Source organism: Balearica regulorum, chromosome 20 (genome assembly GCF_011004875.1).
Source record: "Balearica regulorum gibbericeps isolate bBalReg1 chromosome 20, bBalReg1.pri, whole genome shotgun sequence".
Taxonomy (NCBI): Eukaryota; Metazoa; Chordata; class Aves; order Gruiformes; family Gruidae; genus Balearica; species Balearica regulorum.
The window spans coordinates 10,978,970-11,104,476 of NC_046203.1; the positions used below are offsets into that span (position 1 = coordinate 10,978,970).

The window sequence follows — 125,507 nt, forward strand, 5'->3', positions numbered from 1 at the left end:
GCCTTACTCTGTTGGGTATTCCTGAGTGCATGGTGCATTAGGAAGCAGGAGGTGGCAACAGGAGGGTGACCCATGCCAGTGGCTTGGACCCATGGGACCAGCCATCCTGGCATCCTGTGACACCCATGGCTCAGCGCTACTGGAAGAAAACAAGCCCTTCACCAGGCGAAGGGAGCCAACAGCGTGGGGGAGGCATGTGGGATGCTTTCAAAGTCAAGGAGTCCAGGCTGTCTACCAGCCCTTCGATTCACAGCTCGGTGGTGCAGGGGAAGAGCAGGACCAGCCCCAGCCCGGGCGGGGGGGGGGGTCTCCTTCCTTCAGCTTCAATCCCATCCCTCCAGCTCAACCGGCGTTTTCCCTGGAAAAGGCAATTGGGTAAAGAAATCCACATCAGGCTAAGGAGGATGAAGTCTACGGTGAAAGCACGTTACCACGCACCTGGCATCTCAGCCATACCCATTGAATAAAAGCTCTCCAGAAGAGCCTTGGGTCCCATGCCAGGAACATCCGAGCCTCCAAGACACAGAGCAGGACCAAGGACAAGCCACTGTGCTCTTTGTGCTTTGGTCCCCAAATTCCAGCCTTGGATGTGCTGCAGGAGGAGCAGGTCATCACCCTGGCCCTTCAGCATGAGTGCCACAGTATGGGCTTGGCCAGGCATGTGTGGGAGCAGGTACAGTGATGAGCAACTCCTCAGAGAGGTTCTTCTGGCTCTGAGGCAGCATGAGAGTGCTCCTGTGCTGAGAGAACCTCAGCGATCCTGGCACAGCCATGATAGGAGACTGTAAGATTTAAGTCTCGTTAGCTGTTCTTTTCCCTTAGACCAGCTTTGCACACAGCATGGAGCCGTTGGTCTCCTGGTGCTCAACGCTGTGGATCGCCCATGTGCCAGCTCCTCTGCCTTGAAAGCACCTGGCAGGGACGGTGACTTTGCAGAGGATCTCAGGGCAGCTTGGGCACTGGGGACAGCATGGATAGATGTCTGAGCTGGGATTCTGGGGCAGGCTGGAGTTGGGGACAATCTGGAGAACCATTTGAGCTGGGATCCCACTCCTGGGGCAAGTTAGGACTGGAGACAACCTGGCCAGACATCCTTATCTTCTGGCAGGAAAGTCTTCTCCATGGCCTGGAGGTTCCTGTGCTTTCTGATGAAGACCTCCAGAGATACAAGCTGCCTTGTCAGCTGGGAGCGTGGGAAGGGCTAGCATGCGTGTAGCACTGCCCAGATTGTCCTTTCCAGCACTGACCAAGGGATGAGGTGTTCTTCATGCAGCAGAAAGAGGAGCTTTGTGGGAGGCAAAGACCTCATGGCAGGTGCACAGGGTGCCTGCACACCCCACGCCTTTTGCAAAATAGTCAGGACAGCTTTGCTTTGGGACAGAGCTGATGTGCAGAAGTGGGGTGAGATGGAAGGGCAGGCGAGAGAGAGTGAGAGGCATAAGGAACCATTTTCTACTGAGCTTTAGGGTGCTGAGCTGCTCAGGGTGAGCCCAGAACCACCCCTCATGCAGCTTGTGTGGGATACGAAGGCATGGGCTAGTGCCTCGGCAAAACTCAGGCAGCTTGCTTGGGGCAGGGTTGGGAACGGTGGTTTGGAGCAGGTGAACCTTAGATGCATCAAAAGAAGCTCCGCAGATGCTCAGCTCCACTGGAAGTCACCCTCCTCTCTTGCATGGGGTGATGGTTGGTGCAGACGCACCCACGGGCCTCCAGCAGGACTGAACCCCCATGGGTGGACTGCAAGTGTAGATACCCAAAACCAAGACTAAATTCCCACCAGAACAACTCAGGCATCCCCACAGTACCTACAGCCCCTCGCACAGCCCTTGGAAGCCCGAAATCCTCCCTTGTGAAGGCAGCACTGCCGTCGGTGGTGCTGCTGCCTGTCCCGATGCCATGACAAAAGCCATCCACAATCCATCACCCATGGGTGCCTGCTTCAGCAGCACCCCTGCAGCCCAGCACTATAGACACTGATGGCATTTTCAGGTCCCAAGCCCAGGCAATGTGGGTGATGCTTACCTCTCCGGTCACACACTTGGGCTTTGAGCTCCTCTCCCACAAATGAGAGACCGTGGTAGAAGAAACCAGAAATAACCTCTGTTCGTCTCCCAGCTGGAAGAGGAGGGGAATCCTGGTCCCTGAGTTGTTTCTGTTTCTTACCCAGGATAAAAATATATTAACTCTTCTGGCAGTAAAATCTCACTAAGCTATGGAAACCAGCTCACATGTTGCTTTTCGTGGACACTTGCATCTAGAAGGTGGCTTAGCTTCATTCAGAGCCCTTCCTCTAATCCATGCAAGCAGCCCTTCCTCCTCTGCCCAGCTGCTCTCACGGGCTGCTCTACAGGAGAAGAAGGCTCCTCCACTGGATAATTTCAAGAGGAGAAACCACAGACAGGCTTTCCAGCCCAGCATCATCTCAGCCAAGGACACACTTCGCCAGTCTCCAGCCTAGTCCCTGCTGTGCAGCTCTGGGGGACGGAGGAGCCGTGTGGCACAGAGCTTTGGGCACTGCTGCACTGTGTGCGTTCTGGATTTGGCCTCCCATGAGTGTACCCCGAGGAGCTGCACACACATTGCATCGAGGGGGTCGGCGAAGCCCTTGCTCCCAATCCAAGTCACTGGGACGCACAGGTATGGCAGTGCAGCTCCATTGGTCAAGAACAGAAATTTGGGAAGAAAACCCCATTTCAGTCAGATAAAGGAAAAGTACTTTTAATGATTTTATTCAGGACAGTTTGGATTTATTCCTGACAATAGCTCTGGAAGCAGGAGTTTGTGACGGAAGTCTTTGGAGACCAACAATTAGACAGAGGCAAATCAAACACCCAGTGCAAAGATCCACAGGATTGCATATATGATAATTCACAGCAAATTGTAAAAGGGGATTTAGGCCCAAAACCTGAAAAAGCAATGTCATAAATACCTGCTCACTTTGCATGCTCAAAACAAGGACTGAGGAGCTTCCAGGCAGCTCAATGGAAAAGAACCTCTTCTTGGCCTCAGAGGACTGGGACAAGCCCAGGATTCCTACTGCTCTTGGCCCAGACAGCCCAAACTGCCTTTTCCAGTGTGTGTTGCTTAATATATGTCAGTGGCTATTTCGGGATTTCTAGATAATGAGCATGGTGAAGTGCACCCAGAAACAAAAAGCAGAAGAGCTCTCAGGACGAGTTGCCACCACCAGACCTGAAACAATGCGGTGGTTATTTCTGCACCGACTGGCACAGCCGGGCAGTCTTCAAGGCGAGTCCAAACAAACTTGCAGGGCAGAAATCTCACTGGAGGTGCCAAAGGTGAGCTCAGGTATGAGCTCAGAGGAGCAACAGCTCAGGAACGGGTCCAAAAAGCAGTCTCTGGAGCACACGGTCACGTAGGAGCTGGAGAAAGCAGAGTTCTGACTGCCCACGCATTTGGGGGAAGAGGAGCAACAACTTCTCTCAGTTCTCCCAGGCATCCAGCACTGCCTCTGCTCTGCACACCACCAGCCAGGAGCAAGAGAAGCGATGAGCTGAAGACGGTGAGCCTGGAGAAGGAGTGATACACGGCTACGTGTACCGCAGGGACAGTAACCCGGTTATTATTTCCTCCTCCTATTTACATCCCACAGCCTCTGTTCTCATCTCACAACTCCTTAATGACAAGTATCCCAAATGAGAGCATGAGGAACAAAGCAGCTCACAATTAATGGGAGGTTGCTCGGGCTTTGTTGCCTGTGCCTTATTCACAGAACATTAGGAACAAGTGAAGCATCTGGAGGAGAACAGAGACCACGTTGCAGAGGAGCCCGGGCTGCCGTCCCTCTACCTCAACCAGGACAGAGTCAGTGCAGGGCTGGGAAAGGGCACCTTGGCCACAGCCTGCTGTAATGTACTCCTCCATAAGCCCAGAATTTTGCAAATCCTGAGAGTAGTACTCGGTCTCTGCAGTAAATCACTACAGCAGGTTGACTTTGGCCACAACCTGCTTGCAGCCCATCCTGGAGTACTGCTTGTCCCCTGTAGTGTAGTAACTCAGCTGACTCGCTAAATTTTCAATATGCTTCTGGTCAGGATACAGCCCTTCCCTCCTCATCTCCTCTAGGAAGCAGTTTATGACGTGGGTCTTCTCCAGAAGAACAAATGGGATGATGTCTGCAGATTTCCAGAGAGGGTGGGCATCAATCAGTACAGGCTGGACGATGCTCAGAAGTTCTTCAACTCCCCTTTGCTGATGCAGAAGCTCAGCAGATGCATTCTGGATAACAAACTTTGTTATTTCAGCGCCTCCTATGTTGCTTATTAAAATGTAGATGGCATTGAGGAACTCGTTAGTTTGATTGGGTTCAAAGAATCGGCTGAGAGTATCCAGCAAGACTGGAGACATGAGTTCAACCTCATCCAGAATAAACAATGGTATCTTCTCCTCTACTTCGGCTCTTGTAACCATGTCAGAAATCTTCTTAGACAAATCTATTTCACAAGTAAGAGGAGCCGCCCCGCTGGGGCAGTGATGCATAACAAAGTACTGAAGCACAAAGTCATTGTCCATGACCGAACGAAAATGTTTGGCCAGCAACCAGCCAACATGACTCTTCCCAACTCCTGTTGGGCCATTTAAAGAGATTACAAGAGGCTTGTTGTGTATGTGGGTAGCCAGATAGTCCTTCAGTAATTCCATAATACTTTCCACAGCAACCTTCTGCCCAAATACTTCCCGGTGCATTGTTTTCTCTAAACCATCTAGGTCATATTTTTGGAGGTTATCATCCAGGTTCTCTATTGCATTGAGAATCTGGAAGAAGATAATGGCAATGAGCAAGAGGAGGCAGCGTTTTGCCTTGCTCTTCTCCTCTGTTGGAAGGTATCGTTTTGTTTTATCTGGATACAGGACTATCCTAGATTTCCTTCGATTCTTTTTCCGCCTGCATTTTTTCATCGCATGCTGCTCCACAGACGTGTCAAAGGTGAAGTACTGGGAAGTTTCAGAGCTGGTCTGATTAAAGAAGGACATGGAAGGGCCATACAGGCTAGTTCGGTTCAGGGAAAGCTGCCTTTGAAGCAGCCTCGTATGGACAAGCTCTGAAGACCTTTCTCGAGGAATCTCTAAATGCAGACGGCTTTTCTTTTGCACCCGGTATTGTCGTCGCAGGCGAATGATTGCCCGCAAAGGAGAAGAAATAGAAGACATTTTCTTTGAAGCAGCAGGGATTTCAGTATCCGGTACTTCTTCCCCATCACTGTCATAGCATGACGCCTCTCCTTTTGCATCACTCTCAGCACAGGGCATTTCCCCTTCCCCATCGCTGTCAGTGCCGGGCATCTCTCCTTCCACACTGCTCTCAGCACAAAGTGCTGCTTCTTTTGCGTGGGTCTCAGCACAGGGCACCTCTCCTTCTGCATCGCTCTCGGTACAGGGCATGTCTCCTTCAGTATCGCTCTCCGCACAGGCCATCTCTCCTCCCAGATCCTCGGTGGCAGAGGACACTTCTCCATCCACCTCAGCGCAGGGCAGCTCTTCGTCCATCTCGTCTGGTTCTTACAGCCCATTCACATCATCTTTTTAAAAGGAAAAAGGAAAATGTAAAATCAATCTTTGTCAGATCAGGAAGCGACCGATAACAACCAAATTAGACAGATATCCCGCTTTCTAACAGGCAGACCAATTACCTGCAGCAATCAGCAATGAATGGCAAGGTGGCAGAGACAGACCTTCAGACCTAAGCTAACTTTCTGGAAGACACTCTGGACGCACAAAACTACAGATGAAATTCAGCGTAAATAAATGAAAATTGATGCATGTCACAAAGCCAACCCTGCCTTCACATGGGGAAGGAAAGCTCGGAGCCGGCTGGAGCCAAAGCCGGGGGCTCTGCTACGTGCTGGAGGCAGGACATCGGGCAGACAGACCCACGGTCTGAACCAGAGCTGCCCAGTCCTGTTTCCTTGCAGCTGCTAAATATAACCAAGGCACAAACCCGCACGTCTGCACCAGCACACGCACACACACGCTCATACACACCCCTATAGGAAACAGTCACTTGTGTGCTCACGGAGAGCTTTCGGGGCATGGGAGTGTGCACGGGGGCACCTTGCTGCGTCGTGGTGGCGCAGCATCTCTGGTGGGGGTGATTTTTTCCCGGCTGTGCCGACAGGTAGGCCAGGCAGCACCGGTCGCTGCCGGCACAGAGAGGAGGTGAGGGCAGTGTCCGGCCAGTGCTCAGCCCTCGGCACGCCGCTCCCCAGGCTGCCCCGGACCGGGAGAGCTCAGATGGGCGGCAGAGAATCGATGGGGTTGTGACTGAGCCCACCCGCAGCACACGGCTCTGGGGCGAGGAGCAGGGCTGCCCCACGGCACCCCGACCCTCCTACCCCCACGCTCCTTCCCTGCCCCCTGTGCCCACACACTCACATCCCTGGACCCGTGGCGGCTGCTGTGGCCTTCCCACGCGGGACCCCGGAGCCACACAGGAGAGCGTGGGGACACGAGCATCCCTACGAAAAACCATCTGCATAGGAAATGCATGGACGAACCTGAGTAGGCAAACAAGGAGGAAGAGGAAAGAACACGCTCTGGCAGTGGGATGCGATGACAAGAGGCACGGACCTGGCGAGGAAACCCCCCGGAGAAAGCGGATGCGACCGCGTGGCAGGACCCCACACACGACCACCTCCACGTGCTGCAGCGCCGGGGATGGCTCCGTCCCTGCGTGGCACGAAGCTGGTGGAGGCAGAAGCTGTGTCACAGTGGGAGGGTATTTCCCCACCGCCTCCGGACAACAGCAGCGCTGACGCAAGGGACAGTTTGCCGCGGTGACATTGCCAACCCCGAGACCAGGAAGCCGGCACGGGCAGGGCAAGGAAAGCCGCTTTCAGCTGCCCAGAAAAATCGACCCGAGGTCTTGCCAAAAGCACCGTGTCTCTGAGGAGGAGGAGGAGGGCCCCGAAGGATTTGTTATTAACTTGTTTCAGCTCAGCAGGAAGTAACCAACCTGCAAAATGTCACGCTCTGGCGAAGGTTTTACTTCCCCCACGGCCGGGCTGACGCAGGCGGCTGCCTGCCGGTGTGCAGCAAGCAAAGGGGCGGCTGAGGAAGCTGCATGGGGAGTCGCAGGTGCTGGGAAACGCTCCCGGCCGCCTCCTCGCTTTGCCCCGCGCCTTTCCCGGCTCCTCCGAAATGCCGGGACACGCCAGGCGAAGCCTTCGCCCCCGCCCCAGGGATGAACTGGGTTCTGGACCGTGTACCGGCAGCCAGCTCATCACAGGAACCGAGCCCGGGCGAGTGGCTCCCCCAGCACTAATCACTGGACAAGCTACCGCCGTGCAGCAATTAGCCCCGAGTGCTAATTGCTGGCCATGTGCAGGATTTGGCCTTGCCCAGAGCAAAACCAGCCGGACGAGATTCCTGCAAGGGGGCGCGGAGGTGGCACCAGGCAGGAAGGCTGGGGACCACTGCCACCCGGGGTGCCACCGCCAGGGATGCCACCGGGGACCCTGGGCTGTCCCCGTGCCACCCTGGGGTCACCCCCTTGCTTCTCTCCCTATGGACACTTCAGTTTGCTCGCACAGCGCCTGAAGGTCCCCAACAGGTCCCCAAAGCTGCTGGGGAGCAGCTCCCGCAGCACAGACCGGCACAGGCCACGGTCCCCAGGGAGCGGGGACGCTGCAGAGCTCTGGGGCCAGGACAGCCCTCCAGGCCGTCACACACACCGACACAGACACGCGGCAGAGCTTTCTCAGCCCCAAATCCAAGCCGGCGTGGAGGGAGTTGATTAAATGCTGGGGGCAGCTGTGGGAGTGTGTGGGAAAAGGTTTAGGGAGCAGATGGGCGCTGGCAGGGAGACGGGAGACGCCCCCAGCGCTCCCCCGCAGATGCTGCCCACCCGCAGCGGGGTGCTGCCCTTGCCCAGCCCCGGCTGAAGCCCACCGTCCCACCACCAGTGCATCCAAGCGCTCATCAGCCAGGAGATGCCCCAGACCCTCTTTCCCAAAAGCCGAGAGCCCAAACGCCACGTGCATCCCACGGCACGGGATGCCCAACCCGCCTGATGAGCCGAGCGAGGCAGGGCGGAGGGACCAAATCCCGTCCTCAGCAAGAAATCTGTCCAGTCACGCATATAATAACCCTATTAACGCCATGACTCAGTTCCTAATACCTGCTGGTATTTACATAGGGCTCGAATTTTTTAAGAGCAGCCCCTGCTTGCCCGACGTCGGATCGGGGCTGCGGCAGGTAACTGTGCCAGCCCGGCGGTGCTGCCAGGCCGCAGAGATGCGCTTTCAGCAACTTAATTAGATATTTGGTAAAAACGATAGGAGAAAGAACCAGGCAATTAGGTCTGCAGTATCACAAGTGCTCGTGTAAACACCGTTAGTCACTTCTCTGTGCCAAGTCTGGCTGCACCACGGGAAGACTCACGCTTAGCTCCTGGAAATGCTCCTGAGAAACCTCCAGCTTTTCTCCTTGGGCTCTGCCCCCCCTGACATTTGCACCCGTGTGTCACCCTGCTCCTGCCAAAACAAGGTTCCCACAACGCAGGAGCCTGCGTGGGCAGAGGGAGGCAGCGGGGCCGGGGGCAGCCTCGGGGCAGACGGCGTGCCAGGTACAAAGCACCCGGTTTGCAGGAGACGTCGGCCCGACACCAGCCAGAGAAACGCGTCCCGGGATAAGTGCCGACCGCTGAATCCCGAGGACAGCGTCGGAGAGGAGGGAGCTGCGCCCCAAACTCGGGCTCTTTGGGTTAGCAAAGCTGCTGGGAAAAGGGACCGGCTGGAATGTCCCAAAGGCGGATCCCCCCCCCCCGCCCCAGCTGGAAGCCAGCCCCTTCCGTCCCAAAGCATGAGTGTTTCCAGAGGGAAAAGCGGAGCAAATCGGCCTCTTGCAGCGGGGCCCGTGGATCCAAGGGCGTCAGTGGTCGGCAGCGGAAATCCTGGGTCGCGGCAGAGGCCCCGGCACCCCGAGTTGCAGCTCCCCGGGGGCACCGCTTGGGAACAAGCTGAGAAACACGGTTTGCTTCGCAGCTTGAGCCCGGGGTGCGCAGGTGTTCGCCCTCCCCAAACGCACAGCGCAGCGGTGACAGCCAGGGCAATGCAAAACCCACCCGTGCCACCCCGAAACCCTGCCGGCCCCGCTCCCAGCCCCAAAGACCAAGACCAACAGGAAGGGCAGGAAGCGGAGGGGAAGACCCCGGAGCATCCGAAACCCGCAGGAACAGGAGGGTCCCTGTGAAATTGGGATGGGTTTTGCCAGAAAGGGGCCATTGGGGATGAGCAGGAAGGCGGTGGCGGGGATGGAGCTGGAAGTGGCTGAGGGGTGCCCCGGTGACCCCCCGCGGGGTGGGGAGCGGGACGGGGGAGCCGGACCGAGTGCAGTTACCTGCAGCGTCTCCCTCGGGACCGGCCGCTGGTGCTTCCCTTCGGCCACCGAGCCCAGCCTCCGGCCTTGGACGGGCCAGCTGCTCCTCTGCCCCCCTCTCTCTCATCTGTATAAAAGCCCGACCGCGGAGAGGAAATAGCGAGGAGGAGTGGCCCGTGGCGACACTTCCTTCTCCCCGCGCCGCAGGACGGCCGTCGCTGGCCGGTTTTCTCTCCCCCCTCTTGCTCAAAGCCCTCCTTGGTCGCTGCCGTCACGGCGGCATCGTGCGAAGAAGCACGAATCCCAGGCAGCCGCGGTGGGACGGGGCAGCGGGATGAGCTCATCGCCCGTGCGGCCTCGAAAGCCCCGAGTTTGGGCAAAACATCCCCACCCTCCAGGGCGTAATTAGCCTGGAGCCTCTCACCAGTAAATGTCAACGCGGTGATGATGCACAGGGAGGTTATCGGGGCTGACCCCGCACCGGTGCGGCTCGGGGACAAGGTTTCCCTGGCAAGGAAAACAGAGAGTGAAAATTGAATGAATGTGGGAAAAAATAGTGAGCCTGGAAAAAAATAGCAAGTCCAGAGCAGTTGATGTGTCTGTCCCCAGGTCCTGCTCTGCAGCCCTGACTCCGCTGAGGCTTTTGGCCCCTTCGCAGCCCTCGGCCCCGCGGCAGAAGGACGTGGGGATGTGGGGACGGCTGGGCCAGGCTGCACGGCCACTGCGGGACTGACCTCTGGAAGAGATGGCGTGGGCACCCCGAGCCCTCGCTGCAGCAAAACTCCCTGGGGAAAAACCACTTCTCCCATGAGCTGCAGTAAGAGAGAAGAAGGAAGCAGCGGGGTTTTTTCCGTACCCAGCAGTGCAAAGGCTCATCACGGCAGCTCCCCCTCACCACCGCCTGCAGCTCAACTTTCCTTTAGCCCTACTGAACCCGCCCCGACACCCCCCTGCCTCTCACTTCTGCTGTACAACCCGGCCAAGGCTTTTCCCCAAAAACCAAGCCCATCGGGCAAAGTCAGGGCAGCCCCAAAGCGACCTCTTGCCGGTCAAGCTCCTATTTTTGGATAAACCCCCTGCTGGAACCTGCTCCCTACACGAGCTGCTGCCCAGAACCCAAAATATGGGAAAGAAGGGAAAAAACCCCCAAACCCAACCAATTTGAGGTGTTTTGGAGCATCTCAGCGCAGATCCCACCTTGGCTGTGACGCACATGAAGGGCCCTGCATCTCGCTGGGGAGGGGATGCTCTGAGCAGGGGCAAATTCTCCCCGAGTGCGTGCTGGGCAGCCAGACGCGCCTCTGCTGCGGCTGGGGGGGGATTTGCCTAACAAATCCTTGCAAATGTGGGGATTTCTGTGTCACAAAAGTGCAGGAGCTCAGCCGGAGGATGGCCACCAGCACGGAGCGGCTGGCAGCTGCTCTCGGGGTTGGGAAGCTCCGGAGGAGCTCAGGCAGGGGTTTCAGGAACAGCCATGAAGAGAGATGTTTTTCTGGCTAATTCAGGTTTTTTGCAAAGGAAGAGCTTCCCCCAAGCAGCAGGGTTGAAACCCATTTAAAAAACCCAACAACAATACAATGCCCCCCACAACCCCTACAAGAAGTGATTAGAGGAGTGAGAAGCTCCTGGCCACCACCCGAGTGCCGTCAGCAAACCTCAACAGCCCAGAACAAAATGTATTGCTGTACCTGGGGAGGAGTGTGAGCCACCCCCAGCGCCCCGGGATGGCTCCGAAACACAGCAGGAAACCCAGGGAGGGTGGAAGCAGGGCTGGAAGCCCTCGTGAGACGCTCGCCCTGCTCGTGCAATGGCGTTTCTAAACCCCTCCCAAGCCGTGAGGACAGAGAGAGATACCAGGGGCCACGGCCGGAGCGGAGGGTCAGGAGCTCACGGTTACAGGGGGGACATGGGACCGATCTGCAGGGGACCCCCCGCAGTGCTGGGGGAGCTCGATGGCGTGTGGGGACAGGGACCCGAGCGGGGCAGCGTGGCCACCACCAGCCCCTGTCTGACCCAGGGGGGCCAAGCACAGCTGTGGGGTGCCTGTGCGGGTGGCAGGGCGATGCGCACAGGGTGATGCAGGGCTGGTACTTGCAGCTGGGGACACGGTCCTGGTGTCACCGCCGACCAGCCTCCAAAGTCATTGGCTTAGTCTGGGGCGGCTGCCAAAAAAGCTGGGGGAGCCCCTGGGGGGAGCAGGAGGACGGGGCAGGGGCATCGCTGGCACCAAGAGGTGTCCCACGTGGGGACGTCCCTCCGGCGTGGCCCATCAGGCAGGTGGGGACATGGGGACAGGACCACGGGAAACAGCCCCTGCTCGCGTTCCTGGCCGAAATACCTCCTTGTACTGCTGCCACCCCTGCCACGGCCCCGGTGGGGGGCCGAGTCCCCCCCACGGGGTTTGGGGACCTCCAGCACCCCAAAGCGGGGGGAGCAGGCTGCTGTGTCACTGGGTGCCATGGCGGGGGGGGGGACACACATCGTGGGGGGACATGCAGGCGCCGGGGCAACGCAACAGGGTGGGGGCTGCGTGGGGGGCAGGAGGGGTGTGCACTGGGGCCAGCCCTCTCTCCCCCCAACCCCAGTCCCCCCCGCTCACCTTGGGGCCGCAAGCCCTGTCCCCTGTGTCCCTGCCAGTGCCAGGCTCCCCCGGTCGGGCCTCGCGCGGGGAGGAAACGGCGTCTGGGCCGGGATCGGTGAGGGGCGGCTGCGGGTGCCACGGCCCTTCCTGCGGAGCCACGAATGCAAATCCTGCGCAAACACGGCCTCTCCCACAGCTCTGCCCCACCGTGGGACACCCTGGGGGAAAAGGGGCAAGAAAGCCCCGGGGACGGGGAGATGGCGACCTCTGAGCTGAGATTTCGGTACCAGTCGCTGACCGGTACCCACTGGTTTGGGTACCAGAAGGTGACAGGCAGCCCCCGATTTTGGTACCCAGCAGAAGCATCGCTGGAGGTCAGGACGGCCACACGGCCCCTTGCTGCTGGGCACTGACTTATCCAACAGTTTTAGATTTTTCCTCTATTTTTGTCACATTGCCTTTGTAGCTGAAACACCCCCGGGGCTGATTAGCAGCAGTCGCATCCCGGACATGTGCCAACGCTCCCAGCCCCTCCACTGCCCCGGGAAGCCAGAATAAGGCAAGTGAACCCCTGGGGACAAAAGGTCCCTCTGGGGGGGCGGTGGGAGTCGAAAGCCCAGAATGGGTCCAGGGTGAACCCCAGCAGTGCCGGGACGGGGGGGTCCCATACCCACAGCACCGGTCTCGCCTGGAAAAACTCCGCAAAAAAGGCAGAAATCTGTCAAAAAAGAAGATAAAGGCGGCTGAAAAGGTCACAGGTTTGGAGCTGGCAGGAAAATGTATGTAGAGGTCAGAAATACACCCCATGGATGCAAAGACTGGAGCAGGCAGGGAGCAGGCAGGGAGCAGGCAGGGAGCAGGCAGGGAGCAGGCAGGGAGCAGGCAGGGAGCAGGCAGGGAGCAAGCAGGGAGCAGGCAGGGAGCCCTGAAATAGAAAGTGAGAGCCTGCAAGCAGAGAAGGGGAACGGTGCCCGGGGGGGGGGGATACAGAAACCCCCGGGGAACCCCACGGGCCCTGACCTCAGAGCCGGCCCCTCCTGCGTCCCCGGAAAGGGAAGAATCCAGGGACATAATAAAATACCCCAACCCACGGCGGGCAGCAGCGTCCCTGGCGTGGGGCAGCACCCCCCCCCCGCACAGGGTCATTCCAGACCCAAAGGTCCTTTTCCGAGCACCGAGCTGCCCTTTTTGCAGCGCTACCGACCACCCCCGACTCCACAGCCGTGCGAGCGCTGGCTTGGGCTGTTGGGTGGGGTTTTCTCCTTTTATATCACCCACCTCGTGTTGATCTGCCCAAAATTTCTGCTGCTGCTCCAGCCCCTCGCTTCCACGGGGTCCCTCCGTGCCGTCAGCCCTCCTGCATCCTAAACCCGGCACATCAGCAAGAAGCACGAAGAGCAGCGAGCTCGGTGTAAAACCAGCAGCAGATCCGCGACTTCCCGGGCAGGATACAGCCCTGGGGCCATCGAGTCGGACCCTGCGCTCTTCCCAACCTCACTCTTAGCAAAAATTTCCAACCTTTGTAAGCAGCCCTGCTTTAACATGTCCAAAATAACCCAAACAGTTTATCCGTGGGCCGGGGAACGTCCCTTGTAGTGATGCCGCATCCTGCTTGGGTTATCGTGGTCCTTCTAAACAGTTTATAAATAGACCAAGGTAAACGAGGGCGATCGCTCTTTTTGTGGGAAAGCAAGGGTTTTTAACCAATTTCTTCTTTTAAAGTCATTCAAGGAGCACCAGTCCAGATGACCACTCCTAAAACCCAATTTAAATCCGCTGCTTCTTTCTCCTCCAGCTGAGCTCCATCCCTATCTCACTAAAATGGTAAAAAAAGGAAAAAAAGAAAAAAAACCCAAAGAAAAATGGGTTTGGCAGCTTCACCCCGTCATGTGCCGGCCTCGGTGGCGGCACGGGGCTCAGCACCAGGGCGGCAAGCGGGGTGGGTGCCGGGGCGAGTGATGGGAGACGCAGGGACCAGCGGGACGCGTAAACGCGTGTCCACAGAAAGGGTCTGCAGTGTGCAACGCGGGTGGCCGTAAAACACCCCAGAAGAACTGAAGCCATTTCCAAGCATCTGAGGAGTAAAGAAACGGGATTTTGCGTGCATTTTCATGCTATATATTTTTGTTTCTCTTTCCTCCAAAAGTGGAAGGGATTTGCAAAGGCGAGGGACCTGGGACGGGGCTTCACCTTGGCCGGGAGACGCAGCGCCGGCCTGAAGCAACGCGGCTGCACCGCAAACGGTGGCAGGGAAGAGCTCAAAGCCCTTTTTTATTTTTTTCCCCAGCTTCCTCCGTTCAGGCTGAAAAATTGCATTTCCAGCTTGTTTCAATTAATTTTAAGACTTTTACATTCCATAAAAGCTGAAGCACTCATTAAACCAGAGTTTTTCCTATTGTCACTCTTTGAAATAACCACACTACAACTCAGCCGGTGGCTCTGGCTCAGCCGCGCCGGGACCTCCCGTGGGGAGAGAAGCAGCTCCAGGTCCCCTCGGTGGCGGCGGCGGCAGCGGCACTTGCCTCCTGGCTCAGGACAGACGCACTCATCACACCCCAGGAGCTCATCCCATGGCAGGAGCGTCAGGGCAGGAAAGATGCTCGTCCCATGCCCCGACCTCCGTGGCCCCGGGCACGGCGGGGAGGGCTGGATGCGCCCCTGGTCGCGTCGCAGGGCGGCTGGGAGCGCTGCCGGGGATGGGGCAGGGCTGGGGCCCGCTCGCCACCCCACCGCGCCCTGCCTGGGGCATCAGGAAGCGCCGCAGGAGGAATATATCCACCCGCACCCACACAGAAATAAATAAATAAACTTTTTTTGCATCTATAAGCAAAGCCAAACCCGCCGGGGCCCCAGAGTCACTGGCAGTCACGTTCCTTGCCCCAGCAGCCAGCAGCCCCGCTGCAGAGCTGGCGGCTTCTTTGATCTGGAAAGATCAGAAAGATGCTTGCCCACCCTGTCGCAGCCACAGCGTGCCCAGACGTTCAACGGTCAGCCACGAAGCGCAGAGTGGGACGTGCCGTGGCACATCCCGGGCAGCTCTGGCTCCCACAGCGGGCAGACACCGACCCTGCCGCCCCACAGCTGCCTACCTTTCCAGATGCTTCCATGTGCTCAGTTTTCTTTCCTGAAAAATCAAACCAAACTAAAATATAAAATTAAAAAAAAAAATCACTCAAAAATAAATAAAATAAAATAAAATAAAATAAAATAAAATAATGCTGTGAAACGCAGCCCTGGGGCTCTGCACCCTCAGCACGCACAGCAGAGGTACCCTCTAGGGATGTCCACACAACCTGCCCACATCTTGCTCCTTCTTGCCCTCCCAGAGCACGTGGGTTTTGGATGGAGCCCAGGCACTTGTGGGCTGCTTTGATTTATTCGGTGGCACGTGAGCATCTAGGCAAGCGCCGAGCGAGGGCACGAGGAGCTGAGCAGCCTTTGAGGGAATGCAGAGAAGTCCCCAGGGGTGTTTGCTCCAAGGGAGTTCTCTGTATCCGAAACTGAGGAGGGAAAACGCACCAGGACCTGCCGGAGGAGCACCGAGCCGAGACCTCAGCCTGGGGTTAAACCAGCTGCATTTCGCCAAGATGTTGCATCTCGGGGCTCCCAGGGGTGTCCCCAGCCACAGCCCACGCTGGGCACAGCAATGATGAAGCCAGTGCCATGTCCTGGCCACCCCGATCAGCCTCCGATGACAACAGATCCAGCCGGGTTGTGCGTTCAGGCGTGGATTTCCCTCCCTGCCTGCTGTGATTTGGGATTAGCTGCTCACCTTTCCTGGCTTTACCTGGAATAACATCCTACAGTCACAGACCGGGGTTTATTTAGGTATTAACAGAGCCCTACAGCACAAGGGACATTTTAAGCTTCACAACAGAACACGCCAACCAGCTCCTAGTGCCACAAGACCACCAGCCTGGAGAAAAGTGCCACGGGGAAACAAGACCACGCGTGCTCACCCACGGAGGAAAAGCCGTGGACGTGCACAAAGGGGAGGCAAGTGCCAGACCCCCCATTGCCTGCGGCCGCACGAAGGATGCCCACGGTGTAGGGCTTCTGGGCCTTTAGGCACTGAAAAACAAGGTTAAATGTTAAATACAGGTTGTTTCCTATGTTCCACAAGTCTCTCGTGCACCCAGATGCACAGTGACGCAGCCGGGGTCGCAGGCTGCTCCGGTGTTGTAAGCGCAGCCCTTTGGTATCTCACTTCCCGCTGCCGCAGTGCCCACAGGCTGGGACAGAAGATTCAGCAGAGGAAAGAGTCCTTGGGCTGTGGAAACTCATTCTTTGCTTCGCAGAAAGCAAATTTTTAGTAAAAGCCAGATTTCCCCAGCACATTCCTCCCAACAAAACCCACCCAGAAAGCAGGACTGAGGAACCCCGAATGCTGCTAACTGGAGACAGAACACAATCTTGATACCCAGGTCGGGAGCACGAGGTTTAACCAAACGGAGCTCGGGGATTATCCCGTCCAACTGCCTCGTTGATCTCAGCGGTGCCAATAACTCTGAAGCACACCAAGACCCGCACCCTCAAGGGCAGCCGCCGCGGCGTTGGGAAGGAGACGTGTATTCGTGCCATAGCAAAGCGATCCTGCCGCTGCCTGGACTTATCCTCCAGGACCAAACGGCTTGCCCTGAAGAACCGCTACGTCTCATCCATCTAAAGCATTCTTCATCCCACAATAAAATTATTCCCCACAATTTAAGAGTCCCAAACCAGGGTAAGCAGACCCTGGAGTCTTCCTCCCACGTAAGCCAAAGGAGACAGCACAAAGTCTTGCTTTTGTGTCGGGTCTCGCTCATCACAGCCAGCTGCAAGTCGCTGCTTTAGCCACACACGGAGACCCAGACGGCAACTGGAGCCAACAGCCCCCTCCCAAACCCTCCCGGGGCCACAGATGGAGACCCAGTGAAAGGGAGATGGTGCCCGGCAGACTGGGGAGTTTCCTGCCTGCCCTTTCAGCGTGGGAAGGCTGGTGCCAAGAGCGCTCGGCCGAGAGGAAAGAAAAGAGTTGGTGCCATCTGAAAAAGGAGACTGCTGGTTTTTATTAACCGGTGAAGTGGGCCCAGAGACTCACGTGTAGGAGGAAAAGCAATGTGGGGAGCAGGCCCAGTCCCAGAAGTTGTGGGGTGCACGGCCCAGGCTGCTGCTGAGCTGTCTCCATGTGGGAACGGACAGCCTTTTGGGGAAGGGGGCACAGCAACCCCCCGGAGCAGAGAAACTGCCCAGCGGGACGCAGAGAGCTGGGCAGCACTTGGGAGCCGAGCTCAGGCACGGAGCAGTAAGACACAGGGGAAAGCAGGGACGCTCGCAGTCTAGTTGCAGTTCTTGGGCAGGCGATAGACTCCTCCGGAGTAGATGAGTTGCTGGTCCCGGACCTTTTTCTGGAGGAAACCCTGCAGCTCCTGTATATCAATTTCTGTAACCACAGGGCCGGTCATCACGAACATCTTCAGCATGCTGTGAATCCTCTCCAAGGACAGGCTCTCCAGGTTGGTCAGCATAGCCTGGATGTACGTCCAGAACAGCTGCAGAGGGCGACACGCAAGCAACAGTAAAGCACACTGACATCTATACCATGAAGAAAAGGGGTGCTTTAGTGTCCCGTATCCCAAAACCAGAGCAGGGCTGTGGCTGGCAGCAAGTTCTGCTCTCCGCCACAGGCATGTGGTCTTTAAACAGGAAATATCCAAGAACAGCATCAGGTGTTGGGATGCACAGCTAGAAAGCGGGATTTGACGTACAGTACATGCACGACCCGCAGTGGATAAACACCAGTATGACAACTGTGTGTTGCACAGTGGCGCAGCACACACAGCGTGACACATGGGTAGGAAAAGCACGGGAAGCGTCCAGGAACCACCACACAGAGAAGGCAAAGGTCCAGCTGTTAGTGCTGGGTAAGCCTTTTTGGCAGTCTAAGTGCCAAAAAGCACTGCTTGAGTGAATCCAAATAAGTTACGACTATTTTCAAATATGAAATCATGTCTCAGAGTTTTTCTTTTTTTTTTTTTTTTAACTGAAAAAAAATACATTTAGAGATGTCCAAGCGGTTGCCTGGTTCAGCAGCCAGGCACTTTTCTGGAGGGAAGGCTGCGATCCAGCACCTGCGCCAGTGAGCATTAATCACGAGACATCCACTTCAAAAACCCCTCCTGCTGGACTCAGCCACTTGCGGTGGGAAATGCAAATCCAAATTGCAAATTGAATCCATCATCTCAATCAGACTGCCCAAAGCCAAAAGCACGGGATGTTTGCATCGTCCTGCCGGCTTCGCAAGCAGCCGAGACACGCGGACGGGTACCTGCAGCTCTTCCTCTTTCTGGTCAGCCTGCGAGGCCATGGCAGAGTCCCCCTCCTCGTCACTGTCTATCAGAACGACCTTCTCCACCTGGTCCTTCTGCTCCTCCTCAATGACAGTGAAGGTGCCTTGGGGCTCTTCGCGCAGGACACCCTGCTGCAGCCACAGCGTCATCTTACGCTTCAGCGATGTCACAGGCACCTTGAGCACTTCACTGAGCTCTGTCAGGGTCCACGTACCTGCAGAGACCACGGACATCAGAGAAAAGCACAGGACTCCTGCCCACCTCCACTGCCAGGAGCAAGCAGCCGTGTGGAGGAACTGCATGAAAGCAGGCTGGGTGCTGTGTCCGAGGAGAGCTGGAGACCGGGCTGAGCCCTGTGGTAGATCCAAGCCCATGAACCAGGTCTTGGTCCTGCTGCCAGAGCTCTCGGAGCCTACAGCCACCCAAGCAACGTGGCCTTCCCACCAGAGACATGGGTGGTAACGCCGAGTCCGCCATGGCACTCACTCTTGGTCTGGAAGTGCAGGATGATGGCGGCATGCACGGGAGAGACGGACAGGGAGAGGGTGCGATCTGCCAGCTCCACGTCCAAGCTCACCAGCCCCAGGTGGTACTTCCAGTTCAGGGTCCTCATGGCCTGGAAAAGGGGGAAGGAGCCGCTCACAGCAGATCTTCTAACAGGAACCACTAAGTGCTGCGTTATTGCAAACACCCCTCTACCACCAGGAACCTCTGCCAGATACAAAAGCTGCCCCCCTCCTCCCGAGTCATGCAGCACTGCCACCACGAACCATCCCCTGCCCCCTCATGGGAAACATCCTCCTCGTCACAAGTTGTTGTCCAAGACCAATGCCCTGAAAACCAGTCACTCAGCTCTCTGGTAGGGTAAGCACAGGTTGAGAAAACACTGGAAGACCAACTAGGCCACTCAGGACAAACTCCTACCAGAAAATAAATAATCTGGAGCAGGATTTCCTTGGAAGAAAAGCAATCTCTTCTGATACTGATGTGAAAAGAGGACTGCTTGCTTTGAAGACTGAGGATGCTTGAGGAGGCTGCTTCCTCCTTGCATCTCCTCCTGCATCCTCTCCTAACTAATTTTTTGCATGCACAGAAATCAGCTGGCATCTACATCTAGCACAGCTACAGCAGGACAAGAGACAGGATCTACAGCTATGAGCTCCCCAGCCTCATGGCATGCATCACCTGGGGTACATTAATAAGTTCAGGAAAGGATATAGAAAACCAAGCCTGAAGGGGACTCAGAGCACAAGTGGACAGGCAAAGAGGAACATCTGCATGAGACACCAAATTGTGTTCAGGTTGGCTGCAAAGAACCATCTGTGTGCACACACACACTACACTGGCGTGGCAGCTAGATCTGAATCATCCGTGCTCCACATGTGGGCTCTGCACTCCACCAGAAAAGAAGCTGCAAGGTAAGAAAGCCAAGACCACGGCTCTGGAAGTGACCTAGATCTCTCCTTGACTTCCAGACAGATGCTCCTGCTTCCAACCCATTCTGTACACACAGAGCAAGATGTACCTCAGCCTCCTCTATCTGACTAACTGCTGTGATCAAGCGCCTGGAGAACAGAGTAATACTGCACAGTTGCTTATATTTGCTCTGTATGCCTCACTTCCACCTTCCCGTGCTGTTTAGAAAGGCATGGATTCGGTCTTTGAGCCACAGACAAACTGACCAAAAATGCTTGTACCTAAAAGGTCCAACGTGGAGTTCAGGGACCCTCTAGAAATGAAGGAAACAACCCAGGAGAGACCATAGACAGAAGAGGAAGCAACGTTCACCTAACTCCAGACTAACAGTGAATCTTAAAATGACACCATATTAAAAGAGTTTCTTTTCAAGAGGACAAACAGGGGAGGAGAGTGCCAGAGTACTGAAGAAGAGAGGCCCAACAGGGACAGGGTGTCACTCTTACCACTATAGAACAAGCTTAGACCAGACTTAAGATGCCTAAGAACTTCCACCTCTGTATGCATTTAACTAATAAACACTGGCGTATTTTAGAAAACTCTCTTCCCTAACTGCAATCACTACGACAACCCAGGCACCCCCTAGAGAGATAAACCCTGCTCTTGGCAGTAGCTAAGCTAGAGCAGCTTCTAACCCCGATTCAAAGCTGAAGGACTTTGGGATTCCACCTTAACAGCGTGGGTGTACCAGCAGCTGAAGTTTAAGGGAAGTTAAAGGGGACTTTGTGAAAACCGAGCTAGATAACAAAGCCTGAACAGCATACATCTTTTTTAAGGAGAGTTAAGGTTGCCTCACCTTTAATTTCTCATACTTCTTGGAATAGGCTTCCATGGCTTCCTTGACCTGCTCTGGAAGCTCTAGCTTCTCCTCTTTCAGCGGTGGCCAGAACTCACTCGACAGGATAACGGCAACGAGGCTGAACGGTGGCCTCTCCTCCTCTGGGAGCTTCTCTTCCTCATCACGAATGTTGGCATTAATGCGTCGCGAGTCAGCCATATCCTGGAAAAGGCAGAGGAAGCTAAGGCAGCTTCTTCTCTTCCAAGTCAGTGCTGACACTTAGCAAAGGAGAAGCTTTAACAAGGTGACTAGCATTGTCTCCAAATGATGATGGGGACACTGGAAAGGACATGATCATGTATGTCTACTAGAAAGTCTGGTACATACTCAGAAACATTTGTGGGAAGGTTGGGGAGGGGCTCAACACTAGCCCACACTGGAGTCCCTCCAGACCCGTGTCCTTCCCACAGTGCTCCAAGCAAATGAAACTCCAGAGTCCCAACCCTACAGGAGCAGGAAGAGCCCAGCTCTCCAGTGCCAGAATATTGTACTGCAGGAAGGGCAGGAGAGATGACAGCACCACAGCAACCATCCCCCAGAGTCGATAACCCAACCCACAGGGCTTAAAAAACAGACATGATTTTGAATGCACTTCTGCCTGTCACAAATCAGCCCCCTCACTGGGATTCTGGGAACTCCACTTTCCTAAAAGACCCTTTTCGGGTCACTCCTCAAGTCCCTCCCCCTTCTCCAATGAGCTCAAATACCCAGGACTTGAATTTAAAAGAAAAAAGTTACTTTTAACATGACTTCGCAATAGTGCATCTGAGCTTCACCAAACCGCAGCTTCAGCAGCTCCACGTTGCGGATTTCCCTGATGAGAGAAACAACGGATCAGACACGGGTCCCTCAGACAGACGAGCCTGGCTTCGTCTCCACCCCTTGCGGCACAGCCAGAAAAGGTAGTCCCTGGCACAAGGGTGTTCCTCCTAGGAAGCCTTGCAAGGCACGTTATCTGAACAGGATGTCTCCTAGCGTCTAAATGAGGAACAGTCACTTCCTCTGTAGGCCAGCAGCTTTTTGAAGACCTTCCTATCCCTTTCATTTGGACAAGCACGGCACCGAGCCATCCCCCTCAACAACGCAATGCATTTGGCGAGCTACTTGCCCGAGACTGCCCACCCAGACGTAGCTCGCACTAGCTGCATTTCACAGAAGGGAAAACCACCGCAACTGTTGATTCAAGAGACGCAGTTGGGTTGCAGCTGAGGTTTCCTGATGCTTCAGCCCTTTTTCTTATTTTGACACTTTCTGCTGACACTAAGCTCCCTGTGCAGGTTGTGAGAGCCACAAGAACATGCGGGATGGAGCTAAGAGGGTGTCGGGGCCTCCAGTTTCCTACACGCTGCCCTATTAGTGGAAGCCAAGGGCAGGACGGAGCAGGAAGCAGCCCAAGAAGAGGTGAGCGCATGAAATTCTAGATGCAAACCCAAAGCTGCAGAGGAAAATGGCCAAAGACATTCCTGGCTCCAGAAACAGCCGTTCATTGGATCAAGTCTGAAGCACACCTTTATCATGGAAAGCCCTGGGGTTGGGCATTTGAACTTCACCTCTCAGCGCTGTAGTTGAACTGATGTAGCAGCCGGTCAGCCAGAAGCGTGCGGTATTCGTTGATAAATAGGTCCTTGCTGCCATAGATGCTCACCAGCAGGCTGATGATGTCTGAGGAACGACGCTTGGAACTTGATTTTCCTAGTGGAATCCAGCAGACGACAGTGCAAGATTAACAGAGACCTGCCCCAGCCCAGCTCAGCTCCAGAGGACTAGCAGACGAGCTGCTCGAGACTACAGCCCGCCGGGGAAAACAAGGGGCTGCCGGGACTTCTGGTCTTGGCATCTAACCTGGATCTGCATCAACCGGGTCAGGAACCCAGTCCCCTGGTTCTGAGATGTCATCGTCACTCTCCTGGCCATTCTCCAGGGTCACCGGGTCAGCTTTCGAGAGCTCATTTGCAAGATCACCGGAGCCCTCAGCATCCCCTGTGAGACCAGCCACAATCTGCCGCACTGTGTCTTCCCGAGTCCTGCCAACAGGCAAGAGAAACAGAGCGAGGGAAGGGAAGGGGAGGGACAGGGGACGCGTAGGACTGTCCTGCTGCAAGCCTCTTACCTCAGATACTTCCTGATGGGCTCACAGGCAACCTCCAGGATAACCATAGAGGGGTCAAGCTCCCGCAAAGCCTTGATGGCTGAGATATACAGAGTGATGATGTCAGATGTGTTGACTCCTACAAGAGAGGCAGAGGGAGTCAGAGTCCCAGATCACGGACTAATGGCTTGGATGCAAGGAGCTTGGATGCTCCAAGCCCTCTGTTCAACCTATGGAGTTGGCTTGCTGCCCTACTGCCCCAGCCAAAGGGAGAGATCAGATCCGCATGTCTGAGAAACCAGTTCCAACCACAAACGCAGGCTCAGAGACTACGAGAAACTGACTGAGCCCAGATTTTGCGTTTGGAGCTCAGACCGCACACAGCAGAGAAGCCTTTACCCACCTGGACCAAAGCTGAACTTCCAGCTCAGCTCCTCACCACACTGCGAAAATGAGGCAAGAAGGGGCTGGGACATAATCAGCTCCTGCTGCCCACGCGCGCTCCAACGCAGAGAGCACACAATGTGCGCAGCCTGGTGGCCTCTCCCTCATCAAACATGAGATGAGATGATGGCTCCCAGTAGATCCCCACTCATGCCCTGGCTCCTCACAGTGTTATGACATACGCGGGGTTGTAAAACTCACCAGGATGCAGAAGTCGCATTTCCAGAGCACTTTTCAGGGAGCTGAGCAGCTGCTGCCTCTGATTAGTCCTTTCTAGGCAGAACTTGAGGTCCTCCACAGCAGGCTTCGACTCTGGGAAATCTACAAACCAAGCAGTGATTAGAACCAGTGCCATGCTCCGTGGGAAGGCAAGAGGAGACAGCATGGCACATCAGGAGAAGACAGACCTATCATTCATGCAGTCCAAGTCCAAGAGTGAATGAACACTGAACTGGTCCTACCTACCTCGAATAATGCTGAAGAGCTCTTCAATGCGCATGCTGGCATAGATGCGGTAGAAGAACCTTTGGACGTGGCACCGCCAGCGCTTCAGGGTGCTGCTAGCTTCTGGAGAGGAGCGTGCCAAGGGACCATCTTGCAGAAAAACCCTGCTGAGCCAGCCAATCACTTTCTCAATCCACTGCATGAGGAGAGGGAGAACACAGAGATGGTGAACACCACAACTGGATGAACAACCACGTCCTGTCACCAGGCAGCTACCACAGTGAGCAGAAATGAGCAGCTAGCCAAGCACAGCATCACCTCCAGCTGCTCTCCAAATGCACCCTGGCCTGGGTTACAGCCAGGGAAAGCCCAGCCGAAAGAATATGAACTAAAGATACAGGATACGGACTATGCAGATGGGTATGAGAAGACAAGGGTGTGACCGAGGACTGTGCATAGGCACCAGGCCCCAAAAACCTGCAGACTATTCTACCCTGGCAGAATGCCATTCCACTCTATACTTGCAGAATTATTCTCTTTATGAGAATTTAAGCAAATTGCCCATCACATCAGCCTTGCCCCAAAATTTCTGATTCCTGAAATCAATGAGGAGCAAGGAAGCCATCCCAAGGACTCACAGACACGCTCTTGCCAACCAAACTCAGGCATGTGAAACCAAGACCTCAAATACCAGCCTAGTCACTGAATAATAAAATAAAAATCTGAACAGAAAGCATCAGAAGGCTAATTTTTTTCTATTTGAGGTTTAGTTTTCTACATAGCAATGTGGAATTGTAAAATTTCAAATGTACTCAACTACAACACCCAGATATTGAAAATAAATGCTTGTTTAGAATTTTATTTTTCCTTTAAACTGGCAAATGTGTAGCACTTCCTGGGACAGTATTTAAGTACTGAGTAAATACTAACCTTTTTTGACAACTGGATTTGGACAGCCTAAACCAAAAATGCTAAGTCCAGATCTGCTTTGATTATGTTAATTTTTAATGATCTGCTCAATTGAGGAAACACTGAAGGAATGCACAAGTTCTGCTAATAACAAGGCAGGACAAACCCGAGAACTACAGAACACCTAGGCATCGATCTGGGCAAAACTGTGGACAGGCTGATATGGAATTCTCCTAAAGAACAAAAGGAAAGGACAATAACTTTGGAGTTATAGTTGTGGAGTCTCCTCTGGAGAGATTCAAAACCTGCCTGGATGCCATCCTGTGCAACCTGCTCTGGGTGATCCTGCTCTAGCAGGGGGTTGGACTAGATGATCTCCAGAGGTCCCTTCCAACCCCGACCATTCTGTGATAACCAACGCAAAGCAACTCAACTTTAAGGAATACAATTATTACCAAACCAACCCATTTTTCCCCATGGGTTTATCTTTGAGTGTTCTTGCTATAGCCTGATAAGCGACTGACACTCCAAACTGTTGCTGCTGTGTCTGAAAAGGGGGTTTGCTGTCAGTGCTTGTTCTTTTAGCAAGCTGTTTCCCAGTCTTCTATTCTACCTTTAGCTTGCCAGGCTTGTGCTTTTTTTGCTTTTTTTTTTTTTTAATATCTTCCCAATTTGGATACCGCTTCTACTTTGTTTTTTTTAAATCGTCTCTTCCTAATTCTGACATGCTCCAATATTCTGCGGCCAAACACGCTGGCCTTTCTGAAGAGGTGGGAGCAGGGGGACCTTCTGCAATGTCTGACCAGCGGAATGCCGTTGCATTTTCTCTGGTGCCCTTAAAATATCCTTAAACAATCTCCAGGTCACCCCTACTAGGTCCAATAAAGAAAGTGTTGCACAGCAACTAAAGGGAAGTAAATATAAAATGACCGCTGATGTTTGCAGACCACAAAAACAGCCGGCATAGCAAACAGCAAGGAAACTAGGACAACCATAGAAAGCAGTCTGGTTTGCATGGCAACCTGACTTCACCCATTGTTCTTCACCGCAGGCAATGGCAAGGTCATGCATCAAGGGACAAAGAGTGCAGAGCCGGGACTGTATCCCGGAAGAGCCATAACCTGGAGAAGAATTTTATTTTAAGGTCATACCGGGTAAACAGCCCAACACAAACTCGGCTTAAGGTGTGAGGAGGGATTTTAATTCTGTATGTGGCCCACTGGCGAGATCAATACCAGAGTATCACCACCCATTTTCGCTTCCTATTTTAAAGTGATGCTGAAAAACTGGAAAGAAGAAAGAAAACAGCCACACAAGTTCAAATGATGAGCCCACCTACAGAGAGGGAGGGTTCTCGGCAGGCTAGGTGGCACCACACGTTCTCATAGTTTGTAAAACAGCCACAGAAATTCCCTCATTACTATGGACATCACCAGGTGAAATACAACGGTCCATGGCACAGGTCAGAGCAAACCTTCCCCTCTAGTATAAACCAAAATGGGGAGTTTTACCCACCTCTTCTGCTAGGGACGGTGGGAGTCACAGCCCAGGATCTGGTGTTTTCAGGTGGAATCCGCTTTTAGCCTGAGCAGCTAAAGCGGTAAGGGGAGCAGCTCACATCCCCAGTGAAGGGCCCTCACTGCCCGCACGCCTGCCTTACCTCCTGGAACTCATTCAGGAAAGAGTGCTCGTATTCCCCCCTGCATCTTTGCTCCATCCTCTCCTCTATCATCTTGTGCAAGATGGTCGTGACAGCGTCGGCGCTCACTCTCTCCAGCAAATTCAGCCGGCGGCTACAGACACAGACAGTGACGCGACTCAGTGTGTATGGAAGCCAAGGTACAAGCAATAAAGAAAATCTAACAACCTGAAGGCACCTTCCTCCCTGAACGCTCCACGAATGCAGGCCTAGCTCTTAGTTTAAACGCTCTGATAGCTGCATAGATCCACTACGTATGTAACACACAACACTTCTGCTATCCCATCTTCCTTAGAAACAGTATTTTCTAGCCTTCAAAAGCTTTTCCAGTTAGAAGAGTTTGGTCCTTTGTGGACAGAAGGCCTTAGAGCAAGAGGAAGATATTCCCATATCCAGGGAGAAGAACTTTCTGTCTAAAGACCTGCTCTATTTCAACCACCAGCTGGCAACCAGCTGCAGAAACCCTCTGTCAAGTTCTCTGCCCATTATCACGGCAGAGCCTGACCCCATGCGGAACTCCTCCTGTTTTCAGATATCAAAAGAACCTGCTGCTGCTCCCCATGGGACCATCTCTTGTTCCGCGTGACAGCCACCCCCCACAACCTACGTACAGAATGTCATTGAGCTGCTGAAACTGCTCCATGGCTTTGGGGCACCAGCACTGCTCTCTCTTGCTGCTGCAGCCTGCACACAGCGGACTCTCTCCTCCGCCCTCCTCCGTATCACTCTCCTGCTCGGTCTCACTCATGCTGCTCTCGCACTCATTTGCTCCATCTTCTCCTCTCTTCCACTGCCGCATGTATATCCTGAAAGTGCGGCTGTAGAACTGCTGGATCATTTCCTGGAAGGATTTGGTAGTGGAGAAGAAAAGGATAGCTTTGAACATGGTGTAGACCTTCTCTTGCAGCATCTGAGCGCCTGTCCCCAGGAGCAAGCCTGCCTTGGTCCACCTCTCCAGAAGTTCCAGGCTGTTCAGGTAGGGATCCAGGCGGCACTTGAGAAGACAAAACGCGTCCAGAAGGAGCGAGGAGCACTGGGGCTCCTCGGCTGTGTTTTCATACTGGCCGATGCAGTTCCAGAACTCAGGAGCTATATTTGCCTGAAGGTCCGTCTGCAGCACCTCGATGAACCACTCTTCCACAATCGAGTGCAAGTCGTAACACCGCAGCACATCCAGGGCTGCCCGCAGGTCGGCATCCTTCAGCGGCCCTGCAGCTTCAGACCTCGGAGCTGCCTGAAACACAGAGGGAATACCGAGTCAAGCAGGTGTAAAGACTTCCCTAGGAGGAACTGTGGCAGAAGACACCCCTCATCTCAAAGAGCGGGGACCAAATACACACAGACTCTGCTGTCAAACAGCACCAGGCAGATACCGTTCCTCCGTGGAACCTGCCGGAAGCCAAGCGCCCAGCTCCCAGGCCTAACACCCAAACACGTCCATTGCTGTCCCTGTTGGCGGCTGCTGCAGGACACACGCGCTGGCGGGAGCACCTCAAGCCACCTCTGGGTCCCCAAAAAACCAGGCTCTGGGGCAAAACTTTCCCTGGGAAACGTTAGCTCCCTCGGGGAGTGAGCAGGAACCGAAGCGGCAGCACGGACAGGGAAGCAGCACATCTTTTTGGCACACGCGCTTTCCTGGCTGGTGTGATGGGGAAGAGAGGGGCGGCCGGACCCTGGCAGCCCGCCGAGCAAATACGAGCCACCGCACCCCCCTTCGCCTCTTTCCAAGCCGGCAGCTCCCGCCGTTTCTCCCCCCAGCCCCAGCAGCTCCCACCTCCCCCGCGGCAGCACCGAAAACCGGCCCCAGGAGCGGAGGGGACCGGCCAGGCCGCGGGACGAGCCTGGGGCCACCTCAGCCACCCCGGGGGCGGCGGAGCGGGAGCCCGGCGGGGCCGGGGCCTGCCCTGGGCCCACGGGGGCTGCCGGACCCGACAGGGCGGCGGCGTGAGGGGAGCGGCGCGTCCTACCCCGGGCCCTGCCCGCCCTCCCGCGGGCCCGGCGTCCCCGCAGTCCCCCGCCTCCCGGCCCGGCCAGCCCCGCTCACCAGCCCCAGGGCGGCGGGCGGCACCAGGGCGGTGCTGAGCGTATGCCAGGCGGCCGAAAGCCCCGCGCCCGCCGGCGACTCCATGCGGGCCGCGCCGCAGGAAGAGGCGGAGCGCGGCGGGACGTTGGGCAGGGCCGGGCCGGGGCGATGAGCGGGTCGGGGGCCGCGCTGCGGAGCTACAACGCGGAGCTGCAGGAGGGTGAGCGGGGCCGGGGCCGGCGGCGGGGCCGAGGCCGGGGCCGGGGCTGACGAGTCCGTGCCGCGCAGGGCTGGCGGAGCTCCGCGCCCGGCGGGAGGAGCTGAGCGGGCGCATCCGGGAGGAGGAGGCGGAGCGGAGCCGGCTGCAGGGCCGCATCTGGGCGCTGACCGAGCGCCTGGCCGGCACCAGCGAGAGCCTGGCGCGGCACCTGGTCGCCCGCGGCGAGCTCGACAGGACCATCGCCGAGACCGAGGCGGCCTACGGCAAGGTACCCCCCGCCCGGGGCTCCCCGCCCGGCCCCGGGGCGACGCGTATTGCCGCTGCCCGGGGCCGGGCGGGACAGAGCTGCCGGCACACTCGGTGCCCCTCCGGAGGGCTGGGGTTGCTCTGGTGCTGTGCTGCCTGAGCTGGGGAAGCGAAGCCGGACGGTGCCGGAGGGCACAGGCGCCACCCCGGCTTCGGGGGCCCAGCGAGGCCCTTGCCTGGCTCCCAGGGGCAGCGGGTCCCGCAAAGCCCGTCTGAAGGGGAGGAAAAATGGAGGAAAAGTGAAGGGTAAGTTAAAGCATATTGTCAAAATACATCAAAATGGTCCTTGGAATGGAGCCCTAAAAAAAAAACAACCAGCCAAAAAAAAAACCCCACAAACCCAAAAAAACCCTTCTCTCATCGTTTTGGGGGGGGAGGAAAAAACGGAGGAAACCAGAGGCAAGACATTGACCCAGAAGACCACAAATTCATGCAGGTAACAACAACTGCGATGACAGAGCTGTTGGCCTACTAGACACTGGTTTTGCCCACCTTCTAATGTAATTTCTTCTCTCTTTAATGGAATACCATCATTGAAAGAGTAGAAATGTTGGACCAGTAAAGGGGTGGGAAGGAGACAAGCCGCAGGGGCTGTTATTCCGGTTCCTGGGATGGCTCTATCCTTTCACCTTTCCTGTATTTGTAACCTGCCAGCAGGGACTGCTTGATCCTGGCATAGAGCTGAATTCACTTTAGAATTACATACTGATCAGCTTTTTTAAAAAATAAAAGGATATTTCCAGCCCCCTTTCAGAGAAGCCATTATCTTCCTTCTATTAGTAAGAAGGAGCTGTTTGGTTCAAAAGCATCCCTTCCTCTGTTAACTGCTGCCTAAATTCTCCTTTTCTTGTGTGTTTTTTGAATGTGATCAACTACTGTGTCAGATCCTCTTCATTTCCCAAAGTCAGTACTTTCCCATGACGATTATTTTTCAGGTGAGGCTGGAGCTGTTTTCTCAGCCTACCTCAAGAGCTGATGGTTTGGGGTAAAGGGGGGGAACTCGCATAAAAATTTAACAGCTTAAAAATTGTGTTACAAAACTACACAAAAACACACCCTTTTAAAAGAAACCTTACCTGAGATACAAGTCACAACCCCCCCCAGCCTACAAATGAATTCACGTTTATTGAAATTAAGACAGTCACAGAAGGTAAAAAGCAGAGGTGGTTAGGAAAGGGAACGCAGACGTCCTGCAAACAGAAAACAGTAACAAAATTCCTTCCTGTGGATGTACATCTCTTGTCCGTAATCGAACTTCTTGCCTTCCCCCAGTCGCAGGACTCCATCTCCATCCATGGACCAGGTGGTGAGATCCCACCAACACATTCTGCTGGTGTCTCGTCCTGCGGGACACTTACCTTCATCTCTGAACACTTAGTGATTTCCACAAGTTCGCAGGAATGTAAACGATCTTTGGGACTGCAACCCTACTATCACATTTTGTTACAGTTGTCCACAGTGTTGAAACTTTAAAATGGATAGGCAGCAACATCTCCTAAACCTGTTGTAAGCATAGTAAGTGGGAGTGTAAGATTAGATACAATATAAGCTAAAAATAGAAGAAAATTAATCAAAGGAAAGATTTAGTCCGACTTAAGGTCATTGTAGAGTTGAGTTAGTCTTTAAGCAAGAAACATAAAGTGTGCAGTTTTAACAATGGAAGACAGGTGAAACTGGGTCAGCTGAACACAATTTAATCCCAGCCTAAAAAGCCTAGGTATCAACATCTCCCTTAACAACAAACTAAGCTTCACCCCACCCAGCCTGCTTCAGGAAGTTCTCTGCCTCATGCTCCAACACGGATAAATCCCTTAAGGTGTTTCGTATTCAGAATACGGGCACGAACCAGAGAAATTCCTCCACAGATATTCCCGCAATGAGATAGGACGATACATCACTGAGAATGAGATATTGTAAGGGCCTGAGAATCCCTCTTGCTGCAAGGTAGATCAGCTGAATTCAAAGGGAACTCAGAAACAGTTTATGTAAAAGTAAGCTATTTTTGTTTCTTTCTTTCCCAGATTCTGGAGAGTTCTCAGACATTGCTAGATGTCCTGAAGGGAGAAATTGGGAATGCTGGTAAAGCCAGTGAGCCGCAAAGCACTTCAAAAGAAAAACAAGCACGTGGACAAAAGCATTCCTGAACTTGTTCTGCAGCCCAGAAAGGCCTGTTGGTCTGGGACAGTTGCTGTTCTGGTACAAGGATGCTACGTTTAATAAAAGCCTTTGTTTTGCTGAAGTAAATTTTCCTTTCAGATGCACTTTGGTATTACTTAGAGATGTAAAATTAATCCTCATATGTTAGAGATCAGGGTAGGCATCCTATGAAAAAAAAATACCCTTTATTTTGAGCACAGTGATACAGAAGCATTTCCCAGCAGGTGACTGATCAGCTAACACTTCTCCCCTCAAAGCACCATTTGCCTTGCTCTGCCACGAACAAGCTACGAGTTCATCTGGTGCCAGCAGGGATTAGAGTACAAAGCCAGGAAGCGCAAAGGCGGCAGTCAGCAAGGTGTAAATCACAGCTGCAAGGCACAGCGGGCAAACTGAAAGAAGCAGAGAAGCCAGCAGCACACCGGGGCACCATGTGCTCCTGTCGAGAAGCACACTCTGCACCCTCACACCTCCACTGAGCCTGTCCTAACCAGAGAAGTTGTAGGCAGAGCCAATTCATGGAGGACAGCACGCAGAGTACCAGAGCGGCGTTTCAGTTGGCTGAAGGCAGTGGAACAAGGTGCAGGGTATTGTTGGCTTTAGCATTCCTCATTGATCTGTAGCAGAACAGAGTCAGGACTAATTCAGACACCTTGTCCCTAACTTTAATTGCAAGCAGCAAATTGCAAGCAGCTTTACCACCTGCATGTATTTTAAGTTGCAAATCTAGAGATAGAGCTGCCTTAAACTGGCCTGAGCTTTTCCACAGTGAAGATGCTCACTGGGATCTTTTCTGCTAGGAAAGCTGTGCGTAACCTTTTCTTCATAGTCCCTGATCTCCTTCGGCTGTGTGCAGAGCTACTGGCTGCGGGCACTACTCAGTGTTTAACTCCACATATCTGATAACTTACTCATCCCTTAAATCTAGCAGTCACTGGCAGTCCTGCATTTCTCCTCATTCTACCCCAGTCTCAGCATCTCGTCCTGAAGGATTGCATTAATGGGAGAAGCCGTAGCACGTGGGATTGACTGCTCTTTCCAGTGTGCTTGTGTCGTGTCACAGGCAGATGTGCTGCCAGCCACGCTGCTCCTGGGGGGTCACACGGGGAGCAGATCTCCAGTTAGTGCAAAGAGGTGGAAAGTCTTCCTTTGTGGCCCCTCCAACCAACATTTAACTAGCTGATGAGTATCTTTTTTTTTTTTCTTTCTTTCTTCATTATCTTTCTGGAAATATTTAGGCACCGGGAGCAGAAGAGAACACCTAGAAGTAGGTATGTCCTAACATTTACTCCTGATTGTATGTTTCAGCAGAACAACCTTCCTCCTGCTGCTAAAATATACACCAAATGCAAGGTATGCAGAGCATTTTCAGTTCATAGACCAGTGTCAGCTTGACTAAACGTTCATCGTCTATATATAGTAGACAAACCAACAGAAGTATCAAAGATACCACCCTGTTCCTTTGGATAGAGCCACATGCTGGAGTACCACTCACATAAAGCCCAAAGAGGCTGTTATCTATTCCAACCACATCTCTTTTAATCCCAGAAGTACAAATCACATTAGCAGCAGTGTTCCATCCTTTCCAGAGTGCAATTTTGACCCTGAGTTTACAGTAGTAGAAAACTTACATGGAAGAGTCTAGCAGATTCTTTTGCATATTGGCTGCATTAAACAATTACAATAGAACTATAAAAATCCTAGAAAAAAAAGAAAACATATTCCTTGTTCAAGTTCTGCAGAAGAAAGGAGTGAAACAGCCCTCCTGTACTTTGCATTAGAGGAGCGAAGCGAGCATGGCAAGAAGGAAGCCTCCCTGCCAACCAAGACAGATAAATCTTGGGCCTGGCCCTGTTAGATGCTGGAAGAAAGCAACACAGAGGAACTGGCAAACTAAGGTAGAATCAGCGGTTATTGGAGACTGGACGCCAGCGTTGGGTATGGACAGACCAAAGCTATGGCCAATGTTTGGGAATCTTCAAGAGGCTCAAGCCAGTCTGGACACTTCTTTACAGATCAGTGCAAAAATGACCCCTAAAGCTAAAGGCATTTATTCCCCTTCCCATCCCTCACACAGTGCGTTCAGCTTCCTTCACAAAAACGTAACTGGCACATTAATTCCATGATGGTTCAGTGAAACTAGACCCAGAAACATGCCGAGAACAAACCATGAGCCTCCAGTGGTTTTCCAAACTGACACCCAATCTAGCTGTCAAATCACAACCACTCCTGTGAATCCAGCTAACTGCCCGGGTACTCCCAATGCTCCCACTCCAGAACCGTTCTTCACTGGGGCCTCTGACGAGAGAAGTGTTACAAAAGCCATCCCGACCTCGTACAGTGCCTGGATGAGTGGAGTCAGATAAGCACTGAGAGAGTCTACATCCATCCCGGGATTACACAACTGTTCTTAAGATGCTTGCCTAATCGGCAGCTGATCTTGAACAAGGAATATGCAAGGCCACAAGTAGAATAAATCATATGCCTTAAAAGTAGTAGTTAGGTCCCAGAATCCAGTGCAAATATTCTCCGAAGATGCCCGATAGCATCTAGTCCATCCTTGGCATCAGGATCCAACAAAAACCGTGGTGAGGGAGGGACCCAGAAGCTTATGTCCATGGTGCTTGCATGGGCATTCGGAAGGTGCACTGACACGTTTTGTCCAGCAGCCGCTGCTGCAGGCCAGAAGATGGAGCAATCAAAAATACAGAGCGGGCTCGCTGCTGAAATCGGAGAGTCCACCCTTCTCTGCTGGGGTGAGCTGTGGAGAAAGCAGAGTTGACATGGAGGCGTGTCATCAAATCCAAAGCAAACGAGTACCCACACCTTTGGGCAGTGAAGACTGTATTGGCACCTTGCCCGGGGCTAAGGGGCACATTTTAATTCCCCCCTCCAAACATGCCCTGGAGTACAAAGTGCGCCAGCTGCCCTAAGTCTCCGTTACAGGGACGGGGAGAGGCAGGTCTGCTAGTGACAGTGGGGCCTCATGTTGATCCCTTTGTGATGGCGGCACGCCGTCCTGGGCAGCAAACACAAACACAGGTGTTCAGTGGAAGGCACATCCCATCCCACCATCCCAGACCAACCCAAGCACCGGATAAGAGCAGAGCAGGACAAAGCCAAATCCTGCTTATTTAAAGTCTCACCATGACTTGGCTCCCGTGGGAATCAGCTTCCTTTGGGAGGGGTCCCTCTGTGGCAGGCATCTCCTCATACTTCTGCTCCTGCCACTCGCTGAACTTCACGGAGTGCTTTGGGGTGTAGCTGGATAAATCTGCTGGAAGGACAAAGCTGACATAAGTATTTCTCACCATCCGAAAAGGAGGTGGGATCAAGATCCTGGCAGGGACAGCATGGAAGCTGCCCATCTGCAGTTCCCTGTACTGGTTGGAGCCCTGTCCCCACTAAGCCAGACTCAGGGGTCACCTCCGTTAGCATTTCCACCTGCATGGAACCCCATAACGGTCTGTAGGAAATGTGGATGGTGTCAGACACCACCAGTAGCCCCACAGCACCAGCACCATGCCTCACTCACCTGAGTTAGGTGTATTGGGATGCAAAGTGCTATTTGGGCGTGGAATGTAAAAGGTGCAAGATTTGTCCTCCTCTGTTTCAGAAGCATGTCCTTCTCCTTCCTCTTCCTCCTCCTCCTCTTCTGCCAGTGAGCTCTCTGATGGGTACTCAAACATAGTCTGCAAACTTGTCTCATTGAAAGAGATCTTCATCTAGACAACAGCAAAGGAGTATTATTAGAAAGCAGCACAAGAAACCATTGATCCCAACGCTTGCTTTGGCAAAGGCCACCTCCCACCCCAGGGCTCCACCTGGTTTAAGGGAGCCATGGCATAGCCCCTCACCTTTCTCTATGTGCCTTGCCCAATCTCATACCACGCTGAGAGAAACCACAAAAGCAGATAACCAAATCAATGGGATGGAGGCAGGAGGCCAAGAGGTCCAGAGTACCTCTTACTTTTTGCCCCGGTACATACTTTGCCATCATCCAACAGTGATGCCCAGCAACCAGGAGGAGCTGCCAGCACGTCCCTCAAGAGGGATCAGTGTTGCCAAGGAAGAAAGGAAAGCATCCACATGTTGGGAAGGCAACATTGCTAATGCCTGCCAACTCATTTCTGTACCCATGCTCTAGACAACAAAAATATCAGCGATCATGACTACATTTTTGGGAGGGCATCCTGGCAAAAAACTGTTTAAGCTAGATAGAAACAGGGCTTAATACCAGAAGTAAAGAGATGGAAGCAGCTAAAGGAGAGGTGGTAACAGGTGGTAGCAGAGAGGGAAAATACTGGACAAGTGGGAGGCCCTTAAAGGTTCTGTTTTGAAAGCAGTTTTATTTAGCATTCTCACTAATGACCTTTGCACAGTAACTGGGAGACTAAGAAGTGAAGACAACTCAAACATTGGAGTCAATCAAGGGAAAAACAAAATTTTATGAGTCACGAAGAAAACTAGAGAGCAAGAACACTAGAAATGGGATGATGTTTAAGACCAACCCTTGCTCTAAGAGAAGTTCATCACCTGTGAATAATTGAGAAAGAAAATTCTGGATTGCCTACAGGACCGTAATCATCATCATGATGCTGCTTAAATAAACCCAGAATAAAGCAAGGCATTTCCACTGGAAAGAGGGACTGCCTGGCTTCATCCTCCCTCTAACACCCAGCAGGTAGTACGAGGCAGCAACCAGACTCCCCCGCTTCTCTCCTCCAGGCTGAACGAACCAGCTCCCTCAGCTTCTCCTCGTGTGCCGTTTCCTCCAGCCCCAGGAGCACTGCGGTAGCCTCCGCTGGGCTTGCTCCAGTTTCTCTGCATCCCTCCTGTAGCAGGATGCCCAAATCCAGACACAGTAACTCCAGATGTCCTCTTCCAAGTTGAAAGGAAAAGCTGAGGGAAGGGGTTGTTCCCCTGCAGCTTTACACGTCCTAATCATTATCCACTGTTCTACTTAGAAGATCTAGTTATGAGTCATCTCCACAGGTGAAGAGATTCAGCCCGCTCACACTAGTAAAAATGAAGGTTGAGAAAAAGCATAATAGCTCTTTGTAAGTACACCAAGAAAATAAACACCAGGGAGCAGAGAAGAACTGCTGATGCCAGCATGTAACAGACAAACAAGGAGGATAAGCTTGCCAGGAATAAATTTACGCCAAAAGTAGGGAAGTATCTAGCCAACACGGATCAAGGGTCAGGAGCAGCTGCCTAAAAGGGTGTTGTGATCCCTTTACTTCTAACTACAATTAAAATTGAGCCAATAGGGTTATGAACAAAATTACAAGGACGTGGTTGCTTGTGACAGGCGGTAGGAGCTGGATGGTTCAGAAGATCTCTTCTGATGCTGTGCAATAAGTGGCAAGAAGAAAACGCAGCACATTTGCCCCATGTGCCATATTTGCAGTTTCCCTCATATACAAAATACCCCACAGGCTGAGAAACAGCACCTGGCCCCAAGCAGCTACCAACGCCACCACACATGCTGCCCAGATGCATCTCTTCTTGCAATAGCAGCAGCCGCCTCTCTGCATCTCCTGCACACGGAGCACCGGTGCGGTGCTGCTGCTGCCAACGGGGTCTTCTGAAGCCAAACCTGCAACTGCAGAGGCCAGAGCCTGCAGACCACAGCGAGCAGGAGCCACCCTGCTGCTGTGTTATCCTGCGCTGCCCACAGACAGACACACTGGAGCTATGTGGGTCATACGGGGCTCCAAGAGGAGTGCTGGGGCAAGACAGTGAGCATTTTACTGCTGCTTTTCAGAAAAGCAACGAGGGGAGCTTGAATCAAACCCAGGTAACAGAGAACCTACCGCCTCCTCTGCGCTGCAAATAAGCATGATGGAGCTGTGCTATTCTGCCTGAGTTCGGGATGTACCTCGGACACAGGCTGGCTCCCTTCCCCATGCTCCCAGGAGAAGATAGGATGGAAATAGCGGAGAAGGCAACCAGCTGCCTTTCCCCATTCCCTGTCCCAGCCCTGGCCAGAGCTGCTCTGACCTTCTCCAGATGATACATGGCGAGAGGAGTGATTATATTTCAGAGAAAAGAGGCTGAAATAAAATGGCCCTGAAGATGAGAGCATCCCAGTTGCTGTTCCCTGAATTTCTTACCCCTGCTGCTGACCTAGATGCTCCCTGATCCGAGCCAGCCAGCGGAGCAGGCAGTGACCACTCACAATGTGGCGTCTGTACTGCGGGGACAAGCCATGCTGCCAGGCACGAAGGCCACAAGGGCGGAGGTGCCCAGGGCTTCTGGAAGCTCAGAAGCTATCCCAGAACCAGACATTGCATACAGGCTGCTTACCAGTGCTGGAAACTGTGCTGAAGGGCAAGAAGTACTTGGCTAAACACGGAAAAATAAAGGGGACAGGAGAGTTGTGCCTTGGTTTTAGAGTTTAAGCTTCAGAGATGGAACTAAGTTTTCCCGGTTTTCTGCTATCAGGAGGAAATCTCTACGAAAAATTACTTTGAGTCCAATTTGGACTAAAGCTGCGTGTAGTGCAGGAGGAGTAAACAGCCTCACCAGGGAATAAAACCAAAGAGTAGAAAAGAGCCCAGCCTAAGCCCTGAACTAAAGCAGCTCCCACTTGCCCACAGCCAGTTCGACTGGGACCAGGCTCGCTCCCTGGAGCCGGGTGTCCTGCAGCACGCTCTGCCAGCGGGGTTACTCGGGTACCTGCTACAGAGAGTCCGCAATGCTGCAGGAGGCAATGCTGAAGCTGTTCAGAAAGAGCAATCATTAACCATAGTGGTGCCAGCCCGGGGGAGAGCTCCTAACAAAGATAATTTGCTGCTTCAGCAACACCTCCGGTTGGGCCAGCGCAGCCTACACGAAGGCTGACACCAGGCAGTCCTGCTTGGCGTGAGGCCACCTTGGTGCAAACACACACACATACACACACCCCCCCTGCAAAAACCCCCATGTTGGCTTGCTCTGCAGTAACATCTCCCCACCCTGCACGCTGCTGCCAAGAAGCAGGAAGAGCCCTACGGCCGCTCTATAATAAAGCACTCGGACGCACCCAGGCAAAGCAAACACCAGAGGAACAACCGGGTGCTGGCACAGGGTCGGACTCTGGTGAACAGGCTCCACACGAGCGGCCGCCTTCCCCACACCTCCACACCCCCCGGGGCACTCAGTCAACCCTGCCCGTGCAGAGCAAGAGCCCCAAAACCCAAAGAGATAAACCCGCTGTGGCATCGCCCGGGCTCCCCACGCGAGCTCCCCTCCCCAGGCACGGGGCGGTTTCAGGGAAGCACAAAGCAGCTCCACTTGATCCAAGAGAAGATGGAGGGAAACTTAGGCAAAACTAGGGGACACATGGGTCAACATAGCTGCCTGAAGAAACCCTCCGAGCGGCTATCGAGCAGAACTGAGCACTGTGCATAGGGAACATGGGCAGATTCAGTCCCAGGAACCATATAAAAAGAAAAATCCAAGAGCCTAGTAATGAACGGCACAGACAACAGGTTTGCACAGCCAGCAGCCCCTTGCCAGACCATATAGACTTTTATGGAAACACAAATGACAGGGAGCATTTTCTTTAGAAGAAAACTGTATCCCAGAAGAGCCAGGCACACTCGAGCCCAGCCAGAGAACTCTGCTCATCGTCTCTCAGCAGTGGTTCCCCCCCTTTTCTCCTTCAGCAGCAGCTCCCAGTTGTGGAAAGGAAGAATTTCGCACCCTTCCGCTGTGGATGTTTGCAGCGATTTGTCACTATTTGGTCAGCTGAATGCTTCACCCAGAACTGTCCCCCAAAACAGGGTCCAGCCCAAATCCATATATCTATATATTAATATTCTGCCCAGCAATCAGAGCCACCCTGGGAAGAATAAGGCAGGCTTTTCAGGGAATATTGTGCTGTTCAGCCACCAGATTCTTGTTGCCATAGCAAAAACCATTTATTTATTTGCTAGGATTTGAACAGTAATGAGTAATAGAGTACCCAGAAAAGAGAAGCCAGGGTAAACATTGCCCAATGAGCGTAAACCTGAGTAGTCATACAGGGCTTACTTGGCAAAGAAAAAAAAAAAAACCAAAGAACCTTGTTTCAGGGGATGCAGGCTGTCAGGACCCAGCCTGCAGCCAGACCAACACCGAAAGAGTCCCCATGTACAGAGACACATTAGAAATAAAAATAACCAGTTTACAGAAACCAACCTGGGACGTGAACAATGAAAGTCAGCAGACACCTTGCCACCAAAAGCTGCAGTGGGAGAGTCTGCAAGACTCTGCAGTTAATGAGACAGCAAACACCCCATGGCTTCTCCCAAACCAGGGCTATCACTCTAAGTCTGGGGAGCAAACCATGGGGTTAATCTGCATCCTCAGCTCCAGAAGCAATCTCTTTAGTGTGGCTTTTCTCTTCTCCACCCATTATCACATTTGCTTCTAGGCAGGTGTGGCAAAGCCACCTACATGATAATGTAGGGTGCTTTACACCTCTTAAACAGGAACCTCTTTGGCATGCCAAATCCTCACCTTATAATAGTAAGAAAACAAATTGTTCTAGGCATTAAAAGAAAAAAGGGGGGGGAGGGGGGAAATCACCTTTTAACTATTTTCCAGCAAGAAGAGTTGGAGTCAGCATATCGATCCCCATCAGAGCAGCCTACGATGGGACTAAAAATGACTGAGCCCATTTCCCCCTCGCCACAGAGCGATCGTGAACAGCCACATCCCAAACCCAGGGCTCTCGCAGGAGGCTGCACGGGGCACCACCGCCGTCCCTGCTCAGCGTGCAGAGGAGCCGGATGGGATGGCAAGTCGTGAAGCACAAGCTGGAGTCGATTCCTGCCCCTGTTAACATCACACGGTGTCTCCAGCACTTCCAAACCTGCTGCAGAGACTCAGTAAGAGGGACATAGCAATTTTTCAGTAATGCAGTTATGCTACCCAGGTATTTCACAAGATCCCAACAGCTGAGTAGCACCAGGGATCAAGATTTGCTCTTTTCAGGTACTAATTTTCTTTAACCATCCTCTCTCCCCAGGCAATATAATCCTGAAATGACAAAAATTAGGGACCGCACTGACTCCCTAGGACACACGCGAGCTGCTGGGTGTGACTGAGAGCAGCTGGTTTAACAGCTTTTCACACCTGGGCAGCCAAAGGCCTCCTCCTCCTTTCTCAGCAACAGCAGCAGGAGGGTTTCGGCAGGAAGGGTGGATAACAATTCATCATGAATACAAAAGAGAGTGCTGGAAATCACTGACAGAACAAGCATGGACAGAAATGAGCGTTTTGAAGAAAAATCACCTTGTGCTTCAGTGCAGTCTTACATTGAGCTTTGCCGCATTTGTTGCTGCACTGGTTGTCTAAAGAATTGGTCAGTGAGACAAAAGCACAAGACATCACACCAGATACCCGAGAGCTGCAGCAGCAGACAGCTGGGAGTGCATCAGCAAGGCTGTTGATACAGAACATCCCACAGAGGTTTGCAAGAAACAGCATCCCAAGCCGGGCAGAAAAGCCCCTGAAGCACCAACATCCATTCGGTAGGTTGGTGGAGGCTCTGCCCAGCGTGAAGAGGAAGGTCGCTTAACACCGAACAACCTCCCACCTCCGAGCTCCACACTGCCATGGGGTGAGAGGGAAGGTCCCTGCACAGACAAATAACTGCTTGTGAGACTGGAAACAGAGGGTAGAAGCAGGTATTTTTCGGTGGACAAAGATCCCCAAAGGGTTTCCCCTGGTCTTTCCATCTGACCATTCTCACAGATCAGCAAATTTAGTAAAAGGAGGTGGAGGAGCAGTTCCTAAACTGCATACCTCTGCGGGGACCTTCCCTTTTTTTCATTACAGCCCGAAGTCAATGATCTAGACAACTCTCATGCAATGCAGTTTTCTCTTTGAAACTTCTAGATAAAGGATTTGGGGGGGAAATAAGCCATTTCATTGGAGTTAGCAATGAGCTTATCTACATGCCTGTACTTGTCCTGAAAACATGGGCATGTGTCAGCCCAAATTGTTGGATAACTGCAGGCACAATCTCTAGCACAGCAGCCTGGAATAGCACCCTGGGGGCTGCAGTAGCATCAACACATTACCAAGGCATTTGCTGTCATTCGGGAGAAGATAAAAGAGCTTTTGTACCTCTAAAACCTTTCCTGACACTGGATGAAAAGGGTTTTCCCTTGACAGGTACCCAGAGGAATTGGGGGGACTTGAGACTTGGTTCCTACATCAGATTAGCCCTGTACTGCTATGGCTGAAACAACCTAAGTATGCCCAGAAAATAGCAGATGGCACTTCAGAAATGTACTTTTCTGTCATTCTGTACAAAAAAGAAGAGTTTTGGGGCACAGGAGTTGGCTGCTCCACCATAAGCTCACTTGATCGTGCTTTTCCAACACGTGTTTCCCAAGAGTAACAATGAGTTTTGCTCAACAATTAACTGCATCACAGACTTAGCTACTGAATAGAGCTAGAAGATTTACAGCAGCAGCATGTCAAGGAAGCACTGTGTCACTGGCAAAGGAGAGGTTGCCTCCAGGATCACGTCCCAGCTCCCAAGCCACAAGGCAAAAGAAAGTCTCCATTTACAAGGCAACCCACAAAGCCAGCTCTGTGTAATCAATATGCTGAAGCACATGGTAGATAGGAGCAATGCATGGAGATTCGAAATATTAAACTCCTTGTGCAAGACACAGGGAAGTTTCAAATTCCTGATGAGAAATGACAGGGTAGGGACAGTCCCAGAGAGCATGGCAGGGCAGGCAGCTTTGTTAACTCTTCCCTTGACAGTGTCGGACAAGAAGATTCAGCGCCCAAACAACCACAGGGCAGATGGAGTCCGAGACGTTACAAAGCAGCTATTCACCCAGGGACCCCTTCATTCCTTCGCACATCTGCGCACAGAGGAGCCAGAGCCTGCCACAGTTTAACAAGCAATTCAAGTATTACTTACTTGGCCCACAGGAACTGGACAAATCTCCCTACATATACGAAATGGATCTCATCTGAATACACAAAGAGAGCAGGCACAAACAAGATACCGAGTCTTGGCACTAATTGTATCTTCATAAACAACATACAAAACTCCAAACAGCAGAGGATTCTGCTTTACAGGCAACTCCAAGCCTACAATTTGTGTCTACAACGCGGTGCAGCGCTGGGAGATGCCACTCACAAACATTTCTGCGTAACCAAGACTGACCGGAGCAGTCCAAGCAAATACCTTGGTTTGGTGAAAGTGAACCATCTCCAGCTGGAATGGGACAGATGGAGCATCATTTCCCAGGAAATACTGGGAAGATAATTACTTCCCAGCCTGGCAAGGAGCTTATTCTAGACCAAAAGGCTTCAGTGACATGAACACTATTACCTGCACAACAGAGTTCATATCTCTCTTGCCCTTTTTCTGTACTACTGATATGCAAAAGATACTTCCTTGAAGAGAAGTGATTAAATGCAGCAAGTTCACCATGGGGGTTACAAATATGCCCTCAGACTTGCATTTTCCCTAGCTGCAAGCTATACAATTTCCCTAAGGATGCAAGAAGTTTGCTCTCATAGTCTCTGAGATATTTTCTTCAGCTAGTCCAAGCGCCTACGAAACAGCAGCTCCATCCTGCCGAGTTCCCAAGATCATCTGAAGGGCACTTCTCAGAAAACATCAGCACCAAGTTCCTTCAGTCCAGATTTTCCCAGGATGTTTGCGAAGTTTCTCTGTGTGATACAGACGCTTCACATGACTCTTACTACACAAACTGTCCAAAGAGATACGGTTACAGTTTCGTGGCATACCCACGTCCCACTGCAGTCACAATGAAGAGTCTGGGTTTATAAATAGATTTTAAATTGCCCAGGTTTCACTCAGAAGAGGAGCGAGCAGAACCCCAGAGATGAAGGAGATGCTGCTGCAGCAGCTCTTACTGAGATTTCCTTTACTGCTACTGAACCTAGAAACTAAACATTTCAATTTCTCCTGCCGTTTCCTACATATAACACAAACCAGCAGCACTTCTCCCCTAGCCTGCCTGCCTGTACTTCCTCAGCCCTTCTCAGCAACACCGTGACTGACCATGTACTGGAAAAAGCAGAGGGGGGAGGAAAACCCAAACCCAAGACAAGCTAAATACTTGAGATGGAGGGAAATTATAAACCATCTCCAATCTGGTCCACAGATTAAGAAAACCAATTAAGATAATGTTAACTGTAATCCACATGATCAGAATTCAGAGTACAAAGCACTCCAAATCTCCTCTCAAGCTCCGGGGCGGGCTGAGCCCTGGGCACGTCCTAACCAGCTTCAAAGGCAGCCTCGTCTCTTATTTGCGTAAGAGTTTCTATTTTAGCTCTTCTGTCCCTTTCCCCATACTGCCGACAGCAGCAGGCAAGAAGGGGGCGGGAGGAAGAGAACCAGGGGGAATTTGGGAGCAGCTCAGACTGTCGCTGCGGCACCAGGCGATGGAGAATCCGAGTCGTAGAAAATTTCCCACTACAGAGATGAGATAAATACGACTCATCTGCTCTGCCAGGGGTTTAGTACAACAAAGTACCAGCACTTCAAGGAGCTGGCAGGCTGCAGGGAAACAAAACACAACCTACCACCCCACCGACAGCCTCAGGTGCAACTTCTGAGGTGGTTTAAAGACTAAAACCGCAATAAGATCCTGGGTTCTAGAGTCTGCGGCCATCAACAGCACAGACTAAAGTCAGCAGAATTAGAAAAGGGCAGGGAAATTGCGCTGTCTGGGTGAAACAGCCTGCTCACATCTGACAGCTAGTGGAAATCACTTCCGCAGGGGAGGAACCACGCCTGATCATCTAAGGCATGCATTTTCTGAGTGGGACTTGTCACTGCTGACCTCATCTACCAAAAATTCAATACATCCATGTCAGATACGTATTACAGCCTCTCCTTAAAGGTGGCAGATGTATTTGCCCCCGCAGAGCACAGCCACGAGACAGAAAATAGAACAGGAACACACAGCGCTCTGAGAGCTAATAACACAAATTTTGTCCTGATCCCTCCAAAACACAGAGACACGGGAATCTATGTAACTTTTGCAGAGAGATTTTTGCTTCTACCACCAGGTTAATTTATTTGTGTTATGGTTACTTTACTTGTGTTAAACATTGCAAAAAAAAATAAAAATTCAGGCAGTCACAGGTATTTAGATTCCACGCTGTGCAGACTTGCTCCAAACAGGTCTGGGCAATAGCTGGAAGTGTTCATCCCTGCCAGCATCTCGAGCCTACACCTGGTTCTCACAGGAGACCATCTCCAGCAGAACTGAACAGATGGAAAGCTACAGAGCAAGAAGTTCAACAGGTTACACCAACAAAACTGCTGCCCGATCCTGCCCATGATGAAAAGCTAAGGGATGTTTAGAAAATATTTTTAACAGACATTTAAGTGGGCATTTGGAAGCCATATTCAGGCATTATATGCAGCTGAAAAGGTTAGAAAATGGACCATGCTAAAGTGCACCTAAGCTGGAACGTTTTAAAGTTCAGCTTCAGCTGAACGTCTTTGAAGACTGTTTGGATCCCACCAACCTTGTTCTTGTGAGACCTGTTCACACAAGGCTGCAGCTCACCTTCCAGCACTCAACCTGCCAACTGTGACAAGCCAAAAACATTAAAACCATCAACAACCTAATGTCTGTTGGCTCTCAAGTCCTGTTATTTACAGGACTTTGGGTGGCCGGGCCAGAAGTCATCTCTCCTGCACGACCCCCAGAAGGTACCTGGTCCTGGAGGGGACAAACACTGTGTCTTGGGATGAACTTCAGAAGCGACCAGACATAAGGAAGGAGCACAGTTGGGGCAAATTCTGTACATGGAGGACCTTCACGGCAGAGTCCAGCCTCCAACAGTATGGGAACACGAAGCCTAAAGACAGGCCCCCAGCTGGCTCAGCAGTCGGCAGTCCTTTCCAATCACTCGCTCCAACATGCCAGTCACGTGTTTGACAGAAACCTAGATTTCTATCTTGCTGACAACTTTATTGTAGGTTATTCTGGCAGGTAACCAAACCAAGATTGGTTCTTGTTAGCTCAGCCAAGCTAGATCTTATCCCCCGAGATCCCAAAGATCCACATCCTGCAGCAAAGCCTTCCCTTCCTCCTGGGGCTGCTGTCAGGCTGAAGTGCCTTTACTGCTTCTGTAATAACAGAGTACGAAGATGAGCACTGAACAGAGGTCACTGACAGCGCTCTGCATCCTCTCCCCAACTCCCCACTTAGAATAAAGGTCAGTAGGTCTCCTTCCACCACTGCACACGTATCCTGTCCTCGCCATGAGAGGTGACAGCTCAGCCAGCCTCTTCCAGCAGCTCCGCTTGAAACCCAGAACATCCATTCAAAGCTGCAAACGTTCACCTAGTTTTCAAACTGAAGTCGCACTCCCACTGCTTTATCTGAACTAACTGTGATAACGCTTGGAGAGGTCTCAAAACAGCCACAGAGTGGATGAACAGTCATGAAGGACATCTTAACACTTGTAGGAGGATAAGAGCTCAAACTCCCTGCCAACACAGGCAGCCAGGTCCCCAGGATAAGCACAGCTGGGCCTCTGCCCTCCACCTGCAGATCCTGACCGTGTCCCACCATACACAACCCCATGTTCACCTTCACAGCCCTGGCTGAACGACGTCTGTCCCACCACAGCAGCTCTAGCTGCACAAGAGAGCTGGGAAGCCATTTTTTATTCTGACGCAGGAACAGCATTTCTCTCTCTCCCTCATCAGCTCAAGATCCAGCTCCAACCCCAAAACAAACAGCTGCTTCAAATATTTGAAGCGTCTGGAAGGAGCAATAAAACTATTTTTCCTGAAAGGCCTTAAACACCAGCAGCATCCTTCAGGCCACAGCAGTCAAGTCCTGCAGCCACACAGCTAAGAGCAGGGGGCTGGAGCTACCTCCGTGCAGACAGAGCGGCACTGGAACCCAATCCCACCCTGCCCCAGCCACCCTCCCACTCCAAAAAGTCATGGAGGATGTGAATCAGAGGACGCAGATCCAGTGAGCTCCATTTTGCTGGCATCTCTACCATAGTCAGGCAATCAGGGGACAGAAAAGGGAGGCCGAATTTCTGCATTTGAAGAAAAACACAATTTGCATCTCACAAAACAATCAGTCTATCCATCACAACCGCTTCTCTCCCTCCTAATAAATCATTAGCCCTGGCTATAAGTACAAACTCCCGCCAATCCGCAGGGACACAGCATTTCCAGGCTGTGCTAGACCTGCTGTTTATCTCGCCCAGATTCCTGCTGGGCATCAGCAAGCGGATGAAGTTTTCCAAGTCATCAAAGTCTCACTAAACAACACTTTCTTGAGCCTGGAGCATACTTAAAGATCTGTCAGTAAATGCAAGACAAGGTTTGGAAAGGAAGATGCTCAGCAGGAGCTGGGCTCAGCAGGTCTGCCTGGAGAGAATCACCCCAAAAGACCCTGGTAGCTGCTCAGTGAAACCAGCATCAGGTTTGATTTTGAGACCCCCAGAAGACAAAAGGACATTGGTTTTACCAAAGAACTGCAGCTTCCAGCTCACACGAAATGTCTGCTTCTGCCCAATTCAGCCAAAATCAAGTTTCTGAAAACCCCGACATGTCTACAAAACAGAACCCTTGTTTTTGGCTGGTTGCCTTGGCGACACACAGCAATCTCTTGGGAAGAAACCAAGGAATGTTTCCTAATACTAGCTCCTTCCTTTTCAGGCATCAACACTCAGCCTTATTACCCAGAATAAAAGCCACAAACATCCTCTAGGTTAAGAGTAAACAGAAATCTTTCCATTTGCTACAGCATCAGCATCTTCTAAACCCTAGCTACAAAGTCAAACTCCATGCTTGCCACCCCTAGCAGGAACGGAACTGACAGAAAACCTGGTGTTTCTCCCACTACATTGTCACATTTAATTTTACCCAGAAACTTGTGTCTCTACTACTTCTTCTTAAGCTAGATCCTATTTTCTGAAGGGTTCCCATTTCTTTCAGCCTCCTGAGCTCTGCAATGTCATGGGCAGTTCCTCCCTTGCCTTTTAATACCTCTCAGAAACAAGATCTTATGCAAGTTCCCATGCAGGACATCCCCCACGTATAATTCTTAGCAAACGCCGTTACAGTTGTATACGCATCTTGCAGTATTTAGCACGCTTCATCTTCAGAGTGCCTACAGAGTGGGACAGTTAATGCTATTAAGCCGATAAGAACACAGGCGGAGAAGCTACGTGACCTTCCCAATGTCACACAAATCCAACACTGAACAGACAAAACTGTTGTTAACCAATTTCAAAGAATTATATGGAGGTTTAGGTTGAGAAAGGACCTCTGGAGGTCTCTAGCCCAAACTCCTGCTCCAAGCAGATCTGACCCAACCAGTAGCTCAAGCGTGTCCCCAGGCAAGTTTCAAATAGCTCCAAGTACGGAGATGCCACTACTCCGACGGGTTCCCGTTCCAGTGTTTGACCAACCTTAAACAATCCAGTCACTGCACCAGCCTTGTCTTCGCCTCCCTCTCTCCTTTTTGTGCTGCTCAGGATGGCTTCCACGGCACACCAGTTAATTGGTTTTGCTTATTTGAGGTTTTATTCTTTTACCAGCAAGGCTGCTGCCCTGCACAGAGCAATCGGCTCCTCTGGCTGCATCAGAAGCTGGGTTTATCTAAGAGTGTCTGTCCCGCAAGGTTTCCACCCTAAGAGTACCCATAACTGTAATGCATTGTCTTGATATTTTCACCATTTATACCACACACCTGATTTGGTGTAAATCCAATTAATGCCCCAAATTGAACTGAGTAGAGCCAAGAAAACAGCTAATATATGAGTGCAAGGCAGCAGGTATTTAAGCAGCAGAACAATTCCAGTCTGATCAAGCACTTCCCTATAGGAGGACAAGGAAAAACTGCAGGAGCACTGAAGGAGAATCAACACTCCTGCTTATTTGCTTATTCTGGATCTCATGGTGCTCACGCTCCAGATCTGCTACCTGCATTAGTCACAATCAATACAGACTGTGTGCTCTTACGAAGGAATTTAACAATGCTAAGCCACGAGAAACAGCACTCCCTGCCTCCCTTCTAAATGACATGCACTCTATTCAAAGGATTTCCTCAAATTCTAATGCTCAGTGCCTCAGGCACCCATGTGGATTCAGTCTGTCAAAGATTTAGTCGAATTTAAGTAACGGAACGTCAAACAACTCTTCCCGCTATGGAAAAACATGTCACATTGCAGACCTAGAAATCGGGATTTGTCACCTCAGCGTGCTGCTTTCAGAGCTGAACAATTCACGCCTACTCCTCCGGCGCAGCAAAAATAACCCGCTCTTTCAGCATGACTGCGTCTTTATCACATCCCGATGCATTTCACCACGCCACACAAAGATTAATTCTCAATTTAAGGCTCACAACGATCTAAGTTAGATCCCAAGCAGTGAGCAAACCTGGCATTTGCTCCAAAGACACTTGGAGCAATCCACGTCTCACAGATCTTCAGAGACTCCAGAACGAACAGCCAGGTGGTATAATCCTATCAAGGGGAGTTAAGTTGTTGCTGATCTCTTTCTGCCTAACAAAGACCTAATTCTTGAGCCTCTATCAATAGGTCACTAATGCAGGGAAGATGCCAGTGCCATGCTGCCCACCGTACTGTCACAAGCCGGACAGCAACTGTGGGGAGATCAACATGTCCAACACCCACAGACACAGCGAGCAGAGCTAGAGAGCGGGCAAGTCCACAGCTGTTCAAACCATGTGACTCACCTCAATTTTCTAAATACCAGAAATATTTTACTTTCCGTTACCATACCTCCAAGAAGTGACTGTGGGAGAGGCCCTGCAGTTATCAGAGGTCATATCCCACCTTCATCTACTTGGTGGAACAGCACCCAGTGCCCACTCCCCAAGGGCAAGCCTCTGGCTCTCAAATGGACCAGAAAAACCCTGGCCATCTTCCCACCCGGTGCCTCAAGGGAAGACAAGCCAAAAGTAGTACTGAGCTACTTTCAGCCTGGCTGCTCCGCGCCATGGCACCCCAGACAGTTACCTTCTTGCGGCGGGAGCCCGTCTTGCTCATGCAGGACCTCTCCAGGGACAGGTACCCCCCGATCACTTCGATCTCATTCACCGTGGGGTAGCGCTTTTTATGGGACGGCCCTGCTTGGGGCCCGTCAGCATTCTCCACGGCTTTGCCTTTTCCTTTGCTCTCCTCCTCCTCTTCCTCCCACTGTGGCCTTCCGCTGGCATCTGTGAGAGTCTGCAGCCCCGAGGCAACGGGCTTCCTTTTGGGCACTACGGTGAAGGTGCTGCCTCCCCTCTGGTGGGGGGCAGAGTGTGGTCTGTAGATGGGCACGGAGGAAAACTCCATGTCCAGGTCAGGGCCGGCTCCTCCAGGCTGATCGGCCAAGCTCCCCGTCCTCGCGGCCAAGCCGGCCCTGGGAGAAAGCTCCCCACTGTCTGGCTCCACAATGTCATCTATGTAAGTCACAGGTACCAACGGATCCAGAGGCGCCGGTGGGGAAGCGACAGGCTCTTCCTGCTCTGGGGCGGAAGCCCTCGGGGGCTCCTTCAGTGCCTTCTCTGAGGAGGAGGGTGGCGGCAGCCCCGGCCTGGCGCTCTGGGCCGGGGGCAGAGCCGGGCTGCCCTCCCGGCGGGGCACAAAAAGGAAGGAATTGCGCGAATTCAGGCGTAGCTTGGCCAGGGCCTGGGCCTGCAGGTCATGGGCCGGGATGGCAGCCAAGTCAGGCTTGGGGGCCGGGTGGATTTCGAAGGAGCCTCCGGCCCGGGGGGCAGAGGCAGAAAGCGGCTGGCTGGAGCGGGTGGCACTGGGGGCCAGAGTGGCACTGGGTGGGGGCGACACAGCCGCTTCAGCCTCCTCCGGCTTTGGCCTCCTGGCATTGGCTCTGGCATGGGGAGCGCTGGCAGATGGCACTGGTGGCCCCTTGGGCGGTGCAGGACAGCTGGCGGACACAGCGCCGGGCTCAGGGACGCGGCTGCCAGCAGGCAGCCCCCGGGGGGTGACGGTGAAGGAGTTGGAGCCGATCTTGTGGAGAAAGCAGTTGGCCTGGGGAGCTGCGGCCTTGGGGGTGGCTGGGACCGCCTGGGGGACTGCAGCCCGAGGGGGAGCCGGGGCTGCCTGGGGGGCCACGGGCTGGGGGGTGACAGCCCGGGGGGGAGCCGGGAGAGGCTGAGGGGTGACAGCCCGGGGGGGAGCCGGGAGAGGCTGAGGGGCCGCGGGCTGGGGGAGCGGAGCCCGGGGGGAAGCCGGCTGCAGGACAGCGGGCTGGGGGGTGGCCGGCACCGCTGCGGGGGTGGCAGCCCGGGGGGGAGCCGGCAGCGGCTGGGGGGCGGCCGGCACCGCCTGCGGAGATCCCGGTCTCGCCTTTGGGGTCGAGGCCCGGGGGGAGCCCGGTCCCCTCTGGAGGGGCGCCGAGGCCCGAGGGGAGCCGGGTGCCCCCTGCGGAGATGGCGGCCCTGCCCGGGGGGAGCCCGGCACCGCCGGAGGAGCAGCCAGCCCGGCCCGGGGGGAGCCCGGTCCCACCTGCGGAGGGGCTGCCGCCCCGCCTGGCACGGCGCCAGGCCCGGGCCCGGTCAGCGCCTCCCCGCCGCGGCGTCGGCGACCCCGCGGCCGCTGCCCGAACTTCTCCAGGAGGCGGCTGACGGTGCCCGGCTCGGCCGCCTCGGGCGGCTCCGGCGGCTCGGTCGCCTCGTAGATGACGACCTGGTCAGCGCGGATCTCGGCGAGGGCGGCGCCCCGGCGGGCCAGCAGCTCCCGCAGCGGGTCGGGGCGCCGCGGCGGGGAGGAGGAGGAGGAGGCGGCGGCCGGGTCCCGGCGGCGGCCGGGCACCGCGTCCCCCTCGGCGAAGCAGGCGGCGGCGTCGGGCTGGGACTCGATGATGAGGATGTTGTCGGCGCGGATGGTGCGGATGCCGGGCACGGCGCTGTACAGCTCCAGCAGCTGCTGCAGCGGCCGCACCGCCTCGGGGCCGTGCCCGGGCAGCCCCTGCCGCAGCCGCCGCCGCTCGCTCTCCAGCCGCATGAAGGGGTTCTCGCGGAGCGGGCCCAGGCTCTCCGCCACCACCAGCCGCTCCCCCGCCGGGGGCTCCGGCTCGCCGCCGGCCGCCCCGGCCAGCTTGGCCCGCTTCCGCTCCAGGATCTCCCGCTTCCAGGCGGGCTGAGCCCGCGGCCCGGCCCCGAGCGGCAGCTCCGCGCTACTCATGGCGGCGGCACAGGACACACTGAGCTGCCGACCCGCCTCCTCCCGCCGCACCTGAGCAGGCCCCGCCGCCGGCCCCGGCACCGCCCCCGGGCCGCCCTCCGCGGGGCGGTGGGAGCGGGCGGGGCGGGCGCCATGACGGGGCCCTCGGCCGGGGCGGGCCGTCCCTCCCCCGCGGCTCCCTGCGGTGCAGGCCGGGGCCGTGCGGCCGCCCCGCTCCCCGCCAGCTTTGAGGTCGCTGTCAGGGGGATCCGCTCCTGCGGGCCGGGTAGGCGCTGGCCGGCAGCGAGAGCCCCTCGGGGCGCCTGGAAGCAGCTGGACTTTGGCACGGCCGGCGGTACCTGACGTGGTTCCCCGGGGCTGTGGACCCGCCGGTGTCCCTGCTGCCCGCACCGCCCTCCCCTGCACGCAGGAGCCCCCAGGCACTGGGGTGCCAGGCTGGGGGACACGGCTGGGGACGGGCCCTGCGGGGTCTGCAGCCTGCCAGGAGCCATGGTGACCGACCCTACCCAAAAAACCCCGATCTGCTCCTTCCCCCCCATCCTGGACCATCCCGCACGGTGCCAGCCAAGGACGGAAGTGAGAAACGCCTTTCGGGGTCACCCCACCATCCGTTCGGCCTGAGTCTGAGGAACAGCAGGGGTCTGGGCATGAGCAGCCATGGTGGGCAAGGAACAAGCCATTGGCACTGGAGGATCGTCTTAAGGAGAGCTCTGGGGGAGACAAGTGGGGGTTTCCACGGCACATGGCAGTGGAGTGGGAAAACATTTTTCCCACTGGCTTTGCTGTTCAGCAAAGGCTGCTCGTTGGGCACGAGAACACGAGACGGCTGCCACCACGGTGTTATTTCCAGGCAGTGCCTGTTATCAACCACCAGCGAGTTTCTTTGGGAAGTCTGTACAATCAGGAACGATCATACAACAGCTCAGGACTTTCCGCACCTCTGATAGCATGGTGTACCAAAATCCTCAGCCCAGGAAGTGCAGGGGACATGGCATGCCGTGGCGTAAATAACCTTTGGCCAGAACTTGCCACGGTCGTCTGCCCGGGAGCTGTAGAGCCGCACCCCGGTGTGCTGGGCTGCTTCGATGTGAGCGACTTCACCCCGCTGCAGCGGGGCTGCTGAAAACACAGGTGTGTTTATGGCAAGGATCCCCGTATCCTGCTGATAAGGCTCTTACCTTTGCACTCCCGAGCCAGAACAGAGCAATTGTGCCTTTTTCAAAGGATACCTGGAAACGATACTACTGGAAATAGTATTTTGTTGCCAAAGCTGCCCGCGTGCCGGGAGCTGTGCGCCACCCAGATGTGCTGTTTGCCGCCCAGATGTGCTGTGCACCCTGAGGAGCTGCTCTGCTGCGAGCCGGCAAACCAGAGCTAAATGGCAGGAGGCAGCTCTTTGTGATTCAGCTTAAATAATATAAGGGTGATTTAAGGTTTACGTGTGACCCGCTGCACTTGGCCGAAGCACAGGTCCACGATGCACCGATGCACTGTCCCACATCCTGCCCCCCCGCCCCGGCCCACAGGGGTGCCCAGGGTTGAGGATAAAGACCGGGCAAGCGGGTAGTGACATTTCCCCGCCTCTGGTGACTCATGGCTCAGGCACGTACAGAGCCAACAATGCGCCTTTGTACTCAGGGGATCTCAATGGATTTCTCTTTCGTGGTCTTGTCTGGTTGGCTTTTGAGCCCGTGTAAAGCCCATAAATCCTGAAATAATGAATCCCACAGTTTATCTGCACCTGGTGCAAAGAAAACGCCTCCCTTTGTGGGGATTGAACCTGACATCTGCTGGTTTCGCTGCATGCCCGCCTGCCTTTATAACAAAAAAATAAATCCAGCCATTATTCATCCCCTCCCCTGCCAGTCAAGATCGGGAGCCTTGCATCGTTTCTGACACCAGGCTGAGTCAGTGGAACAGTGTTGAAGACTGGACAGTGAAACCTGGCTGGCAAGCGAGCGCTTTGGAGCTAATCCCCCGCGTCGCTGTGTTTACACCCACGGCTGACTCGAGTACTGCCTGAGTGCTGTTACTAAGAGGCTCCCGGGAATCCCACTCAGTGCTCATATTTTGGCATAAAAAACCCAAATGCTGGATTACAAAACCCAGGTGTGCCGGCGGCGGGGTACGGGACCAGAGGGTGTGATGGCAGAGTGCCACCACGTAGCACAGGCATGAGTTCCCGCTGTCCCAGGAGCGCCAGGGCACAGCTGATGCGGCCACGGAGCTGGCGATGGGATGCGGTGTGCACAGCACGTCAGTACCAGTCGTGGCACATACTGCTGGGACAAGCCCAAGTACAGCCAGGTGACAAGGGGACAGGGAAAGAGCAGGGCCCAGCAGGACTCAGATGCGTGACTTCACCTTAAACCCCCGCGAGACATCTCAGTTCCTCGCCCTTTTCCAGGGCAGAGCAAAACTCCACCTGCAGAGCCCCTGCTCTGGGGTTGTGTCCATCACACATGACAGAGCACAAAGGGAGAGGGAAGAAGGCAATAGGTAAAAATAACCGGTTGTAACTGGGCTCCTGGAACAAATTTGACTTTGTACCCTATAACACTGATTTAAAACAGGATGGTGCCGACACGGAATGGTTCCAGGATAAAGAATAAAGACCGTCTTTCTGGCCACCGAGTACTCAGGGCATCAACGACTCTGCGAAGGCCTCAGGGAGAACAGTGGCCAGGTCTGTGGCCAGAAGCGGTCTGTGCAGGTGGTGGTAAGGGCTAAAAGTGATTTTGGTCACCTGTCACACTGCTGAGATGGATACCGCGTGTCCCAGCCTGCTGTGGTAGCGGCACATGAAGAAGAACCTCTCCATAGAATCCCGGACTGGTTTGGGTTGGAAGGGACCTCACAGCCCACCCAGTCCCACCCCTGCCATGGGCAGGGACACCCTCCACTAGCCCAGGTTGCCCAAAGCCCCATCCAACCTGGCCTTGACCACTGCCAGAGAGCCAGGGGCAGCCACAGCTTCTCGGGGCAACCTGTGCCAGGGCCTCAGCACCCTCACAGGGAAGAATTTCTGCCTCACATCCCATCTCCATCTCTGCTCCTGCAGCTTCAGGTCATTCCCCTTGGCCTGTCACTCCCTGCCCTTGTCACCAGCCCCTCTCCAGCTTTCCTGGAGCCCCTTTAGGGACTGGAAGGGGCTCTGAGGTCTCCCCAGAGCCTTCTCTTCTCCAGGCTGAACAACCCCAACTCTCCCAGCCTGTCTCCATGGCAGAGGTGCTCCAGCCCTCTAAGCACCTTCATGGTCCTCCCAAATGGGGAGGATGCAGAAATGAAGGCTGAGAGATCCCAGCGCTGAAGAAAAATACCTTAAATGACAGAGTTGTCCAGCCTGTTTCTCTCTGCCTCTGCTCAGAGGGGCTGCAGTTACCACATTTAACGGAAGAGGAACATGCAGGTGACTGTCAGCATTGCAGATAAAGGGGAAAATTGCAGCTGGGAGTTCAAGCCAGACCTGCTCACTTTGGCAATTAAGTCAAACAGAGCTGCCACAAAGACAGCGGCTTATGGGAATTGGATGCCTTCTGCCCTCCTGGGGACGTGCTTTACTTTGGAGCTGGTCTGTTTTCCCCAGAGGGACTATCGGGTCTTTAGCCCTCCCTCGGATTTCTCCGGGGCTCTGTTTCTCAGTGTCTGGGATGGTGCTCAGAGATTGGCCTTCCTCCCAGGAAAAGGCACAACGCTTGATGCTCTCTGATTCCTTGGCCATCCAGTCCGTACTCACTAAGCCACAGATCCTGCTGGAACTGTGAATCACTCTGTACTATCCCCATCACTGGATTTGCGCCTCTCGGATGGTCCTTTGTTTAAAGCATCAGGAGTTTTTACCTTCCTCCCCTTTTAACTGCATCTGGGTCTCCTGCACCTCTGGAGCTCTGCTCTTGAGTCTGCAGCACTTCCTCGCTGCTGCCATTCAGAAATGCCCGGTGCCTGTATCCCCCCCGCTGCCAGCATGGCAAAGCACCTGCCAAGTGGCATTTCCTGGGTCTATAAACTCAGTCAGAGAACAACAACAAAAAAAACCCAAACAAGAGAGAAAACCTGCTTTCCCAGAAACATCTCTTTTTATTAAATCACGTCTTAAAACCTAGAAACATCCATGTATTTGAAACCTGGTTATCATACATGAAGCAGCAGATAGTCTCAGAGAAACATGTTAACGGAGGCAGCAGAGATGGCAGATGTCTCCTGCGTCACGGCCAGGTTTGCCCCGTGCCTGGGCAGCAGGCACCCGGCCAGAAACCACCTCAAAAACCGGGGAGAGTGCTTCGGAGTAACTTCCTTCTGACTTTTCCCAGGAGCCAGCCTGCTGGTCCAGGGCCCACCAAGACCCCGTTAACTTTAAGCCAGTTTTGGCCTCAAACCAGCGTGTCTCAGGTTGAGCCCTCTAACCCAGAGGCTCTCTTGGGGCCAACATTTCAAGCTCCTTATGCATCTCTGTTCTGCCTTCAGCTTCCCGCTGAGATGGGATGAGCAGAAGAGGGACCCGACGTACCGGGAGGTGGGTGCAGACCCAGCCTTGCCTGAGCAGCGCGGAGCAGCACCGATGGGCGCAGCCATGCTTCCCTGCACTCCAGTTTGATTTCGAAAGGAACGGGATGCTGTGAGCTCCCTCTGAACTCAGCTGAGAGTAGAGGCAGGATCTCTGCACAGAGTGCTTTACCTTCACATGGTTTGTCAAATGGCCGATTACTATTCAGACTTGGGTGGTTTGGGATTTTATCCCCCCATTATTTTGACAACTATGCTTCTTTATTTCTTTTTCTCATTTGGATTAAAGTAACTTACTCAAATATCTCAGAGTTTAAGAGCACTACCAGATAAAACCTATCCTTCTCCACATTACCAGTTTCAAAGCCTGCACCATTACCTTTTACACTTGTTACTCAAGGGTTTTGTTTTCTCTTCAGAAAGCCAAGATGCCCCCCTCACTAGCAGCTCTGCAGTAGCTGCCAGCCCTCCCTCTGCTGAGCGAAGGAGCTGGAAATGAAAACTGCTGCCCAAACTCTGAGGGGAAACAGTAAAGGTCCCAAAAGCGCATTGACTCCCAGCCCTGTGAGACCTGAGTTTTTGTTGTTCTTAGTATCACGCCTGAAGTCACCCCAGTTCCAGGAATAGTGTTGTTAAAGAACAACAGGAAATACACAGCAGAAAAACTATGGTCCCTTGCTCATTCCAGTACGACTCCAGCCTGGTTTCCTGGGACAGGGAACACCAAACTCGCTCGGTTTCTTCAGTCACTCCCACCTTAACACCTACAAAATACCGTCTCCTTCAGCACAGGGGGCAGAGCAAGCGCAGGGGAGCAGGATCCACATCAAAGGACCTCGCTTGGCTGTACTTGCCTGCGATGTTTGTAGGGCATTTCAAACGTAAGGGCAAAGGTACCTGTCCTTGAATCCCCAGCTCTGCACCAGCTCCGGGTTAACAGGACTTTGTAGTGGGGACTATATCACTACAACTGAGTTTAGCACTAAAAAATAAATTTAAAAAAAAAAATCTAATAACCCCCCATTTTCTACTGAAGCTTTTTGAATACGGCTGCCGTGCATCTGTGCTGGTCCTGAGCCAGAAGTGACTCTGGCAGTGACCAGTCCCCTCCTCAGCACCCCGGCAGCTCAGTCTCCCCAGGTAAGAAATGTTCCCCAAGTACAACTCCACACGTCCCCTGCACAACCACGGCACGAAAACACCACGCGAACACAGAGAACCCCCCCAGACAGCGGGGAGCAGGGCAGGGGCTGCACCCACAGAGGGGCCACCCCGTGACGTGGGCTGAAGGCTTGGCTCCATCCGCTGCTCCTGAGTCTCTGCAAATACATTTCCTTTGCTCAAGGCTTAGCAATGCAGGGGGAGAGGCTCCTCTTGCTGAAGGTTTATAGGGCCATTACTGCTGTGATTAATCACCAGTTCCTTGGGATGCTGAGATAAGGAAGAACTGGAGCGCCCAATTAACTAACTAACACAGTCTGGCTCCTCACTGCATAACACAAGACAACCCTGGATGGGTTTATCTGTCCTTCCCTATGTCAATTTTAAGGATACTCTAAAAGCAAAACAATAACGTGAAAAATTATTAGGTTGTATTAGTTCTTCAAAATTTACTAAATGTTTATGGAAAAATGCAATTTAGCTTCCCTTCATCTGGATTCTTTACATTTAATGTCCATAATGTTTATTCCTTCCACTCTTAAGTTTTTCCCACTGATCGGCAGTATGTTGGGCCAAATTTATTTCTGAATCAAAGCAGCTACCGGTTCCTGTCACTCTTTGATAGCTCACGCACAACCTCGTCAAGAGACTGTGCACTGGCGTTTTAGGCAGAGACAGCAAACTGGTGTCTTACTGTTAATTCTGCCGATTACACAGCAGGATTACCTGGGAATAACAATGATCACAATCAGGTTCATGGTCATTAAACCACCTATTTACTCACTCAGCTCAAGCAGACGATATTATTAGCAGGCTGACTTGTCATCAAGACCTTTAACAGTTTCCAGTTGACTTTGGCTTGTGTTTCCACAGCTGAGGTTAAAAAACATCCCATGGAAGATGCAGAAAGCCACGGATACTCTGTGATCAGTGGGACAAAACAGAGGATCACAAACAACTTTTTACAGATTATGCGGAAAATTATCTTGCCGCTCAATATTCCCTGGGAGGATTATCTGGGTGGCAGCCTTCAGGAAGGGCTGGCCGTATCATCAGCTCCAGGGACTGTCACGGCAAAACCCAGAGTACAAGTACCTGCAAGTCTGTGTGCCGGTACCGGCAGTGTGGCCTGATGGCTCGAGGAAGGGTGACCCAACCCAGCACATCCTTTGATGCGTGGTTCTGCCACACACGCCAACTGCCAAGGGCCTTGAAAGGGTTTTTTTTTAACCATACAGTAACATACCTTATCCTGGACCAATGCATTAATAATATATGTGTGACTCAAACTGGGCTTTGATGGGTTGAATGTTTACACGTACACTAAGAGCAGAGCGAGCCAGTCATTCCACCTCCTGTCTGGGCCAGGATTAAGGGCACGCTCCCATTCCCAGATCCCGCCAGGCTGGCTATCTAAAATGAGCATTTTCCATTCTTTCAACTAACCCCACTTATGTTGCCTGAAGGTGACGAAGCAGCGTTGGCAGTCGCTCTGCCAGCAGAGCCTTGGGAACAGGAACTCCCAGCCACAGGTCACTAACGCAGTCACGTCCTGAAACAACAGCAGCTATTTGTGAAACGATTGCGTGCCAGGAGCCGGAGAGATGCTAACACAGCATGGACGGGAACGATAACACTGCCTCATGCTTTACTGCACGTGGCAAAATGAACAGGGGCGATCGAGGGGGAGCATCTACCCCAGACCACGGGAAAGAGCCTGTGTTCGTGTCGTCTCTTCACACACACACACACACACGTGTACTCCAGAAGTGCCTGGAATAGGAAACTTGCACTGAGCTTCAGGCAACAAGTCCAGGCTGAGAAACGAAGAAGAAATTCATTTCCAGAGTCCCCTGCGCAGCGGCAGAGCGGAGCCCCTCCACGGCCACGGCTCGGGCGGCTCTAGAGGCACTCGGAGGCAGCAGCGGGTGGGACCCCATGGGTGCGCACAGCAGAGTCCTTGCACGGGGCAGGAGGAGTTGGCCGGTTGCCTTTTACAGTCAGATGTTTTGCTAGAGCTACAAGGATTTTTCTAGTTTTGTTTTCTTTTTTAATGCAGGAAGTATCTGCTAACTCATCCGTTTCCCACCCCGGGGCCTGGAGGTCAGCTGCAAAGGGAAGTTGCTGGCTGCAGCATGAGGAGAGGTCCAAAAAGCTTTATCTCAATTTTCTACCTATTTCTACATCCCTCAGGTAACTTGAATTTTCTTCTTCCCTTTCCTTCCCAGCCAAACAAGAGGAAAAGAGAAAAGCCTCCCTGGAAAACGCCGTGTAAGACAAGATGACCTCCCTCGAAGAGAATATTCTCTGCAGGCACCAGAGAAAACGGCCGGGGGCTGTTCCCAGCACGTGAGCCAGCTGATGCACTTGCTGCCCACCCTTCTCTCCTGGAGGTGACGATCCCAGCCTGGGCCATAACACTCTCCGCTGACATTCACCTGCCCCGTAGCAAGAGCAACAGAAACTCCCACACGTGGCTGGGGTGCACAGCCAGGCTTGGCACCCAAGTTAGCCATCCCAATTTAATCTGCTTCTCTCCAGGGTTAACCAAGCATCCCCGTTTCTCCTGCCCTTGCTAAAAGCAAATCCAGAGCACACAGGGGCTGCAGCAGCAGTTCCCCGTGGCGGGGCTGAGCGTAATGGTGCGACAGGGCTGCCGATCCTCTGACAGAGCAGATGGGGACGGGAGCTCAACCGCACTGTAGCTGCTCGCTCCAGTTACCCTTATGGGGGTGAGCTCCACTGAGCCAGCGCAGACGGCAGCTACGGACCATGGGTGAACAAACTAATTTCAGGGCTTCAGACAGACATGCCCCAAGAGCACATAGCTGAAGGCTGGGAGAAGCAGGTAGAAGTGGAATGACAAATTGTGCTCCGTGCTCAGCAGCCCCAGCTCCCCCAGGCAGAGCGCAGAGCCGTGCCCGCAGGCACTGCTCTCAGCGTGCCCCAGAGAAGATGCTGCAGAGGTGCTCGGGGTGCGAGGAACAGGCGCTCAGCCTCTGCGGAGGGGACATCCTGGCTGTGAGCACACACCCAGAGCTCATCCTTTACAGGCTGGTCCAACTGAGGAAGCTACAGGCTCTATTTTTAACTCTACAATTTAAATAATTACAATTTTTTTTTTTTGTTCCCTATCCTCTGCTGATCCTTTCCTTTTCCAGCAGCCACTTGAAAAATTCAACCAGTTAAAAAGAAGAAATTTGTTTTCTTCTTTCAGAAAGAGTTAACTTCATTGATGCTATTCGCACAAGGGACTTTAAACATCAAAACTCTATTGTCTTTCCAACCACAGCTTTTAGAGTATTTCATCTCTTTAGTCAAATGAACGCTACAAAGGAAATAATATGCTCATGTCATAAACATCACAAACTATGAGGAATATAGATCTTTGGAAAAGAAACGCATTCATCGTTTGTCATTATACTATACTATAGTCAACTGCACCAGTAAAACAGTCGTAATGTTCATTCAAATATACATCTTCCTATAGAAGTTATACAACTGTACAATCTACCTTTCTACTTTGCACCCCTAGTCCTACAAGTGGTCAATGAGGATAGATATACAATAGTTCTACAGAGAAATCACTGAAGTGGATACATAAATGGGCCCTTTCAGACTTAAATAAGATTTTCAATAGTTCCACAATGCTACATTCATGCTACAAGTTCACTGAATTGGGATTTTACTTTAGAAAAGAGAGAGGAAGAACAGTTTGTCTCCAGTTAGGAGCACAACCATAGGAGGTAAAAGGGTCAGAAAGGGAGAGTTTTGTGTTAGCATTTTAATCCTGCCACTACCATTTCCTTCTCCAGGTAACACATGACTTCGTGCTTTCATCGCACGTACAGCTCGTGCCTCACAAGCACAGCTGGCGGAAGCTACCATGCTAAAGAATAGAGAATTGGCATTGGTTTTGTTTTCTTTTTTTGTATCTGGCATCTTCTTCCAAAAGCTACAGACCGGTGCCTATTATCCCCTTCACTACAAGTCTGGAAACACGACCAAATCAAGAGGACAAGAGCCCAGCCAGGGATGAGACGTAGGTACAAACCTCCCAGGTCAGGCCAGCGCAGCAGGGCGGCTTCCCAACAGCTCTGAACCAGATGGGGAGGCAGCAGCCCACACCTTTTGGGTTCAACATGTTGCTTTCAAATCACTTGAAACCATCTCTCTCCACCTATTCCTCTCCTTACTCTATGTACATTATTTCTTCAAAAGGTTTGCTATAAAACTGCTATAAATGTACAGGGTTCAGCAGTTCTAGGCAGAGGCCTGCTCCCCAAAATTACAACCACAGATATGTCACGGGGCAAGGAGCACTCTACAGATCAGAACAGCTAGTTCTTTTTTAAGTATTTAAAAGAAGATTTGTACATGTATTTTCCTTCAATTCACAATTAACTAATTTTAGATACCAGGAAATCAGGAAACCAAGGTAATCCTGCCTGGTTATTCTCCAGTATATCTTGCTTATAAAAGAAATAGCTTGTATCACCTCCCAGAATTGCCAGAGTGACTACACAGACTGTACGCAGTATTTATCCTCTGAACAGGAGAGTAGAAGATGAAAAAAAACCCCCTTCCCAAAACAAAAAGCAACCCCCTGACCTAAACAAACAAAAAGCAAATATATTCCAAAATATATATCCTCAAATATCAAGTACAAATCTGGGTTCTCAAAGCACGGCTGCTCTGACAAAGCTCTGGCTTTACTCTGTCCTATGCAGGGAGGTGAGCAGCTCAGACCAATAAACAGGTCTTTAGCGTTGGAAAAGAGGCGGTTTATGCACAAACAAACTGGCAATCGAGTGAACATCAGGAAGATTCAAACTCATGCTACAAACCCGTGCTGTATTCCTCCGGGAGCATTCCTTCCTAATGCCGCAGCGAACAGTCTCCTTGGAGGGTTTCCGATGGTCGCGTAACCGCGCTGCTCCACACAGCAGACTAGAAAGAGAACTTGTCTCTCAACACGTAGCAAAACACTGGCATGAACAAGTAATTACCATGGCTATTAATTTCTAATTAATTTTTATACCGTAGTGAACCTGACGGAGGTTTCTCAGCCAGGTATCGTATTTCTAACCTAAAATATTTCAGCAAAACTAAAGTCCCATAGTTTTGCAAGCAGCAAAATAGAAAGTAACAAAGTTGTGTCTAATTGGAGGAGAAATATACATTCGTGAGAGCACATACAATTAGTGCAACACAGCTACTCTGAAGGTAACGAACCAAACCGGATTAATCAATGCAGCAGACATGCAGGGTCTGCTAAGTTACGTTAAAACCATGTTTGCTGGTGATTAAATATGTCTACAGAAGATATATTACCATTTTGAATATATTTTCAAGCAGACCAAAAATACCTCATCTATTGGTTACTGGTGTGTTATTTTTAACTAATTAAATATTGGGAGGGATTTTACCCCTCTCGCTATAAAAATTGCACTTATTTTCTATTAAACAAAACAAAAACAAACAAAAAAAGAAGTTAGATTTCAATTCTATGTTCCAGTATATATTCACATTGAAACTGGATCGTCTTGATCTAAGCTTGCAGGAGTAGGTGTAGCAGTCCTTGCTCTCCAAGATCCCCAGCACAGAAGGTCCCATCAGTACAACCCCCTCCTTCCTCTGTGCTCTGGTCACTTCTTCATTGTAGTGCATGGGCAATTGGGTTTATTTTTTGTAAGAAAACCTGAGCTTCAAAAGTCTTTAAAAGGACCTGGAATCAAATCTGGCCCATTCTGACCCAAAACAGCTCAGTTCTGCAAGGAACTCCATCCTGTCCTCATTCCACACAGCTCCTCCTGAGACACCACAGCTCTGACCTGAGGCGAGCGAGGCGTCAAACCCTTTTCCTCCAGTCTCTCTTGACCCAGGAGACTTTCCTCCCGACACACTTCTGAGGGCTCCTTCTTCCCTCCCCTTAGCACTGCTGCCTCCCGTAGGGCTTTGAAGGGCTCCCTGTGCCAATAAAAAAGTCTCTCTGCAATAAGCATGACTTCTTGGACACCGGTGATGAACTTCCTCTTGCAAAGTCTTCTCCAGCTCATAAAATGTCATCGTAATCCAATAGTTTAGAGTGCTGGCGGGTCTTCCAGAGGCGGTAAAGGCGGAAGTCAAAGTAAGTCTCAATCATTTGCTTACCTAGGAGAAGCGAAACGAAGCAGAGGGGTTACACCCTGCAGCACAAGGGAGAGACCCGAGAGGCTGCAGCAGCAGAAAGACCCCAACCCACCTGCACAGGAGAACCCGTCCACATGCCTCGCTTGGAGAACACCAACATTCAGCCAGGGCATGCGAAGGTGCCCATGAGAAGGAAATGTCTTTTTTAGACCTTCTCAAACCATGAAAGTTCCTTAATAATCCCCTGGCAGGGTTTGTCCACCGGGGCAGGAACTGAACACAAAGTCCATCTCCAGACTTTGACCTTTCTGCACTGACTGCAGAAGGGGGGGCCGGGAGCTGCAGAGTATCAAACAACAGCTCCAACAGCATGCACGAGGCAACCTGGGGCAGGGACTTCAGGAAATTACAAATTAAGAGTAAACTCATTGTAAAGATTTGTGGAAAACATTAAAAATAGTTAACATTGAAAATTTTTTTTTTTTTTTTTAAATCGTAGAATCATAGGATCCCAGACTGGTTTGGGTTGGAAGGGACCTCACAGCCCACCCAGTGCCACCCCTGCCATGGGCAGGGACACCCTCCACTAGCCCAGGTTGCCCAAAGCCCCATCCAACCTGGCCTTGACCACTGCCAGGGAGCCAGGGGCAGCCACAGCTTCTCTGGGCAACCTGTGCCAGGGCCTCAGCACCCTCACAGGGAAGGATTTCTGCCTCAGATCTAATCTAAATTAATTATCGTTAACAGGCTGTCTCTGTCCTGCAGAACTGTCTCTTCTGACAGGAAGGAGCTCACCAGGACACACTAATGCAAGTCCTGCAGCACTGGCACCTCTGATGGAAGGGGGGGTCTCACAAGGCAGTCACAGACTGAAGGCCGTGCCCAGGACATTTGAAAACACAAGGGCAAACAACCCTGGACTCCAAGACAGGGCTCAAGGAGGGGATTTTCGCTTTTCAGGCCTGCTTAAGATTAGTTTCAGATGACTTTGCAAAGGATTAGAGAGGTTACACTATTAGCGCGTCCCAGATTGGTCAAGGGGATAAATTCAGACGTATTCTTCAGCCCAGCCTCCTGGATGATCAACTGCTTAAACGCACGTGCCCAGAACCTGCCGCCTTGCCTGCCAAGCGGCATGGAAACCCTGCAAGGTGCTTTTTGGCACGCACGTACAACCACGTTCGCTGTGGGATCTGTGCGCTGTATAAAGCTAGGTCCAAACCTCAGCAGGACGCGCACAGAGAACCCTGCGCAGCTCGAATGTGCTCAACTCCCGTACATTCCTACGACAGGGAGTAGGAGTTAAGAAGAACCCCTCAGTGCCGGTGCCAGCTGTGAGCAGCAGAGGAAGTGTCCACAGTGCTTATAGCCTAATGCTGCATGTATTTATCTTCCCAGAGAACAAAGTACCAAGGACTATGGCAAAGATAAAATAACTATGGCAACTTCAGAATAAGTCAACTATATGTCGCTTATGAAACTGCACCCATAATTACTTACATTGATCCAAGAACAGGAAAAATTCTATAGCGCCTTGAAATATCGTGATGTACAGGCAGAAAAAAGCAAAGCAGACTGAGATGTAGAATGGCTGTAATGGGCTACGTTCCAGGTGCTGTCAATGGCGCAACTCACTCGGTACCAGCAAGAGATCCCTGCACACCTGGTTACAGAAAAGCAGGTTCTGCTCCCTGAACCTCATATGCTCTAGTAATACGATGAATCTCCTAAACTCCGCCTGGAAAGCAGCCTGTTGTTTAGGGTACTTTGCCACTGGGAGAAATGTGAACATTGAGGAATTGCAAGGCAAAACCCAGGCTCAGCAAGCTATACCACTACACACGGTGGTTACAAGCAAAAGGATGACCACGGCAGGGCTTAAGGGAGCTCAAAATTGCTTCTTCATGAAGATGCCCACTGAAGGAGGCAGGCTGATCAAGAAGACGTGTGTCTTTGTACAGAAAATAAATTACCTTGAGCTGATAGTTCAAGTGGAGACTCAAAGGCAACCCTATAAGGATTCATTAAGTTTTTCAGATTCTGAAATAGCTGAAAGGAAAACAAAGAGAGAGTTAGCAGCTGAAAGCAAAGATGAACTCCAGGGCACCCAGAATTGTCCGTCTTTGTTCCCTACTCTAAAAAACCTTCTAGTACATGTTCTTTAAAACATCTAGCTCATCGGTACGTAAAGTGCTTTGAATGACTGTTTCCCCCAAAGGCTTCAGTATCTGTCCCTTCCTGTATGTCACTTATCATCCCTCTCCTGCCCTCTGGGGAACGCACAGTCGCAGCGGGGTTCGCTCAGTCACAGCCGCTCATGGGACAGGATGGCAGCGTGTTTCCACACAGCAGAAGAGGAAGGTTTAGACTATTGACACCCCAGGCTTGGTGCTACTCAGCACCAAGAGAGAGTCGACGCGGGAAGCTCTCACCTTCTCCCCATTGGGGTTTCCAAGAACATAGCAGCCCATGATGTGAATGATATTTGGTTCAGGATTGACTTTACTCATCAGCCGGCTCAACCTCTTCCAGAAGCTGGAAGAAACAGGAAAAAACAGAATACGTAATTTAAAAAAAAGCCTATCTCCTCATACACGTGAGTAATCACAAGGATGTGTGTGCACACACTGCTCAGAAGGGGCCTGAGGCTTGTACCCCGAGGAGCAAGCTGCTCAGGAAGAGCCCTTGGTTCATAGACAAGGAAGAGCAGAGGCAGAGCAAAGGCCTGAGTAGCAGGTCCAGCTCACGTGCTAGAGAAGGAGGAAGCAGGTCATCAAGTCAAGGCAGCTCCAAGCCAAAGAAAAGGGAGAAAAGTTCACCAGGAGTGCTTTTAGAGTTTTACTAAGCATCCCCTTTTTGCCGCAGTTCCCTCCAACTTCCTCTCCCATACTATCAACAATTGCCTTTTCTAAATACGAGTGTTATCAGCACGCTGGTTCATTTCCAGGCCATGAAATCAGCAGAAAACAGCTAGAGAGGCTGTGCTTCCACATAGCCAGAGAGACACCACCAAACCCGGCTGTTCCATCTTACCCAGCTCACCAGCCAGACCCGCTTTACGCTTTGCGACTACTGACCAGGCACACTGTGCCTAAGGGACACGAAATACAACTGCCTCCCCTGCGCAGTGGGTTAGAGCAAATTTCTGGTGGGCTCTAAAGCCCAGCAGTTCTCTGTGGGGTCTGCGATCAGATCGCAGCCTCAGCTTTTCTCTGGACTTCCTCCCAGGGACATTCAAGTTGGATGGAGACATTCGCTTCCAAGCATCCAAGTTTTCAACCATGTGTTCACAGCTTTCTGAAGGTCCCTGAATTACCAACTTCGGACCAGCTATGCCTGGAGCCTGTTCAGAAGCGTGTACACGCACACATGCTGAAGAATTTTATTGACAGTGTTCGTGCCAGAGCATGAGAGCGCTGAACAGATGTTGATTTTAATACTCAGTTCTCATGCCAAAAAAAAGTTGTGTAGGAACAGGTTGATGTACATCCTCTCCCCCACAACGTAGCACAGTTAGCCAAGTAAGTTTGAGCCAGCACAAGCAAGCAGGCAGCAAAACAGGCAAAGCTTAACTCTCTGCAAGGAGAAGCAAAATTGCCTCAGCAACCCCAGCTGACAGGCTGGCATGTTCCTGAAAATCCTCCTCAGTAACGTGCTGGACTTTGAGCAGGCTTTGCAGAGACAAATTCCATTTCCCCCTACAATCAGGAGCGCAGTTATCGGAGACAGCTGTGGGGGGGAATGGTTGGCATTTCTGCCACTAGTCGCCTGCTTAGAAATGCTGTCTCAGCCACTTCTGAGCAACAGAGGAACGAGGTGCATGTTGTGGTTAGCAAAGCCTTTGTTAGGAGGGGAAATCTTTTTCTCCCCCCTCTTTTGATAGTCTCTAGTCCAGAGAGACACTAAACAGCACACAAAAGCATAAACCTTCTCATGACCTGTCCCAGGGCTGCACCCTGGGAACAAGCTCAGCTCTGTCATCTTCGCAACTCCCCCTGAAGGGGCTGTGAGCTGCTATTACATCCCCCCTCAGCCTCCTCCTCCTCCCACCAAGCCACCCCACCTCCCTTCACCTCTCTTCTTCGGCCACGTGCTACATTGAGCAAACCGAGCAGAAAAATGCTATGCAAGTCCAGAACACAAGGCAGCCACTCACAGGATCATATCTTCCTCCTTCTCCACTTTGGCGAAAGTGGCAACTTTGTTCTTTAACAAGTATAAGTGACCGGGACCTCCCTGCAAGAGAGACACAGACAGATGCAAACCACTTTGCACAGGCTCTGAGGAAACAAACCCTGGATATGTTTTTTTGTCCTGCAGAGTCATACCCAGAAGTGCCACAAGGGAGCAGAACAGATACGCCAGGCTGGCACGACTGCTACCACCTCCATAGCAGACGCTGCCAGCACTTGCTCAGGAAATATTCACATACAGGGGTTGGATTCTCTGGTTTTTACTGTTATATGCCCACCTCACTCTAGAAAGGCACAATAATAGACAAAAATCTTCATTGTGGGTGGCTGGAGAGCAATAGGGAAGACAAGAAAGTTCCTTTCATTTGGGGATGCTAGGGGACTTGCCGTCGTAGGCAGACGAGAAGCTGAGCAAAGCAGGGATAAGCAGGCAAGACGTCAGCGTAGAACGGGACTTTGGCAGTAGCAGGCAGAAGATTGAGCCCAACATCAGGAAAATCAAGTCACAGTCTCCAGGTTGGTGTGCTGCAAACCCTGCGATTTTGCAGCATTAGGCACATGGGAGGGAGTTCAAGTTAGGTTACCTTCCTAACTTCTCATTTCAAGGTTCCTTGCACAGCTGCCGGGGAAATCCAAAGCTGACCACCCTGAGGAACAAGAGGCTTGGAAAGGAAATCCCCGGCAAGCCCCAGATCCAACAGGGCCTGAATCTGTCCCACCCACAGCTCGGCAAGCCTGTACCCTGACCCCTCTGCCACGCACGCTGGCCTGCAGCTCCGAGCTGTGCTGTTCTCCGGTCTGACCCACAACATGCACCACTGTCACTGTCACACTGAACGTGTCTGAAAACCACAACCATCACATTGCAAATGCTTGCTCCTTTCTCCGGAATCCTCCTTTTAAGGTCTGCGCTAACGCTGGTTTGCCTGGGTTTCCTTGAAAGCTGAGAAGCAGCCCAGCTCGGGAGTTGGCCACACTAAATCAGATTTTACTTCCTGCTGTCACAGCAATTTGAGACTGCTCATTGTCTGGGGAAATGAGAAATGAAAGCTGTACACATGCAGTTACTTTAACAGAACCTGACTTTGGAGTATTTGGTTCCTCTATGTAATTTTCCCTGTAGAAAGGGACAAATTTGTAACAAACCACCCAAGTGCTTAACAACTTTCATGTACCTGGCAAAATATCAGCATCTTCCAGATTTTGCAGCCTTTCCGATAATGTTAAGCTTCTTCTCTATTTCCTCTGAAAAAAACCCAAAACATGTTAACAAAGATGAACCATTGAGAAAGCTAGAAGTTAATCTTATTTGAGCACCTCTCCTATGAAGATAGGCTGAGAGAGTTGGGATTGTTCAGCCTGGAGAAAAGGCGGCTCTGGGGAGATCTAATTGTGGCTGACCAGTATCTAAAGGGGCCTACAGGAAAGATGGTGAGGGACTGTTTATCAGGGAGTGTAGTGACAGGACAAGGGGGAATGGGTTTAAGCTGAAGGAGGGTCGATTTAGATTAACAGTAAAGAATTTCTTTCTAACATCTAGAGTGGTGAGGCCCTGGCACAGGTTGCCCAGAGAGGCTGTGGATGCCCCTGGCTCCCTGGCAGTGTTCAAGGCCAGGTTGGATGATGCTTTGGGCAACCTGGGCTAGTGGAAGGTGTCCCTGCCATGGCAGGGGGGTTGGAACTAGATCATCTTTGAGGTCCCTTCCAACCCAAACCATTCTATGATTCTATGATTTCTTCTCACTTTAGTCCCAAAGGCAGGAGGCTGAGCTGTGAGAGGTGCTCAGCACCTACATTCCCATTGATGTCAAAGCAAACCCTTTGCTCTCATGCTGCAGAAAGCATGAAACCCCAGCACATCCCAGGGCATGGTGCCTTTGCTGCCCTGTGCCTCAGCTTCCCCTTCATAAACTAGGAACTTGGCAGAGAAAATGGGCTCCGGAAGTGAAATTTTGTTACTGCAGCACATCCAACAGGAGGTGACTGACTGTCAGGTGTCACTGTGGTGATAAAAACACCTTTATGAGTGGCAGCTGTGGCACAGGGCAGCAGACTGACTTTAATACACTGATCAGTTACATTTGCAACGGGCAGGAGTTAAGAAAAGGAAATAACATTCACGTACCTAGGATGTCATCAAAGGTGGCATGTTCATGGTCCTGGAAACCAAGAGAGAAGACATATCAAGGTTCACTGTGACTACACCAGCTCCCATGACATTATTATAGTCTCTAATATTGCACACAATCCCACTCCCAGGCAAACACATACTCTAAGAGCACAAGCATACCAGGTGATGGCTTCTAGTCACATCACAGTAATTACCACCCTAAAACACATCTCAACAAAGCAGCTAAAGACTGAATGGTCCACGAAGACCAAGTCAGTCCAAAGGCTTGCAGATGAATCCTGCAGACAAGTCCAAAGCACATACCATCAGATGTAGTCACCATCAGCAAGGCGTATTTGCCTCTTGGCCCATGTTTTGTAGCCAGCCCCTGGCATTACACCTGCCCAAGCTGGCTAACCAACAGCCACACTCCCAACACATCTGCCTCTGGGCTAGCAGCGTCAGCAGAACAACCGTACATCTCTCAAAGGAAGAGGGAGGCAGCAATGCTAAACCCCCCAGGCAGCACTGCCTGCTGCACACGGAGACGGAGTTTTCTGGGCTGTCAGAACATATATGAATATAAAGGGACCAGGAAAAAGAGACCCATGACTCCTTGCTGGTGTTTCAGACACCTGCTCAGGCAGGACTCCTTGTGAAAAATCAAGGTTAAATGAATGACTGACAGGGATGCACCACTGTACACAGATGGGGTTCACGGTCCACTGCAGAGCTCTGAGGTCCTGCTCACCCTGTCTAAGGACGAGCATAAGGAGGAGCCCTAAGCCTGGCAACACGCAACTCGGCTTGTGCGCTCAGCCCTGCCCTGCCTTCCCTTGTTAATCTTCCCATGCTGCCTGGCTGTGCCTGCACAGTCTGGCAGCCCACATGTGCCATTTTCATTCCACCTTACTCTTCCACCTAGACCTGAGCCCTCACAAAGCTACCCCAGACCCCAAATCTGGGTTCAGCACACCCCCAGCCCTTTCCTGACAGCTTTTCCAAATCACACCAGTGTTTCAGAATCGCCGTAAGAGGCACTAGGGATAGGGACAAAAAAAAAAACCAAAAAAAACTCTGCATGAAGCTTGCTCCCACACATCCAGACGCAGCAGAAGTGACATACTTACGTATAGAATGGGGATGATAGAGGAATCGTCCCTGCGGATAATTGTCGGGACATACTCTGCTTTGGGCACCTTGGAAGAAATAAGCTGGAAGGGGAAAAAAAGAAATGCAGCAGCATGAAGAGAAGCCAGTAGAATCTGGACAGAAGCACAGAGGCCATCATAACAGCACCCTGTTCAGTTGCTCTCAGGTGTTACCTAAACTAACAGCTAATCCAGCCTATCTGCATCCCTCTGGAAGGTCCTCCAAGCCTCTGGTCCACTATGGAGCACTCCCAGGCCTGCCATGTACCCCATGTGTCCACAGACTCCTTGACCCCCAAAAAATGAGCAGACAGCTCTGCCTAAAAGGCTGGACTAAGTCTGACATAACAGTCTGTAAAGGGGAAACCCGTGTGCACAGAGGATGAAGAAGCTTGTGCGTCACCACATCACTTCTGTACAGCCTTCCTCTGTGCGAGGGTCTGTGCTTCTGGCTGTTCAAACGGGCACGCTCAGCTGGCCAGGGTGGGACGGCTGCATGCCTGACCAGGAACCAGCCAAGGGATGAAGTGGCACCAGGCACAGGTAGGCACACAGCCATAGGATGTCAGGCAGATGCAGGCTGCCTGGCAACTCTGGCTGAAGCTTCAGCTGGCTCCACCAGTACAGGAGCCCGAGAGGACAGGCCTGCCATCAGCACAAGCCAAAGGGCTACAGGAACACGGGCGATTTGGCTGTGCTGTGATTTCAGGCAGCTCTGTTCATTGCTGTGAGAGTGGAGTGGGCAGCCTGGGTTCCAGCTTGGGTTGCCTTCAAAGCCTTCCCACCTGGCGGGCTCCCCATCACTCCTTTTGCCACCTGGGAGTTCATATAAAGTTTCTGAAGAGGCACAATGCAGAGTCCAGGGACGGCCACTCCGCACATACACCACCTGTGGAGGCACACTGGAGGTACCATGAGCTGAGCAAACCCAAGGGTTGGGTTCCTAGAGTGTGGGTCTCACCTGGCCACTTTGCCCTGAGAGTGCTTCAGGGCTCAGACTGAACAGGCAGCACGGGAACACCCTAAAAGCAGACTGTCTCCACGTCCTGCCACCCTTCCCAAGACTTGAGCAGGGCCCATTCAAACACAGTCCCTGCTGGGGCCGGACTGGCAACACTGCCCTGAGAACCAGCTGGAAGCCTGAGACCCCCCTTTGCCTGAGTACTGGTGCCTGTGGCCAAAAGAAGGGATGTGCCAGAAACCTGGTTCCTGTCTGCCCAACCCCACTGGGCAGAGAAGGGGGAGCACCGGGGGAAGCCCAGCATCAAGGGATGACAGAAGAGCAGAAAGCATCTCAAAGAGATGACATACGTCCCCAAAGCAAACCAGGCAAGTAACAACAGGAGGGAGGGACTGGTGGGACTGGGGACCAGGTCTCTTGTTAGGGTTATTGAGACTCAGGCTAACTCGATTCGGTGTTGGTGACGTCCTGCTCTGAATTTGGGGTTGGGACTACAGATTCTTCCATTTCTAGTTTTCTTTGAACACATTACCCCGAGCATAACAGATGTCATGTCTTGGCTGATTTCTGAGTGGCCATCATACACACCCGAAGAGTTGCCTATATAAAAGACTTGTCTCTTCCCATGAAGATCCTAAACTCAACAGCTCTGACAAGACAGACAGAGCCTGAGTAGATACAGGTAGCTGAGTTGGAAACCCTCACCCATTATTTTGGTGGAATAAAGTCTTCTCCGTCACATGCCATGGCTTCAAGTTCCTTTTCTGCTTCCCAGTTCAAGTCAAAGTCGCCATCCAAAGTGCCGCAGGAATCCTGAAGGTCATGGCCTGCCAGAACACAGTGTGCGTTACAAGGGCAGAACGGCTCGCCTTCCTTACTTGCTCCTGTCTGGCAGCTACCTCACAAGAGGTACCGCAAGCCATGAGACTCATGCCCTCCCTTTCTTCCACAGAGCAACAGACACCCACACTTCGGGGCTGGCGTCCTCTAAACAGACAACACTTAACGAATGAAGAGTGCACACACAGAGCCTGATACCACATATCACATCATAACATTTCATCACTCTCACAGTCACCAAGTTTAGCTTTCAAATGCTACTTCACAAGAGTCACCCCATCATTTCAGAAATGGAGGGGAACAGAACGCAGACAGACTCTCTACACCTTAACAAGGCCAAGCTGATGAGCAAGAGTCCAAAGACTTCAAAGCTGGTCTCCTTGTAGTAATTACTGTTCTGACTACGTCTTCCGAGTATAAAGAAACTCTGGCCTTGTTGGTCAAACTGATCCTGGCAGAGAAGTCTCAGAGCGTGAGGACAGCCGTAGCAAACACAGTAGTATTGCAACAGTATACTTGAATTTGCTCTCCAAATTGACCTTACCTGTTGGCCTTCATGCCTCCTGGGGAAAAAAAACATCTGGAAGGAATATAATTGACTGTAAATGTTAAAAAATAGAGATGGTTCCCTGAAGTCAGGGACTGAGGAAAGAGAACCGAGATGCCTCTATTTGTGCCTTTCGGGATGTCCAAGTGCCACTGGGCAGTGCCTGGAGCCTGTCTGAACCATGTCTTTTCCATTCGCCTCTGAGTTAGCTGAGGGAGCGGGGAGGAATCAGACTGCAAAGGAACAATCGGGTCATGTTTTGAACGTGGCCTTTCATACATGTCCCCCTACAACCCCGGTACGGTGTCTTCTACAGCTAGGAGGGCTGGATCTCGTGCTTACCTGGTTGGTCAGTTCATTTCATTAGTAAAATTCATTTACAATACAATCCATTTCAGCATGGGCAAACTCATATCCACCAAGTCCCTTGCCTACAGGATTTCAATAGGATCTGGGTAAAACAGCTGTTCCCTTTATAAAAAGACAGTGGGAAGATGCTGGCATTTCCTCCTGTAAATTAACACAGCAGCATCTCGGTCCCCGCAAGCAGAACATCGCGGCATTACTGGGGATTCCCGGAGGAATTCCCTGGCAGCCCAAACAAAGATCAGATTGCCCCAAGCTATCATCTGTGCGGCTAGCACCACCAGGAAATCAAAGCTACATCTCATGGAGCGCTACAGCTATAGCTCTTAAGCTATTCTAGCCTAGGAAAGAGCTCAGAAGGGCTCTTTGCATGGGAAGCCAGGCAGGTTAGTCCCACCACGGTGAATGTAGCCTTGGACTGGTGTGCTTCCACGTAGGTTGTTTTGGTCCCAAGTGAATAAGGGAGATGGGAACAGAGGGCTGTAAGAGAGTTGAACCACTAGGTATCCTTTGGCAACTGCCAATAACAGGAGGTTAGATGCGTTGTGCTTTACAAATCAATATAGGTAACACACAGATGACAGGTGCATATACCTGGAGTGTTAATTTGCTCAGATCTCAGGAAACTAAAAGGACACAGATGGGACAAAAGGGCACAGAGGAGTTACTCCAGTGGGACTCCAGTCAACACCTCAGCTGGAGGGTTTGGCCACAGGAGGAAGCTCAAAGGACTCAGAACTCACTTTCTCGAGAGTCATGAGGAATCAGCTTTGATGGGAGTCGGGTCACTCCAGGACCTGCTGAAGCTCCTCTCACGCCGTTCGGCAAATGCTAGGATAAAACCAAAGCACGACATTAACAGACTCCAAAGCACCTCTGTTGCTGCCAGCAAAACAAAACATCCAGTAGATTTCCACCAAAGCCACACATCACGGACTCCCCTGGGCTTGTTCTTCACTTGCCAAACGTGAGTCCTCTCCACACAGCAAACAAGGGTCTATCTTCTGGAGAGCAGAAGACAAAGTGCCCCACTTTCTGAGCAGGACCATTACAGGCTATGTCACACAGAAAAAAGGAGGACACTTGGTGGTCCTCTACCTTAAATGCACACTGCTCAAACCTCAGTTTTAATCAAGGCTATTCCAGTGTCCCAGCGTAAATGCTCTGACTCAAAGGCCTCACAGGAAGATGTACCAACAGCCAATGACACATACATGACCAGAAGGTGGCAGTTCTCCAGGCAGTTCTCCCTTCACGTTCTAGTGACATCCCAGTCAGAACTGGACCAAACTGAGCAGGGGGCCCTCTGGAAAGCTCATGCTTTTAACTTTGATACAAAAGAAGAAATCCTTCAGTTTTTGCTTGCTGCACTCTTGTGAGCGCTCCCTTTCGGCTTTTTTTTTTTTCTTTTCTTTCTTCCAACTGACATTATATTGTTTGTACCAGCATTTCCCAGGCAGAGTCCAGGGAGCTTGGCCCAGCTGGCTGCACCACAGGCAAATTCCTGGGAACTGCCAACCACAGTGCTGGACTTGGCAAGCCCATGTGAGAGCCATTATGCCTAGATTAACAGCCACTTATAGCCACTAATACCTATTTCTGGTAGCAGACAGAGCAAGTTTGCTGCAGCATATCTAGTAACAGCATCTCATGTTAGCGGCACAGGAATTCACTGCAGAGACGCATTACAAGAGCTGAGAAGCAACCTGTCCTCTGCTGCTGTGTGTCCAAGTGTGGGTGTCCAGGGAGACAAATCACACAGGAAGTTCTTCAGGTGATCTCCATCCTCAGTTTTCATTTAAAACCAGGCATTTAGCTATTGTGCACACAAAGGAAGCTTTGAAAACATGACCCGAGAGTTACCAAGGCAGAGAGGCATGCCTGAACTTCCAGACAGCTCTAGGGGGAGGTGAGCCCTGTTCGTTTCAGGCAGTGCTAACTCAGATGCCAATAAAGACACTTTAAAGGGCAATGCTGTTTGCTGTTCCTTTCCCACGGCATATTAGAAAGGGGAAGAAAGAATGCAAATTCAACTCAGCAATGCTTTGCTGTGGGCAGTCTGTACGCAGTGCCTGGCCAGGGGGTGGGAAGAACAAGCTGTTTCCTCTCCTGGAGCAATCCTCAGCTCTCAAGAGCCAGTCACACCATTCTCAGCCCATTTCACAGCAATAAGGGAGCTGCCCCAACCAAGTTATGGAGGAACGTCGCCTTCCTCAGGGAAAGGGAACTGCTGTTTCCCAGGCCTAAGAGGTGATTTCTTCCCCAGTGAGGCATACCACTCCCTTACTTCCCCCTTGCTTCAGTCTCTTCCCTGTTCCTCTTCTTTCTCCCTTCCACTGTCCTCTCAGCTCCCACCGGAGAACTTTCCACCAGGTCCTGCTGCAGAGACAGCGGTGGGACAAGGGAGGAGAAAAGAGAAAGCCATCGGTCTGTGTGGCACATGAAGGACCGACTGTCCCCAGGGAGCCACAGCTGGTCCGCAGCTTCAGCCCTCGCCAGCTCTGCTGAAGTCTCAGCGCTGGTTCTTCTCACAAGTGTCTACGCTGGTGATCACTGAAAACCACACGTACATGGGACAAAGATGCTGCAGCTCCCCTTCCACTCAGGCCACAGAGATCTCCCATAGCCAAGGGTCCTCGGAAATAGCTTAAAGGCTGCTTGCAGACATCCGTGTGTCCTGGAGACTTGCAACAACCTGGCCTTCTTTTTTGTGGGGTAAAATGGCATCAGCAGGTCAAATCCTTTCTCTGGCCCAATGCTAGGCCCTTTCTACCCACATCTACACACAACGTAGGGTTCCCCATGTCCCACCGGCACAAACCCCAGCTCCTCACAGCCACATCTTACAGGTGCTCACTTACTTTGTGCTTTAACCCTTCGGCTCCCCACCATGCGGAGGTGCTTCCGAAAATTCCTGAAAGAAAGGCCAAACACAACCTCTGAGAAAGCAATATAAAGCAATACCTGGGCCCACCAGGACTGAAAAAACTGGGAGAAAAAAAAAAAATTAAGACCACATATCTCCTTCTGGGCACTCAAAAGCTGGAGACCTGGTTCCCAGTCTGCACCTATTCAGTGCTGGGGACGGTCATGTTTGTCAAGAGTGTGGCTGTTTCTTCTGAACTCCCTGGGCTGGTGGTACAGGGCAAGCAAGGTCCTACACGGCAGTGCCCTTCTCACAGCCTGCTTTCACTTCCCTATGACTACAGCACCTGTGCTGTAACTTTGCAGAAGCCACTGCCCATGCTGGCAATGCTCCCTCTCCTCCTGGTAAGCAGCAGTAACTGCTCCCCTCTCTCCTTTCTTCTACACATGCCTCAGCAGGGAAGTGGAGTGCCCAGGCTCTGCCCTGCCAGGCGGCATGCACACACCATGCTCATGGCTATGCTCATTCCCAAACACATTCACAGCAGCTGCTAAAATCCCACCCATGCTGTTAGCAACCACACAGCCTGTACTGCTCTCCAGGGCAAAGAGCTAGGAAAGATTGAAACAGCTTCTTCCTTCTCAGATACTGCTCTCATGGGCCTGCTCTCTGCAGAACCACGTGCTTCCTGCCCAGGGCTCACAGGCAGAGTTCAGCGTGGCTGCAGAGTACACAGCTCCAGAGGAAAGTCCACCAGTGGGTAAGGCCGGGGGAGCAGCTACACCTGATAGCGAGGTCTGTGTAAAACAGACTGACCTAGGCACTCCTGAGAGGCCACGGCAAAGGGACTCTTCGTCCAGCCCCTCCGAGTGCAAGGGACCTGCTTCCCTTAGTTCTCATCACTCACCCAGACAGGAACCAAACAGGACAGGAATCAAACAGGACACCAGAGGAGACACGGGGAAGAAGCAGCACGTGGACTATGCCTCCTCCATGAACTCTACCTAGGGTGACTTCACCCTGCAGTGCAGCCCCCATGGCCCCCAGGGATGTCAGTCAGCCTGTGTGCCAGCAGCCTGCATGGAGCGGGGGAGCCTTCCTAGATCCCCTCCTCCCCACCACAACATCAAGCGACAGAGACTACTGCTGGTGAACGGGTAAGATGACAAGTCGTCTGGCTCACACACAAGTTAGTGGGATGAGTAAGGACATGTTACAACCATGCAGATGCTTTCAGCAAACTAATTGGACTAGAAGACGCTTCCAGCACCGACACCAAGTTGTTCAGAACAAGTCAGATATGTCTACTCCGATACAGAGAGATCAACCCAAACACAGTCCCCGTGGGAGGGAGAGTGCTTAACCCACGCCACCTTCTGTACTGCCCCCCCCTCGGCCCCCATCAGGATCCAAATTCTGCAACTCAAGAAGGAAAACTGGCAGCTGGGTAGCGAAGCTGGGAGCAACATTATTGCATGACAAATTTCCATCTGCTCTTGGGCTATTAACGTTCTTTTACAACACTTTATTTTAGCTCTACTTGGGTATGTGAAGATTCACGGCTGTGGATCAGACAAATGCGCGCTTCAGACAAGTAACTGAAACAATCCGCTTCACTACCACGTGCTGGACTGGCTCTATGTACAAAGCCTTCCAGGGTGCGTGATGACTGATAACGTGGGCTGGCTTACTGTGCAAATCCCAATAAATACAATATTTCAAGGGAACCAGGGTTGTTCTTTACACAGGAAGGTCTTAGACATATGTTGTAACTCATCAGAATGAGAATCTTTAAGGTCATTGTGAGACTAAAAGTCATACCAGAGGCTGAGACTGAGATCACACCAGACACTGAGCACCAATGTTAATTGCCAATGCTACTCTTAGAGCCTTTGGGCTTTTGGCATTTTGGATCAAAATCCAAATTTTCTGTTAAATGCTCAGTTGTCCTCTCTGCAGAGGAGCTTCTTCAGACCCTGGGGGGAAGGAGGTGAAGCAGCCTTTGCCACAGAAGAGTGCTGCTCCCAGCTGGCCGCACAGCTTGGTCTCTCCCATGAGTGCCAGTTGATGGCAGCTGTCTAGATACATCTCCTAAACACTGCTGAGAGCAGCTCCAGGGAGAATCCAGCTGCTCAAGGTTAACCATTGCACTAAACGCTCAGAGTGGGACAAAGGCCTTTTTTCCCCCCCCTCAGCTCTTCTACAAAAAAAAGCACTTTGGAAAGGAGGCGGGAGCCTGGGACTGCCTCTTGATGTGGACATCCTGTGGTCATCTAGATCCTTCTGAAGGCTTTGTGCAGCTGCATTGGTCCTCAGGCCCCTCTGTGCTTGCATGTTACCATGAAAGGACTGGCACAGCACCCCGGGGCCAGGGGGGGTGGGGGTGGGGGGCACAATCTGCTCTGTGAGCAGTGGGGCTACATAAACCTGCCCAGTCTTCCTGCCCTGGCTCCTGCAATTGCACCCAGACAACCCAGTGTCATTTGATCACTAGCAAGATCTCTTCACCCATCAAAATTCAACAAGTTACAGTGATAAAATCTCCTTATTACTCCCTCCTGACAGGCTACAGCTCACCACGCGGTCCACACGACCCTATGCCACCTCCATGGTATCCATCCCAGCCCAAGGGTCTCCAAGACACAGCAGTCCCCCTCCACACACTCTGCAGCTCTGCCTGCAGCAGTTCATTCGCACTCTGCAGAGAAGCCTTTTCATTACCCAGAGATCAACGACAGAATTACTGATGGATACCAACGCTCAGCAAAACTCCCAACAGCACCTCTCACGTTCTCCTCCCCAGCTCCTCCTTGCAGTGGTCACAAGGTTCAGCAAACCACTGGGCATCACTCACTCTTGAGGCACCATCCGTTGCACCAGCACACGTGCCGTGCCACGCAAACCGGGGTCCCTGTGCACCAGACACACAGGGCCAAGTGCTGAAGGGGCTGTGCGATAACAGCTGAACTTTCGAAATACCCAAGGACATGAAGGGCTGCCCAACAAGCATCTGAAACAGCGGTGGGGCTGGGGTCCTCCTCACTCCCTGGAGAAGAAAGCTGAATGCTAACTGCCAGCAATCCTTACAGCTGGCCAGGGTCCACTCACACAGCACAGCCAGAACTCCACACTGATAAAAGCCCATCATTTATCCTCCTTATCACAAGATAAATGCAGATGGGCTCCCACTGTACAATCCTGCCTAGACCTTCAGTGTCCGCAGGAGGCAGGGGGACATGCTGGCTGCTCAACACAAGGATGCCATGACTCTGTCCTCTATCCCGAATACTCAGCATCACCAAGGAATACAACCCCTACTTCGGTATTTGTAAGCCATGTGAACAGTCTAACAAAGACTTGCCTCTGTTTAAAAAATTCTGAGAAATCTCTTTCTTTTTAAAGATACACTGTCTATTTATTTACCTCATCTTTAGTTTTGATTCTTATTTCTCTTCGTTATTGATGAAAAAACTACTACTCTTAAGTTGCTAAGAAAAAAAATAATCTTCCTGGCAATTTCCCAGTTAAAAAAACCTGATGTTTTTCTCCCACTTTGTTTTGAACAGTGCTAAAGCGATCATGGCAGTTTTTAACCAATGACACAAATGCTGTGTTATCCTTCTTAGTAGGCTGCCAAAATACACGAGCCTTGGCACATTTAAAAAACCAGAAGAGTTCTGATTACCACAGCGGCGAAGTGCTGTGCCCTGCAAAGCCAGCAGAGGGGCCCTTCTGTAATACCCGGACAAGGAGTCAGCCCCCATCCCCTCTTCTTTCCTGTCTGCTCTTTAAAAAAAAAAAAAGATTGGACTTCTGGTCACTAAAGATGTTAATTTTGTCTAGGTCTCAGATTTTTAAGGTGCATTCGTAGATGCAGCAACAGCACATAAAAGTATTCAGCTAACCTTGAACAAATTCTAAATATGTGGGAGAAGGCTGGGGAAATTGCGTTTTTCATTTTTTTAAAATATATACATTATATATTTTTCTGCCTGAGACACAGACCCTGTATATTATGTTTGGAAGCTTAAAAGAAACTTGACAGTGTTCCTTTAAGAAGATGAAGATCAGCTATCTTGAGCACTGCAGCATCCTTCACCTCCACATTTCCTACACAGCCACCACTAGTGTCCCTACAAACAGCAACACAGACAGGGACAACGACGTTCAACGTCATCAAGCGTCACTAATGACACCCGAAGGGCCCATGCAACACCAGGCAAGGTTACGGCTATGGGAGAAAACGGGCCCTACCTCTGTATAACAGCTGCAGAATCATTCTCTCGTTTCCGTCTCTTCCTCTCTGCGTAGCCCCTGAACGCCCTGGGAAACCATTTTAAGCCATTAACCAACTACACAGCTTTGGACTGGAGAGGACATGAAACACAGACAGGAAAGCTCTCACCAGACAACAGAGAGATTAGGCTGACCAAGGAAGACAGCCAGCCCTTGCAGGACTGCATGTGAGTCACGGGTCAGGCGAAAGACTCACCAAACCAAAGGTCCTCACTCTCTAGGGTAGGTGCTGGACAAGCAGTTGTTCCTAAAGCAAACATAAGAGTGGCCAGAGCACAGCCCAAAGAATGGGGGCGAGCAGCCATCGTCCCTGCTACGGAGGAATGGACCTAGGAGACTGCAGACACAAAACCTCTGTACACCAGGATCAAGAGGGACAAAAGCATGCTAGCAACTGTAGCATCCGTTTCGAAGATGAGGATGGTTGTGGTGTGATCCATGTAGGCCTACCGAGTGTAGCCATCTAACCTCTCACCAGCTGACAAACAGCCCCAGCACAGGGAATATGATGGACAGGAGAGGAGAGGGAGTTTATCCAGGACACCAACAGACAAGGAAAGAAAAATAAAGAAGATTATACTTACGAGATGCTAGAGATTCCAGGAGATGCAGGCAGTAAGAAAGAGAAGAGGAATTCATTAGTGCTCAGCCCCGGCCAGTGTTCTGAGGGAATTTTCACTCCAGAAGGAATATTTCTTGTTAGGTGGAAGGAAATTGCTTTTTAAATTAAACATTTTTCAGTGGTGAGACTCCTACTTGACCGAGCTAAACCCTCCCTAAGGCAGTGCTGGCATGTGGCTTAGATGCAAATTAAGCTCCGTGTAGACCCAGAGAACGTGCAGATGTACAACTGATGGCTGAACGTGGCCTGTCAGGCTATGATGGGAGCTCAGCATCATGGGCTTCTGGAGTACGGGGACCTTCTCCCACAGCGACAAAGCCTCGTGAAGTCAGCTCATGCTGTCTGGTCTATGAAGGGAGCGAGCATGGTGGGCTGAAAACACTAGAGCAGAGGCCAGGAGAACAGGGGCACCTAGGGGAGCCATTCCAACCAGCTTAGGGAAGTGCCCTGAACTTTTGGAGATGTTTCTGTGCCATTTCTAGAGGCAGCAAAGAATCTCCAGAAACATTATCCAGGGAGCTACATTAACCAAGGGAGCTGTGCTCCTCAAGGGTTTCCTTAGGGCATCATTCCCAAACCATCCTCATTTTGGCCTCCAACCGCTCCAAGCCTTGTAAGCCCTGCCATGGGCCACATCCTGCAACAAACCTTGTGCACAGCAAAGATGACTGCAGATAGCAAAGGATGTCCTGAAGGCAAAGGAAACGTGCTGATTTTGTGTGTGGTTTGGCGTGTCAGATCAGAACTGTAAAATACCATCCACTGTTACCAGACAACATTTCTAAAACATTTCTGTCAAATTGCCCTCAAGCACCCACAGGCCCCGTCAGCCTGGTCCCAGGAGCGTTAATGAACTGGCATGCCACCAGACTTACTATCCCTGAAGAAGCGGTAGAGGGACATAGAGGTTGGGTAAGAGATGCAGCGCTAGGACAATACAGAGGGAGCAGAAGCCCAGGGAGGCTCCTCACTCCCACTGTCAGGGTGGCATTAGCATCAGAGTCCACAGACTGGCACCAGGCAAATGCTGGGAGGGTGGGTCACAGCTCCAGCTGAGATGGAGGGAAAGAACACGAAGATAAGCGCTTTTTCTAGGGGATGCAGATCCTTTCCAATAATATCTCAGCAGCTACACCTCTCCCCAACACTGGATCCAGCCCTCCCTGCATCCATCCTTACAGGTCTGATCCAGTCTGGGTTATCCCAACATTTAGGGATTTGGGAAGGGAAAAGTATGAGGGAAAGAAGAAATGGCAGAGAAAGATTACAATTGGACGCCAGGTTAGGTAAGGAGAAATAAAGACAGCAGTAGAGCTGAGGGTGACACAGATATTGGAAGAAGGACACGGGACAAAGGTGACAAGGTTGGAGAAGGGCCTTAGAAGGCAGACCAGAAGCTCATTTCTCTCATCGCCTACCTTAGCTTTCCAGCCAGGTAGGAAATACTTGAAAGCAGAAAAGATGGCATTTCTTGACAAGCTGGGTACACCCCTGAAATGAGGCTTCCCTCACTCTCCTCAGTCCTTCAAGAACTGCCTCCTCCCAGTGCACAGCAACCAGGGGCACCTAAACCTGCGTGGTGTGTGGAGGAAGAGGCTGTTCCTAACTCAGATCTGCTCACACTTTGCAGAGATTTTACTGACACCTTCGTCAAATGACCAGACTAGCGTGGAAGCTGTAGGGCTATATCTCATCCCACAGAGACACACTCCTCTGGAGTGATGGACGCAGGGCAAGCCTGGAATAACATTCCCTCGGGGCAGTGGCTGCAGCAGAAGCAAGCGGTGGAGGGTCTCAGCTGGTGCTCCCACAGGACCCTTGCTCTGCGGAAACGGCCAGGGACAGGGCACAGTGTCACAGAGAAAATGAGGGAAGCAGAGACGAGCTGGGTAGCCCAAGGAGTTAAAGAAGGTAAAACCAAACAAGTTGAAGTAGTGGGAAAGAGAACTAATAAGTGCAAAAAAGAAATTAATAAGAGATAAGGTTCTCTCTCTCACCCTTGGACTGCGGTGCCAAACATACAACTTGATTGCTCCAGGCTCTCAGATAGAGCTTTGAGTGGGCCGTGAATTTTAAGGTACACAATAAAGTTACAGCTGTAGTTTCACTTACGCTTGCATAGTTGTAGTAGCAGTTTGAAAACTGAAGAGGTTCTCTTTTGGGAACCAGGTTCGTATGGGGACATCATCTGGAAGAGAGAGAGCAAAACCTGAGAATCCAGTGGGCAGAGACATCCTTCAGACAGCCAAGACTTTCCAAGCTCTTTCTCTTAGTACTTTTCTTCATCATCCTGCCCTGCTCTAAACAGGAGAGTCCCATCCTCCTCATATATGTGTACACTACCAGTAAGTGGTTTGTAAATTTGTGCTAAGCCTGTTTATCAGGCTACTAAATGAAGAATGAAAGCTCTATCCCAAGTGTGGAAGATCAGAATAATCCAGGAATTACAGAAGAGACATCTGAACAAGAAAAATAAATGGGAAAGAAACATTTTTCATTAAAAAGCATTTTCCAGCCTCTGCCTTTTCTTTAGTACCTTAGTCTGAAGTGTCCCATTCATCCAATTCTTTGTGATACAGCCTCCTGTGGAGGACAGAAAGCATTCACCTTCCTCTCTGCACAACTGTAAAGCCCGAGACAGACTCTCTTTTTGTACCACTGAAGTTTCAATAGACCACTCACATACCTGCTCCTGATGACCTGGCCTTCATGAGCTTTTCTGCACATCAGCTGTACAATCTGCAGAAAGTTGCACTTATCTGGACCCTATGTTTGTAAACTGCCCTGCTTGAACCAACTGTGGATTATTTCCTAAGTCTGTTGCATTAGCACACTGCATCATGTTCACATGATGCATTAATGACCATTAAGACAAAAAGCAGGCAGCAAAATAAGTCACTAATGATGTGTGTGGGATGGTGGTGACCAGAAGGAGGAACCTGATGAAGAAGTGGCTCCTTCTGAGGACTCTCAGGCTGAAGTCAGTCAGGCAGAGAACCAGAGGGGCATTAAACCCACTGACATAAGATGAGTGAGATCTCAATGGACTGGACCCCTGGGATTTGGCGCTACCCGATTTTTTGCCTCGCTTCACTCCCAATTTGTGGCTTCCTTGCTTCATGCCTTGCCACATGTTCCTGATCATGTGTCTTGCTTCACTCATTCAAGTTTTAAGATCATTAACAACTACAGTATCTTAGTCATTAATATTCTGGCGCTGTCAAGAGTATTTTTTTTTTTTATTCACTTTCATTGGCCAAAACCCAATCAAACCCTGCATGCCTACTGCAAGCATAATTACTACAGACCAGATATCTTACCAAATGTTTTGTACAGATCATCATCTAGTACAGACTGATCCTGCTGTTCCCTGAAAGTACAAAAAGTGGCTGCAATTACAGATGCAAAAAATACTAACTGCAACCAGGGAGGCTTCCTTGAAGTGAAGCTTCCAAGAATCATATAGAAAGCTGTAACAGACACTCCTTCTCAGTTAACAGTTTATGTCAAGCCTTGTATAAAGGCACCCTAAGGAAATATATGTTAAATGAAAACTGCATTCTAGTATGCTAAATAGTTATTATGAAGTTCCTATGTCTGCTCTCCTCCAAAAAAACAGATAGAGAAGAAATGCAAACCAGCTCAGACTGTAAATGAATTACTTGTTTGAAGTCTCAAACCCACAAAAGTGGTGAAGGAGGAGAAGTTGTACAAATTCCTTTTTAGCCAACAATTCTGTACAGACATCTCAGGGACTACACATCTCAAAGGACTGACAAGCTCTTAGTATATTTTACAGCTTTTAAGCCACTAGCTTTGATTCAAAGCAGAGCTTATGACAACAGCCAATATCCTTATGAGGCTTTGCCTGGACAATCGCTGGAAGCCTCCCTTCCTTTTCTGATAGACAGGAGTCAACATAGGAAAAATCACTCCCCTTCCCACAGCACTCAATGGAGAAGAAAGGATTTGGGAGCCTTCAGAGGTGCCTCTTTACCAGCCAGAGGTAGAATAGTAGCAGAGACGTGCACAGCTGGGGACTAGGGAGCACAGCTCAGCGCCAGAGCTCTGCCAGCTAATTAAAATTCAGATTATGAGTATGGCTATTTTGCTTCCAGGAGCAGGTAGCACGCTCCTTTTTGGCCAGGCAGAGCATCTTGTCCTCCTGTCTTGTTACCATCAACTGTGATGAAACAGTGAAGGAACCGTGGGCCTGGGTAAGACTGGAAGAACGCCGCCACCACCACATTCAGCAGCTCCAGCCACTTGCCAGGCTGCACACAAATCTCAGCACCTCTGTCCGTGAGCGGATGTGTTTGCATCAGCTGCTGGGAGCAGCACAGGAGACAACAGCTTGTGCTTCTCTGGAATGGTGTTAGGCATCATAAACTCAGCATAAAAATCCATATTAAATTATGCCAATCTGGCCTAACTGTCATGAGTGTTGGTTTGCAGCAATAACGTGTCATGTAAATCCAGAGGAAGCAGCACTGTAAGGTGAACCTCTGAGGAAATTAGTGTCTCTCTTGTCTCCATTCATCTCTGCTGTTTTCTCTGCTAGCCATGCATGAAGGGCATTCCAAGAAATATTTCTTGCAACTTGCGACAGTTGTGCCATTCAATTCTCAGTTTTTCTCTGAGTAACAACGCTTGGATAGAGAGCGCAAACGAGACCAAGCTGAGAAAACCTTCATTCCGTGATGCCAGTGCTAGGATGGGATTTGTTCTGAGGCACAGCGCTGCCTGCGCAGCCACATGCACAAGCACTCAGAAACCTGAGACGAGCACCGAGGGTAGCTGCTGTCTGCTTGTACAAAACACAAAATACTCACGGAGGCATCTGCAGGTTCAGCGCTGCCAACTCTTTTCCTATTTAAGTAACTATTCCAATATATTTTCAGAAAGCTAAATCTCCATTTCACGTTGATAACTGGCCCTAACAAAAACTGCTGCCTAGTTTAAAATACATATTATAAATCCCAAGGCCCAGAAACAGAACATGGCATCTCTCTATAGCATTTGCTAGGACATGGTTCCCAGCAGAAGCATTTCGCTCCAGCTATGAGGAGTTAAACTCTTCCATTAGTGACCTGGAGTTTTCCTTTGGTTCTGTATCAAGTAACCTGCTTCAGTCCCACAGTGCATAGTACAATTTTGATTTGTTCAGGAAAGCTTTTAACATAAATCCATCAGCATTAAAACAGGAAATCTTCACTTTCTTAATTCAGTACACATCATGAGGCTGCAACTGATTCAACTCAGCACCCTGATAAGACCAAGTCCCTGGAGTCGGTGATCTCCTTTCCTGAAAGGCTGGGACTGAAATGGATTTCTTTTTCTATCTTCAACCAAGCTTTCTGGCTGTATCATCATACGCACAGCCATCTTTTAGCAGGTAAAACACGTACGATCATAAAATAATAAAAGGTTTCCATATGGGAAAACTCTTCTCCCTTCTTTTCTTGCATTTAAGCAACAAAAATAATAAAGTCTAAACTTCCACATGTAGTGTATGATGTGAAGCCCTAAAATCACAGGGGACAGAAACAATCCTTAAAAAAGACGCACAGGAATTATCAGGACTGTAGGTGTTCTGCACACTTGATAATCAATTATATTCTAATTATTATTCTTTAGTATTAGTCCATGTATTAATTTAGTCACAGAATTTCAAGCATCTAGTCATGAAAATATGGTCCAGAACCCAACCTTTTTGTGATTTTACCTGCAGTAAATATCACTACGGTTTTTACTAGAAAACTATGAACCCAAGAAAGATGCATGGTTTGATCTCCACAGTCCTTATACTCAATTTATTTTCAAGGAGAAAACCTTGACCTTTCCTGGCTGGACACTCTGCTGTAAAAGCCTTGATATGTGTTTACCAAAAAAAAAAAAAAAAAAAATCTCAGACAAATTAGGTCAGACTATTTGCCAGCCACATATAGAGCTGACAGGCAAAGACGGGCTGCATACTAGCTTATAATTCAAAGCACAGAGATTGTGACATATTTTTGATTAATAGTTAAGGTTTTAAAGACAATCAGGAATTTTTTAGTGTAATTGAATAATTATAAGCCTTATTCCCTGAAAATATTGAGGAAATGGATAGTGAGTGGGGAAGAAAGTCCAAGATTATGTTATTTGCTAGTATTTATGGGAAGACCATGAGGTGGCACTGTGTGAGGGACCCTGCTCAACAGCTTCCAGCCACGCAGATTCGGGGACACACCAAAGTACAGAACACTGTACCTGAGCCCTTGGAGCACCCTGGCACGTTCACAAAGATTTCACCTGCCTGAGCCCTGGAATGAGGCAGAGGAGAGAGGGTCCTGCTCTGATCCGCCTCCCAGATGAGCAGCGTACACATCAGTGCTTTGACACTGCCCCTGCTCTCTCGCTCTGGGAACCCGCAGAGACCAACCACACTAAGCTACACAAAGCTGGCATGAAAACCACCCAGGTCACCCTTACTTACCAGACACCCGATCGACGCTATACATCCTCTCCAGCCTTTTTCTGTGCCACCCAGTCTCGCTGGATTGATGCTGCTCCAGGTCAAAGGAATGCTGGGAAGGGGCAGCCAGCCGGGTGCAGTTTGGACACTCCTTGGAGCCCTGCCGGCTGCCCGGCCAGCCCTTGCAATGCCTGCTAACGCCGTGAGAGCCGCCAGCACCGTGCACTTGGTGGCCATGGTGGCATTCCTCTTGGGCAGCCCCCTTCATCACCACCAGTTCCATGCTTTCGTTCTCATGGTCCGACAGCATCGGCCTCTCGCCGGAGATTGTGTAGACTCGTGGCTTCGGTCCCTCACTTGGCATCTTCTCTGCCTGCTCCTCGGAGAAGCTCCTCTCAAACTTCCCGTCTGAGATGACGGAGAGCCTGCGCTTGTTCTGTGCTGCCTGCTGCATCTCAGGGGAGTCCTCCTGTCCGATGTAGGAGTCTGCTAATAGGTGATCTGAAACAAATGGCACGCTTTCCTTAAAAACAAAGCACCCCAGACACTGACAAATTCAGGAGGCTCTTTGTTACTGTTGCAGAAAGGGGAAGGGGGAGAGACATATGGTAGGAACCTTTTCAGACGAACGTGTTCCCATAGTCTTCTAAACCTCTAGAGCTGGTACTGAAATGAGGAACATTTCTCACAAATATGCCCAATATTTTAAGCGTGTGTGGCCACCAAACAAAGCTAAAAGTAAATGCAGGTCTCACTGCCCAGCCCGAAAACGCTTACGTGCCAAACAGCCCCAGTCCAGCTGTGCAGTCCTGTCTGCTTCAGCGGGTTTAGCCACGCAAGGGCCACTGAGCTGGTGAGAGTTTGCAGGACAAGGACCAGCCCCGATTTCTCTAAGTGACAAACTCTGAGTGTTTTGTGCACCAAGCTGTTATGTTTTAGAACTACAGGAAAGGTGCAGACCACCAGGGTTTGTTTTCTGCCCCCTTCCCCAATTTTCTGCCAATTGGTTTGTCATGAAAGAAGTGCAAAAAGCCTTCAGCCGGCAGCTGCAACACAGCGTCCCGCTCTCTGCGGCACCCTCGGTTAGCAGGTCTCACCGTGTGTGCAGATGGTGACAGCGCAGCCTGCGGAAGCTGTCTTGAAGAGAAATACAGCCGCTCCCTCTGTAGGGTAGGGAGATCGAGAGGAAAGAGGCCCATGAGTGTAACTATCTTTGGAGCCCACACACTGGATGAAGTGCCAGGAAATCTCAGCATTTCCATGGCAATTCCATGCATGAACCCAACCGTAGCTCCCACCCACCTGCTAATCCTTTTTTCAAGTGGCTGTTAATTACCTCTTACACTTCCCTTCAGATGGGAAGCAGCTAGGGGACTGTTAAAAATGCTCAGCAGGGAATGCATTATTCATGTGACTACTACCCCAGAAAAAATAAAATCATTAGTGTCCAGCACAGACAGTAGCATTTTAAACAGAGGCAGAAAGCAAACCCGAACCTTTACTTCACTAGATATTTACTGAACAGCTTTCCTTTAGCTACCGAGCCACGACCTGGAAGAACTCAGCAATGATTTGAGGCTTGGCTACCTTGCAACTGGCCACAAAGAGATGAAGGAGGAAGAGACCTATCTCAGGACAAGACCGATGTCGTAGGTGTGCAACATGGACATTTCACTGCTGCCACATTCTGCTTCCTATGAAGTGCTCTTGTGCCCCTCTGCAAAGAGCCATCCCATGCTGAGGACATACACCTTCAGCTTTTGAATCTGAAGCCCACCCTGGATTGTGCTCTTGTTACCCAGGGCCTCTCACCCTGTTTGCAATCCAGACTGAACCGAATCAACTGGTACTGGTACAGTGTGTCACCCTTATCTCATTTTTCTGCTTGAGAGAACTTCCTCCAGCACCACCAGGAGATAAATACATCTCTGGCCGCTCTGCTCAAGAAGTGACTGTCGGGACTGTTCAGGCTGACACAACTCAGGGTCGTTTCACTTAAGTCCTAGTGAGACCTCACAGTCTCTGGATACTGTACCTGGCAGCTGTGTGACTCCTGGAGCTGACCAGGAGGAGCTGCCTGTAGGAGTCCTAAAGAAAGAGCTGTGCCTCTTGAATCTATAGCTGATGCTGTCTTTCCAGACTTCACATGAAGCCCAAAACACGTGCCTAGGAGTCATGCTCCTCACTGATACTGTCCAAGTAAAATATGAAAGGCTGGCAGTGGTCTACTTCACCCATGGTCTCCTGCACCAAGACAGCATGGAATCTGCACCCCCTCTTGAAGGAGGGCCTGATGGACTACAAGTGGCATCACCCAAACTGCAAGCCATTCAAGTGGAAGAAGCTGCTCCACCAGCTGTCATTCAACAGCTTGTTCACCAAGTCCTACCAGCTGCAGGATACGGTGTGATGGACCAACCAGTGCCAAAAGCGCTCACATGCTCCAAAGTCTCTCCAACCGCTTGTCACCCCTTAAGAGGCAACAGGCCACCACATTTGTTATCCAGTGACTCAGACCCTCTCCAGTTCCAAGACCAACTGTGCTCTAGAGTGGGCATGTCTTGGGAAAACACCACCAAATGACTCTTCAAGATCTGCCAAGATCTGTGCTAATAGTGCCAAGCACACCATTTTTTTAATTAAAAACAAAGGCCAGTTCTAAGTACTTGCCTCAACCTGTCAAACTTACTAATCTGTGTGGGCACAATGACACTACATATTTCTTAAGACACCACAAAATAGTGGCTGACAGCTGCCCCGTTCCTGCTGAAATGAATACTTCTATGGAAGACGTATAGCCTCATTACAGCAAACAGACAGGACTGTGCACCTTTACCCACGCACTGACATCACCGCAATTCAGAGGTCCAAGAAATTCTGAACTCTGGTATCTGTGGGTAAATGGAAAAACACAGTGCCCAAAGCATAGTATGTCTGAAAATGCTGATGATCACAAGTGCAGAGATACCAATTCCAGTCTGTTTTATACACTGAGGTCTGTTCAGCCCCATAAAACTTACAGACATGTAAGTGGGACATGACTGGTTCCCAGTAAGAGTCAACTTTTTACTGAAATCATGGCAGGGTTACAATTCTTGACTGGATACATTTGACATAAACTACCTACCTGATCTAGCATGCAAAATGTGAGGATAATCCTTTCTTCCTACCTTACTTGTCCCTCACTTGTCAGTTGTACTGATCTAGCAGTTTTCATGGTCTACACCACAAAAGCCTTCCACCACACCTATATGCCTTCTCTTTGCAAAACAATTGGATAATTATTTCTTTTCATTCAATTTAACACTTTCAGTAACTACACATTGAAGAAAAAACTTCATATGCAAAGGGAATGTGAAGCTTTATTCAAGACTTCTAGTTAATAAAGAATTTATCTACAGAGAAAAAATTAGTATGGAAGGAACAGAGATTCAAACATCTATCAGAATGAATTATTGGCTTCTAAAAATGAACCTGTACCATTTCAGGGAGCAAGTCTACACTAGCATTCACACACACACACGTTCACGTACACCAACAGCTCGGAGACGGTACCAGTGACCGGTTCCCTTGCCTGTGCTTGCAGTGAACTGGATTCAGGTGCCAAAGCACTGCACCTGCTTCCACTACAGCATTTTAGGTTCATAGTTTGCTTCTGCTAGGAAAGAAGTCAAGCTGGTCCAGAAATCAGTGCTGAATTAAATCTGAGCCACAGGGATGTTCAGTGAAGAGAACCGAGAAACAGTAACAGGGGACTTCAGCAATAACTGGAATTGCCTTCTAAGAGTCAGCTGAAGCAGACTGCAGTTAACACCCTCTGCCTGGTTACTGCTGCTCCGTTTCATTTCATTTTCACATTGCTCTTGCCACCTCTCCCACAACCAGCTGCTCCATCAAACTGCCACGCCAGCCCAGGACAGCGTGACTCGGGAAGCCTGGCACAGCGCCTCCTCTCCAGCCACTCTGACGAAGCTGACCTGGTAACAACTCTGCTCTCCCACTCGCTTGCATCAGCAACACCTTTGTCTGGCACAGCTGCAAAGCTATTTGTCTGCTTTGGAGCAGACGAATCAGGTTCCTCAAACAGATTTCTTTCCATCTAGATGTGTGCGCTACACGCATTTATTGTGCCCGAGATATTCAGCCGCAAGATGAAGGGAAGAGGACTGACGTGCTTGATCTGTAGATCATGTGTCTATTGGTAACAGGAACATCCAAATCGTATTTTCATCACTTCCCTGTCTCCCTGGGCTAAGTCCAACAGCTTGTCCAGAGCCTGGGGGCTCGACAGTCCAGTACCGAGGGCCAATCCCCTTCTCACTCCCTTGTTATTTACTTGAACACACATCTCTTTGGCTTCACTTGCTCCTCTCTGCTATTTCTTTCTTCAACTTCCACGCAGCACTGCCCAACACAGTTGTAAGGGCACACGTATCACCAAAGACACAACCACAGACAGCACTGATAATCTGTACAGGTTAATTTGTGGTATCTCAGGAAAGAAAGAATCCACATTCTCCGTGCATGTAGTTCCTCATAATTAGGCACTTATTACTATTAGACACTTACATCCTTTCTCATTCAGTAACTCTAACTTGAGCATTTGCTCTGACCCAGGTAACTAACCATGAAGGGGCTGCCACATTTTCTTTCGCTGTCACAACGTTTCTCTAGAGGAGGAAACCTGCTGGGATAAGCCTCAGCTGGCTCATATCCATTCACAACAGCGGAGGGACTCACCAAGCCAAACTTGTATCTGATGCAGACTGCCTTGTAACCCCATGGGATGAGAAGTTTATAAATCAAGGCAGAATATAGCAAAAAGGCATAGACAGAAGCTTAAAAAAAAACCCCTCCCGAATTTATTACTGTATTTAGCAGCCAAACTGATGATTAAAGCACCTTAGATTTAAAACCTCAGCTCCAGCATAAAAAGCAAAGTGGCAAAGGGGAATCCAGATAAACCCTATTAAAAAAAAAATCTGTCATCTCAGAAAAATAAATTTCAGAGAAACAGTTCTCTCTTCCCTGCTCCACCTCAGCTGGACTTCTCTGGACCTGATGTTTATGTTACCAACTTTAAATTAAAGAGCTGTCTCGGCCACTGAAGATGAATGGACAGATTTTAGGTTTACAGTATATGAACTTGCAGCATTGTTCGTAGTAGTAGGAATGAAGTTAATGCTTTTTTTATTTTTACACTAGTAGGAGTCCAGGTGATACCCTCTGAGCAGAGCAGATGGGTGCACTGGCTAGAGCAGGTCATTTCAAACAGCACGGCTGAGCGGTTTCTCTTGCAATTTCAGCTCTGAGACCTCCTGTATGCCTGCCACCCACCCTCAGGTGTGCTACGAGGCTGTCAGGTCCTGTTCTCTGCTCCCTCTCCAGGCGTGCATCAGAGCTGTAATGCAAAGCTCCCTATCGCGTCAGCTCTGTCCTTCCCAACGCCACCGTAGCACAATGTGACCCTGCCAGGACAGGGCGCCTGTCCCCAGACACAGGCTGGCAGCTGACCTCGCTGGTCTGCAGGGTTGAAACGTAGTCAAGAAATAGGCATGCTAAAAACCAGGAAAATTGTTCAAAATATTGAAGCATGAGGCAGGGATATAAAAAGGGAGATACAACAATTAAAAAAGGTCATAGTGGCATTTCAGCCATGCAGTAGCTTCAGAGTCAAGTGAGCGAATGACATGCACGACGTTCGCTATGGGATTGCCTGAAGCCTGACCAAAGCAGTCCCGCTGTGACTTTATCGGGCACCCTGACCCCACTGCTCCCAAGGAAGGAACATCACACGTCTCTCTGCAAAGCCACCGAGAAAAGACAAGGGCCGCTTCAGTAAGGGAGCTGCTCTGAGAAAACAGAAGGTCACTTAACTATGACAAAATGGTTCCAATTAGTTTTCTGTGCTGAAATTGGCCTAGAAAAAGAAACCAAAGACGCTGTTGACATCGTGCCTCATAGATGAGTAACCTTTTTGGTCAGGCCTGTAACTTTAATGTGAATAGATGAAATTGTTACTGTGGGACACGACCCAAAGGAGCAAGTGGCAGCTCTACTGCTGGCCTTAGCATTTCCATGCTAACACCGTGACCTATGTTTTCATTCACTTTATAAGCAAACAACATATTCCATGGCAAGTTTTTAGGATACACCCACACCACACCTGTGCTAGCTGATCCTGGAAGCAGCCTGAAACCCTCAGAGACGAGATTTCACACCCCTGCTCTGCCCTGACCTCAGGCTCCCTCTGCAGCACAGGCTCTTTCTAGAAAGGCCACCTCCACTGCTTGAGGCCAGCCACACGACATCAGCACAGGGATACACCGAGAGCGCCGGGCCAGATGCACTGCGGGGGTCCATCCTGGGGACAGGATAGATACCCTCTAGAGAAGGCAGACTTGGTGCTTGCCCTGAACCAGGCTCCACTGGCAGCTCCACAGTCTGAACGCTGGCAAATTGAAGGTCCCTCTCAGAGCATTGTATAGCTGCAGCCTTACTCCATGGCTTCATAAAAAGCTCACAGGTCACTTGCTTGGCCTGAAGCACCTGCAAAGCCTCATGATGGAGTTTCTCAAGGCCCACATCAGTTGCTGGCAGTGTCAGGAACCTCCTCCATTGCATGGCTGCTGCCCTGCACACACACTCGCACCTCTCTTTTGAAGCAACAGAAGCCCACAGTGCAAACACAAGCGGTTGTTTCAGTGCAGTCTCTGCATGTGGCACAGCAGCCTCTGCAAATGCGTTTCTCTCCTGCCAGCACTACCCATTGCTATTTGGCCTCAGGAAGCTCACAAGCGCCACCTTCTTACACACCCAGTGTTTTCACTGATGACTGAAACATCATGCAAAAACAAAGAAAAGAAGTGAAGATGAGTTCTTTTGAGTTTAAAAAGAAGCTTCTTCTAGTTTCCGGTAACTATCCCCTTTGGTTTGTACTGATGAAAACCAGGCAGAGTAGCCATGCTGGTTTTGCAAGAACCACAAAGAATTTGGATCAAGACCCGCCAGACAGCTCTGGCCCAAGGCCCATCACTTCTGCAGCACCAAGCACACCTTATACTTGCTGGGATCTGTCCCTTTCTCTTGCTTCTGGAGCCCTGGATGTGCAGCTTGCCCAGAGCAGCCAGTCTGCAGCAGGCAGACCAGCACTGCATCCCACAGTGACAGCCCCAGCACTCCAGCAGCAGTAGCTGCCCTCCAAATAACCCAACCGAGCAAAACAGAAATTGCCTGATAAAAAAGTACCAGGAAAAAACCCAGTACAGCTCCCTTCCTTTCCTCAGCAAAGGATCCTTGTGTCTGAATCCCATCTCACCGGGATGCATCACTGCTTCCCCAGACATAAGTTTCTCAAATCCTCTGCTTGCTGTCATTTTTAATTTCACTGCCCCGTGCCCTGGATATTTTTTTCTCTCAAAGTTCCAGTACATGGACATAAAGAAATCTAAAGCAGTATCTCAGCATGGGGCCTCTGACACCTAAGCCGGGAGAAGGGGACTCTGGGAATGTCTAAAACTCCCTATCCCGTGAGCTCTGGTGAGACTCCGAGTGATTATTTCTTCTACATTTTGCTCTCTGCAGCCTTTTTACACTTCACTTTCACAACATATCAATCCTTTTCCCTGTCTGTCTTCTAGGTTTGTCCCAAGGGACACCTACTCCCACACTAAAACCACACCATAGACAAGATGAAAAGTCTTTGGAAGATACCAGAAAACTGTAAGAGTCAGCTAGGACTCTGGCAACCTTGTAGTCAGAAGATCACTCTTCCACGTTCAGCGTTCATTCTTGGGAACCTTCCCAGACCTTCAGCCTGCATGAATAAGTCAGCAATCAGAGGCAGGAAGAGAGCAGGAGATGCATTACCACCTCAGCACCAGCTCCCTTAACAGATCTGAGTCCTGCCAGCTGCAGCAGTCCAACCCTGCTTTTTTTCTAATTCCTCAGAATATCTCAAAGATCAGGAGAAAAAAAAAAAAAAGAGTCCATGGAGACTATCCCTTCATCCTCTGCCAGCAACTCCTACCCCATCACCAGGCAGCTCCCCTGTTCCAAAAGGGAAGCAAACAGAAGAAAAATCTGAATTGCCATCATCCCTGCTATAACCTCATAGAACACAGTCAGTGCACCCTGAGAAGAGGTAAATGTACCCCCCCCAGTCACCTGGAAAAACCTCCTCCAGAAAAAGACATCGAACAGTTGCATAGGGATAGTCACACAATGTTTCTGAGCCATGAAGTTCTCAGACCTCACATCAGGAAGAATCTGAAGTTGTAGCCCATAATATTTACTCTTCCTCCCCTTTTTCTCACTACATGTACACCCTGCAGCCCCCTGCAATCCTCCCTACCTCCTGCTGATGTTCAATTCCATACTCACTGCCCTAGTGAAGGAAGTGGAGCATGGACAGACTACAATCTTACTGAAAACAGAAGGTAAACAAAGCCTTGCAAATAACTCACCCCTCATTAAAATGCTCGGACATGGCGGCTGGCCTGTATCCTGCTGATACACAATCCCTCTGTAGTTCTTCATTACCACTCCTCAACTTCTCAAAGACGTTCTGGCACACACATACACACAAGCTCTCCAGAGGAGCCACCAGAAATAGACTCTGGGGTGTAAAAGTTAACACCAAAGAATAAGATCTTTGATCAGTTGTGGAATGTGCAGTAAGAGGTGGGATGCAAAAGCTGTTATACCATCGCCTTTCCTTGGAGTAAAGGGACTCTAAAGATAAAAAAAAAAGTCAAACCAAAATGGACGATTCTCAGAGAGCAAAGTGCAGCAGGAAGGGACTAAGTCAGGGCAGTCTCTGCACACTTGGCCTCTCCATCCAGATGGCGGGGCTGCTGTGCCTGCCTGGGGTGTTAGAGCTCCATCCTTCTCCAGAGGAGTTGAATTAGCAGGTAAAGCAGCAGCAGAACTGGCATCCCAAAGATTCACACTCCCTCACTTTCTGCACGAGGATTGTCCTCTGCAGGGAGAGAGGAGGGTTCTAGCTCCTGGATCTGCAGACGAGGAGGATCCTGCCCTTCCCTCCTCCATTTAGGCCTCCACTGTCCCACCAATGGCTCTGCCGCCTTCCTGCTCCTCAAAGGCCACAACCTTTTTCCCTTACTGCATTCATCAATAACTTTAAACCTTTCTTCAATCTTTTTTTTTTTTTTCTGGACTATGAACTACTGAAGTCAAGGCCTGCTTCCTTCCATTCACATTTAGGCTAGAGCCTTAGCCCCAGCTGCAGTCTGCTGGCTGTGCAGGGAGCATCCACACATACAGCTAGGGTTATCACAGCAGAAAGCAGGCCTATCCCGCCAGGTAAAGACACTCATGGTGAAAGCCCAGAGTGCTATGAAGAGAGACATACATGCACTGAGGACTCGATTCTTCTGTGTGCTGCACTTTTTGGACCTAAGCCACCAACACATGGAAGTAGGAATTTAACTGCAGGGTAGTGGTGGGCTCGTGCAGCCGTAACACTGCCTATCCCTGGTCTCTCCAGCCAGCCTGATGAGTTGGAGCAGATTCACGTTCTTCTATATATATGCTACATCTTCAGCTTAGGCAGAAGAGGCCCTTCATTTGTTTCACTGGAGTCACTGGATGAAAGCTAATCGTACAGGTTAAGCACTCTGCTGAGCCAAAGGTGAAGTGTTCAGCAACATGTAAAAGCGATACTAAGACACACAGAATTTCTGCAGGAAGGAAAGAGTTGACTTCTCTGTTATTGGACTACTGGGACGAACAAAAGGGAGCAAAATTTTCTACTCTTAACATTTTTATAGGATAGCAACCTTCCTACCATGGTTATTTATAAAGAAATGTTACAGACAGTGTTAAATTATACACTGCAGAATTTCAAAAGATGACTTAAAAATGATGATTCTCTTTTTTTCCTCTTCTATAAACACAATCATTTCTAGGGAACTTTATTTATTTCCAAGTAAATACTTAGGGATCCCATAAGGACTGTGGTCCACCCACGTGTACCCCTTGCTGCTCGATTCTCATCTGCAGCAACTACATTTGCTTGGATTCAATTACGATCTCAAGCCTGATACACCAAGGGGCAGTGGGTATGAGGCAGCTTCCCCGGAGAGCATACAGGTATGTTACAACCACAGAGAGGGCTTAAGCGCTGGTCTGGGGAGCCCGACAGCAGCACATTATCCAGGAGTCACATCAGCTCCATTTCCACATTCTCCTTATCCACAGTGAGCGAGAGGAACAAGCAAGTAGGAGCACCCATAAGGCTGGGTAAAGCAGCAGGTTTGTAAGTACCTCACAGACGCTTCATCTCAGCTGCATTAAACCCCAGCCTTTTTCTGCCCTTCCCTTCCTACCACCATGAGGTGTTTTTAGGCCAAATATTGTAAGTAATATGTCACCAGAGTTTCTCATGCCTGAAAAAAAATCAAGGAAAACTGCAGTACATCATTGTTTTAAAGCCCTTCCATTCGCAAAGTTAGCACAATTCAGCCAAGGTCAACTTGAAGGTCATTAGAACAGATCCAAGAAAAAAGGTAGGGAATCATTGCACTGGCTGTCCAACACTAGTGTGATTGGGCTTACTCTTTTAGCAAAAGGCATTTCCTGCCCGTAGGGTTTTAAACATACACACTTACGGTTTACATAAAATAATAATATCACTCTACATTATGTTTTATTTAATAATTTTATCCTCTGCAAAACCGTTTAGTGCTCCAGAACAATCTGCTACTTGTTCACACAGGAATTTCTGTGTATTCCACAGAATTTTCTAGAGGTTTTGTAGCAAATTTATTGTCTGCAAAATGTTTTCTTTCCTCACAGAGAAGACATAGACCTGTTAGAAGTCAAGGGAGTTTCTCTCATGGTCTCTTGCCCATCAAGCAGAACTCATCATAGGCTGACAGGGGCAATTTCTGCATCTAAAAAAATGACACATTAGCTAGCGCATGTTGGTGTCCTCAGCTAGACAAGACAAACCTCGTTTAAGCCCTGTTGAAGGAAGCCCTGGGAATAAATCCATAGGTTACCTCTGCCAGCAAAGACAGACTGCTGCACGTACACTAAGCCCATCAGTTAACACACTATAACTCACCTTTTTTTATTCCCCAGTGAAAGCAAGACCTAGGAGCGACAAACCAGCGCAGAAGCCTTGTGCAGTGCAGACTCTCACTTCCCAGCTGAACTTCTTCCAAGGACATCTGCTCTAGGGGTGGATTTATGACAGGGCACCTGTCCACTGAAGCTGAACTTGTCCCCACAGCCCACCCCACCCTTGAGTCACCAAACTGCCTTTTCTGCTCAAGGGCTTCACAGATCCAGAGGGTGACTCCTCCTGTCTCTCTGCTGCTGAGATCTCACACTAAGCCTTTATCATAAATAAATGCATTTTCATTTTAAGGCCTATAAATAAATAGGTGCATGCATATACGGATATAAACAAGGCATGTCATTCTCTTACCTGAGCCGTTTCTACCTTCAGGATGGTTTTGTGAAAGATATTCTCCGAAAGCCCTTGCCGCTCTGCATATCCAAGCATCACAGAAGGCAGCAAAGGAGAGAAAGAAAGAGATGGGGAATGGTTAAAGGCCAAGGAAAAAAAGGAACAGTTCAATATTGACACACTGCTGTTTTCCTGCAGCTGCCTTTCCCTCAGCTTCAGGTCACACCACTTTAAACATGCTGCAATAGTAGAGGGGGCTTCCTGGTTAACGTGCCTCAGTTTTCCCCTGGCCAAAGGGAAAAATAGAGTTGGACTACAAGGCCACGACTATTTTAGTCTTTAGCTTCTGTTAAAACAAGAAAAAAAAAAAAGAAAAAAAAGAAATGCACCTGCATTAAACTTGGCCTTGTTTCTGTGGTGCACACAGGAACTGGATTGTTGTCTCTAACCACCCTGTTAAGCCCCTTCCAGTAGCCCAGGGAAGAAGGTATCTCCACCCCAGTCCCAACCATCACCCCAGCCTTCTACTCCAGTTCTGAACGCTCCTGTCTGTGAGATATCACAGCTTAGATGTCAGTGCTAATACCCATTTTACCTACCTTTACCCTACATTCTCAAGCACCAACTATGTCAGTATTTGGATGACTGGACAACCTTAATTGAGAGACACCCACAACACCCCGCAAAAGCAGTTCTTGGTTCTCTGCTGGATTTAGGTCCCATGGATGACTGAGATTTTACTGAGATATACTAAAGAATCAACTAGGCAGGGTGAGCTCAACCCTTATCACACATCAAGGCCTACATAAGGGAGCAAACCTATGAATATTCCACCCTGGGAAAAGCTTTCTGCTTGCAACCCACACAGGAAAGGAATCCTTGGTCACAGCATGCATTCCCTGGTATATAGCAAATACAATCTCCAGTCTCCTATTGCTAGGACATTTGTAACGTCCTGCTGCTGTGCTTGTTCTCCTGTACCCAGACCTGTGACTCAAGAGAGCTAATACCAGCTTTTCGCCAGCCATCCATTTTCCCCAGGTTTGTAGAACAATCTCTCCAAGCTCTGTAGCATCACGATCAGGCTGATAGTTGCCAATTGACAGTCCGGGGTGGAGGCTCCCAAACAATTAAACGAAACAGCCACTCACCTCCTTGCCAAGCCAAGCCAACAAAACCCAGCAGCCAAAAACCCGGCAGCCAAGCACTGTCTGCCTGCAAGCACACCAGCATCTCTTGGGGGAGGAGACAAAGACTTGCCGCAACAGGGAAGACTCTCCATACCAAGGCATCACGTCCACTGTCCTCCTCCTCCTCCAGAGGTGCTCAACCTCAGAACACCCTTCTCCAGTTCAAGCTGCCACAAAAGGCTACACTCATAACAGCCATTAAACACCTAAGTGGAAAACAGCTTTGACCTCCAAAACAACCTGCTTTGCTCCTATGCGACAGCATATCCCAACCTGTGTAGCCAGGATCTTCCCCCACTGCATTTATACACCTCCTCCCAAAGGGAAAAGATAACAAAGCTACGATGTACCTCCCAGCACAACTAGAGCTGGAAGGAGTGGGGAAGTCCATTTGTCATACACAGCCAGCAACAGGAGATCGATATGACGATGAAGAAAGAGTAATTTAATCTCCCTGGGACTAAATTTCAGCACAGCCAAATGCAAAATGCTTTAGAACAACGCAGCCGGAGCTGAGCAAGAAGCAAGGTTTAACCTTCTGCATCATTACAGGCTAACATACCAGGCTGAGGTTTTTTCTGTTTCTAGATTCTTGCCTGTCTAGTACCAGACTGTACCTTTAGACACTAGCCTGGGGTGGCAGTTGCCCAAACTGTCTTCCTCAATGCCAAAGCACCCCCAGAGATGGTTACACAGTGGCTCTGTCACACAGGGGAGCTGCACAATTGGTACGCAACGCCCACTATGAAGAACAAAGAAATGACCACCATCATGGTTCACCCATACAGGGGGACAAGCACCTCACGAATGTTCCTTGCACCCACCACCTTTCTGTCTGGGCAAAAGGCAGGACTTGGGCCTGGGGCAACACTCAAAAAAAAGTTGGGAGCTGGAGTGTGGCAGCTTCAGGGAAGTGGTTGAGTCACCATCCCTGGGGCATTTAAAAGATGTGTAGATGTGGCACTTAGGGACACGGTTTAGTGGTGGAGTTCACACTGTTACGTTTACGGTTGGACTCAGTCTTAAAGGTCTTTTCCAACATAAATGACTGTATGATTCTATGCAGCTGCAAGAGCACTCCTGAGCTACTCCTGCATGCCATCTTAGAGGTGGTTACGGCTCAGCCAGAGTCAAGGCTGATCTCACATAGCACTGGCAACAGCCCCACTTTGAGCAGATGGCTGGGCTTGAGACTTCCAAGATCTCTTCCGTCAAGACTTCTGAGACTCCAAGTCTTCCCACAGAAATGTCTATCCTTGCAAGGCATCATCACCACCATTCACAAACAGGGCACTTACACTCTTGGGAAAGACTTGGAAGCTTCTGTGGTGCAGAAGTCATTTCATGCAGAAAAAAATAACAACAAGCAATTTCTCAGGTAAATTATAGTGAGAGAACATGGTGATTTACACAAAAAAATGCTGAAATATGATAAAATTTAGTCTGTAACTAGTTCAAAAGCTCCAAGAGGATGTTAGCTCATCTATCATTCTCTCCATTCAACTCTCTGCCAATGCCTGAAGCTGATTTGTCTGCCTTAAAACCTGAACCAATGCTTCACCCTTAGCTTGCAAACCACAGGCTCAAAAAACCAATACTAAGCACTTCCTAAGACTCAAACCGCAAATGGCTAAAATGGAGCCAGAGAGAAGCACTGCCACTTTCCATCCCACCTTGTTCCATAGCGAAAATAGCGTCACTCAGAATAAGAGCCTGAGTTTAAAGGTGCTGCAGTGTCTCCACCCTCACTCTCTTGTTTCCCCAAGAAGATGCAGCAGGAGGATAAAATCCCACATGCCAGAGCTCCCAGACCTCTCCTTGCAGCTCAGAAGCACAGTCGAGCAGCACAGAACTACTAAAAAATGTTGTTGCCTGGCCCAGGCTGAACCTGCAGTTCTGTCGCTACCGTTCTACTGCTCAGATGCTGCAGGCCAACCCAGAAGCAAACAAACGTGGATGCTTGATCAGAGTTATCTAGCGACAGCTAATAAGGCAATGATGCCTGCACAGTACAATGTGCAATGGGGGTTTTCCAGCCAATTACACTGCAAACTTCAGACTAATCTTTTGCCTATTATCTCAGTGGTTCCCTTCTCCATTCCTGCTTCGCAAGTGCCACCGGCTTTTCCTTGGCTGGGCCTCAGCTGATCTCCCACCGATGTCTGCATGTGCCCTTTGCCAAGGGGACACTGCCGGCCATGCTAGCTCCGTATGCGTAGTCTCCCCTTGCCAAGCCCTTTGTGCTTCTGAGCTGCCCTCACTGCGCTCACAGTCACTCAAGTTTACCAGCACCCGCCAGTATCGTTAACGTGCCATTTACCCATTGACTTGATCAAAATAAAGTCAGAGCAAAATTCAAACAGATGGTAGCTGCTCTATTCATCCCATTCTTTTCTATTTCTTTTTCAACACACTGTATTAACACAAGTCATGCAATCATAGTTTTCTCTCAGGTCAGTTTTGCCTCCATGATCCCACGCAGTTCAAGTCCCATGGAGCCTAGCGATGGCATTGGACAGAAAACCCTTCACCTGGGCTCAGAGCAGGGACATCTCAGGATAACTTAACTGGCAAGAGATAAAAAAGAAAACTTGTTTCACATAAATGAGATGAAGTACAAGGTGCCTTACAGATACACGGGCCGATGAGCTATAACCCTGAGTGTGTGACACTGCAAAAGCCGCATACAAATGAGCAGGTATTACTGAGAGGTAATCAGCTGATGACATGACAAGTTTAGCCCTGACTCATCTAGAGACAGGTTTTTATTTTTGTGGCAGATCAGACCTGCATGTTACACAGACAGCACAGCTCGATTTAACAAAAGCACATCAACCAGGGACCACGGCCTTGGTACACCACGCTACTGAGTTTAACCAGTAAAGACAAGACTGCCATTGCCTCAGAGAAAACACCACCATCTTCTCCGGCTTCTTCTCCATCCAAATGACTTCAAGAGTGCAGAGGGTGGAACAGGGTAGCACAACACAGGCAGCAAAGGTAGCTGCCCTTCTGAGGGCATTTTTCAGTGCTTGCTGCACATTAGATGTCGAAGCCGGACTCAGGTCTGGAAGAGAAAGTGACCGAGATTTTGCAAAGAAGCACAGAAGGTCTAGACATACATCTGCTAGAAGGAGGAGAGCCGCCAAATATCAAAGATCTCAATTACAATGTGATGAGCATGGAATAGCCTTCATGTCTCTGAAATAATCACATCAACAGGATAAAAGGGGCCTTGATGCATGCTAGCATCTATGAGAAATTGATGCACACAAATTTATGCAATCCACCAAACTGACGCTGCACCGAGTGAAGAAATGTGTATTGAAATACTCAGAGAAACATGAAAGACCCGAGAGAACTCCATTTAGAGCACAGCAGCCAGCTAAGCAGAACCTGGACTATTCAGGAGCATTATATGGAAAAAGAAAGAATACCCCTCACCTTCTCGTGTTCCTTCAGAAGCACTGCCCAGAGGAGTTGCAGCAGGAACCTGTCGTGACAGCATCTGACAGTGCTGCATCTCAGGAAAACAGGAGAGAAGGAACTGCCTGCATCATCAGGACCTACGTCCTCCTACAGCAGCAATCCTGCTCCTGTCACTAAGCAGAGAGGGGAACACCACCAGCATATCTGTAGTTAACAGCTCAGTCATTAAAGACTGTTGACACCTACGTTGTTTAAACCTAATAGTACCAATACTCAGAAAAAAAATTAGTTTCTGAAATATCTATGTAGGGATAGCAGCTGGAAAATTTTAACTTTTAAAATTTTAAAATTCTCACTCTCAAAAAAAGGAAATCGGATGTCAGCAATGGATCTTAAAGTCAAATACTCCATAGTCCTGGAGGAATTTATAGTCACAAAGCTTGGACAGGAGGAGAGAGGACAGAAGAAGAAGAAGTTAAAACAACAAGGTAATTCAAGCGTGAGAAAATTCATACCACTCGCAGGAAGATTCACGAGCAGAAAAAAGGAATCTAGACTCCATGAAGAACCCCGATCTAAACCAAAAATTGCTCACGCAGTAAGAAACCTGGGATAAAGAACGCATTCAAGTACCTTGGCATTTTTTCAGTCCAAGATTTACTTTTTCACAGCAACTAACACTTCGTGGCCTTGTTTAAACCCACTCTCTAGCCCTCTCTAGTCAGTAGAGAGGGAATGAGAGCAAATTCTTATCTCTCTGTGAGGTATCTTGGACTAGACGCCAAAGTCCTGAAATTGGGTAAGACGAACCACACTCTGGACTCAAATATTTCTTGTGCTAACTATATCAAGGAGAGATGGTTCTGGAACGCCCTGCAAAAGTCCCATGTCTGTTTACTTGCACTATCGCACGCTCTCAAAGAAAAGCTGTAGCCCAGAGTAACACAAAGCAGAGCTGCAGAAAAGGACTTACTTTATTTTGAATTTATATTTGGGGTGCCAGCATTGTTCTGTAGGCAGCAAGGACAAAGAGAGCCCATTTCTGAAGGCTTTGGTTCATCTATGCCCTTGAAAGCGTGCCAAGGAAGCCAAGGAGCATGTGTCAGACACCATGTGGGCCAGGACCCTGAAGAGAACCCACACGAGCCCAAACCACAGCAGCCTGGGAACTGTCAGCAGAGGGGCAGCACCAAGGTCATGACTCAAGGACAACTGCGTCATCCCTGCCTTCAGCACTTGTGCCCCAGGAGCTGCAAGGCAAAAAAAAAGCACACGTAGGAAGGAAAACACAGCACGACAGTGAGATCTCACACAGGAGCACTTCGAATTTTACCAAAGCAACAGCACTAAAGCCACAGTCACTTCCCGGGTGTCGTACACAGAACCAGCGCACAGTTTGCTGCAACTCTCTCAAGAGAGGACAAGACCACAGAGACCAAAGTTGGCAGCATCGCAGATGCTCTCAACAATGCTAGCACAGAGCAACTATGTCATTATTTTGTAAAAAAGCTATTTAAAAGACCTAGCACACAACAAATTGCATGGAGCTTAATTAATTCTCCTGGGACAGGAGACTCCCCTGAGTCGCTCTGCAGAGATTTTAATTTAAGAATCTAGGGAGCTTGCACCTTCTGCTTAGATCACTTTACTCATGATAGCAAACAAATGATGCTCAGTAAGACGCTCAAATGCACACACACACACTCCAGCCATGCATAATAAATATATATCAGCAGCCACTTGGACTTGCAGTGAGTTTCAGGAGATGCTTTTTCTTTCAAAAAGAAAAGTCAAGAGAAATATGAACAGGACAGAGCTCAGGAGGTGCGGAGAAACAATCCCAGGGCATCTTCTCCTGCAGCACGAGAACAGAATCCCACAGCTGCCTACACAAAACGCAGGGGACCTGATCATTGCAGCGGTGCTACCCACACAGGCGATCCAAGTCCCCAGCCCTCTTGGGAAGGACAGAATAGTCTATCTCTGTAACCTTATTTACTGTCCTGCAGACTCCTCGCTGTAGATAAGGAACAACAGGGGTGATACACGGAGGAGGACCCAGGGCAGAGCAGAGGAGCTGCGTGCGATGTGCTCCGGGAAGCCCGGAGGAAACCTTTCAGTAGGTGGGTCATCACCACTGTAGAAATCCTGATGGTGGCAGAGACCACATGAGGCAGGGGCTGAGACGAGCCTGGAGCGGCAGGCTGGAAGCACACTGGCAGTGCTTGTCCCCACCAGCACCTTCTTCATGCAAACAGGCAACACGGGGAGCCCCTTCAACAAGTTCTCTGCCCTCCCCAAAGACTTTTTCAATTAGGCATTTCTAGTGCAGAGCATGAACGGGGAGACACATAAGAACACCTGTCTACGTGACCAGACACTCCTCAAGGACTTCATGTTCCCCAGCCCAAGTCCACTCAGCTAACTTTTCTGGTCAAACCACCACAATTCACACCACCGAGAGAGACACCTCAGAGCTCCCACATAACAGCAGCAGCAGCTTGTCAGTAGTTACGGCAGGTATGTAGCAAACCGTAATCCCAGAGACACCTCCAGGACTCTACACAGTCGATACTACTTGAGTAGCATCTGCTCATGCTGATGTGGGCTAAAAGGCTGTTGTGTTCAGAACACATCAGTCACTCTGAAACACCCACATTACCATTTGAAATCTTACCGATCACCAAATACGTTGTTTGTGTGAATGGCTGTCTAATCCTACACCCGGAGCCCCAGTACAACAGTTATGGTGCATTTTGTGTCATTTCTGTATACCCACTTGGCTGACATCTGCCACTAAGAATCCCACTTCCAGGTCTCTGAACGCCGTCGAAAGCGCTCGCGTTTTCCATACTGGTTACGCACAGGTGCATCCTAACGTGGGGAAAAGTTCCAGGTTCTGCCCAGACAGCTTTCTCCAGAGGCACTCCAGACATTGAAGGATCGATTTCTTTACAACATAAACAGGCAGCAATATACAGACATCTTTGGATCTCTCCACTTCAAGCCACAAGACTATCTTTCCTCCCGGCACAGCAGAGATGCCATAATGCTGAGTTAGTCACAGTCACAGAGAGGTGACTGAGATCTCGATCCGTGCTGCTGAGAGTCCTACACATGACTCCAGGTTATTCTAATGCAATTTTGTCTAACACAAAGGAGATGTTATATAATGCAGCTGAAAAGTTTATTTCTTCCCATTTTTTTCAGCAGCAAAGAGTCTAGATGTAGCAGAGACACTGACAGACCTACCCCTTCATACGACTGTGCTGTAGGAGCAGCTAAAAAGCTGTGCCAATGCCCCCAAAGAGTCACCGGATGATTGCCGTGACACTTGCACTGCAGCGTGGGAGAAGGGTCGTTTCTATCTCTCTGGGCAAAGGGTGCTGTAGCAAAGCTCATCTGTAATTAATAGCTTTTTAAACCCAAAACCAAGCAAGCCGCAAATACATTTTCTAGGATCTCCCACATTTGATACTAAAAAGCACTGGGACCAGACAATAAGTGAAATCCTACACTGTAGGACAAGCAATATAAAAATGTAACAGGCACAATACAGAACCCAAATCTTTTTACTGGTCAGTATAGTGGCTTGGGACACTGCCGGAGAGGGCAGATGCGGTGGGTCCAGATTTTCATGCAATAGATTTTCCATTCAAAGGAGCGAGATCCCTTGAAGAAAGCTGCTGACTTTGCCCTCGGACACACAGATGGTATTTCAGCTGATGAGAAACCTCCGAGCAAACTGACCGCGCTTCCAATTCCCAAAGATTAGAAAGATCCAGCCCTGACAAATCCACTTCTGACCTGCTCCTTGCCAACCTAGCAAATAAAACCTGCGGAGGATGTTAGCCAGGCTGGCAGCAAGAAGCGGGGACACCTTCGGACACAAACCACCTCTCCAGAGGCTGAGGGTCCGCCACGTGAGGGGGAACACGGTCGTCCACAGCCACCCGCCGGCTGCTTTTGGGGGGCAGCCAGCAAAGGGGACTCGCCGGTGGCGTCCCGTGGGCGCAACCCGGGGTCCCTCCAGGCGCTGCCATTGCCGAGACCCGGGGGGAGAGCACCCTGCCTCGGTGGCCCTGCATAGCTGGACGTGCCACTGCCTCTCCGGCCCTGGGGGACAAGCCCCGGGGTCGCGCCCCGCAGCCGGCCGCCTGGGCTCGTCCCGAGGGGCTCGGGGCCTTCCCCCCTCGCTCGGCGCCCCGCGGGCAGAGCCCCCAACACGGTCGGGGGCGGGCAGGGTCCCCGGCACCGCGGGGCTCCCTGAGGCGCCGCCGGCGGGGCCCGCTCCCCCGGTACCCACCTCACTTTGGCCGCCACAGACGACATGGCCTCGTTCCTCAGAGTCTTCCTTTTGGACACGGCTGTGCCCATATTCGCGCGGGGAAAAGCCACCGGGGGAGCGCTCATCGCACGACCCCGCGGCTGCCCATGCCGCGGCGGGGCCGGGTGCCGGGGCGCACCGCCGCCGCCCCTCGCTGCCGCGTTCCCTCAGCGCCCCGCCATGCCGCGGCGCCCCCCGCCCCGCCCCGCCGCGCTGCCCCCGGCGAGTGCTGCGTTCCGCCGCGACCGCTGCCTTCTCATTGACTGCGGCAGGAGGGAGGGCCCGGGCGCGGCTCACCGCCCAGGAAGCGCCGCTATATTTGGCCGGCGGCTCCCTCCTCCGCCCCCGCCTCCTCCCGGCTGACATCATGGCGTGCCGGCCGGGAGGGGGGCGCCGGCCCCGCCTGAGGGGCCGCGGGAGGCGGTTAGCTCAGTCTGGCGACCCCGGGGGAGGGCGGTTGTCCCCCCGGCCCCGCGGCGCGGCCATCGGAGTCCCGTGGTGCTGCCCTCGGTTTCTGCCCGCACCTGAGGTGACTGCCCAGACACGGGCGGTGCGAGGGCGGCCCGGGGGGATGCTCCCTCTGGGCTCCCGTCAGGAAACAGACCTCCAGCCTGCAAAAAAAGCCATCATTTTGACATAAAACTATAGCCTGCCTTTGATGGAACTGCTGAAAGGTTTTATGCACGGTTTATTTTCCACAGCTGGGTGCTCTCTTGATGGCAGTGGGTGGGTGGGTGCACCGGGGTCCCACTGCTCGCAGAGTGGACGCGGTCACCAAGGTTGGGCTGTCAGGGTTTGAACATGGTGTCTCTGAAGGACTGACACAAATGTCCATTCTCTTGCACTGGCTTTGTCCCCTCTGCCCGCTGCCATGGTCCTGGTCCCAGCCCCAGGGCAGCACTGGAGCTCCCAGAGGTGACTGGAGGCACCGGAGCCGTGAGGCAGAGCTGGGCGTCCAGACACCTCCTCGTCCCCAGTGCCACCTGCCAGAGCAAACACCCTCCTCGAACCCAGCATGTGGAGCCGATCGGCTGCTCCGTCAGCCGAGCCTCCGGGGATTTTCAGTTCATAGAATCACAGACCTGCTTGGGTTGGGACCTTCGCAGATCACCTAGTCCAAACCCGCGCCACGGGCAGGGACACCCTCCACTAGCCCAGGTTGCCCAAAGCCCCATCCAACCTGGCCTTGAACACTGCCAGGGAGCCAGGGGCAGCCACAGCTTCTCTGGGCACCCTGTGCCAAGGCCTCACCACCCTCATCCTAAAAAATCTCTAAATCTATTCTCTTTCAGTTTAAATCCGCTGCTCCTTGTCCTGTTCTTACGGGACCTGGTAAAATGCCTTTCTCCATCTTTCTTGCAAGCCCCTTTATATATTGAAATGCTGCTGTAAGGTCTCCCTGGAGGCTTCTCTTCTCCATCTGAACAACCCCAACTCCTTCGGCCTTCCTTCACAGCAGAGGGGCTCCAGCCCTCAGATCAACTTTGTGGATGTAGGTTTTGATCCCTAGAAGGGTTTGGAAAAGTGCTTTTCCTTGAGAAAATATTTTCTAAATCTGCTTTCAGGGCACCTGAGTGAGTGGGGGCAGCAAGTTTTTAAGTATTATTCACTATATATACAGAAGAAGCACTTGGTCAGTCCCCCTGGCTCTGCCAGCGAGTGCACAAATCCCTGGAATTCAGAGCCAACTCATTCAACAATATTTGACAAAGGCAGAAGTTTCATAGATAATTAAACTTCTTAGAAGCTTTGTGAAAAGCAGCAGCTGAAGGAGGGAGTGACAGGCAAACAGACACACCTTGTCCTGTCTGTACCTGGGGACGGCTGTAGCAAAAGCTCACGTTTCACTGTCCTTCAGAGACCCTGCGGAGAAGAGACTGAAAGTTTGGGGAAAGCTTCTGTCCTCTCTATAGACTCCGAAGTCAAATCTGCAAGAAAACGTATAAGGATTTGAATAAATTAAGTCTAACTACTTGATCTGTTAATCTACAAATTGAAAAAGAAATTCATGTAGAGAGCAGAAAAAAAGATTAATAAGGTACCCAACTACCCTGTTGTGTGTGGACATAAGGAGCAGGATAGAAATACCTCATCAGCTGGGATTTTATCATACACTGGGGAATTCACTGTGAATAACTGAGGTACACCTCAGTCCTGTGTGTTGGAAGCAAGTGTGGTAGAGCTGATGCATGCTCATCTAATTCGATGCCTAGCCTTGCTTTGCACCACTAGAAACACAGACACAGACATCTGAAGGTGCACACACAGACAAAAGAAGGGAGAAATACATGGGAATACTTTAAAAATGTCAGCTTGAGCCTTTTCACTGTGCTTTCACCCTCTTTTTCTGGTGTAAGTAGAGGGGAAAAATGCTCTTTAGTTTTATGTTTAAATATTTTGTCAGTTGTAGCAAATGCTATTCTTTAAAAGTGAAAAAAAACCCCTAACCCAAAAATAACAGACAAGTTTACTCTATCCCAAACATGATCCCCACCAGATCTACCTGGAAACACCCCAAAGTTGCTCACAGTGACATTTTTCAGGTACAAAACAAAACCCAGCATCAGTGCATTGGATTTCTTCCCACAGAAGATGATGATGACTCCCATTAAACTTCAACTCATGACTATCCCCCCGCCCCCACCCTGGTTTTTGTTGCACAGTCATGTCACCAAAGAGTTCCTACAACAGAAACTGAGAGAAAATCCATCTGGTTTTAGGGAGCACCTTAAAAGAACTGTAGAGAACTTGAGCCATGCAAGCAGTTACAGTCTCAGTGAAACAGTGTCCAGTACTGTCAGTTCCCAAAATTAAAAAAGCAGGGATGCCTCCACCTTCATCCTGTTCTCAGACCACTCTCTGCCACATTTGTGCCTCTTGAAGCTCTCTCAAACTCCCCCATGTCCATTCCCCAGCAAGGTCTTGCTCTTTGAGGCTGGGGAGCGTCCAGCTCAGTGTAGGGCTCGCTTCAAAGGCACATTGGCTGCTCGGGGCTTGGCCAGATGAGTTTTGAAGACCTCCAAGGATGGAGAAGCCACCACCACTCAGGTCCATGTCCCAGGGCTGCACCATTCTCACAGGGAAAGATTTTTTCCATATATAATGGGAATTTCCCTTTTTGCAACAGGTGTCCGCTGCCCGTTGGTCTGTGTTTCTCCCTGCCTTTGGGTTTCTCCCAGGTATTTGGGGGTCTGGGTTACCCCAGTGTGGCAGAGAAGAGGAGGCAGCGGGCTTCCAGCTCATTACAGCTGGAGAGATGCCTTTGCTTCATGCTAGGAAAAAAGTCAGGCGAGCCAGGCAGACTGTTCCCCATCGCTTCTCCATGGCAACAGGCCTTCAGATGCACGCACATAGGCAAACAGGCCGGGGAAGCAGGTCTCTCCGCCTGAACCCCCACTCAGGGGGCTCTCTCTGCTGAGCTGATGTCATCCTAGGGGAGCACACCCCAAAACAGCTTCCAAAATAATCATAGCTGGTCAGAGAAATGCTTCCCTCCTTCCTCTGGTGAAGGTGCAATATCCTGAAGCCCAAGCCAGGCAAAATTCATCCTGGCCACTGATGACTTATGTCCATATAAATGTGTCACCTTAAAAAAAATCTGGTATCTCAGCATCCTGTCAAACCAAACAGCACATCTCTGCCTGGTGGGAAACCCAGAGCCTTAGACCTGGTTAGGTCTAGGTCTCGGATCAGGCTGAGATGAGATGGCCTGATGATTCTCAGACTTCAGGGATACAGTCTTTTTTTTACGTTTAGAAAAGCCGGTTTTGTCTAAACAAGCAAAGCAATGTGTATCCTGACAATTTAAATGCAAAAAGAGAAATAAGGCAAGCCGAAACCAGTTACAGGAACAACCTGCAAAAGGCAAAGCCAAATAATAATAAATACTTCTTCAAACACATCAAGCGCAGAAAGCCTGTTGGAGTCTGGAGAGTCAGAAGTTGGCCACAGCGCAAGAGGAGCATTCGTAGGAGATAAGGTCAGAACAGAAAAACAATGAATCTGTTGCATCTGTAGTCAGTCAGGAAAAGCTCAGAGAGGTTCCTGCGCCAAAAGTCATCTTTATATGGACGTGGCATTGGATTTGGCTCATATTCAAGTGTCAGCAGAAGAAGTTGAGGAATAAATAGCCAAACCAAAGAGCGCAAATTCACCAGACCAAGATGGTTCACCTAAGTGCCGAGGAACTCAGAGATGAAACAGTTTAATTGCTTGATTGTAGCATGTAATCCCTGTGCGTAACATAGCCTCAGTGTCTGAGAGCTTCAAGGTGACAAATGGGAAGGGTTTGGGGTTATTACAGACCATGAAGTCAGAGGTCCCTCCTGGGCAAACTGATTGACATTGTAATAAAGAATACAATTAGTGCATAGTTGGATACAACTGAAATACTGGGAAGGAAAAAAAAAAAAGTTCTTCCTTGAATAAAAGAATGCTTCATAAATCTAGTACAGTCCTTTAAAGGAGTTGATAACCCTGGATTGCCAAAAGGTCTGTTGCGGGAGTTTCTTACAGAAACGCAGCTACCACGGGATTAACAGAAAAGGCTTGAAATAGCTAACTAACTGGTTAAAGGATTCTCAAAGAGTACCTATCAATAGGCAGGCTCCTGAATGGAGGGAGGACTTGAATGGCGTCCCACAGGGACCTGCACTGGGGTCTGCTCACTTCAGCATATTCAGAAATAATCTTGAAAAGGCATTGAAAAAAGGGTGACAAAGCTTGCTGATGATGCTAAAAGGTATTCGGGGTCATAAATACATGAGACTCTGTAAAGAATTGTACAAGGACCTCATGATAGTGTATAGCTAGGTAATAAAATGTCTCAGGACATCCAGAGCAGATGATTACAAAGATAGGCACACAGAGAAAAACAATCCCAACTTCAGGGGCGCAGTACTGGGCTCTGCCCTTACCCCTATCCTCAGAAACGGCCTCTTTTTCTCCCAGGCTCGTCGGAATATCATCCCCACGCAACCTGCATTTGTGCCTCACACACACTGGCCGTGGGCTTTGGAGGCAGTACAGCCCCAGGGGGTAAAGGGAAGGGACTCAGACGCATCGTAAGCATAAAACCAGGATGAAGCAGGATGTGTAACCGGCCATGTGAGATGATCGTAGTTTATTTGGTCCAAATCGAGACCAGGATCATTTGTGGCCCTGCAGATAACACACTCAGTGATTTAGTTACTGGGAAGGGCAGAATAACAGGGTTAGCAGTGTGGAGGGAGGTGTGGGACCCCCTCCCCAGGGACATTTCCCAGGGCTGTGCATTAGGGCCGCAGAAGTGGTACGGAGAGGACTGGCTCAGGCAGGGACGTTTTTAGCCCCCTGCCCTCTGCTCCCATTGTTCTGCACAAAACAGCTGGCTCAAGTGTGATGGTAATGGACAGGCAAAGCACTGGGCTGAAAAGAGAAGACAAACTGATGTGCCCACTGTCCATAAACACGGCGTCCCAATTCAGCTCTTCTGATGAGTCACGACAGCCCTGAAAGTTGGCGAGAAAACCAAGACGGTGGGAGAGCTGGAGGAGATGTCGGGGTTTATCTGTGTGGCTCTGCTAGGAAAGAGTTGGAGGACAACTGTTATGGCCAACTGCACTAGGAAGCTCAAGGTCTCCCAGGTACCAGGAGGTCACTCAAATATCATCTAGGCACCTTCCCGCTTGGCCAATTTAGTCACTTCAAGATGTTGCTGTTGAATTCATCGATTAGAAGCTTCCCTCTTATGAGGCACTGTAAGAAAGTAACTTTCCCAACGCTGGCATAATTAAACTTAGGCAATATATCACAGAAGCAACATCAATAGCTAACCAGTTGGAGTAAGCCAAGAATTATGGGTTTGCTTTAAGTGGATTTATTTGGATGGAGCTGTTCTTAAATGGCCAAGCATTTGACATCAGAAAATAAGAGCTTGTTCAAACGCAGTCCCAGAGATAGTCCTGATCACTGGATGAACAGTTCTTCTGAACCAGCTGGGATACGGAGCCCTCAGATCCAATGTTTGGCCAGCTCACCCCCCCAGCTATTTTTAGTAAAGGACCTAATCAGTAATTATCAGGGCTGGATTCAGCCTCTCAGCCTAGCTTTCTGTTACGTGACATGTCCCAGCGCCGATGTGCTAATGAGTGTGGGAGAGGAATTCAGACACTTTAGACCCTGATCCCGGGGTTACCTGTGCTCAAAGATTAAACCCTCTCCTCCACCCTCCTAAGTCACTGCACTTTCCCAAATCTTCTAATTTTGCCAGCATTATGAAGAAGCCAAATATTATTTTATATTATCTGTCTGCTCCTGCACAAGGCAGCAAGGTCCCTGGCAGGGCAAGCCAGAAGCAGCCCTGATCCAAACTGGAGATTTGGAAGGGAGGATCTGTGCTTGCCTGGGGGTGGTGGATGTGGAAAAACAGAGCCTTTCTATCTCAAATTTGGAAAAAACAACATTGAAAAAGGCCTTGGAGCTTTACTTCCCATGCAGAGCCATAGTTTGGGGGGGGTTGAGGGCTGGTGCGCTCTCTTGGGATGAGTGCAGCAGCCCATTAACAGCACGTACCACCAACGCTCAGGGCCAAGCCCAGCACTTGCACGGGCTGCTGCTCCCTGGGCTGAGCTTCTTGCACGAGGGGGTTTCCCGGGCATTTCCCTTGAACCCCAGCCGCAGAGCCCCTTCGTCAGCCCCTGCTGTCCTTCCAAGCTGGATCAGACAATGACTCAGAGCAGGAACTCTTCCAAGTCTAGTCCAGTGGCAGCAGCTTGGCTTCCCACTGGGAGGCTCCCATAGCAGCACTGAACTGGCCTGGGTCTGCCCAGCTCTGCAAGAACAACCTGACCAAATTTTGCTCTGGCCATTATTTGGAGAGATGGGAAGGTGATGACACTGTGGGATTTTTTTTTTTTTTTTTGGGTACCTTCTTGCTGGGAGTAAAGCCTCAGCAGCTTTCTCTGAGCAGACATTAGAGATGGGGAGGATGGGCTTCAGCTTGGCACCGTCATGCAACAGCCCCTCTGGCCGGGCAATGCCGTTCCCTGATCCCGCTGCACTGCAGCACCAACACGGCCTGTCCCTAGTGGGAGGCATCACACTACTTAACGAAAATTATGTTGCTGGCCTTTTCATTATGTTGCCCAGCAAATGTTCCCATGAAATATAGACCTAATTATCTACCCACATTCAGATTACTCTAAGATGCAATTTCCCTCTACTCTGTGGACTTTGCTTTCCTTCTGTGGATCTCATGATTGAAATACACTCAATTAGCTATTACTCTGCTGGCTGAAATCTTGAGCTGCCTTCCCGGCAAGGGTGCTCCATCCAGGTCTTGCTGGCATTACAACAGCCAGGTGACACGAGCTCACATGCAAGCCACAAAGAGGTGTCACCACCCAGCCGTGCCTGTTCTTTATTAGATTTGTATTGCAAATGGGAAGCCTAGTCAGGACTGAGGGCTTGAAACGCGAAGTATTGAGCAAACCTGCCTTAAAACATGGCCCCAGAAAGCTAAATCATTTTCTAAACGCAAACCGTGCCTTGCGCCAGGTAGACTGGAGCCAGGCAGACTCAGTCCCGTGCATACCCTCGTTAATATGCATGCATGCCAATTCATTAAGTAATAACTGTGATAATAATGACGATAATAATAATACAGCTCAGACACTTAAGGGAGGACAGAAGCATATCCAACCCCACCAACTATGTAGACCTTTCCATCCTTTCCCAAATCCCTCTGTCCTTTCCCAAACGCCACCTTGAACGCAGCTAGAGTGTTTCCCATCGCTCCTTCCCACCCCCTGCATTCCCGGCCATGCCGTCACCCTCTCCATCTCGTGCCAGCAGAAGGCCTTTGCTCCTTGCTGCCGAGTCAGTTTTCTGGCCTTTTCCTCAGCCCAAGAGCACCTGAGCACCAACACTGGGCAACCATGCCCAAAGTCTGTAAGGTTCAAAGCCAACACAGGCAAGCGGAGCTGCAAAACGAGCCCAAACAAAGGAAACGGCACCAGCGTGGGACATTGCTGCGGCCTGTGCCCGTCCCTTGGGTGGGATCATTTCCAAAGCGTGCTCCAAAATCCCTGCAAGGGAAATCACTCTGCCCAGGAGGGGAAGACTCTGGATGAGACACCATGTTTCTGAGTCAAGAGAGCTGACAGGGGAGTGGGCATTTCTAGAGCAGCATAGCAGTATTTTCCTTCTCTTTTCTTAAAGTGATGCAGCAGGTGGAGAGAAACACAAGAGCCCTGACAGTCAAACGAGCCTTGGCTATAGCAGGAGGGAGGATCTGAGCAGGACAATAACATCACTTCTCTCCTGCTGGCTACACTGCTGGCATCAAATTGACATAAGCTGGTCCCTCAGAATAAACTACGATAAATAAACCCAATTGATGTAACAAAGGAAGCAGCAACGTGGATATTTCATACAGGGAAAAGATTCTCCATGGAAATGTGGAAGCACTGGTGTGAAGGCTCTCTGGAGGTCTCCTACGCTACAGCAACTTTGCTTGGCCAAGTTGTGGCCCTCTTGCTGGATGGTGATCCCCCTCCCAGGGTGACGTGTTCCCACGCCGCACCACCCTCCCGGTGAAGGGAAACTAATTGTGCACCTACCAGAGACAGGTTTTATTCCCGGGGTCCCCAGCACCAGCAGGGACCATTCAGCAGCTGTGGAGGTGCAGGACTTTGCAATGGAGGTTCCTCAAGGTCGGGATTCCCGAAACAGCTCCAGGAACAGATCTGGTGGTAATTGATTGCTCCATGATTCAGTGATTACTCAGGTTTTGCTCCATCCACATCTCAGTATTTCATTGTTTGGCAAAATAACAGTCTGACTTTGTCCTGACATTGGTACCATGCAGCAGAAGAAAAGCTGAAGTTTGAAGTGGCTGTGTTATATTTAAGATGGAAGAAAAATGTTGCTGCTAAAGGAGAGTGTCCCTATAAAGATCTTACTCCTGAAGCCCCGCTCCTACCCTACCCCACGCCACGTCCAACCCTTGCTGCATCTAAAGGTGCTGGGCACAGAAATGAAACCGTTTTCAGCTGTCTGGCAGATTTACCATTACTGTTGGCAAAAGGGCTCAGGCGGAGCTGGAAATGCAGCACCCACGCTCCGTGCAGCCCAGGGCACGGCACGGCCAGCTCCCTCCAACACGAGCATTTCTTCCCGTCATGAGGACGCACAAGGGAACGGCAGTTGTGCGCATGGGGACTGATCCTGCGTAGAGTGAGACCAAGGAGCAAGGAGAGAAGCAGGTGGAGATGTACGGGGAGGATGAATCAGAAAGCTCAGCTGGAGGATGAGGGATGCATTTAGCCTTTCCGTCTTGGTGGGTGGAAGGAAACTGTTTGCGCTGGTTGTGGCAGAAGGAGTGAGAAGCTGAAAGGGAGGTGAGGAAAAGAGGAGAGCTGGGCTTTGCTACGGGTGTGCATTGCAGGGCTTTCACGGCTCCTCTCTGGCCTGAGTGACATACCTGTGTCTGTGCTAATGACAAGCAGCGGCTCTGGGCGGCGCAGGGAGGTTCACGCAGGGCTGCACACACATCCAGAGCCATCAGCAGCTCCTGCCATGGTGAGGGTGTAGCGAAAGAGGTGCCATCTGCTTCAGCTGGGGCATCGCACAAAGGCGCAGACAGTACAGAGCCTCTAGGTTAGACCCTGTTGGCAAGGATAACAAATTCACAATTGCAATTAAATAGCCCGGGGCACGGGAACGGAGTGGCTACGGTGTGTGCGTGCGGTAGGACGGGGTTATCCGTTCTGCTGTCCCTGCCCGTGCCCCATTTCCAAGCTGTGCCGCGGGAAGGAAGAAGAGCAGCTCCCAAAGGTTCATAGTGAAATCAGACGGGGGCTGAGGGAGATTCGGCAGGGAGCTTGGCGTGGGCAGCACCTGAATCCGTCGCTGTTCTGCAGGAAAGGACCTGGATGCTGCTGCAAAGCTGAACCGGACCCACCTGTGTTGTGCTTGTGCAGGAAAGGTGAATGTCACAGTATCAGAAATAGCATGGAAACACGCAGGTCCGGGACGACACCGGCCGGAGCACCTGGCCTAGCTCTGGCTGCGGCATTTCAGGGGAGATTTGGGCTGGTTGGAGAGGGCTGAGGGGAGCACCGGGAGGGGCTGGATGGTGTGAAAGTGCAGCCTGTGAGCAAAGGCTGAAAGCGGGACCGATTCACCCCAGAAAATTAAAGACTTGGGGGGGGGCCACAGCAACACGCTCCAGTTATATACAAGGCTGAAGGCAGGACAGGGCGAGAAGCTATGGGATTAAACCACGGTGGGGAAATTCAGGTTAGACCTAAAGAAAAATGCTTTAAGGATAGCAAAGCAGTGGAACAGACTGCCAGGGAGAGCAGAGACGCTCCAGCCTGGGGACAGCAGCTCAGGTGCTGTTTCGGGTGCGACCAGCCAGAGCAGAACCTCCCTCAGGCACTGGGTCAGGCGGGATGTTCTCGGCACAGCCGCTCCACTGGCTTTGTCACGTAGCTCTCCCATGGACTGGTATGGCTTGTTGGTCTCTTCATTGCTCATGGAACCAGCAGCTTCACATCACGGAGCTGGTGACAATTATGAGGAAAATAGAAGGGGAAAAATAGCCTGTAGAGTGGGAAATCAGCAGTTCTTTGAGTAGAGCTTGCAACGGGGCAGAAAAGCTAATATTGCAGAGTCAAGAAAATACAACTTTGGCTGAAAGCCCATCTCGTAAGTTGGTAACCTGAAAACATCAATTGGAAGCAAAATGACAATATATATGAAGAGGAAGAAAGAAATAGATACTAATCAATATGCAGCAATCACCACAATGAGCTACGAAGCAGAGATATTGATAGAGGAGGGTGAACGGACAGAGGAAAATCCATGCCTGGCAAAGCCATGACCAGTAAGAAGCTGTTCACTAAATAAATTAGAAACAAAAGAAACATTAATGATGGTGTAGGTTCATTTCATAGACTTAGAGCAGCATAAAAAGATTTTGGTCAGGAGCAACCTCGGGTGTCTCTAGTCCAACATCCTGGTTGGAGCAGGACAGATGTCAAAGCAACATGACCTTGCTCAGGGATCGCCCAGGTGAAGTTTGAAGATCTCCAAGCATGGAGAAGCCACGGCATCCATTGCTAGTGGGCAAGGCCTTCAGTGTGTCTCTTCTGCGCTTAGAAAGGATGGGGATGTAAGACACGAGGAGGATGAAATACTCTCTGGTCTGCTAACAACTGAGAGCATCTCGGGTGACATCTGTGGGGTTTCTAAATCAGCAGATCCACATGATCTGCACCTGAGGGCCCTCAAGCAGCACGCCGAGCTGAGCCGAGCTGCGTTCGCTCGCTGCTGAAAAGCTCGAGGCCTGGGGAGATGCCAGGTTTGGCAGGATGCTAACGTGGAGCTCGGGGGGAAGCGCGTGCCCTGGTTAACAGGCGGTCCAGCATGACAGTCAGGTTGAAAAATGGAGAGGACACAAAGGAATCAATTAATATAGAATTCAAGGATTAAAAATACACCTGTCAGTGTGGTGTAATGGAAAATGTCTTGTCAAATGAGCCTTATTTCATCCTTTGAGAAAATTACGAGTTTGTAGATAAAGGTTACCACGTAGCCATTATTTGCTTAGCTTTTGGCAACGTGTTTGACTTAATATCATATGACACCCTAATTACAAATTTAGCGCTATACAATCTCAATAAAGCCCACATTAAATGGATGGAGAGCTGCAAACCCATCTCTAAGACAAGGAGTCATCAGTGAACAGAGACGATTTAGAGGGATTCTGCAGGAGTCGGTCCCAGCCTGACACTAATCAATGTTTTCATCATTGATTGAGAAATGAGCACAAAACACAGCTGATAAATTATACAGCTGCTGGAAGCAGGCGGACTGGCACGGAATAATTATGACAGGGAAGTTATACAGAGCAACTGGGATCTTTGCTGTGCACAAACCCATTTTCACTTGGCAGTATTAAAATAGGCCAGCTTTCAAACAGGAACGAAGGAAATGTTTCATCCAAAAAAGATGGGATGCAAAAAATCTAGGCATCGTCAGGGGAAGCTAAGTCAGAGGCAGTTGCTTTTGCAACACTCCAGCGACACGGCGCTGGCCCCGGGCGCAGAAACTGGAGGCAGAGGATTGGAAAAGTGGGACTGTCCTGGCTGTGCTTTTCTGCAGCACAAGGAGCTGCGGCCAGACGGGATGGCTGAAGGAGACAAAGTCCCAAAGAGGGGATAGGCAAAGGCACCAAGCTGCAGGCAGCAGCCACGTGGGGCTGGGTTCGGGCTCCGGTCCCCAACCTACCACCAGCTCCACCTTAGAGCAGCGCAGGGACCCAGCCACGTTCGTCCCAGCAGCACACTCCAGGCCACTCGTCCCCGTCCTCTTGGTGTCCTCCCAAAGTGTGATGCTAAAACAAAAGCACTCTAGTTCCCAAGAGAAAAAAAAAATTGGTTTACTGAGTTCTTGCATCAGGCTTGGGTTACACCCACCCCCCCCCCCCCAGCCATGATTTTCTGCCACTAATCATTACCACATTTATAATAAAGGGAAGCTGAGGTGGTTTTCTGAGGAGGCAGATGAGGAGGCTGGAGATGAGACATCCAAGGCTCACGGGAGGGTCTCTGCAAGGAGCAGGGGCCCGGCTGCAAGTTGCCTCGTAATGACTTATTTACGCCCCCAGCAGAGAGGTGTTTTCTTGGGCAGATTCCAGACCTGCAGCCCCAGAGGGGCTTTTCCATCACCTGCTCCTCATCCCCCGGCCCAGCAGCCCAAGGGCCCCGGTGACCATCCTGGATGGGGCCAGGATTGGGGCATCTCAAGGCCAAAGTCCGACCCGGCGAGGCCACGGCCCTTCACAGCTGCTGGGGAAACGCTCGGCTCTGCCGGTATTTTTAGCTCTGTCTGCCACATCGCTCGAGTTCACGGCGTGACCTAGTTTGGCAAGGCAAAGCGCTCGCCCCGCCGGGTCCCTGCTCAGCCGCGTGCCGAGGAGAACGCCGGTGTCCCCAGGAGCAGCTCCCCCAGGCACCGCGGCCCCGGCACACACGGTGCTTTGCCTCCCTGCGGCTCAGCGCAGCCGACCCGGGGGCAGATTTTGGGGAGGAGGGAGAGGGTCCCGCGGGAGCCGGGGCTGCCTGCAGCGGGGCCATGTGCAGGGCCCCCGGGTGGGCGCAGCTCTGCGGGGACGTGATGGCGTTTTTGTTGGGGCTCTGTGCTTCCACTTGATTCTTGCCTCCGGTGCAGAAATCAGCAGCTCCCAGACCAGCGCAGACAACCTGGGTTCTGCTCCCCAAGGGAGTTGCTTCAGCAGCTCCGCAGCCGGCCAAATCGTGTAGTCGGCCCAGCCGGTCCCCTGGGGAGCCCCATCCAGCTCAACTCTGGTGACGGGGAGTGGAGCTGCCCCGATGCCCGGAAAACAGGCGTTTCTGTCCACGCTGCCCGTGGCTCCGGCAGGGACCAGGCTCAGCCCCAGCATCGCTCGGCAGCTGGTGCATCTGCCCTGTCCTTCTGGAGAGCAGCCGCCGTGCTGAATGCTTGACAGCAGGCTCGGCTCCCCGAGTCCGCGCGATCCTGGTGCTCGAGGGATGGGGGCTGGCAGGGTGCGACCAACCACACCACCCAGGTGCTATTTTAAATCATCCTTCCCCTGCCAGCACTTTAAAATTCCCGCTTGCCATCCCAGTTTTACTGCAGGGACATGAGCAGAAGCACTCTTCTCCCGCTGCCCATTTCGCACCGAGGACCGACTGCAGCGCAGACACCCCTCCATGAATGCGGCAGCTCTTGGGCGCTTAGAAAACCTCTTTCCTGACACGTGGTGTGCACTGGCAGGTTCGTTGCTCACAGAAGAGGAGCCCCCGAAAGAGGCACACTCGATGCCCCCTGCAAGGCTCAGCTCCCCGCTCTGCTTTCAGGGACCAAAAGCTCCTTCACCGCCAGGCACGTGGCCCAGCCGGAGCTGGGAAGGTGGCCGTGGCTGGCTGGGTCGGGCAGCCCCGTGCCGATGCTCTTGGCTGCAGCCGGGCACCGATCCACAAGGCCAGCGCGGCCTCCTCCTCGCCAGCTCTTTCCCACCTCGTTACCCCCGAAATCCCGGGGGTGCACAGCTTTGCCAGCCCCGCTCTAAAAGCTTTTCCGATCCTTGCTTCGTTAAAAGCTTTCTATTTCCAGCGAGGAAGCGAGCGGATGGCTGGGATTTTACGGGTGACTCTTAGTGCTGTGGCTGAGCCACGGGGCAGCAGTTACGGGATGCCCCGAGCCGGGCTGGCACCCCCAGCTCTGCAGCGGGACAGAAGTCACCCACCAGCCACTTCCAGCTAATTCAGCACCTAATTCGGGAGTCGGACAGCAGCAACGGCCTGGTCACACGCTGGAGGAACAGACCGACATGAGCTGGAGGGGGGAAAGCACCAACACGGGACTGAGAATGATGAAGCCAAGGACAACAGAGCCGGCACATGTGTCCCTCCCCGCCGCATCCAACCACGCAAGAGCCAACGCACCGCGCAGCCTGGGCAAATTCTCACGCAAAGAGCAGAGACATCCCTTCTGGCAACGGCAGTGACCAGCTGAAACCTGCCACCGAGTGCCTCGGCCTTGAGGCAGCCGTTAGGCACTGTGAGGAGAAAGAGTCTCGCAACTCAGCCCACGAAGAGGTGGATGCACGTGCCTGAGATGGAGTTAAAAAAAAAAAAAACAAACCCCAAAAATCATCTTGGATGCAAAGCGGCTGCAGACACACCAGTGCCAGAAAGCCCCGGGCTGTGCCTCCCTGAGCCCGGCGGGGTGCAGAGCCCGCTGGCAGCCAATGCCAAGGGCAAACGGGGCATTTGGGGCCACCCGCTACCACCCGTAGTGGCCCACGCAGCCGCAAGGTCCTCAAGCAGGGGCACAGCACAGAGCTCACGTCCTGCCCGGGGACGCGTGGGCAGGTCAGGGCTGCTCGAGCGAGGCACCAGCCTTATTCGACATATTCCTCTGGGGCTGTACATCACATCTAATATGCCTTCTTCGAGGAAAAAATGTGTCATTTATGGTACATTTAAAATTAATGTGCATTTGGTGTTCTTCCTGATCCCAAATTACACCCCGCATGAGTGCTATAACGTGGAGCTGCGCTCATCCCCGCGAGAACAGCATCGCCCGCCAGTGCTGCTAAGCCTGCCCTCCCTGACAGATACCACTGCTAAAGACTTGACTTCCAAAAAAATCAGTATTTCCAGCAGCATCGTTAGCGTTTGTACCTCGTGGGTACCAACTCCTGCCCGGTGCCAGGGGTGTCCTGTGCCTCCGGGGGCTCGGGCTCAGCACAGCACCGTCCTGTATCGAGGCCGTGCTGGACCAAAACGCCATTTCTCACTGATGAACCTCCGCATTTCCAGAGCTGGAGGCCTGGCTGCTTCGTGACGGGAAGCGCATTCCTGTCCCTAACCCCCTGATGGTGCGAGGCTTAATTAAGAGCCGTCTCTGCTGGTGCCGGCCGCGGTGGAGCGCAGTGACGGTGGCTCTGCCAATTACCTGTGAAAATGCCACGTGGTGGTTCCCAGCGCTCGAAATGCTGCTCAGGGCTGCTCCTGCAGCGTATCGTCTCCAGGAACAATCTTCACACACAATCATATCGATTTATGGGATATTCTCCTCTAAAGCCAGGATGAACATTAATACCACTTTAGTTTTACTTTTCTTTTATTTCTTTTAAACAACAGGCAGATACTTACATTGCTTTGGGTTGTGCCACGGTTTCCCCTACAAGCCCCGGTGGCAGTGAGGAAGGGGGTTGGCAGTGCTGACTTGCCCGGCGTGGACGTCCCCAGGCTGCGGCGGGCCGGACACGCCGGCAGTTCCCAGTTTTCACACCCGGCGCCCGCAGCAGCTCTGCCCCATCCCTGTTTCCCAAGGCAGCTCCCAGGCACGGGATGCGGGCACAGGGGTGGATGCCCTGTCAGCTCCCGGCACCTTCCACAGCACTATTTATACCAAACCCCTAATTAAGGCTATCGGGGAAAAACAGGGTCAGACCCTCCGTGACCCGAGGAGGGGATGAGGCCAAGGAGCACGGACACAAACCCCACCAGACCCGATGGGAGCGGAATCAGCCACCGGCTGGGAAGGGACCACTCATGGTAGTTTGTGCCCTGGTGCCAGCAAAAGCCACATCACAAAATCACGTTCATCAAACAAACAACATCTTAATAACCCCAGTGCTCCTGCCCCGGCTCCTCTGGGAAGCCACGGTGCTGCGGCATCGCATGGCTGCGTTTTGGCAGGGCTCTCAGCACGGTGGGCAGCGGCGGGCGCTGATCCGGCCTCGTGGAGCGCCTGCGGGAGAGGAAAATATTTGCTGTATTTCTCGTTTGCTGATTTTATTACTGGCTCTTACTCACAGCAACAGTAAATTAAACCCAGAGGCGCAGTAAAGCCCCCGCATCTTGACAGCTTAAACACAGTCCTCAGGCGGCACACAAGGAAAATCACACGTCGGAGGAGGTCAGGGGAGCACGAGTAAATAAGATGAGATTAATTTTGGAACAACACGCAGTGAGAATGACGTTTGCCAGGGAAGGAGCATCGCAGGGTCCTGCCGCAGCCCCGGCCGCTCCTGCCTGCGGAGCAAAGCCCAGAGGGGCTGCACGAACACAACCGGCTCCGCACGGGTGAGAAACCCGAGAAGCTGCAGCAGGAGCCATCGCAAACAGCCGTGCGGGAGCCAGAGCCGCACCGCATGAGATCAAAGCTCTCCCCCTGCCCGGGCAAGGCTTCCCGGGGATTTTGGACAGGTGCTTCCAGCTGCCGTGTGGGCAACAGTGGGTCCTTCTTCTTTCCAAACCCCGGTGGAGCCGTTGCTTAGAGCTGAACAGCTCATGAGGCTGCATTAATGAAGCAACTAAATAAGTTCTACTTGCACCGAGCCCTTTGCAGTAGGTCACCCCAAGGTGCTGCCCCGTGGGGACAGGAGTGCCACCGCTCACCAGCATGGGGGTTGGGAGAGCCCGGCTACGGCGTCCCTTCGCCAGGCGTGGATGGCAGCTGCGCTGGGACTGGGCTGGAGTTGGATCCTGCAAACAAATTCCCCAAACACCCTCCCTCCTCCACGGCTTCCCCTCTCCGGCGGGTGCCTGGTTCTCCAATCGCCGGCTTGGAGCACGTCTGTCCCCTCAGCGCAGCAGCACGGTCACTGGCAGAGCCCTCGGGCAGCACAGGCCGTGCCTGCGGGCGTTCCTCACCCCGCTTCTCCACGCTGGCTGCGTGGATGGGCTCAGCCCGGGCCACCCGGCAGGATCGGTGCTTGACCCGTCGTGAATCCGTCACGGACGTGTTCCTGAGAGCTCATTCAAGGCGTCACCCCAGCAGTTGGTAACCATCAGACAGGTCAAGTCTTCTTGAGCGGAACCTGTCCCACTGCAGCTGCCGCTCGGAGCCCCCGTTCCCCGGGACCTGCTGCTTCGTGGTCAGCGTTGCCTGGTCAGGCTCGCTGTGGGAACAAGCTCCGTGTCCTCTTCACCACAGATGAAACCTTCAGGTCTCAGCAGCTGTTTTGTCTCCTCCCGCAAAGCCAAATTCACCCAGCGTCTGGTCAGACTTTACCTTTTAGGGGCTGTCGCACACCCATGAAGAAATCACGTGGATAGCCGGAGCCTTCCAGCAGGTTTCGCACCCACCGGGCCAGCGAGGACTGGCAGGAGAGCGGCGGGGCCAGGACAGCCGAGATGGGCAGACTTGGGCTCTTCCCAAGCACCCCCCTCCTGCTCGTTTCTAGCAAAACAGCGAGGGGACCGCGGCTGTAGAGCCTGGGGTGAGCCAGCCCCAGCCCCGCAGGACAGGGTTGGGTGTCCGAGGGGGCAGGGACCGTTTCACGCCCCCAAACACGGAATTGCACACGCGAGTGCAGGGTCATTGGGACGCACCTGGGTGTAAG

The 125,507-nt window shown here is 51.3% G+C and overlaps 4 protein-coding genes and 1 long non-coding RNA gene across 8 annotated transcripts; 1 reads left to right on the top strand and 4 right to left on the bottom strand.

Moving 5' to 3' along the window:
- Nucleotides 1-2,704: 2,704 nt before the first annotated feature.
- Nucleotides 2,705-9,627, bottom strand: TOR4A (torsin family 4 member A). Of its 3 annotated transcripts, none has more exons than XM_075772451.1 (2): nucleotides 6,516-9,627; nucleotides 2,705-5,540 (listed from the first exon to the last, which is right to left on the bottom strand). In XM_075772451.1, exon 2 carries the CDS (start codon nucleotides 5,506-5,508, stop codon nucleotides 3,940-3,942), a length of 1,569 nt encoding a protein of 522 aa, XP_075628566.1. In that variant the 5' UTR covers nucleotides 5,509-5,540; nucleotides 6,516-9,627; the 3' UTR covers nucleotides 2,705-3,939. The 3 variants fall into 3 exon arrangements, with proteins under 3 accessions (XP_075628566.1, XP_075628567.1, XP_075628565.1); XM_075772452.1 differs by having other exon boundaries at nucleotides 9,362-9,626; XM_075772450.1 differs by having other exon boundaries at nucleotides 9,358-9,626.
- Nucleotides 9,628-16,942: 7,315 nt separating this feature from the next.
- Nucleotides 16,943-28,628, bottom strand: ANAPC2 (anaphase promoting complex subunit 2). Its single transcript, XM_075772810.1, is given in 16 exon segments — nucleotides 16,943-17,448; nucleotides 18,225-18,460; nucleotides 18,733-18,862; nucleotides 20,519-20,722; nucleotides 21,299-21,374; nucleotides 22,111-22,252; nucleotides 22,403-22,584; nucleotides 22,671-22,788; nucleotides 23,295-23,414; nucleotides 23,559-23,733; nucleotides 26,107-26,239; nucleotides 26,757-27,379; nucleotides 28,190-28,318; nucleotides 28,320-28,403; nucleotides 28,406-28,450; nucleotides 28,452-28,628. Coding segments are annotated over 16 exon segments (2,787 nt in total). The 3' UTR covers nucleotides 16,943-17,235.
- Nucleotides 28,629-28,807: 179 nt separating this feature from the next.
- On the top strand, nucleotides 28,808-30,938 carry LOC142604669 (uncharacterized). Its single transcript, XR_012838519.1, has 2 exons — nucleotides 28,808-28,940; nucleotides 30,716-30,938. It is a non-coding gene; the product is annotated as an uncharacterized LOC142604669 (long non-coding RNA).
- Nucleotides 30,939-32,365: 1,427 nt separating this feature from the next.
- Nucleotides 32,366-51,150, bottom strand: TPRN (taperin). Of its 2 annotated transcripts, none has more exons than XM_075772811.1 (4): nucleotides 48,858-51,118; nucleotides 34,387-34,576; nucleotides 33,998-34,125; nucleotides 32,366-33,612 (listed from the first exon to the last, which is right to left on the bottom strand). In XM_075772811.1, the coding sequence occupies exons 1-4, from the start codon at nucleotides 51,027-51,029 to the stop codon at nucleotides 33,550-33,552; spliced, it is 2,553 nt and encodes an 850-aa protein (XP_075628926.1). In that variant the 5' UTR covers nucleotides 51,030-51,118; the 3' UTR covers nucleotides 32,366-33,549. The 2 variants fall into 2 exon arrangements, with proteins under 2 accessions (XP_075628926.1, XP_075628927.1); XM_075772812.1 differs by having other exon boundaries at nucleotides 33,410-33,612; nucleotides 33,998-34,128; nucleotides 48,858-51,150.
- Nucleotides 51,151-55,091: 3,941 nt separating this feature from the next.
- On the bottom strand, nucleotides 55,092-107,956 carry NSMF (NMDA receptor synaptonuclear signaling and neuronal migration factor). Its single transcript, XM_075772245.1, is given in 17 exon segments — nucleotides 55,092-62,846; nucleotides 64,799-64,874; nucleotides 65,258-65,360; nucleotides 66,982-67,061; nucleotides 68,194-68,240; nucleotides 68,243-68,263; nucleotides 69,144-69,177; nucleotides 70,259-70,342; nucleotides 71,946-72,067; nucleotides 73,737-73,753; nucleotides 73,755-73,824; nucleotides 75,855-75,907; nucleotides 80,114-80,182; nucleotides 82,890-82,965; nucleotides 87,256-87,735; nucleotides 98,690-98,751; nucleotides 107,597-107,956. Coding segments are annotated over 17 exon segments (1,599 nt in total). The 5' UTR covers nucleotides 107,704-107,956; the 3' UTR covers nucleotides 55,092-62,748.
- Nucleotides 107,957-125,507: the final 17,551 nt, after the last annotated feature.

What these genes read in the sequence shown, in the direction of transcription:
- TOR4A (XM_075772451.1), bottom strand. Translation starts at nt 5,508, where the DNA reads ATGGACGAAGAGCTGCCCTGCGCTGAGGTGGATGGAGAAGTGTCCTCT.
- TPRN (XM_075772812.1), bottom strand. Translation starts at nt 51,029, where the DNA reads ATGAGTAGCGCGGAGCTGCCGCTCGGGGCCGGGCCGCGGGCTCAGCCC. An exon ending in CGGGCTCCCGCCGCAAGAAG is followed by an intron (nt 34,577 to 48,857) that starts GTAACTGTCTGG and finishes GCTGTTGTCTAG; the next exon opens with ATGAAGATCTCTTTCAATGA. An exon ending in CCCACGGGAGCCAAGTCATG is followed by an intron (nt 33,613 to 33,997) that starts GTGAGACTTTAA and finishes CTTTCTCCACAG; the next exon opens with CTCACCCCAGCAGAGAAGGG.